The following is a 105,528-nucleotide window of genomic DNA, read 5'->3' as shown; positions in this document are numbered from 1 at the left end:
TATATATGTATATATATATATATATATATATATATATATATATATATACATATATATATATATATATATATATATATATATATATATATATATGATTACAGTTGTCCATGATGATAGTATGAAGGTGAAATCGCACTTCAGTATGAGTTTATGCAGTCTTATTTAACATGTAACTTTACCACCCATGTGGCACGACATGTTTCGTGGAGACAATCCACCTCATCAGCTTCCAGTACTTAACAAAGTTATTCAAATCCCAACATCACACTTGCTTCCCCGCCGTCCAACACCAAATCTATATAGAAAAACCATAGAAAGATCTGTGGGGGGGTTGTGGCTAAGGAGAGCGAGCGCTATTTTCGGTGTTCTATAAATGACAGCTAGAGACTAGGTGTGAGGATATAAGGCCTCTCTTCATCGGTTCATGACGCTACCTCACTCCATGGGGAAACGACCAACAAGTCTTTCAAAAGAAAAAAAAGAAGAAAAAATACTATTATTACAGAGAAATGATGGCCAGAACTTCGCAGTGTCAATCTTGGGTACGATTTTTCTGCTTTCGTGATCAAAGAAAATCTGCTTAAAAAAATAGAAAAAAAAATATATAGATAACAGATAAATAGAATTTCGTGGGTTATATCAACATGCTCCCTTGTACGTGGAGCCGAGAGAGAGAGAGAGAGAGAGAGAGAGAGAGAGAGAGAGAGAGAGAGAGAGAGAGAGAGAGAGAGAGAGAGTCAGACAGAGAGAGAGAGAGAGAGAGAGAGAGAGAGAGAGAGAGAGAGAGAGAGAGAGAGAGAGAGAGAGAGTCAGACAGACAGACAGAGAGAGAGAGAGAGAGAGACAGAGAGAGAGAGAGAGAGAGAGAGAGAGAGAGAGAGAGAGAGAGAGAGAGAGAGAGAGAGAGAGAGAGAGAGAGAGAGAGAATAGGTTACGCCACCACAACAGCAAACCCATTCCTATGCGCCGTTGATGATTTTCGACACAGGGCCATGTGGCGCTATACATATTGCACGCGGGAATTTAAATGTATGAATATTATATTCCATGAGGTATATACATCCACCCTGTCCCCCTGCTGGTAAAAAACGAGCCACAGGAATGTCTGAAAACGCAGTTATGGAGGAATATATATATATATCTTTTTTTTTTTTCAAACTATTCGCCATTTCCCGCGTTAGCGAGGTAGCGTTAAGAACAGAGAACTGGGCCTTTGAGGGAATATCCTCACCTGGCCCCCTTCTCTGTTCCTTCTTTTGGAAAATTAAAAAAAAAAAAAAAAAAAAATATATATATATATATATATATATATATATATATATATATATATATATATATATATATATATATATATATATATATATATATATATAAATATATATATATATATATATATATATATATATATATATATATATATATATATATATATATATATATATATATAAGCAGGAGCTTCTGCTGCGCCTGCCAGGGTGTGTGGCTATGGGTGGGTGTCTGGTGATCTCTTCTCTCCCACACTATGAGGGTTCCGATCCCCCGCCTCCACCCACCTACCAATAGCCAGGAGATGTGGTGTGAGCGCTTGGATTTCTCAAGTCTAACGTTACGATCCTTGAGCACGATGGTCTACACAGAAGTAATGTGATGAGAGAGATACATCCCCTCTGTTCCACACAGACGTTATGAGACAAGACATAAATCCCCTCTGTTCAGTGTTACATCCCACTGTTCTACACAGACGTTATGTGACAAGACATAAATCCCTCTGTTCTGTTTTACATCCTACTGTTCTACACAGACGTTATGTGACAAGACATGAATCCCCTCTGTTCTGTGTTACATCCCACTGTTCTACACAGACGTTATGTGACAAGACATAAATCCCCTCTGTTCTGTGTTACATCCCACTGTTCGACACAGATTTGACAGCGTCCACAAAGGGGGGAGGAGATTCGAGTGGCCCACATTGTAGCCCAGCCCGAACTCCCCGCCAGGGGGCGTCCTGCTGGTAATTACTGAGCTAATCTAACTGTGTCGCTCTTTTGCCAGCCAGTGTATTTGTATGCAGCTCCTGGGACGCCTTTTTGAAGCTGAGGCCGACAGGCGAATTCAGGTGATGATCCAGAGGAATATAAGGGAATGGTGTGTGTGGGTCCGGGGAGGGACACGCTTCACTGACAGAGAAATACTGACGGGAAATGGCAAATAGTATGAAAGATATATATATATATATATATATATATATATATATATATATATATATATATATATATATATATCCCTGGGGATAGGGAAGAAAGAATACTTCCCACGTATTCCCTGCGTGTCGTAGAAGGCGACTAAAAGGGGAGGGAGCTGGGAGGCTGGAAATCCTTCCCTCTCGTTTTTGATTTTCCAAAAGAGAGAACAGAGAAGCGGGCCAAGTGAGGATTTACCCTCTAAGGCTCAGTCCTCTGTTCTTAACGATACTCGTTAACACGGGAATTGGCGAATATGTATAATGTATTCATCTTTTTTTTCGTACATATTCACGATTTCCCGCATTTGCGAGGTAGCGTTGAGAACAGAGGATTGAGCCTTCGAGGGAATATCCTCACTTGGCCCCCTACTCTGTTCCCTCTTTTGGAAAATCAAAAACAGAAGGGGAGGATTTCCAGCCCCTAGCTCCCTCCCCTTTTAGTCGCCTTCTACGACACGCAGGGAATACGTGGCAAGTATTCTTTCTCTCCTATCCCCAGGGATATATATATATATATATATATATATATATATATATATATATATATGCATGAAAGAACAATTCTAAACCAATCTGTCGACGTAGACATTCAACAGCCCTGCAAAATATGCATAAAAGAACAATTCTAAACCAATCTATCGACGTCGACATTCAACAGTCCTGCAAAATATGCATAAAAGGACAATCAGAAAGAACCACCGAAGCAAGAAAGGTTTTCGAAGAGGACAAGAAGAATCATTCTTGTATAAGAGCTGTTGGGTGTGAGTGTGTACGGCAAACACAAGTCAAAACAGCTCGAGGGATAGGGGGCTCCTTCCCCCACAACCACCACCATGAGTGAAGAACTCCCTCCCCTGTACTGTACAAACAGGTAATCAAACCATACACAGAACATCTCTGGCGTGACGCCTCGAACCAACTCGCTGAGGGTTGCGACGCCGTCACAAACACGAGTCTGTGAATCGAGCATATCCCGAGGGAAATTATAACCACATCCCCCAGATACCGATAGATCTGATTGTTCCACTGTGGGGGTGGTGGGTGGGAAGGCGGCCCGCCCACGGAAATTATAATCATGCTCATTTGCATACGCCTCACAGATGAGGTTACGTGAACGGATAGGTGACGTGAATCTCCGCTTATCAAAAGGTGTGGTATCTTAATGATTATGTAAGTTTAGAAACAATGATACGTTATCGATAATAAGATGATTCATCTTCGTTGTATATCAGCTGACTTATATATATATTTCTCTCTTGTGTCTCCCCTGAGGATGTGATTATTACACGAAAGTGCACTTGGGAACGGATCGTGCTTCATTTTCCCCGTGGACTCACAGGAATATCTACCCGGGTAGGCCGCTACCGTCCCCCCACTACCCGGGCAGGCCGCTACCGTTCCCCACTACCCGGGCAGGCCCGCTACCGCCCCCCCACCCCCACTACCCGGGCAGGAGGTGGCGACACCCTCCTGTAGAAGGTGTCGGCGCCAAGTCTTCAGTGTCTGCCTGGTCAGTAACTTCCCATCTATGGACGGCAAGTCCAATCTTGACATTCATCAAACCTGCACATTTTTTTCCGACATTCGCCCAGCCAGGGGTGAGGTGGGTCGGGGGTTGTCTGTCCATCTACCAGGAACGTTCATGCATTTGAAAACCATCTGATGCATATCTCTATATTCGCTATAGATCTATATGATACCGGGCTATCCGAAAAGTTTCCCATCGATTCAAATTCCATCTATCTTCTGAATGTGCGCTATATAGTCATACACTTGACACTTGTATATTTGACTGGGTTTCATTTTTTTTACGATGCTCATGACTCCAGTCACGGACTAAAGTCCACGACAAGGCCAGGCCATAATGGAAATATCGAGAGAATCATTAAACGGTAAAAGAAAAGACAAAGGGAAGTATTTACGAATCTCTGACAGTAAAACTATCTATTCTTCTTCTATATATATATATATATATATATATATATATATATATATATATATATATATATATATATATATATATATATATATATATTATTCTTGGGGATAGGGGAGAAAGAATACTTCCCACGTATTCCCTGCGTGTCGTAGAAGGCGACTAAAAGGGAGGGGAGCGGGGAGGCTGGAAATCCTCCCCTCTCGTTTTATACTTTTCCAAAAAAAAAAAAAAAAAGAACAGAGAAGGAGGCCAAGTGAGGATATTCCCTCAAAGGCTCAGTCCTCTGTTCTTAACGCTACCTTGCAAATGCGGGAAATGGCAAATATGTATGAAATGAAAAAAAAATAATATATATATATATATATATATATATATATATATATATATATATATATATATATATATATATATATATATTCCTATGAGTCTACGGGGAAAATGAAACACGATAAGTTCCCAAGGGCACTTTCGTGTAATAATCACATCATCAGGGGAGACACAAGAGAGAAATATAAGTCAGTTGATATACATCGCTTTTACACTTCCAATTTTCAAGACTACTGCTTATAATTTTGACTGACCCGCTACATGAAAGCGATCAGCCTTGAATCGAGCGGGAAATGGAGCGAGTGAGATCACAAGAACCGTGGACACTTCCTTAAAGCATAATAACACCACACGAACTCATACGTCCATACAAGCCCAGCGAGACTAGTTATAAGACTGTGGAAATGGGTGATCATGTGGGAAGGAATGGGGATGTCGAGAGAGAGAGAGAGAGAGAGAGAGAGAGAGAGAGAGAGAGAGAGAGAGAGAGAGAGAGAGAGAGATGGTACAGGTGGCCAGGCAATGACTATAATACTCTTAGAGAACGAACAGATCGTGAGCCAATGACTATAATACTCTTAGAGAACGAACAGATCGTCAGCCCATGACTATAATACTCTTAGGGAACGAACAGATCGTCAGCCAGTGGCTATAATGCTCTGTGTGTGCTGGAGGGGGCAGAGGGTGAGGGAGAAAAGTTAGGAAGGAATTAAACTTGGGTTGTTTACCTTGGGCGGCCATCTTTGATCCGTGGCGGGGGGTTGAGGGAGAAAGGGTGGGGGGGTGTTGTGTTTACCCTCCACCCACACTTGTTTTTACCGCCCGCCATTAGACTCATTCCGACAGCCAGGGGAAGGGGGACAAAGAGAGGGCGACGGCGCCATAAATTAAAGTTCCCGCCGCCATGTGACACTTTTACCCCGCCTCCACAGCCTGGAAAACATCAAAGACGCGTTGGCTAGTAATGGCGGTCAGTGGCCACCTCCCGGGTGTGTGTGTGTGTGTGTGTGTGTGTGTAAGAGACAAGGGGGGGGGGGGGGGTACCAGGGTGCAGTGCTCTCTCTCTCTCTCTCTCTCTCTCTCTCTCTCTCTCTCTCTCTCTCTCTCTCTCTCTCTCTCTCTCTCAGATATCTTTGCTGAGAGAATATATATATATATATATATATATATATATATATATATATATATATATATATATATATATTTCTTTCATACTATTCGCCATTTCCCGCCTCAGCGAGGTAGCGTTAAGGACAGAGGAATGGGCCTCTGAGGGAATATCCTCACCCGGCCTTGCAGAGAGAGAATAGAGAGAGAGAGAGAGAGAGAGAGAGAGAGAGAGAGAGAGAGAGAGAGAGAGAGAGAGAGAGAGAGAGAGAGAGAGAGAGAGACAGACAGAGACAGACAGAGAGAGAGAGAGAGGCCACATCAACAGACCAACACAGAGCGCCGTGGGTGCACACCATCGCCACAACACACACATACACGCCCAAGGTCAAAAAATTGTTAGTCCAACACACCTTAGCAATGGCACACCCACACCCACACACACACACCCACACACACCCACACTATTGCTCATGTTCCCGGGACCACGCCAATGGTGGAGGAATTGTGGAGGTGGAGGAAGGAAAGGGGGGGAGGTGGATGACGTGTCTCATCCAATACCTGGGCAAAAGGGGGTGTCCATACCTTAGTTTTTGGCCACACCTGGGGTAGCAGGGGGTGTCCATACCTTAGTTTTTGGCCACACCTGGGGTAGCAGGGGGTGTCCATACCTTAGTTTTTGGCCACACCTGGGGTAGCAGGGGGTGTCCATACCTTAGTTTTTGGCCACACCTGGGGTAGCAGGGGGTGTCCATACCTTAGTTTTTGGCCACACCTGGGGTAGCAGGGGGTGTCCATACCTTAGTTTTTGGCCACACCTGGGGTAGCAGGGGGTGTCCATACCTTTGTTTTTGGCCACACCTGGGCAGCAGGGGGGTGTCCATACCTTAGTTTTTGGCCACACCTGGGGTAGCAGGGGGTGTCCATACCTTAGTTTTTGGCCACACCTGGGCAGCAGGGGGTGTCCATACCTTAGTTTTTGGCCACACCTGGGCAGCAAGGGGGTGTCCATACCTTAGTTTTTGGCCACACCTGGGGTAGCAGGGGGTGTCCATACCTTAGTTTTTGGCCACACCTGGGCAGCAGGGGGTGTCCATACCTTAGTTTTTGGCCACACCTGGGCAGCAAGGGGTGTCCATACCTTAGTTTTTGGCCACATGGAGCGTGTGAACACAGCTCTCTTGAATACGTCCTTACCCATCCACTCGAATGTTAAGTCTCGTTATTTGTAAACAGAAAGATTGTCTCCTTTACTACTCTCCCAGTGTGGGACTCTGGGGACAGGTTAGGGACGAGGTCGACTCCCAAGTCCCTCACACACACACACACACACACACACACACACACACACACACACACACACACACACACACACATACACACACACGTACTCCTGCAGCAGCTTATCTCCTCCTGGATCATCCTCACACTGACACCTTCTTCCACGGTGTCCCCCTCCTCATTACATTCACTCGGGTTGAAGTTCACCTGAAGTTTGCGTAGGTCCCATTGCAAGCTGATGCAGTCCTCCTCCGCCGCTCTCACTTCATCACCCGGTCATCATCTGCAAACAGGTTCAGTTGGGAGTCCACCTGAACACCTCCAATGACTTGGAGATGTCGTTTGTAGGGACGCTGCAAACCTGTTCAGTTGGAAGTCCATCTGAACACCTCCATGGACTTGGGAGATGTCGTTTGCAGGGACGCTGCAAACATGTTCAGTTGGGAGTCCATCTGAACACCTCCATGGACTTGGGAGATGTCGTTTGTAGGGACGCACGCTCTCGTAGCTACTGGAGAGTCACTTGGCTCTTCCTCCAATACCGCACGCCACCGGCATCTCCATATTCATGTAGGATCAGTGATCCCTCGTTACAAGGCTGGAGCTCTGAACCCCATTATGCCGTCTGCTCCCATGGGGTTGGGGGGGTTATATCGGCTGAGATGGGCAGGAGGTCACAGCTGTGTGGTTTAGGTGGTCAACACTCCCAGGTTGTGAGTGCTGTGACGAAGGGACCGTCTCTCTATAGTGTCTGCTGTGACGGAGGGATCGTCTCTATGTAGTGTCTGCTGTGACGGAGGGACCGTCTATAGAATCTGCTGTGACGAAGGGACAGTCTCTATAGTGCCTGCTGTGACGGAGGGACAGTCTCTATAGTGCCTGCTGTGACGGAGAGACCGTCTCTATAGTGCATGCTGTGACGGAGGGACCGTCTATATTGTGCCTGCTGTGACGGAGGGACCGTCTCTATAGTGTCTGCTGTGACGGAGGACCGTCTCTATAGTGCATGCTGTGACGGAGAGACCGTCTATAGGATCTGCTGTGACGGAGGAACCGTCTCTATAGAATCTGCTGTGACGGAGGGACCGTCTCTATAGTGTCTGCTGTGACGGAGGGACCGTCTCTATAGTGCCTGCTGTGACGAAGGAACCGTCTATATTGTATGATGTAACGGAGGGACCTTGTCTAGTGTCCTGTAACAGAGACCAAACCATCACAGAGCCACAGCAACATTTGGCCACACCACCATAAGGTCACACCACTATAAGGCCACACCATCATAAGGCCACACTATCATAGGGCCACAGCAACATTTGGCCACACCACCATAAGGCTACGGCATCATGAGGCCTCGCCATCATAGGGCCACACCACCATTAGGTCACACCCCAATAAACCCACACCATCATAGGGCCACACAAGCATAAGGTCACACCATCTATAAACCCACACCATCATAGGGCCACACAACCATTAGGTCACACCACCTATAAACCCACACCATCATAGGGCCACACAAGCATAAGGTCACACCATCTATAAAGCCACAGCCCCATAAGACCACAGCTTCATAATGTTACACCACCACAAGGTTACACCATCTTACGTCAGATGTGTTGGATCCACAACGGAACCTAATATGGTAGCCCAAGGTGGACCAGCTGGTACAGGTCCAGTGTACCCTAAACCTTCCCATGTTCGACGTGGCAGGGAGGACACAATATGGGAAGGACATGAAACAGAAGACCTGATGGTGTATGATACTGAAGGAAGGGAATCATATGTTCAGTTCCTAATTCTATGGACAGGGAATCAGAAGGTGAGGACAGACGAAAGAATATGGATAAGAATGAGACAGACGTAAATTATGGGGGGCGAAAGAGGAACACCAGCAGAATTGGATATGGTGGATAGAGATGAAATACGTATGTATGAGGGGAGGAATGATAATAAAGGAGGTGCAGGTGGAGGATGAGGAAAACAGAACAAGAACTGGAGAAAGAAAGGAACTGACGAACCTACAAACGTAACGTCACGACAGACAACGGTGCACAAGACTGATCTAAGGAGAAACACGGAATGAAAAAGATTGGAGTCGAGAGAACGAAGACTGGAGGAAAGAAGTGATAAGAGATAAGAACAAGGTGAAAAATACCGGCACACAAGACAGAGCTACAGACGATACCACGATCAACTGTACGGCGGTGAAAGCGTTAAGTGTCTCCCACCAACCATCACCTGCCCCTTGCTGACGAAGGAGGAGGATGGTGGCTATCTTCCTGAAGGAGACAGGAGGCGCGGCGAGGTACTACTAGCCAGCATGGGGTGGGTAAGAGAGCGAGAGGCTCTGGTAATGATACGCTCCACAGGGTTATTATGCGCTGCACGGGCGTTTCCGTCTCTTGAGGGAGACATAAAGCTTTAAGCACCAAAACCGCGGGTGTCCGCGACCGACCAGACGAACTCCATGTTGTGATGACAGGATATCTGTTCACAGGAGCAGGAGGCGGGCTTGCTAAGATGCCTTGTCGCTCCTGGATGGCGGAGATTATGGGTTCGATCCCCCCCGGATGGTCCCAGACACGGTGGCGTCTCTAATCTAGTTACACAGACACCAGGGGCCAGAGAGGGAGCCCAGGTGGGGGTGAAAATGCAAGAATATAGTGATCAAAGTTCACATCTGGAGCCGTCGTGACCCATCCTGTGTCATATATCTGTCAAAGTCATGTTTCAGAGAATCAAAGTCATGTTACAAAGAATCAAAGTCATGTTACAATCAAAGTCATGTTACAGAGGAACCAGGACATCCAACATAGCCTAGTATCATACAATCATCTTAAATACACCGCTCACGTAATCAAAGGTCTCTCAACCCAGTTTAAACTTTTTCAAATCCTCAAATCTATGTTGCCGGCAATTCCTCATCTCCGAAAGTCTACAAAAAAAAGGAAAGTGCAGAACATCTTTGATCACCTCCAAGTGCAGGAGGAGGGAGATGAAGCTATGAATATCCCCCGTGATCGTTGAACTAATGGGTTCGGGCTGTCGGGCGATAAGGAATTTTGGCAAGGGGGGTTTATGAACGGAGGTGAGCTGCTGCTGGGAGTGCAGAGATTACGGTAAGGTTAGGATGATCCAAGTACCAGTCAGGGATGAATTCACAATTCAGACATCCTCTCTCATATCCTCCGGAGGAAACCCGGAATACGAAACCTTTACTTCACCAGTCTATCCATAACAATGCCTTGACTGTACCAACGAATTCTCGTGTATTACGAAAACTAAGACGATTATAGTATGATAATTACCCGAAAGACAACGACCTCCCCTATTGTTACGATGGCATAAACCCACAGTGTTCACCTCTAACTCCTCCAATACAATATATAAAACGTCTTTATTACAGACTATCACTCCCATGAACATGGAAAGTTAACCCACTATAGTGAATATATTGACCGTTTTCTGGTGACTGATGACAACTACCGTCCTCCTCAAGCTGCCTCAGTAAGATAATGTGTGAAATATCTTTTTTTTTTTCCTAACAAAAGCTATGCAGTAACTTTCATTGCTGCATTTTGAATAATGCATACTGGAGGAGGCCAAGCAAGACGGCATTATTAGCCAACCACTGTCGTCTTGCGTGCGCATAAGATAACTGCACCATTTATATTCAGTTTTGCATTTCGGTTAGCTAGTTGTTTACGCTTTAGGCCTCTCAAACAGCCACAGTCATTAAGGCCTACCATGGCTACCATCCATACCTTCCCACACCAACACCTACGCCTTTTCTCCCTAGCCACCACACCACACCACACCCTCCCTCATCAACACGACCACTCTCTCTCTCCCTTCCCTCCCTGAACGGTGGAACGGCATTCTTCAGAGATTGGAACCACTCACCCACGCCGTTTACCTTCCTCATGCCTCCCATTATCTCCGACACAAGCTTCCTGCTTAAAAATCAAAATCCCTCCCAAAAATACACCGCCCCCAGCAGGCAGTAATTTCAATCCTGCTTTGGAAATGGATGAGCTAATGGCGCATGGAGACAGATATGACCTACTTTATATATATATTTGGTAAACATGTGATTGTCCAAATGGCGTCCTAGCTTCGTCTCTTCGATGTATATTAACTGACTGTTATATATCTCTCTTGTGTCTCCTCTGATGATGTGATTATTACACGAAAGTGCACTTGGGAACTTTTCGTGTTTCATTTTCCCCGTGGACTCATAGGAATATCTTGATCACGCGCAAAATTGTGATCCTTTCCAATATATATATATATATATATATATATATATATATATATATATATATATATATATATATATATATAGTGTGGTTACTTGACTCCTCTTGTGCGTAGGTTACGACACGAGTGAAAAAGTTATTTTCGACATGGCTGTACCGTCGTCAATGGAGAGACAGGAATACCCTCTCATTCGGGGGACATTTTCGCACCAAAGATCATCATTTCCCAGATCCTGCATGAAGCGCGACCTCCATGCTTCAGGAGACCCATAAAAAAAAAAGGATCCTGGTCAGGTATAATACGATATCAGTTCAGGTCAGAGCAACAGTTACCAGATACAAACATCACAAAATCTTTTGGGTTTCCCTAACCACCCACATTCCTTCTCTCGTCCGCTTTCCCCTCTTCCGCCCTCATGAAAACATCACTTTAAACTTGTTTATTTCACCTTATGCACATATCTATTCCCCTTCGTCTTATGTACATCCTACTGACACGGAGGGTGTAAGATGGCTCAGGCCATCACTTCAACACCCCCTAAAGTCAGGAGGACAGAAGTTCCCCCGTGGGCGACTGCTGTTCACAAATTACCCATACATACAGTTAGGGAGACAGAGAAAAATACTATTCACGTGAACAAATTTGAAAATCAAAAGAACACAGCCTCGTTAACAGTGTAAACACTGCACCACCATGTTGACAAGACGACAGCAAGTGTTTTGAGGTCAAATTTCATGTTACATTTTATTTTGAGCTAAATAATACAGTATATATATAGAGCATCAAACAACTCAAAGTTATTATAAGCAAATGTGATCAAGTACCATGAAGACCTCTTTATGACGCTCGGCTGAAAACGAAAACGGGAGAGAAAATGGCAGAGCTCCTTACTCTTAGTTCCGGTGTAGCAGCTGCCAACGGCCGCCCATGAATATGTATATACGCCCTTGATGTTCTAATGACATGCATTATGGAACTTAGAATATACCTGGAATTTTCAGTGACCGTACTGCCGGTCACAGCGTCTCCGGTACCGGTTCGAATCACTGTTCACTCAGGGCTGGTCGATATATGAGTACCTAGCTTAGGGTAGTGTGTGTACACACAAACACACACACCCAGGTTCGAATCCTGGACGAGGCAGTCGGCCCACAGCCAGGCCAGCTGTTCAGCCATCCCTTGTGGCTAACCAGTGACTGGGTACCTGACTTTGGCTGGTATGTGTGTGTGTGTGTGTGTGTGTGTGACAGTAAAGACTTGGCATACATATTATCATCATTATTTTGTATCAATACTACTATTTATCATTACTATCATTATCATTATTATTATCATCATTATTATTATTATCATTATTATCATTATTATCATTATCATTATCATTATTATCATTATTATTATCATTATCATTATTATCATTATTATCATTATTATTAAAGTAAATGATCATAGAAGAGATGCTGGTGTGATGAGACACCAGGAGAGATTGGGTACAGGATGGCCAAAGGCGAGAGTAAATGAAACCGACGGAGAAGTGAGCGAGGAATGGCAGGTATTTAGGGAAGCAGTGCTGGCATGTGCGGCCAAACAAGTAAGGCATCTCCTGCCTATTTGAATACTGGTGTTCCATTTGTGTTGCGTTCAGCCAATCTGGCAATCTGCTGTGTCGTGGGGGTGTGCTGAATACTTTGGCGATCGTAAATGCTATATATATATATATATATATATATATATATATATATATATATATATATATATATATATATATATATATATTCATACTATTCGCCATTTATATATATATATATATTCTGAGTCCACGGGGAAAATGAAACGAAAAGTTCCCAAATGCACTTTCCTGTAATAATCACATAATCAGGGGAGACACAAGAAAGAAGTATAAGTCAGAGACGAAGCTTCATCGCTTTGATGTATATCAACTGACTTATATTTCTCTCTTGTGTCTCCCCTGATGATGTGATTATAATATACACGAAAGTGCACTTGGGAACTTATCGTGTTTCATTTTCCCCGTGGACTCATAGGAATATATATATATATATATATATATATATATATATATATATATATATATATATATATATATATATATATATATATATATATATATATATCGGCTGATTTCCCTTGCTACTTTGGGAAAGGTGTCGGAACTCTGGCAGTGTTTCGAGATATCTAAACATTCTGTACATTTGAATGTTATGTATGTCTAGTTCGTCATCCTCTGTCTCTGGAAATATACTTCATGTTTGTGGAATAGTTGAGAAATTTCTGACTGTATGCAAGGGATGAAAATATTTGCGTGGTCATTTCTCTGCGTGCCGTCTCCCGCGTTTGTGAGGTAGAGCCAAGAACAGACGAAGAATAGGGCTCATTCGCTCGCATCCATTCTCTACCTGTCAGGTGTAATTTGCCCCGAAACCACAGCTCCCTATCTACATCCAGGCTCCACAGACCTTTCCGTGGTTTTCCCTAACGTTTTCTTACACCCTGGTTCTGTCCACTGACAGCACGTCGTCCCCTGTATACCACATCGCTTCGATTCACTATACCGCGCACACCTCTCACCCTCTTGCATGTTCAGGCCCCGAAAACTAGGACATTTTTCACTCCATCCTTCTGTCTGTAATTTGGTCTACCTCACCTCTTTGTCCCCTCCAATTCTGACACTTAAATCCTCTTTCTGTCAACCTCTTTTCGCTTATTCTCTCCACATGACCAAACCAAGGAACTTGATTTAGATTTCCTATATACATCTTTTTTTTTATACTTGTGTCATTCATTCATGAAGCCATCCAGCCTGGAGTGTCTTTTATACCAGTCATCTGCTTCTTTCTAGCGACTCTCTTTCCTCAAAGACGTAATCAATTCTTCATTCCTTTGAAGTATGTGTGTGTGTGTGTGTGTGTGTGTGTGTGTGTGTGTGTGTGTGTGTGTGTGTGTGTGTGTGTGTGTGTGTGTGTGTCTGTGTGTGTGTGTGTGTAAATAAAACGAGAATAAATCAACAGAGAACGGTTCACTGAACTTAGGCAGCAATTCTGCTGATAATATACGGTTGAGATATGACATAACTTGGGGGGGAGGTCATAATGATAACCAGTTAATTCATCACAAAAGAACCGAAGACTAAGATAGGGTTGAATATTTCCATGCTCCGGGTAGACTCATGAGTTTAGGTATATCCACACTGTACAGGAGGTTTTACAGAGCAAATCTATACGGTTTATACATCATGCATCTGGTGGTGTTTAGCTAGACATTCATGATGAAAAGTTACATACACATTGGCTGAGTTGAAGTAATATTGTGACTGACGTATATTATGTATTATATAGTAAATATAATGCATAATGTGTGTGTGTGTGTTTGTGTGTGTGTGTGGACCAACAGTGAAGGTGATCAGAGAGACCAACCTCCCTTTGGCTACTACTTCTCTCTTGCTATGAGAGAGAGAGAGAGAGAGAGAGAGAGAGAGAGAGAGAGAGAGAGAGAGAGAGAGAGAGAGAGAGAGAGAGAGAGAGAGAGAGAGAGAGAGAGAGAGAGAATGAATGGAAGACCAGCACGGGAGACAAACCCCTGACTTTACACCCCGGGGTTCGTAACCCGCTGAGAGACGGAACGGAATGCCTGGTAACGGGATATGTATATATCTGGGACGGACCTGGTGAGGCGGGAGCAGTATCACCAGCACGAACCCACAACCCTGGAGCCTAACGTGCCTGTGTGGCCACCACTGATCCGTATCGGGGAACCGGCCTCCCAGAAGCCGAAGGTCGCGGAGGCGGATGTCCGTGGTAGGAGAAAAAACATTTTTTCCCAGGTATTACAGAGATTAGCTAGGGAGTCACCTCGTGAGGGCTGGGATGTTCTCTGAGTCTCCTAGTGCTTCCGAGGGAGCTACCTTCCCCAGCACAACATTTCCACGGTCAACATTTTAATACCAAGTTGCTGGTATATATTTTTTTTTCAAACTATTCGCCATTTCCCGCGTTAGTGAGGTAGCGTTAAGAACAGAGAACTGGGCCTTAGAGGGAATATCCTCACCTGACCCCCTTCTCTGTTCCTTCTTTTGGAAAATTAAAAAAAAAAAAAACAAGAAAGGGGAGGATTTCCAGCCCCCCACTCCCTCCTCTTTTAGTCGCCTTCTACAACACGCAGGGAATACGTGGGAAGTATTCTTGCTATATATATATATATATATATATATATATATATATATATATATATATATATATATATATATATATATATATATATATATATATAAATATATATATATATATATATATATATATATATATATATATATATATATATATATATATATATATATATATATATATATATATGAAAGGAGGGCAAGGAATAGAGTGAATTGGAGCGATGTGGTATACCGGGGTTGACGTGCTGTCAGTGGATTGAATCAAGGCATGTGAAGCGTCTGAGGTAAACCATGGAAGGCTGTGTAGGTATGTATATTTGCGTGTGTGGACGTATGTTTATACATGTGTATGGGGGTGGGTTGGGCCATTTCTTTCGTCTGTTTCCCTGCGCTACCTCGCAAACGCGGGAGACAGCGGCAAAAAAAAATATATATATATATATATATATATATATATATATATATATATATATATATATATATATTCCTGTGAGTCCTCGGGAAAAATGAAACACGATAAGTTCCCAAGTGCACTTTCGTGTAATAATCACATCATTAGGGGAGACACAAGAGAGAACTCCACCTGTTTGTGGATAGACCGCGAGCGAAGACACCATCCACGAGACTGTATCTTCGCCAGTTAACAAGAGACTGCAATCCCGTCAAAAAATAAAAAAAAATAAAAATCAACCCAAGGTAACCCATCCTGCTCTGCAACTGAATGAAGTGCAGCATTGGACTGCAGGAACAAATTAATGAGATAAACAAACATGCAGATAAATGAAGAAGAAAAAACTAAATTGTTGCAATGAAGCGTTTTGTTGTTTACAGTTGTTTTACTGTAAACATTCCTGTGTTCTGTTAGTCATTTTGTTGTCATGCACAAGAGAGGCTAAGTACATGAAACAGAACTTGACAAACTGTAGACTCGGCTCCGTCACACTGAGATTTACATACAAGACTAAAGTGTCCGGCGAATTTGACGAAATGATTGTCAAAAGGATGTCAGCTTTTTCCCAAAATTTGACTTGTATAGTACGGTAAGTACGTCCAGAAGTGGCGCCCCAGGCCGAGGGGAGGAGCCAGGATATGACAAAGTCTCTCCATTTCACAGTAACAAATACAAATTTCTTTTTCAGGAAAATCCCGAAAAGGAAAACGCATTTCTGATTGCTTTCTTTTTAGGTTTTATCTCGGCTCCTTGTGTGGTTATTTCGCGTCTCCTTAAAACGCATCGTTCTTTGCTTTCTTTTAGATTTTAGATTTTAGATTTTATTTAGATCTTATTTCTGGCCGTGTCTCCCAAGACATATTTCATTAAAAACAAATATTTTTTTTTTCATACCTCAAGGCATTGTTTGTAGACTAGGAAAGGGAAATCAATAACTTAGGACCGAAAACAACAATAAAGGAACCTGAGAATTTGGGATGGCATGGGTTCCCTTAGGTAATTTAGCCAGGCCCCCAAGTCTGGCCTTTATACCAATACGAAGAATTTGTTGAGGTAAATTCAACTGTAATGATATGTAAATCTCCTGTTTTATCGTTTCATGAATACGGAAGAAAACGCGAGTCTGGGCTGAACCGATTCTAGGACTGTTAACAACAAGAGAGCTAGGCTATACGTACCAGTGCGGGCAGGCAGAGACCCCGGGAAGAGAGAGAGAGAGAGAGAGAGAGAGAGAGAGAGAGAGAGAGAGAGAGAGAGAGAGAGAGAGAGAGAGAGAGAGAGAGGCTATCTATCCATGAGGCTACCAGCAGTCCCAGGAGGGTAGAGTACCATTACCCCAGCATTGATCCAATCAGCGGAACACGTCAGTCGTTACGTCGTGGCCTGAGGAAGTGTTAGGAGGTCGCCCGCCCGATACAAAATAAGATTAATCTATAACTGATGGTTCACAAGTTCGTGGGAACGGTTCTTTACTATATGACTACTATATTATTCAAGATATCATAATCACAAATAGAAAGACAAATCTATAAAGGCTCTTGTTTTACATGATATATATATATGGGGAGAATGAGCAAGGAAAGATTGATAAAGAGGATATATGTCAGAGGTGGAGGGAACAAGAAGTGGGAGACCAAATTGGAGGTGGAAGGATGGAGTGAAAAAGATTTTGAGCCATCGGGGCCTGAACATGTAGGAGGGTGAGAGGTGTCCAAGGAAAAAGTGAACTGGAACAATGTGACATACCGGGGTCGATGTGCTGTCAGTGGACTGAACCAGGGCATGTGAAGCGTCTGGGGTAAACCATGGAAAGGTCTGTGGGGTCTGGATGTAGATAGGGGCCTGTGGTTTCGGTGCATTACACATGACAGCTAGAGACTGAGTGTGAACGAATGTGGCCTTTTTTGTTTGTTTTCCAGGCGCTACCTGTTTCCCGTGGGGCGGGGTAGCACCAGGAATGGATGAAGGCAAGTATATGTACATGTGTATATATGTCTGTGTATGTGTATGTATATATATGTATATGTTGATATGTATATGTATATACATGAGCGTGTATGGGCGTTCATGTATATATATGTGTATATGAGTGGACGGGCCAGTCTTTGTCAGTTTCCTGGAGCTACCTTGCTGACGCGGGAAACAGCGATTAAGTATAATAGATAAATATATATATATATATATATATATATATATATATATATATATATATATATGTATATATATATATATATATATATATATATATATATATATATATATATATATATATATATATATATATGAAGGTGAAATCGCGATTCAGTGGTTCAGATGATTTTATCAAACATGCAAGTATTTTATCCATGCAACACTGTATGTTTCACTGAGACAATCCACCTCACCAGGAGCAAACAATTCATTTTTTTCTCAAATCCCAACACCACCACAAAAACTCCATCCCTCCTCTGCCATTCTCGACTACACATTATAATATTGCCTTCCAGTACAATAACGCCATCAGTAAGACCTTAATAAAAAAAGTGGGCCAAATCATTCAACAATTGGAGGCATTGACGCACGTAAAGATACATCATACACTGGCCAGACCGGGAAAACTGTAAGGGAGAGATGCTACTAGCATCGTCAAGCAGTACGCAGTGATGACCACAAAAATGCGATCGCCAAACACTGTAGATCTTGAAAATCCAGTTATTCTATACCCCTTTTTGCTAAATATGCCACCCACCCACAAAGCCACTGGCTTTATCTTCATTGCTAATACTATGAACTTTAATTTGTCCCCCCCAAGAAACTTTAAAGCCCATCCTATCATTAACCAAATCATTAAGAGAGAATTGACAAAAAAAAAGCGAGAAAATTTATGAAAAGTGGTGCTTGACCCACCTTGCTACCCAGGTCATCCCCCGCTACGTAACCCATCTTGCTACCCAGGTCATCCCCCGCTACGTAACCCACCTTACTACCCAGGTCATCCCCCGCTACGTAACCCACCTAGCTACCCAGGTCATCCCCCACTACGTAACCCACCTAGCTACCTAGGTCATCCCCCGCTACGTAACCCACCTAGCTACCCAGGTCATCCCCCGCTACGTAACCCACCTTGCTACCCAGGTCATCCCCCGCTACGTAACCCTCCTTAACCACTCTCCCTTCTACGGTTACTGTCGATCAGGCCAACTAGTGTGTTGTCTATCTGGTAGACGCCAGACGGTACATCTGTTGTGATGTTAAGATTCAGATAACTTTATGAAGTACTGGCACCTGATGAGGTGGATTGTCTCCACGAAACATGTCGTGCCACATGTATAGAAAAATTACATGTTAAATAAAATCGTAAGAACTCCTACTGAAGTGTGATTTAACCTTCATATATATATATATATATATATATATATATATATATATATATATATATATATATATATATATATATATATATATGGGATAATGAATGTGGACAGCGCACACAAGTTCGAAAAGTTTTATAACAAGAGAAAGTTTAAGAGAAAGGGGCCCCACGAGTGTAGAACTCCCTCCACGTACTGCACACACACACACACACACACACACACACACACACGAGTGACACAACCCAGGCGCTGCTGCTGCAGTGGCGGCCGTGAGCTAACTCGCAGCAGCTGGGTGAAAACAGCCTTGCCCCCGAGTGTGGTGACGTGTGGTGGTGGGCGGTGATGGCGGGTACTGATGCTGGCGTCCCAACGGTGAGCGAACACCCCTCGGATCCCTGGCTAGTGTAAAGTTTGAGGCAGAAGCTAATATCACGGGTGACGAGGGAGAGGGAAATAATGATTTACAGACGGGAGGAGAGAGAGAGAGAGTGAGGGACATACGGGTAATATATGTCAAGAAAATAGAGTGAAATGAACAATAATCAGAGAGATGTAGAGGGATGGATAGACAAGATAGAAAGAGGAAGGACTGTCCGAGAAATAGAAAAAGAGAGGACACGTAGCCGAGAAGAAGATAATGCACAGAGATGCGACAGACGACCTACCTCACCCTCAAGGCCTCCTCTCACAACTCACCCTCAGGGCATCCACTCACAACTCGCCCTCAGACACCCAGTGTATACTTAACGAGGCACTACCACTCTCCCTTCAGCCGACTGTCTGGTAATTACATGAAATCATCATGCGACAGGATACAGACCGGTGAGTGACGCAATCCTGCCCTCGTTTGATGTAAACTATACAACGACAGGGGGCGGTAACTTCGCTATCAGACGGGTCTGACCTGATGGATGGGTATGATGTTGAAGTGTATGACTGGAGGAACATACGGGCGGAGGGGCGTCCATGAAGCTGAACACAGACAGGGGACACATCCCGCAGTGTTTGGTGGTAGGAGAGAGAGAGAGAGAGAGAGAGAGAGAGAGAGAGAGAGAGAGAGAGAGAGAGAGAGAGAGAGAGAGAGAGAGAGAGCTACCTGGCTACCGGGAGTCGAATCCGTGAACTTGAGCTGTCGCTGGCGTCAGATCTCGTATTTCATAACACACTGGACATCCAGACTGTAGAACGTCTCTACACTGAAGCTGAGATAACGTAGAACAGTAAGAAGGCTCTCTCTCTCTCTCTCTCTCTCTCTCTCTCTCTCTCTCTCTCTCTCTCTCTCTCTCTCTCCCCTAGCCTCCACTCCCTCCTCCAAGAACACCCGCTTGGAGACAAGGGAATGGAAGGAAAGCCATCCATTGCTTGAAACAAAGGAAGGACCGAGCTCCACGGGAAAGAGCGAGCTGGAGTACACCTCTGAACTTACCTCACTACGTTGTGTTCCATTGTGCTGCACAACACTACGCTCCAGCGATGGTTTCAATTGGGGTTCCTCGTGCTTTCGAAGCTGGAATTAAAGAATACGTGTTTATGTATACAAGTTTCTAAAGCTGGAATGATAGAATACGTGTTTATGTATACAAGTTTCTAAAGCTGGAATGAAAGAATACGTGTTTATGTATACAAGTTTCTATTCTTTTTCTTTTGCAAGCACCTTCATTAGTCAGATATCTGTCTAGCCGCTTCTTAAGGGTACTAGCAGATTCGGGCCCTTCGGGACCTCGTCTGTTCGCTTCCGCTAGAGGAGGGGAAAGGCCGTGGGGGAGTGGGGGGTGATAACTGCTGACCAGCTGGCCATGGACTAGGACATACTCAAACTAGACGCCCAAATGACTGCAAACCCTTGTGCTGTGTCGAGGAACGGCGGAATGGCATTTTTCAGTGGTAAAATCACTCATCCTCGCCATGTTCATTCTAAACGCATCCCATATTGCCAGTACAACCTTCCTATTGTACAATGATATATTTCTCAGAAAACATAAAGACCCCAGTGCAATTCACATTGCTGCTGATAAAACCTCCAATATCCTCTTCGTTTTTCTTTGGATTACTGATATCTGGGCATTTCAGAGACGTGTTCAATGATCTTATGACTAAAGTGCCTACCTTTACACATGCTTCTCTGTGCTGCACTACATTAACTATTATCTGACACGTCTGCTAATTCGTCAAGATCTCCCTAAATCATTTTCCACAGTCTTGTTGACATATAGCTCTGTCTCCCAAGTCTGTATCGCCTGCAGATTCTGAGACCTCAGATTTGAGGACCTTGCCAAGCCAAGAGAGAAGAATAGTAGAGCACTCTTCAGGATCAGAATAGAATGGAAAAACAAGTGAAAAACAGATCCCTTCCCTACATACAAGTCTGTCAGTCCAGCTTCAGTTTACCATCTCGTCCCAATTGTACTCAGGGGGTTGAGGGTGCTTGGATAGTGGCGGGATACGTCTACCAGTACTACGAGATGGAGCAAGAATACCCTCAGTGCAGTTGCCTCCTACCACGAACCAAGGCGTCATATCGAACCCCAAAGGCCACGTCCACACCGTGAAAGAAGGAAAGAGGAGAGAGTGAGAGCATGTCTTCCTCCCACTACGTACGAATGTGAACATCGACCAAGGGTCCAGAATTCATTAATTCATTCGTGAAAGCCATTTTTTTTTCCTTTAAAGCCATTTTTTTTCTTTTTCTTTTTTCTTTTTTTGCACCCTGAGAGTTATGGCGTATAACCTCACTTTATGACGGTCATGAAGACATAACCCAATATGTCTGTCGCTACTAATGAGCAAATTAGCTCACTCATATGGAAAGTGACACCAGGTAATGCATAGAAAATTACTGATGAACGACCGTAATTACTACTGGCAGAGACGGTATAGCTTGGGTCAGCAGCCCGTGATCACTACTAGTTGAGATAATAGCTTACGATAACAGCCGGTAACACCTGCTAGTGGTGACGGTAGCTTACGATAACAGCCGGTAACACCTGCTAGTGATGACGGTAGCTTACGATAACAGCCGGTAACACCTGCTAGTGGTGACGGTAGCTTACGATAACAGCCGGTAACACCTGCTAGTGATGACGGTAGCTTACGATAACAGCCGGTAACACCTGCTAGTGGTGACGGTAGCTTACGATAACAGCCGGTAACACCTGCTAGTCGAGACGGTATCTTACGATAGCAGGCCATCCCTGTTGGCAGGGACGGTAGCTTGCGACAATAGCACGGACGTTAGATGGCGAGAACAGCCCAAAAGCCCTGTCAGTAGAGATAGCAGCTTACGATTGCAGCGCATATCTTCCGTTACTACGCACGCTGTCTTATGAAAATGTAAGTCGTAACTCTTGGTATATTAGACTATAACTCACAAACGTACCATTTCCCACAGTGCCACATACAACCATACCATCACCCACAGTGCCACACACAACCATACCACTTCCCTCAGTGCCACACAAAACCGTGCCATCTGCCCGGCCTCGCTCAGCCCCCCCGCACTACACACACACACACTGGAAAGAATGTCATCACGTAGATTAGCCCTTCAACACCGACACATTGTCCTGGGACTCGCAAAACGCCCTCCAATACGGCCGTGATTCTGGGCCATTTCCCAGAGATTTTAGCAGCATGACCTGCGGCACTCACCCTTATTGCTCATGATTCCTGGGCATTATCCCGCATCAGAGAGGAACCAGTCGCCGACGACTGGTGATAAAAAGGCCCGGGAATAGAAAACAAATGGCTCACAGAAGACCTTCGTCGACAATGTTGCCATGCGAGGCGAACGGCTGAGGTTTTGCGGGCGATCATGTGCCTCTGTTGGGAACACTGGGTTTCATGGTCTATATTCCCGCTGTTTACCTCTCGTCGTTAAGTCTGTGGCCTCCGTCTGTGTCCCGTCTGTCGCGCACCTGCACACCACACCGTCTGTGTCGCAATTGCCTGGTCCTACAGCGTGATATTCCTTTTGGTTACAGAGTATACTACCACAAGATTTTCTTGGTTCTCCTACCACAGATTACCTTGGTTCTCCCGCCACAGATTACCTTGGTTCTCCCGCCACAGATTACCTTGGTTCTCCTGCCACAAATTACCTTGGTTCTCCTACCACAGATTACCTTGGTTCTCCTACCAGATTACCTTGGTTCTCCCACCAAATTACCCTGGTTCTACCACCACAGATTACCTTGGTACTATCACCACAGATTACCTTGGTTCTACCACCACAGATTACCCTGGCTCTCCCACCACAGATCCATTTGGTTCTCTCATCACAGATTGCCCTGGTTCTACCACCACAGATTACCCTGGTTCTCCCACCACAGATCCCGTTGGTTCTCTCATCACAGATTGCCCTGGTTCTACCACCACAGATTACCTTGGTTCTCCCACCAGATTACCCTAGTTCTACCACCACAGATTACCTTGGTTCTACCACCATAGATTACCCTGGTTCTACCACCAGATTACCTTGGTTCTTACACGACAGATTACCTTGGTTCTTCCACCAGATTACCCTGGTTCTATCACCACAGATTACCTTGGTTCTACCACCATAGACTACTCTAGTTCTCCAATAATATCTTACCCTGAGGAAAGTATGTCGAAAATAATAAGCAACTTCCCATGACCACCAGACCAATGTCAACACAAACTTGGCATCAGTATGAAAATTCATGAAAAGTTTTACGTTTTGAAGGCAAAATTTTTTTTTTCTAGTGCCAGTGGGTTTTGAACTGCAGCCGAACCCTCTCCTCTCTCTCTCTCTCTCTCTCTCTCTCTCTCTCTCTCTCTCTCTCTCTCTCTCTCTCTCTCTCTCTCTCTCGCCTTTATATCATGTCACATAAAATTAACTTTCGCGGATGCGGAAGTTTATCGCTGATTGAACTAATAAATTCCATCATTTTTCATTCCGTCCGAGAGTCTGGCTTCAAACTTTCCCCTTGACGACGTCCCTCCCTGCCACCTGTACCCCCCCCCCCCCCCTTGCTCCTTGCATTTCGCCTCCGTTCACAGGGCATTGGCCACGGACGCTCCTGGGTCCTGGGTGTCCGTGTGTGTGTGTGTGTGTGTGTGTGTCAGAGAGAGAGAGAGAGAGAGAGAGAGAGAGAGAGAGAGAGAGAGAGAGAGAGAGAGAGAGAGAGAGAGAGAGAGAGAGAAGGAGAGAGTTACACAGAGATACATAGACTACACAGATGCAAGGTCCATGCGAGGTGGTCTGGCCTTTCACACTACGGAGAAAGATGCAGTCCCCATAAAAGCAGCAGAAGAGAAGGATAACAAAGCAAAGACTCTCTCCCCCACCTTCTGCCAACACGCCGGACGGGAAACAGGAAAGAAAAAAAAATACCTTGCAGGACTAATATGTCCAAAGGAAATTCTTACAGGAAAGTCAGAAGTTAGAATAAAGGTGAAATGTGTCACGCATCCCATCACCAACGACACGCATCCCTTTACTTTTTTTGTTATGAAGACAATGATAAGGTTAAACATTGAGCCCCAACCTCGCGACTCATCATATCTATATCATTTCTGATGTGGAATGACTTTGTGATAATTCCATCTTGCACCCTTCGAGCACCCCATTATAAGAAATATAAATATATTAAAAATATTTCCCTTTGTAATACCCAACCCATCTTGCCTCCATCTGAACCATCACTTGGCAAGTCTACATCAAAATTTCGCCATCACAAAACCCATTTAAGGGGATGAAATGTATGCAATAATAGCAGTAGCGTTGGCACCAGTGTTACTGTGATATAGGCAATAAGCAGCGAGAGTGATTCCCTGAAGGACTATAATGTTTCCTGCACCCCCGACGATTTCGGTCTAAATTCTCAAAAACACGAGCAATATCCTGTGGCCCGGTTCCTGTCTCTGGACATCTTTACGGCTCCTGGGCCAGGCGGCACAGTGGAGGAAGCAGCGCCTATATTTGTGCTCTTCGACCAAGCTGAAGCATATCCGCTCACGGCAAGATTCTTTGGCAGGATCCTCACCGTCTCTGAGATACCACCAACTGGTTCTACCTGCAGTCAGGGGAGGTAATTCGTACTGAGCATCCCTCCTCCTCACACATCCCTGCCTCAGCCATATAGTCAGTCTTGCTTCTATTCCCTCTCTTTAAACACATGTCTGCTTCTTCGATTGGTCTTGGACCCAGCTTGGATCCTGGTATGGATCAAGACAATGCTACTTCATTACTGTGTGTGTGTGTGTGTGTGTGTGTGTGTGTGTGTGCAATCTTTCCTTGGAAGCCTAGCCAAGTCTCTACGGGTAATCTTTTCTTGGAAGCCTAGCCAAGTCTAGGGGTAATCTTTTCTTGGAAGCCTAGCCAAGTCTCTAAGGAAAGGCTAGTCCATACTCTACGTCCAGGCATTACCTGCTTGGGTCCTAAAGTTCTTGAAGCCCTTTGAATGAACCAGGTGGCTGCCTATGCACATACTAAATGAGATAACTCCACAGGAGAATGGGAAGTTCGTCGCTCATAACCTTGGTCGTCGATTTTCTGGAACTCACCGCCGACCAGGTCCATGCACGACACGGGTGTTAAATAGGTAAATAGATAGCCTAGGCACATCCCCGCAGTGGATCATAGTAGCCTAGACGTGTCTTGAACTATCATGGAACAGATATGTACCTTTTAAGTGAGACAGCAGAGGACAAATGGACGTTAATGAGAACATCAAGAAACGGAGGAATAAATCAAAGGTGCTTATCCCAAGGTTACTTAACGAAAATTCCTTTATAAGGTAATATTTGATTCCCTTGTCCTCCACAACAAAATCATGCAGGCCAGTCAGTGAAATCGACTGTGAAAAAAAAAGAAAAAGGTAGCAGACAGAAAAGGATCAGTAAAAAGCTCTGGAGGTGGGTCAGATACGTGGTCGACGAAGACCAACCCAAACACAGGCGAAGTGATGAAAGGAGGTCTAGTTATGAAGATGATAGATGCGATACGTACTTTGAACGGAACATGGGGATCGATAAAGTACCCAGCCTATCGCCACACCACCACATCACCCAAGCCAATTATCTTTTCATTTACTACATAAAAAAAATAACGTATTTAGATACACAGGGAAGCAACCACTCAGTAAATCATGCACAATTTAAAGTATATTTGACCCAAACTTCAGCCTGCTCCTCAAGTTTGGCCGCTACATTTGAATGAAAAAGGAGATCCAATAGGGATCTAGGAGGACAACACAGATAGTCCCCGAAAAATAAAGGGGAAACCTCCAATATGGAATCATGGATCAGAACCTATGACTCTGTCCATCATGAAAAGGTTGGCTCCCTCATTCATATCTACAGCATGTATCTCCTCTACCATTCCATCGTACTCACCCTTTTCATATCTCATACCTTCCCACATCCGCATTAACTTTATCTTTCTTCCCCCCCTCACCTTTTACTCCCTCATCAATCCTTTTTTCCCTCACCCATGTCGCATTGTCTTGGTCCTAAAACATTTTCTCCTCTTATCGGAGCCTCAGCTATCCCACCGTTACCACTGACTCACGAAGGGGTCGTAGGTTATATCCCTCCCATCATCCCTTCCATCTTCAGGCGTCATCCCTCCACAACCTCCTCTCCTCTCACCGCTCAGCCTTCCTGCCTACACTATCTCCTTACCGGGGGAGGGACGGACCCAGACCCCTCAAAGAATCTTACGTGCAAATAACCTCCCTAAGTCAGGATAAGCCTCCCCCTCGCGTTACGACCAACCTCGGAACTAAAATCTCGCCGAATTTTCCCGTAAGTTTAAGGAGTCGTAACCTGGGCAGCTTGCGTCACCAGGAAACTCCTCATAATCTGTTACCTTGAGACACTGCATCTCTGGCGAACGTACGCTGTCAAGCGAGGATCCAATTCCATCAAAGGCATGCATTAAGGAGGGTCCTGTATTAAACGACAACCCTTTACCTGAGAACGCTAAGTAATGGAGTAGTTAGCGTTGCTGACCATGATATCACGCCCGGTTTCGAGTCCTAGGCGCTGCGGTCGGTCCACAGTCAACCCAGCTGTTCATCCTTCCCTCTCCGGTTGGTCGATAAATTGACTACGATGTCATTAGGACACTGAAGTGCCTTTGGCGTTTCAGCTTCCATTAAAAACAAAAATAACACACTTGACCCAAGCAACACAAGCACCATGATAGAATATTCATCACGGTTTAACGTAATTAACTCTTCAAAAGTTTTGATTTGTCCTCAACTGTGGGAATTAAAAGAAAAATGAAATTCATGGAAAACGAAAAAAAAAGAAAAAATGCCACCAACACCACAGTCGATGTTACAGGAATGTACATACAGTGGCAGCAGTGGTCAGCAACCACTGGGCAGCACGTCAGGGGTGAGAGGTTATCCTTCGTCAGCAGCGTCAGGAATGAGAGTTGTCCTTCGTCAGCAGCGTCAGGAATGAAAGTGACGCAAAGATAAGTCGGTGGTCTTCTATGGGCTGGAAGATTAAACATGTTTCCAGTTTAAGAGGAGGAGGTTAGCAGAGGAAGAAGATAATATCTAAAAAGCTATTTGTAACCTTAGTAAATGTAGTAAGTTAGGAAAATAAGAAAACGTAAAATTCGAAGAGAATGATACATGTAGGCAAGAAATGATGGGAAGACGACATGGAAATACGTCTCACAGGATGATGTGTCTTTAAGAGGTACTTAAGCAGGATGAAAATAATTTCATTAAAAATAAATAAAGGAGATATTCATTGGTAACTAACCGAAAGATGAGAGAGGGAGAGAAATAAAGTATACAGAGTGCATCAAATGGGAGGCAAATCAGGCCAAAGGGCAGGACATCCCCACCACTAACTCAGGGAGGGCCAGACGGTAGGACATCCCCACCACTAACTCAGGGAGGGCCAGACGGTAGGACATCCCCACCACTAACTCAGGGAGGGCCAGACGGTAGGACATCCCCACCACTAACTCAGGGAGGGCCAGACGGTAGGACATCCCCACCACTAACTCAGGGAGGGCCAGAGGGTAGGACGTCCCCACCACTAACTCAGGGAGGGCCAGACGGTAGGACATCCCCACCACTAACTCAGGGAGGGCCAGACGGTAGGACGTCCCCACCACTAACTCAGGGAGGGCCAGATGGTAGGACGTCCCCACCACTAACTCAGGGAGGGCCAGACGGTAGGACATCCCCACCACTAACTCAGGGAGGGCCAGACGGTAGGACGTCCCCACCACTAACTCAGGGAGGGCCAGAGGGAGGTCAATTTAGGTAAATCATTGTATTTCCAAACTGGTACAAGAAAAAGACTCCCTCAGTTAACCAATGGTCATCCAGGCAGATGAGAGTAGACGTCACAAGCACATTTTGTAACCGTAATCATTAGCGTCCCGCAGGACTCAATCTTGGGGCTACTGCTGCTCTTAAATCTATAGATACGACTTACCCGAACTACTTTGCCAAACTCTACATGATATGGAACCTCCTCCTCCCTAGCCTATCGTGACCCCCCACACACGCTCCAATACACTCTAGTCCACCACTGACTACAATCAGATACCTAATTACTTGTGTAAAGTATCCTTAAATTTCTTGTTATTCTTATTTAAGCACATTTTGGTTGTAACAATGTGAGCATTACATCGGTAATCTAATTACTTAAGAATACGCGTAAATAACAAAAAACGTACGGTACAACGTTGAAGAAAACGCAGTATATTTGGGGATCCCTAAACAAAATATAAGATCCAGCAGAAATTAACGTTTTACCTCTTTCTCGCGTTCCCTGGGAACAGCCATTGTCATATCCATAACCATTTAAGTAAACAGTTAGGGTAAAATTATCTTTGCTGTAGAAATCAAGGTCAGAATCGTTCAAAAGATGTCACAAACCATCGGAAAACAATTCCAACCAAACCAAACTTAACCAAATTCGCTGGATGTCCAAAAAGTTAACAATACCAACTTTTTCTTACATCTTTTCATCTAACACTGATTCGTTTTCGAAATCAGAAAATGTACTTGAAAGGATTTTCAATCTATCTTTTACCAGTATCAGGGTAATGCTATGAAATGTATAGTATCTTGATGAAGAGTCGGGAGGAAACATGACGATCACCTAAGTGTTGCTCAGGTTCTCTTAGCCCTACACAAAGGACCAGACTTAGGACGAACAGTTCTCTTTGAAAACGGCAAAGCTGTCGTGTGGAAGGAGTGATGAGTGAGATGGTGAAGAACTGATGGTAAAGAAAGTAAGATTCGGATAAAATATACAGAGGAATAAGTCTCCATAGCATTGATGGCAAGCCGTATGGTATAAGGTTGTGACAGATGGTACTGAAAAAATTAGTGAACCTCATTTTGGTAAAGAACAAAGGGGTGCTTAGGACAGACCTTTGCACTTAGCCAGGATATAAGAAGCATTCACAAGGAAAAGAAGAGTGTATATGTTGTATTCATGAATGTATTATATAAAAAACGAATATGTTAAGAGAAGGGGAAAGTGTTATGGGTAATTCTTTATATATATATATATATATATATATATATATATATATATATATATATATATATATATATATATATATATATATGGTGGCTCTTCCGTCACTTTAATCTCAGCCAGAGATAGACTTTCTGCCTTATCAACCCTCCTCCTATCTTTAGAACATTCCATTTCAGTTTACTGCCCCCAAGTTGTTCTACATATATCATATCAGCCACTGTTCTCATGAACTATCTTTTCATGTCTTGATTGGACCTAGCCATTATTTGTCATATGGCTTAAGACTTCCCAACATTATACTATGATAATCAATCGACAACCTGTTCCATTCCTCCCCTTCTCTACCTCCAAACCAGAGTTTACCATTTTGTATATAACGTATTTAGCTTTAGAAACAAGCCTGTTGCATTCCAGCCTCCATGTATTTGATGTAACTAATGAGTGTCAAATGTAAGTAAACTGTCTGTAAACATATTCAACATATAAAAAAAATCTCGTTATTCTAAACAACTCAAAATACAGTTGAATACTGGACCAGTTCTGACTTGAAACTAAATCTATAGCTATTCGAGGCGACAGTAGCTGGACGTCAACAAACTAAAAAAAATTACCCAAAGAATATGCCTTCATACCGTGTTCCAATCTGCCCTAGTGGTCTCGGGGGAGAAGAGTTTTATATAATTTCCTTCACAAAATTGGACTTATATCCATAACTAGTAAACTACTGATGACTAGAAAATTGGAAAGACTTATTTTGCTTTGCTAAAGAACTCACAGAACTAGAAGTGAGGTTGGAATCCAAGCCCATTCTTCCTTCAAACGAAGCTATGGCTATTTGATGAAATTTCTAGTTTAAGTAACATCAGCCACAGATGAGGTAATTGGGGTCACCAGACACAGCTTCGAAGAGAGGCCGTTCAAGGTCCATACTTGCTAAGTTGGGTTCAAACCGGCCAAGTAGTTTCAGAGTGACTTAAATGGGGGGAAAAGTTTGCGAATGGGTTGTTTTACGTGGCAATTGCTGTCTTGGACTACGGTTGTGGTCACAGAATTAATTTGACAAAGAGCCATCCAAGAGTCACCACCTGCCAAATTTGGTTGAAACTGACTCATAGGTCGACGCAAATTTCATCGCAAAGTGTTTATTGGACAGACAACGGACCCCCAAAGCTCATATATACATATAATCCTTGGCTACACGAACTAAAATCGAAAAGGCATGCGTTTGAAATCTTCATACCAGTTCATAGAACGAAAAGGAACAGTTTCTGCGTCAAAGTGGCAAAGTCTTTGGCAATTATTGCCACTGGCAGTTGACAGTCCCTGCTAGGATTGCCAACAGCCTCGCTGACACATTCTAAATATCCCCTAATATGAGGATCTAATCTGGCCATATTGGAAAAGAATCTCTTTAAAAGTTCCCCCAGAATTATTAGCATCAGTATGTTGGGGAAAGAAAAAGGTATACTATGTGTGGTGAAATTAGCCTCCCAAATAAAGCTGACGTGACATGAATGTTATGTCAGCACGACTGTCATACCCTCCCTGTAATGTTATAAAAAACATGTTGTCTTCAAGACACCATAAGTAAAGGCACTAGAAACAAAAGACACAGCTAGGCACTAGTAATAGAAGACATAACAAGGCATAAGTAATAGAGGACATAAATAGGCACTAGTACTAGAAAACATAACTAGGCGTTAAGCGTTCCACATAGATGATGAAAACTGAGCCACAATGTCTCACATATTTTATTAAGTTCTCATGGTGGATGAAGTTGTATCACTGATCCCGCCATTAAAACGTAAGCAGCCATAACCCAAGATGGTCCTAGTATTACTTTAAGGAGTCCTTTTGATGAAAGATAGATCAGGTCGCCCTTTGTGATTTTCACTCACAGAACACCCCCTCTTCTCATTCTTAAAGCTGAGCCCACCCAGTTACAACCACTGCGCATTATTTGCCGGCTAAATATGTCATATGGCTTAGGGTCTTCTTTCTAGGCCACTCATGTGAAAGAACAAAAATATCTAAATTATCTTAGTTTTTACCACTGAACGAAACGTACCCGTCTCCCCAGGATTGACACCGAGAGTAAACATTACTTCAAAATATAAAAAAAATAGTAAGTGAAGAGTGCTATGAGAGTTTCTTACTGAGAGGGAGAATAATGAAGTGAAATTCTTTTGATTCATAAACTTGTTTACAAGTAAACAAGTAAACAGTTTACCAAACTAAAGTAAAACTCGGTAATACCTGGAAACCTGCATAATTTCGCGTTCCGCCATTCGCCGCCTCCGGTTTAGCATAGAGAGATCCCACAAGTATTACCATATCCCAGCTGGATGGTGAGGGAGAGTTGATACATGGTGAAATATCATGATGTGGATGATGACTTGTGGCGCGAGGCGAGAGTCTTGTGTCGGCCACCGTGACGTGGCCCGCCAGGGCGCATGCGCAGTCCCACCGTACGTGGCACCCGCTCTCCGTCTGTTTATTAACTCTTGTGACCCACTCGGTGCTAATATAAGATTGTAGATCGTGGTAAGTCGATTTTTCCCGCTTACTGTTGTCCTTTTGAGTGTGTCATGATGCGCGAGGAGGGCCAGATATGAGGGAGCGACGGGTACTTTCACCAGAACTCTTGAGTGTTTACCTCAGCAGCTGATGACACTTGCCCCCCTCAGTAATCCCACCCACTCCCACCACCGGAGCCGGAATTGTGTTATCTACGTGGCCCTCAAGGAAAGCGGAATAATATGCAGAGTGTGTCTCTAAAAGTGTGAACGTACCTTAACATTGGCTAGATATTATATACGTAATCGCGTGCGAGCGCATCTGATTATTATTTTCTGACAGATTGGATAAGGTAAGTGTGTCATCTGGAAGACAGATTCTCCATAGATAATGGATATTCCATGGGGACACTAGTGTACTGTGTAATTATACACTTCCAAAGCCAATTTGTTGTCAATGCCATTCATAAAAAGGGATATTGGGATGTCATATGTCTAAGGTGAAGCAGTGGTCACTTACATGCCTAGTATAAGCAGTGGTCACAAACATGCCTAGAATTTAGCATTAACTAAGTTTTATGATGTATCGAGTTATCATCCAAGTCTCTTTATAAGTTAGTGTAATATATAACTGAATGCATTGAGAGTAGCTTTTGATAATGAGTGCTTGTGCTCTGCAGTATAGTTCATAAGTTGTGGAGCATGATTATGATCACTGAATTTTATTTTACGATTTTAATGGAATGATTATGTGTAGGAGTGTCATGGAAACAGATTTATTGAAGCATAGCTGAAACGCTTATAAAATATGAACAGAATCTAAGTCTTATTTAACCACCTTATCAGTTTAGAATTGTCATTTTAAATATTTCAGCAGAAGTATATTAAGCATCATCATGATGCGGTTTTCAACAGACTCCCAGTAAACTGATGACAGACCGAGTGGCTGTTTGTGCCAACACCTTAACCCTTCCAGACATATTCACTCCATGTGGTTCCCAGCAGTAGACAGTATTACTGTTGGTGTATTTCCGATATTAGACTGGCTGTTATCTAAACTACTATTGTTTATATCTAGAGCAATGGATCAGTCATAGCACAGCTCTTTCAAGGTCACCTGAACACAGAAATTTAGCAATGTTATTATGGTAGGAAGAAAAGGATGATTTTAACATTTTATAAAGATTTGTATATTATATAGCTAAAAACTCATTTGGTATTTCACTAGAATACAGGTATTGATGACAGACTGTTGGTGTTTGCCCCAAGTTTCTGAAGGCCAGGGATGATTTTTGAGGCCAAAAGATTTTGCTGTGGTTTGAGTAAGTTAATCTACAATCAAGTGATACAACTCCACAGTTTTGAATATAAGATCTTTCAGAACTTTCTTTGCCAAGCTGCTTTTTAATTACTGCAGCAAAGTATACAAGATGGACTGTGATCATTATGTGCAGAGCTGTTCTGCATATATCCACTTATGTTTAATACAAATCTTGAATGTTAGGACTTCATTAGGTTTGCAGATTTTTCAAAAGGATTTTAACAATCTCTTACATTAGCCAATTTACTCAACATTATCCTTGATGCACATAACTTCTTTTCTGTTGCTTTATTTGATATTACAAAATATATAAAATTGAATGCTGAATATGTCAAAATATACTGAAATATATCAGGGTAACAGTGTCATCCAAATTGCCCAAGTTGTATTTATACGAGATGGCAGAAAACTTTCATATAAAAAGAAAAAATGCATAGCAAATCAAAGAAAACTTTACCAGTGCTGTCATCAGATAGGTTTCCTGAACACCATTATAGAATTGAGCACGAGCTGCAGAGATTGGTTTCCGAGTTTGGGAGTGTGTTAAATGAGGAAGTTGTGAATGAATGTGAATATAGGCGAGGTTTAGCACTTCAGGTAGACAGGTTAGTTATGGCATGGGTTTGAAAGGAGAAAATTTGGAGGAAGTGGAGTGATTTTGATACTTGGGAGTGGACTTGGCAGAGATTGAAACCGTGAAGCAGGAGTAAATTGTAAGATGAGGAAGGGAGAATGGTTCTAGGAGCATTGACGAATGTGTGGAAACAGAGGTTATTAACAGGGAAGATGAAAATAGGCATGTTTGAAGTTATAATAGTCCTGATGATGTTTCTTGGATGCAAGGTATGGGCTATAGATGAGAATGTGTGGAGGAGATGAGCAAAGATACTTGGACTTAGAGGATATATGAGTCAGAAATGGAGGGGACAAGGAGAAGGGGGAGACCAAATTGGAAATGGAAGGATGGGAATGAAAAATATATTGTGATTAGGTCCTGAACATGCAGGAGGGTAAAAGGCATGCATGGTTAGGTTGAATTGGAATGATGTGGTATACTTTGGTTGATGTGCTGTCATTGGACTGAATCAGGGCATGTGAAGCAGACCACAGAAAGTATGTGGGGCCTTGTTTTAGTATATCCTAACATCCTTAATGTCCACAATGCAGCTATCTTTAAGAAGATGCTTACCACATACTACTTGATTGCCCTACACTCGTGGCATGCCCTACACTCTTGGCAGATACACACACAAGACATCACTTATGACCTGTGGTCCCAACTCACAGAGGAGGCCAGCTTTCAGAATGCTGCAGGAGCATCATAAAGATAGAAGGAACTCCTGGATAAAAGGAAAAAGTACATATAGATATCCCTTAGGAAAGGGAAAAAGAATTCTACCTCCATATTCCCCACATGTCATAGAAGGCGATTAAAGGGGGTGGGAGCATGGAGTGCTCATCATCCTCATAGGCTCAGATTTGGTTATCTGAATCTGTTTGGATTTAACTGAGATGAGGAGAAGAGAGAGGTAGGTAGTATGATTGAGGAAAGAACCTTGGGTGTTCTGGCTCTAAGTGAAAAGAAGCTTAAGGGTTTAGGGGAAGAATGATTTGGAAACATCATGGGAGTAAAGTCAAGGGTTGGTGAAAGGACAAGAGCTAAGGAAGGAGTAACACTACTGCTGAAGCAGTTGTTGTGGTAGTGTTTGTTAGTATAAGGAAGTAAATTCTAGGTAGATGGAGGAGCAGCCGAGTGAGTGTGTCAGCAGTTTTAGTGATTAATGATTTGAATGTGAAGGTGAGTAATAGGGCAGTTAAGGGTATAGTTGGTGCACATGGGATATTCATTGTAATCAGAGGAAATGTTGAAGAGCTTATGGAGTTGTTCAGTAAAAAAGACTAGTGATTGGGAATACCTGGGGGGGGGGGGGGGGTAGAAATCCTCCCCTCCTTGTACTTCAACTTTCAAAAAGGGGAAATGGAAGGAGTCATGCAATGAGTTCTCATCTTCCTTGAAGGCTTAGATTGGGGTGTCTAAATGTGTGTGGATGTAACGAAGATGAGAAAAAAGGAGAGATTGGTAGTGTGTTTGAGGAAAGGAACCTAGAAATCCTGCCCTCCTTGTACTTCAACTTTCAAAAAGGGAAAATGGAAAGAGTCATGCGATTAGTGCTCATCTTCCTCGAAGGCTTAGATTGGGATGTCTAAATGTGTGTGGATGTAACCAAGATGAGAAAAAAGGGGAGATAGGTAGTGTGTTTGAGGAAAGGAACCTGGATGTTTTGGCTCTGAGTGAAAAGAAGCTCAAGGGTAAAGGGGAAGTGTGGTTTAGGAATGTCTTTAGAGTAAAGCAGCAAAGGAAAGAGTAGCTCTACTCCTGAAGCAGGAGTTGTGGGAGTATGTGATAGTCTTAGAAAGTAAACTAGACTTATATGGGTAAAACTGAAAGTGGATGGAGAGAGATGGGTGATTATTGTTGCCTATTTAACTGGTCATGAGAAGAAAGATCATGAGAGGCAAGTGTTTTGGGAGCAGCTGAGTGAGTGTTAAGCAGCTTTGATGCCCGAGACCAGGTTATAGTGATGGGTGATTTGAATGCAGAGGTTAGTAATGTGGCATTTGAGGGTATAATTGGTGTACATACATGGGGTGTTCAGTGCTGTAAATGGAAATGGTGAAGAGCTTGGAGATTTGTGCACTGAAAAAGGACTGGTGATTAGGAATATCTGGTTTAAAAAGAGAGATCTACATAAGTATGTGTATGTAAGTAGGAGAGATGGCCAGAGAGCGTTATTGGGTTACATGTTAATTGATAGGCACGTGAAAGAGAGACTTTTAGATGTTAATGTGCTGAGAGATGCATCTGGAGGGATGTCTGATCATTATCTTGTAGAGGCGAAGGTGAAGATTTTTAAGGGGTTTCAGAAAAGGAGAGAATGATGGGGTGAAGAGATTGGTGAAAGTAAGTGAGCTTGGAAAGGAGATGTGTGAGGAAACACAAGGAGTGATTGAGTGCAGAATGGAAAAAGGTGAGAGCAAATGAAGAAAGGGGAGTTGGGGAGGAATGGGAGGTATTTAGAGAAGCAGTGATGGCTTGCGTAAAAGATGCTTGTGGCATGAGAAAGATGAGAGGTGGGCAGACAAGAAAGGGTTGGGTGGTGGGATGAAAAAGTATGTTTGTTAGTGAAAGATAAGAGAGAAGCGTTTGGACCATTTTTGCAGGGAAGTAATGCGAATGATTGGGAGAAGTATAAAAGAAGGCAGGAGGTCAAGTTAAAGGTGCAAGAGGTGAAAAAGAGGGCAAATGAGAGTTAGGGTGAGAGAGTATCATTAAATTTTAGGGAAAATAAAAAGATGCTTTGGAAGGAGGTAAATAAAGTGTGCAAAACAAGAGGAACAAATGGGAACATTGGTGAAGGGGGCTAATGGGGAGGTAATAACAAGGAGTGGTGAAGTGAGGAGATGGATTGAGTATTTTGAAGTTTTGCTAAGTGTTGATGATAGTGACAGATATAGGGTGTTTTGGTCGAGGTGGTGTGCAAAGTGAGAGGGTAAGGGAGAATGTGGATCAGGTGTTTGCTTTGAAGATTGTATGTAAGAAATAGAAAAACAGATGGATTTGTATGTAGCATTTTTGGATCTTGAAAAGGCATGTGATAGAGGTGATAGAGATGCCCTGTGGAAGGTATTAGGAGTATATGGTGTGGGAGGTAATTTACTTGAAGCAGTGAAAAGTTTTTATCGAGGATGTAAGGCATGTGTAAAAGTAGGAAGAGAGGAAAGTGATTGGTGCCCAGTGAATGTCGGTTCACAGCAGGGGTGCGTAATGTCTCCATGGTTGTTTAATTTGTTTATGGATGGGGATTTTAAGGAGGTGAATGCAAGAGTTGTGGAAAGTGGGCAAGGTTGCAGTCTGTTGTGGATGAGAGGGCTTGGGAAGTGAGTCAGTTGTTGTTCACTGATGATACAGCACTGGTGGCTGATTTGAGTGAGAAACTGCAGAAGCTGGTGACTGAGTTTGGTAAAGTGTGTGAAAGAAGAAAGCTAAGAGTAAATGTGAATAAGAGCAAGGTTGTTACATTCAGTAGAGTTGAGGGACAAGTTAGTTGGGAGGTAAGTTTGAATGGAGAAAAACTGGAGGAAGTGAAGTGATTTAAGTATCTGGGAGTGGATTTAGCAGCAGATGGAACCATGGAAGTGGAAGTGAGTCACAGGGTGAGGGAGGGGGCGAAGATACTGGGAGCGTTGAAGATTGTGTGGAAGGTAAGAACGTTATCTCGGAGAGCAAAGATGGGTATGTTTGAAGGAATAGTGGTTCCAACAATGTTATATGGTTACAAGGCATGGGCTATAGATAGAGTTGTGCAGAGGAGGGTGGATATGTTGGAAATGAAATGTTTAAGGACAATATGTGGTGTGAGGTGGTTTGATCGAGTCAGTAATGAAAGGGTAAGAGAGATGTGTGTTACTAAAAAGAGTGTGATTGAGAGAGCAGAGGAGGTGGTATTGAAGTGGTTTGGCGCATGGAGAGAATGAGAGAGGAAAGATTGACAAAAATGATATATGTGTCAGAGGTGGAGGGAACAAGAAGTGGGAGACCAAATAAAAGGTGGAAGGATGGAGTGAAAAAGATTTTGAGAGATCAGGGCCGGAACATACAGGAGGGTGAAAGGCTTGTAAGGAATAGAGTGAATTGGAATGATGTAGTATAGCGGGGTCGATGTGCTGTCAATGGATTGAACCAGGGCATGAGAAGCATCTGGGGTAAACCATGGAAAGTTTTGTGGGGCCTGGATGTTGAAGGGGAGCTGCGGTTTCAGTGCAGAATACATGACAGTCAGACTGAGTGTGAACAAATGTGGCCTTTATTGTCTTTTCCTGGCGTTACCTTGCACATGTGTGGGGGAAGGGGATGCCGTTTCATGTGTGGCGTGGTGGCGACGGGAATGGATGGGGATAGCAAGTATGAGTGTGTACATGTGTGAATATGTACATGTATGTATACGTTGAAATGTATAGGTATGTATATGTGCGTGTGTGGGCATTTATGTATGATGTGTATGTGGTTTGGTTGGGCCAGTCTTTCGTCTGTTTCTTTGTGCTACCTCGCAAATGTAGGAGACCGCGAATGATTATGATAAATAAAAATATTAATTAATAGGTGTGTGTAAAAGACTTTTGTAAGTAAATATGCTGAGAGGGGCAGTTGCTGGGATGTCTAATAACTTGTGGAGTAAAGGTTAAAGATTTATAGAGTTGTAGAGGCTTTCAAAAAAGGGGAAACAATGTCAGGGAGAAGGGAATGGTGAGAGAAAGTGAGCTTGGAAAAGAGACTTTTGTGAAGAAATATCAGGAGAGATTGAGTGAAGAATGGCAAAAGGTGAGATCAAATGAAGCTAGGGTAGTTGATGAGGAATGGGAGGTAATAAGAGAAGCAGGAATAGCATGTGCAAGAGATGCATGTGGCATGGGAAAGTGGGAGATGGGCAGATTAGAAAGGGTAGTGAGTGGTAGGATGGAGAAGTAAATTTGCTGTTGAAAAAGAGAGGCATTTGGGCAGTTTACAGAGGAGTTCATAAGATTGGGAGATGTATAAGAGAAAGCAGCAGGATGTCAAGAGGAAGGTGCCAGGGTTGAAAAAGACTGCAAATGAGATTTGGTATGAGAGAGTATCATTAGACTTTAGGGAGAATGAAAAAAGGTTTTTGGAAGGAGGTAAATGATGTGCTAAAGACAAGAGAACAAATGAGAACATTGGTGAAGGGGCAAATGGGGAAGTGACAACAGGCAATGATGAAGTGAGGAGGACAAGAAGTGAGTATTTTGAAGGATTGTTAAATTTTTTTGATGATAGAGTGGCAGATTTTGGTGGTTTTGGTTGGGATGGTATTCAAAGTGAGAGATTTGTGGAGTGTGGTATGGTGAAGAGAGAAGAGGTGGTGAAATGCTTGCGGAATGCTTGGTGGCAGAAGTGGATGATATAGCAATTCAATTTGATAAGAAAGGGGATGACTCTGGTGTTGATTGGTTGATAAGGATATTCAATGTTTGTATGAATCATGGTGTTGCTGGAGGATTGGCAGAATGCATGTTCAGGGCCACTGTATAAAATTAGGGCATGTGAAACATACCGGATAAATCATAGAAAGGTCTGTGGGGCCTGGAAGTGAATAATGAGCTGTGATTTCGGTGCATTACATGACAGCTCATGTATGGATGTGAGTGGATGTGGCCTTTCTTCGTCTGTTTCCTAGTACTACCTCATTGATGTAGACAGCTGCAATTGGATGTTGGGGGAAAAGAGAATGTATATGTTATCTTTTTTCTTTTCCTTCATTTGTGCTGTTCCTGTTGGGGTGGGTTAGGGATAGCGAGCAAATATGAATATGTACATGTGTATGTATTTGTAAATCTATGTATGTGTATGTACTTGTATGTGCGTATATGTATATATATGCATATGTGAGTGGATGTGTCATTCTTCTTTTGTTTCCTGGCCCAACCTCGCTAACATGGGAAACAGTGATCAGTTATGAATATACATATTTCATGCTTGATTGCAGTTTCCCATAATAGCTAGGTAGCACCAGAAGGAGATGAAGAAATGGCCTCATTTGCTCACATCCAGTCTCTAGCTGTCATGTGCACATCCAGACCCCAGGTTGTGTTTGTGTATGTACAGTATGATGAAAACTTAACTTTGTCTCCATAAGTTCAGCTGGAAATTTCCTATGTATGTTGTTTCTAAAGAAAAAGATGAAAATACTGTACACATTTTATTGGTATTTCCAAGTGCTAATCATTTAAGATTTATCATGACCTTTGTGACTTTCACCTTGCCAAAAATGGGTATCTTATTTCATCAAGGTAATGTAATTCTGTTTACAGGCCTGGTAACGGAGGTTGCTTCTGGCACAGGCCCCAAACATGATGAACACAAGACCACCAGGTGCAGTGCCTCCTCATGGGCCACGGGGCCCTCCTGGTGGTAAGTATTTTACTAAGCAAGTATATTTTTAAGACTGAAGAACTTTACCGAGTAAAGAAAAAATTAGATCCCTGTTTAGAATATGATAAATCCCAGTAGATAAATTAATCCTAGTTTTCCTCTTCATTAATGCTGTATGTAATATGAAAATAGAAATCATGTACAACTTGTACAGGATTGAACTGTAATTCTCTTTTTCCTGTTTCAAAGAAAACTGCTAAATGAACATCAAAAAATTGTGGTGGCTTCAGCAAATTAAAAAATTTATTTCTAATGTAAACTGCATACCACTTCATTGTGGCACACTGAGTATGGAGCTATATTGAGTGATCTGTGAAACACACTAGCAAACAAAAACTGTCAAGCTAGAAACCTATGTCAAAAAAAAAGAAAATACAAATTACTCTGTAGTTTTAATTTTAGCTATTAACTTGTGTACCATTATTTGCTTTATATTTATGTAATGGACTTCATTTTAGTCCTGTTAAAGGGATCTCCCAACTTGGGTAAAAATTACATTGATTAATGGAAAATATTCCATTTAGTTAAGATATACCCATATCTCTGTTGGCTGTTCCCTCTACGTGGGAACTCCCATCAAAGGGGTGGCCACATTATTCCTATTCTTACATCCCCCCCCCCCCCACACACACACACACACACACACACACACACACACACACACACACACACAGACATTCCACGCATTCTTCCATCATTTCTCTCCCTCTAGTATTCTGTTATCTGTTTCATCATATCACAAGTGGTTTTCCTTTTACACCAACCTTTTCAATCAAACTGTCATACACTCCCCATTCCTTTCCTAAACCACCTTAAAATTTCACTTGATCCACCATTCCACAGTTCATTTCCTTTGGATTCCCTGCTATACCACCTACCTAATATGCCCCTTTATTTTGTTCTTAATTCCACGTAGTCATACCACATGCTTCCCTCTAATAGCTCATTTCAACAGCCTTGAATTTTGACGTCTGTGACTAGTTCCATGTCCATGTTTTGGCTTCATAGGTCAGGGTCAAGAAGTCTCTGCAGTCCCTTAATCCTTTATTCATTTCCATGCTTACACCTCTACCCTTCATTATTCTGCCAAAGGACCTAATGACTGTTCTACCTTCTACTGCCCTCTCATTTATCTCTCCTTCCATATCGCTGAACTTATCCAAGAAACTTAGAGTACACAGAATTGAAAGGATAAAGTCTCCCCTGACAGGGAAATAAAATCCTCAATTCTCCTGTTGCTGTAGCCAAAGGCCAAGCACACACATAGATATAATGAAGGTAGTTAGTGTTTTCATTATTTTTTCTTCCATGCATGTGAAAGATTGAAGTATTGATTGACTACCATAGGTCCATATACATCACCTGGGATGCCTCCACCAAGACCTCTTGGAGTTCCACAAGGTGGGCCTGCAGGACTGACTCAGCAAATGGGGGGAATGAAACTTAGTCATCCACCTGGACCTCCACAGGGAATACAGCAGCCCATGGTGAGTTAGTTATACACTTGTCTTTACCAGCAATAAATATTTTGAGATTCCATATTGTAAGTTTATCCCTGTTAACCCATAAAAGTCTTGCCTAAACTTCTGACTTCACAAGCAGTGTTCTAAGTCAGTTTTTGAGAAGATTCCTAAAACTTGTATAAATGGAAGATTTCATGTTTGTTATTATGCTATAATTAAAGGTAACTTTTTATATGATTTTCAAGCTGTGTCTGTCATGAATGTCATCTGTTATCCATCCCTCATCCATTGTCTGTGTGCAATCATGAGTTACACTGTGGCCAGCAGTTTCTTTCCTATAACTTGAAAAGTCTTAATTTGATGCCTGAGAAACTTTATACTTATGTTTCCCAGCAGTTATCTCTGGATTTTGCTTGAGTTAGCCCCATTATTAGGGAGTAGCATATAGTATTACCTTGTTCATGACTTGAAAAGTATTTTATGTGAAATTCAAAAAAAGTTCATACTTGAAGTGTTCATCAGATAGTCAGAAGTGTTTATACAGTTGTTTCTTAGCATGTCAGGAATTAGAGTATTGTATTTATATCCTTAGTTAACTTTTATCCTGCATTATACCCCATATGCAAAGGTGTACCATAGAACTTTACCTAGACCATAACTTGAGGAAAATTTAGCCTTTGGCTGTGAAACTTGGTAAAAATGTCTTACAGATGTTTTTGTGCCTTTTTGCATAACTTGGCTGGCTTTATTCCCAGTTGTTAGTGTCTCCTCATTCATCTTTCATTGGGAGTCACATTCTTATCTACAAATTAATCTTGTTTAAGACATGTTCAAAATCATATGCTCTGTGATACATTATTCATTTGTTTACCAGCATTAAGAGAACTGAATGGCAAGAGACTGTTGTTTGAAGTTTGTATATATTTGTTAATGAATGAAATCTTGATTATTTTTTGTTTTAATAAGGACAGTGCTTGAGTATGCTTGATTTTTATTTTTAGGAGACTGTAAGTTCTGATGAAATTATTTTTTCAGATGGCAATGAAATCAGCTGCAGTATCAGGAATGGGACCAAATTCAATAGCAAATGGTCTTCCTAACAGTGGCCTTCACAATGGTCCTCCGTCTGGACCCCCACATGGTCCTCCCTCTGGACCCCCACATGGTCCTCCCTCTGGACCCCCACATGGTCCTCCCTCTGGACCCTCACTTGGGCCTCCCTCTGGACCCTCACTTGGGCCTCCCTCTGGACCCTCACTTGGGCCTCCCTCTGGACCCTCACTTGGGCCTCCCTCTGGACCTTCACTTGGGCCTCCCTCTGGACCCTCACTTGGGCCTCCCTCTGGACCTCCCTCTGGACCCCCACCTGGACCTCCCTCTGGACCCCCACCAGGGCCTCCCTTTAGACCCTCACCTGGGCCTCCTCCTGGACCTCCACCTGGGCCTCCTTCTGGACCTCCATCTGGGCCTCCTTCTGGACCCCTGCCTGGACCTCCTCCTGGGCCCCTGCCTGGACCTCCTTCTGGGCCCCTGCCTGGACCTCCTTCTGGGCCCCTGCCTGGACCTCCTTCTGGGCCCCTGCCTGGACCTCCTTCTGGGCCCCCGCCTGGGCCTCCTTCTGGACCCCAGCCTGGGCCTCCTTCCGGATCCCCTCCAGGGCCTCCTTCCGGACCCCCTCCTGGGCCTCCTTCCGGACCCCCTCCTGGGCCTCCCTCTGGACCCCCTCCTGGGCCTCCCTCTGGACCCCAACCTGGGCCTCCCTCTGGACCCCAACCTGGGCCTCCCTCTGGACCCCAACCTGGGCCTCCCTCTGGACCCCAACTTGTTCCTCCCTCTGGACCTCAGCCTGGGCCTCCCTCTGTGCCCCAGCCTGGGCCTCCACCTGGGTCTCTCATTGAACCTCCAACTGGATTTCCATCAGGGCCTACCCCAGGACATCCATTGGAACCTCCCTCTACATCTCCATTGGGACCTGCCTCTGTACCTTCATCCGGGCCTTCCCCTGGACCTCCACCCAGGACTCCCTCTGTACCTCCATCAGGATCACCTGGAATTTCGGCTGGTCCTGTCGCCGGACAGCATCTTGCGCCATCTTCCACCCCTGGTCAATTTACAGCAGCATCTTCAGGAGGGCCTGTTCCAACTAATTCAGCCACTTCTCAAATGCCAGTGGGCCCACCTACTTCACAACCAATGGCACAGCCTGGAATGACGATACCCCCATACCAACCATCATCAGTGGCTGGCCCCCAGATAGGAAATCAGCCTAGCTTACCACCATCATCAGTAGCAGGTCTCCATGGGGGAGGTCAGCCAAGCTTTCCACCATCATCTGTGGCAAGTCCCCCTGGGGGAGGTTATGGAGGCTTCCCATCATCTGTAGCAGGTCCCCCTGGGGGAGGTCAGGCAGGCTTCCCACCATCATCTGTACCTGGACCTCCAGGTGCAAATCAGCAAATTTTCCATCAGTCACCAATGGCACCAGCAGGGCAGTCTCAGCCAATGCACACACAGACTTCATTAGGAGGGCAAAGGCCTGGCATGCCACCTCGGCCAGCCATGCCCCCAGGACCTGGCATGCCTCCAGGGTCAGCCATGCCTCCAGCACCTGGCATGCCTCCAGGACCTGGCATGCCTCCAGGACCTGGCATGCCCCCAGGACGTGGCATGCCCCCAGGACCTAGCATGCCCCCAGGACGTGGCATGCCCCCAGGACCTGGCATGCCCCCAGGACCTGGCATGCCCCCAGGACCTGGCATGCCCCCAGGACCTGGCATGGCCCCAGGACCTGGCATGCCTCCAGGACCTGGCATGCCTCCAGGACCTGGCATGCCTCCAGGACCAGGGATGCCTCCAGGACCAGGGATGCCTCCAGGACCAGGGATGCCTCCTGGGCAAGGGATGCCGCCTCGTACAGGTATGCCTCCAGGATCTAAACCTGGAATGCCCCCTCCACCTAGTCAGGGTGGCCCTCCAGTAAATGGCATGAGTGGCATGCAGACAAAATACCCAGGTGGTGCAGGTGGACCAAGTCCATCTGGTTACCCAGGTGCTCCACAGGGACAAGGACGTCGCCTCAATCCAGATGACATGCCAAGCCCCTTACAGGTGATGGAAGAGGATCGTCAATGCAGAAGTGGTGAATTCATCACAAATATTAGAGGTCAAGTACCACCATTGGTCACCACAGATTTCACTGTCAGAGATGGAGGTAATGCATCACCACACCATTTACGTTCCACGATGTATAGCATCCCCCACACCCCAGAAATGATGAAGCAAACACACGTTCCTTTTGGCCTTGTCATAAGCCCTCTTGCAGAGAAGAATAGTACGGATAGTCCTCTTTACCTTGGTACAAGGTTGGATAGTGGACCAGTCAGATGTAACCGATGCAAAGCCTACATGAGTCCACTGATGCAGTTCATGGATGGAGGCCGAAAGTAAGTTACTTTTTGTTATTAACAGAACTCATCATTTGCTTGTATAGGTGCTTGGACACTTATGCTTAAGAAATGTGTAAAGTGAAATAGGGCTATTTTTGTATTTTATTTTGAAGCATTCCCATTTCCCAAAGTGGCAAGGTTCAGCAGCGAAGAAAATATGTGAAGTTGAGCCTTTATCTCTTAATTTATATTTGTTTTAGTAAATGCAGTTTTCTGCATTCAGAATAGCAAGATAGGATAGTGAGTCCTTCATTTCTGCTGTTAGACCTTTATCCTCTCAAGTAATGATTTGATTGCTCTTGCTTTGATACCAGTTGCAATAGGGACCTTGAAGTGCTTACCATCATCAAATTCCTTCTTTTCTTTCATATCTGCATGATATCTTTGCAGGTTTTTTCTTCATGAAGTCAAACACACCTTTAGTAAAAGAATTTTTTTATCTGATTTCTTCTTCAGACAAATCTCTCTTGTCCTTAACTAAAAGCATATCCAGTAACTTTAGTAACTCATCCTTTCTTCCTCAGATTTTTTGGACATTGAAGCAGATTTACTCATTGACTATCTATCTATATATATATATATCTGATGCCCGTACCCCCCAGAAACTCCCATTGAGTCTCCACTTATCCCTGTTCTTTCATGCTTCCCTTGCATACACCATTCTATGTATTTTTACCCCCATTTCTCTCCCTCCAATACTCTTCCATTCTGTTATCCCATGTCACAGCTGGTCTTTCTCTTACACCACCCCTTTAATCAAACTGTCTTGCACTCTACTTTTAAACTGTCTTGCAACATTCTTTACACATGCCCAAGCTTCCGTAAAGTATACATTTCACTCTCTTTCACTCCACAAATCATTCCCTTTGCATTCCCTGCCATACCAAACCTCTCATGCATCTTCATCACTTCGTTTCATGTAATCATACCTCATGCTCCACTCAAATAGCTCATTTTGCAGCCTGGATTCTCAACCTCTGCACCTCATCCCATATCCATGTTTCAGCTGCATAGTGTGGGTTAGGAGGACTGTGCTGTCCATTAATCCTTTATTCACTTCCATACTTACACCTCTACCCTTTATTATTCTTTCAAGGGACCTAGTGACTCTTCTACCTTTTACTGCTCTCTCCAATATATCTCCATCCGTATCAACAAACTTACCTTAGATAACTCCCAGATACTTAAGTTGTCACTTCTTGCAGTCTTTCCTCCCCAATATCTATAACACAGTACACTTCTACCCCATATATGTAACAGAACACTTTCCTCTCTCTCTGTAGGGCTTTGTAAAATCTATACTTTCATTCTATTTCCTTTCACAAGCCATTACTTTACCTTTACCATCTATTGCGTATGCTTGCACACATCATAAAACACGCTTACAATGTTCTGCAACTCCTGTTTACTCCTGGCAATCAACGCAGTATCATCCATGAACAGGTTTGTCGCTAGCGACCATACCTCATCTTCACACTCTACATCTGTATCTTTTTCCCCTAGATTTACTTTCATCTCTCTTATCCCAGAGGAAAAAAAATTCCCCCAAGTATGATAGAAACTGCAGAAGTTGGTGACTGAGTTTGGTAAAGTGTGTGAAGAAAGCTGAGAGTAAATATGAATGAGAGCAAGGTTATTCGGTTCAGTAGGGTTGAGGGACAAGTTAATTGGGTGGTAAGTTTGAATGGAGAAAAACTGGAGGAAGTGAAGTGTTTTAGATATCTGGGACTGGATTTGGCAGTGGATCCATGGAAGGGGAAGTGAGTCTTAGGGTGGGGGAGGTGGCACAGGTTCTGGGAGCATTGAAGAATGTGTGGAAGGTGAGAACGTTATCTCGGAGAGCAAAAATGGGTATGTTTGAGGAAATAGTGATTCCAACTATGTTACATGGTTGCGAGGCTTGGGCTGTAGATAGGGTTGTGCGGAGGAGGGTGGATGTGTGGAAAAGAAATGTTTGAGGACAATATGTGGTGGTTTGATCGAGTAAGTAATGAAAGGGTAAGAGAGATGTGTGGTGATAAAAAGTGTGGTTGAGAGAGCTGAAGAGGGTGTATTGAAATGGTTTGGTCACATGGAGAGAATGAGGGAGGAAAGATTGACAAAGAGGATATATGTGTCAGAGGTGGAGGGAATGAGAAGTGGGAGACCAAATTGGAGGTGGAAGGATGGAGTGAAAAAGATTTTGAGTGATCGGGGCCTGAACATACAGGAGGGTGAAAGCCCTGCAAGGAATAGAGTGAATTGGAATGATGTGGTATTCAAGGGTTGACATGTTGTTAATGGATTGAATCAGGGCATGTAAAGCATCTGGGGTAAACCATGGAAAGTTTTGTAGGGCCCGGATGTGTAAAGGGAGCTGTGGTTTTGGTGCATTACACATGACAGCTAGAGACTGAGTGTAAACGAATGTGGCCTTTGTTTTTTCCTAGCACTACCTCGTGTGTGTGTGGGGGGAGGGGGGTGCCATTTTATGTGTGGCAAGGTTGCAACGGGAATGGATGAAGGCAGCAAGTATGAATATGTACATGTGTATATAAAAAGATGTTTTGGAAGGAGGTAAATAAAGTGCACAAGACAAGGGAATAAATGGGAACATCAGTGAAGGGGGCCAATGGGAGGTGATAAGTAGTGATGTGAGAAGGAGATGGAGGGAGCATTTTGAAGGTTTGTTGAATGTGTTTAATGATAGAGTGGCAGATATAGGGTGTTTTGGTCGATGTAGTGTGCAAAATGAGAGGGTTAGGGAGAATGATTTGGTAAACATAGAAGAGGTAGTAAAAGCTTTGCTGAAGATGAAAGCCGGCAAGGCATTGGGTTTCGATGGTATTGCAGTTGAATTAATTAAAAAGGGGGTGACTGTATTGTTCACTGGTTGGTAAGGTTATTTAATGTATGTATGACCCATGGTGATATGCGTGAGGATTGGTGGAATGCTTGCATAGTGCCATTGTACAAGGGCAAAGGGAATAAAAGTGAGCACTCAGATTAGAGGTATAAGTTTGTTGAGTATTCCTGGGAAATTATATGTGAGGGTATTGATTGAGAGGGTGAAGGCATGTGCAGAGCATCAGATTGAGGAAGATCAGTGTGGTTTCAGAAGTGGTAGAGGATGTGTGGATCAGGTGTTTGCTTTGAAGAATGTATGTGAGAAATACTTAGAAAAGCAAATGAATTTGTGTGTAGCATTTATGGATCTGGAAGAGGCATATGATACTTAGAAAAGCAAATGAATTTGTATGTAGCATTTATGGATCTGGAGAAGTCATATGATAGAGCTGATAGAGATGCTCTGTGGAAGGTATTAAGATTATATGGTGTGGGAGGCAAGTTGTTAAGAAGCAGTGAAAAGTTTTTATCAAGGATGTAAGGCATGTGTGTGAGTAGGAAGAGAGGAAAGTGATTGGTTCTCAGTGAATGTTGGTTTGTGGAAGGGGTGTGTGATGTTTCCATGGTTGTTTAATTTGTTTATGGATGGGGTTGTTAGGGAGGTGAATGCAAGAGTTTTGGAAAGAGGGGCAAGTATGCAGTCTGTTGTGGATGAGAGAGCTTGGGAAGTGAGTCAGTTGCTGTTCAGTGTTGATACAGAGCTGGTGGCAGATTCATGTGAGAAACTGCAGAAGCTGGTGACTGAGTTTGGTAAGTGAGTGAAAGAAGAAAGTTAAGAGTAAATGTGAATAAGAGCAAGGTTATTGGGTACAGTAGGGTTGAGGGAGGGTTGAGGGACAAGTCAGTTGGGAGGTAAGATTGAATGGAGGAAAACTGGAGGAAGTGAAGTGTTTTAGATATCTGGGAGTGGATTTGGCAGCAGATGGAACCATGGAAGTTAAAGTGAATCATAGGGTGGGGGAGGGGGCAAAAATTCTTGGAGTGTTGAAAAATGTGTGGAAGTCGAGAACGTTATCTTCGAAAGCAAAATTGGGTATGTTTGAAGGAATAGTGGTTCCAGCAATGTTATATGGTTGCGAGGCGTGGGCTATAGATAGAGTTGTGTGGAGGAGGGTGGATGTGCTGGAAATGAGATGTTTGAGGACAGTATGTGGTGTGAGGTGGTTTGATCGAGTAAGTAATGAAAGGGTGAGAGAGATGTGTGGTAATAAAAAGTGTGGTTGAGAGAGCAGAAGAGGGTGTTTTGAAATGGTTTGGTCACATGGAGAGAATGAATGAGGAAAGATTGACAGAGGATATATGTGTCAGAGGTGGAGGGAACGAGAAGAAGTGGGAGACCAAAATGGAGGTGGAAAGATGGAGTGAAAAAGATTTTGAGTGATTGGGGCCTGAACATGCAGGAGGGTGAAAGGTGCGCAAGGAATAGAGTGAATTGGAACGATGCGGTATACGGGGGTCGACGTGCTGTCAATGGATTGAACCAGGGCATGTGAAGCATCTAGGGTAAACCATGGAAAGTTTTGTGGGGCCTGGATTTAGAAAGGGAGCTGTGGTTTTGGTGCATTATACATGACAGCTAGAGATTGAGTGTGAACGATTGTGGCCTTTGTTGCCTTTTCCTAGCGTTACTTCGTGCACATGCCGGGGGGAGGGGGTTGTCATTTCATGTGTGGCGGGGTGGCAGTGGGAATGAATAAGGGCAGACAGTATGAATTATGTATGTGTGTATGTGTGTGTGTGTATATATGTATGTATACATTGAGGTGTATAGGTATGTGTGTGTGTGGACATGTATGTATATACATGTGTATGTGGGTGGGTTGGACTATTCTTTCGTCTGTTTCCTTGCGCTACCTCGCTAACGCAGGAGACAGCGACATAGTATAATAAATGAATAAATGAATGTATATATGTATACGTTAAAATGTATAGGTATGTATATGTGCGTGTGTGGGCGTTTATGTATATACATGTGTATGTTGGTGGGTTGGGCCATTCTTTTGTCTGTTTCCTCGCACTACCTCGCTAATGTGGGAGACAGTGACTATAATGATATAATAATAATGATAGAACATCATGTGTATATTTTTCTTTAGGAAACAGTGTACATTGTAGTAAATTGAACTTTGTGTTTGTGAGGATACTGAAGAGCTACGACACAAGAAATTTTGAGGAATTCATTACTTTGCATATTATTAGCAGGATTATGTAAAGAGGGAATTGGCCTCCTCAGGATCCATGTCACTAAATGAACCCACACTTATGGAAAAATTCCAAAACGAGTGAGCCTAATTTTCTCCTTCAGTGTTCCTATGGTAGTTAAGAACTCGTAGTATTTGATATGGAAAGAGATAAAAATTTTCCAAGGAAAAACACCCCCACACATGCCAACAAATCTCATACACTATGGGTTAAAGCAAGAGGTGTAATGATTTTAAATATATTCATGTTAGTCTCCACAAATGCTGTACTTGAGTATGAAAGAGAGAGTGTTTCATATGAGTAGAGAAATGAAGTTCTGAGTGTTTTTCCCATACATCCCTTCATCTCCCACACAGTTAAGGTTAGTGAGAAAGGTTTAATACTGTATTTCTAAATATAATGACAGCATGGTCCTCCCAGCCCTGAACTACGCAGCTGAAACATGGACATGGAATGAGTCACAGAGGTCTAGAATCCAGGCTGTGGAAGTGAGCTATTTGAGAAGAGCATGTGTTTTGACTAGACAGAATGAAAAAAGAAATGAAGGTGTGTATGAGAGATGTGGTATGGCAGGGAACGAATTGGGGAGTGGTTGATTGGATGAAACGTAATGCTTTGAGGATTTTTGGTCATATGTAAAAAATGCAAGATGGGAGTTTATAACGAGAGTGTATGAAAATGCAATTAAAAGAATAGGTGTGAGAGGAAGGCCACCTTTGACATGGGCAAATATAGTAGAAGAGTACTGGGGGAAGGGAAATTGTGGAAGAATGCATGGAATGGTAAATGCAAGGGAGGCATGTGAGGGTAGGGATAATTGGAGACTCTTTTGCCGTGGACACCTCTTGATGGGAGTTCCCAAAGGGAATGGGCATCAAAGATATAGTTGGATTATTTACCACAAGAGCTGCATTTGAGTATGAAGTGAGAGAATTATGGGGAAACAAGCTCAGAAAGAAACATGATCTCTATTTCTTCCTGTATCAGGAACTGGTATACATTTCTTTCATCTGCCTCTATCTCTGATGCCTGTTCCCTCCAGGAACTCCCATCAAATGGGTGGCCATGGCAAAAGAGTCTCCACATATCCCAGTCCTTACATGCCTCCCCTGCAAACATATCTACATCCCCTCCTCTGACTCACTTAGCAATGGGCCCTGCAAACATATCTACATCCCTTCCCCCGACTCACTTAGCACTGGGCCCTGCAAACATTTGTTACTTTTGATTGTTGATATTTCATAAAGGATTTTTTCAAAGTGATGGAATTCTTGGACCATGCCAGTCATGTAACCCATAACCTCATCCCAAATACGCTGAGTGTAATCAGCCTGAGCTTTTCTGTAAAAGGTTATCCCGAGATTATTCGTGTGGTTCCAGTGGGTATGTCAGCAGTTTGTTGCCAAACTGCTGTGGGAGCTGCTGGCATTGGTTGGTGAGAGTAGACAGGTTCAGCAAGATCAGGCCTCTTGGTAGGTGGTATAAGGTGGGCTCAAAATGATTCTGCACTCTTCCTAGCTGGTCCCTCTGTGTGGCTGAGAGAGAGGAGGACTATGCTGGGGAGGCTTGGGTAGAATGAAGATGGTATAGACATTCTTGAACTCAGATGATGGAATGCTTAATGAGTTCAAGTGGTAGAGAAGTTAGAGACAGTATGAGGAAGATTAATGATAGTGTTGATATGACTCTTCCAGTTTAAACCATCATTTTAATGACACCAAGAAGATTAAGGTCTAGATGTCATGGGAAGGATATTGTCTGCAGCCAGGTTGATGTGTATTTTTACAGTCTTGGTGTGATTGATGGTGACGTCACTGTCCCTAGTTCACTCCTGAAGGTGATTGTTGATGTGCTGAAGGGCACTGAAGTCTAGAATTCTTGTTGATGAAAATGATGCTAAAGGTGGAGCCATGTTCTTCTAGCAGTGGTTTGTCCTTCAGAGTGTCATTAATAAGGATGAGGAAGTAGAGCAGCCCCATCTTGCTACAAATATGAGTGCCACTGAGGTCTTGTGTTTCTCCATGTTGCAGTAAATGAAGCCTAGGAGGCTATTAGTGGTGGAGGAAGACTTCGTGTTTTCAAACTGCTGTCTACAGAGTCAACAGGGTCAGCATAGGCTCAGTCAGACCCAAAACTTTCACAAATTAGACTGGGGATTAAAGTGATGGAAACAGGGCATAAGCTATGAAGATACTCTAGGTTAGTAGGTTTGTGTAGTAGAGTGACATATGCTGTCTTCCAAGGTATGAGGCAATTAAATGGTGTCAGTGAAACTATTGTTGTGGCAGTTAGTGGTGCAACTACTTCTTTGGAGAGCTTCTTTACTTTTGTTGGAAGATCTATGGATATGATTGATTGTTTGGCTTTAAGAAGCTGAAGGCACATAGCTTCCTGATATTCCACTACTTTGTTTGGGGGAGATGGGTTTGGAGGGAAGTTGATGTTTAGTGGTAATCATTAGCAGATATTGGCAAAATGGTTGTTAATTTGATGTGCAACCAACTCTTTTCTAAGTGGATATTCTTAAGGGAAGAGGGAAAGCCTTCACTTGTTAAAAGCAATTAATTTTTTTTACTCGTCATACCATTGACTGATGTTGGCCTCCTTCATATGTTGCACCGCAGTCTGGTGATAGGCCTTCTTTGCATCTTGTTGCACTTTGTTACAAAGGTGCTTTTAGAGGTGGTTTTATGACTGTAGAATGCACACTTTTTCTGCTGCACAAGCCACTTGATGCAGTGGATAATCCAGTGAGCATCGAATGGGTGTAGAGTTACCATCCTCTAGGGAAAGAAGTGCTGGTAGGCCTTGGATGCAGGTTTCATGATACTTCTCCCAGCATGATTTCAACATCTACACTGGTCACCTGGGTCCAGCTTGGTGAGGTGTCTGTGTGTGGAGTTCCAAACAACTGCCATATTTTTGCTTGCTTCTCCACTTTTTTCACCTTCAGTATGCAGATTAGTGATAAATATGATAGTGATATCTATGCCTGCACAAAAATGAAGATAATGCCTCATTAAATGAGGAGAAAGGCTCTGACTCAGTTAGTCCAGCAGATAAAACCAAAACGAAGGATGTCTTGGAAGAGTTACAAATGCTTGATTTATTTCTGCCTTTGCATGTTTTCACTCTCTTTATGGCTTGTAATGATGAACATGACAATGATGACTATACAAACACAGTTAAGATAGTACATCAGGATTCTACAAGCTCCTACTGGGATGGCCCAGTTTTTGCTTTGGAGAAGACCAAAGGAAAGTTGCCTTTGCTCTTATTGTGGCTGCCCAAGCATTCACTTTTGCTGGTAATAACACTGTTATGCAAATGATAAACATCACAGTATGTAGCAGTGTTTCAAAAGTTTCCTTGATACAGTAATGAATTGGTTAGCATGATGGTTGAAGTGAGAAGCAAGTCCTTAAAGCAAAGGTTGAAAGAAGAGTCATGAGATAATGTAAGTGTTAAGCGATACCCCATCGAAAATAATGAAATTATTGGATTTGTGCATTTTTTCAACAAGCTGTAATTTTTCCTTATATTTAATGCCCTCAACAGTATAAATTTCATTGTCTAGATTGTCAGTTTTTTGCTCTTATTTTTGTATTAATTGAGATAACTTTGACTGGTGGCAACTGTGTATTTCTATGTGCAATATTTTCTAAAATATTTGCCTTAAAGAAAAAGGAAATGGTAAGAAAAAATCAAGCATATTTACCTTACTTGATGCTGTACAGAAAAAGAAAGTTTGCTCATGCGCTGATGATGTGCTGGCTGCATTATCGCTGCTGGCAGGACAGATTATGCCATCACCTTGGCCCCAAACCACCAGCATCTTTAGTTTACTTTATTTTCATTTTATAATAACACGCCTCACACTTTTGGAGAGACTTCTTTATATGATACCTTGTGATTGATATGTGATTATACAAGTGTTTTACTCCACACCATAGCGTTTTAACACATGGCTTTTTTCTACTTTTTTTTTATATCTTGTTCATAATGCTCTCAATGTATGGATTAATTCATTGTAATTATGTTATGACATATATTTTTTCAGGTATCAGTGTAAGTTGTGCCGGGGTGTGGTTGAAGTGCCACAGGAATATTTCTGTCATATGGATGGACAAGGATCCCGTGCTGATAAATTTCAGCGGCCAGAACTATGTTGTGGATCTTATGAATTTCATGCCACTCCCGAGTATTGCCGGGTAAGATGAATTCTTTATTTGATACCCTCCTCAATAAAATGGGATGAATTGGATGAAATACAATTTTTCATTAATATGTAAATATTTGAATTTACCTTAGAAATTTTAGGTGCAACAGTGAACTGTGTGATAGATTTACCATTTTCAGAGATAGAATTTCTTTTCTTAACAGCAGCTAGTAAGTTTAAGCAGTTTTGATAAAGGAGATTAGGTATAAGCAATGGGTGATTTAAATTGTTATTTAAATGCAAGAGTGAGTAATGTGGTAGTTGAGGGTATAACATGAGGCCAGGGATATTCATTTGAGGTGACTTTTTTGGCATACAACTCCTAAAGCTGTTCCCATTCTTGTATATCTATAGATAGATGTACAGACTAGATTGGTGAACAGCATGTGGAGTTGTGTGCAGAAAAAGTACGAATGACTAAGAATATCTAGTTTTAAAAAGAGCAACATAAGTAAACATGATTAGTTGTAAGGATGGTTAGCGGTCATCATTGATCACACACAAATTGATGGAAGGGCAAAATAGAAACTCTGGTAAGTGAATGTTTTAATAGGGGGAGCTGATGGAATGTCTGTCATTACTTGGAGGCAAGGGTGAAGATTTTATAGAGGTTTTTGGTAGAGGAAATTATATGAGTGAGAAGAGGGTTGTGAAATAAATGAGCTTATAAAAGATATGTTTGTGAATGAATACATGGAGAGATTGAGTATAGAATGGCAAAACGTGATAGCAAATGAAGTTAGGGAAGTGTTTATGAGTATTCTTAGGTATTTATGCAAGCAGTGTTGGCATTTGTGAAAGAAATGTGAGACATACAGAAGGTAGGAGGTGGATAGATATGAAAAGAATGTTGTTGGTGGGATGACTGTCAAGTGCTAGTGAGAGGTGTATGGGTGGTACTTACAGGGAAGGAGTGCATATAATTAGGAGTCTACAAGAAAAAGCAGTAGATCATCATGAAGATGCAGGAGTTTGAAAAAAAGTGCAAATGAGAGTCAGGATGTTATCAATAAACTTCAGGAGGAGTAAGATGTTTTGAAAGGAGGTTGGTAGTGTGAGAAAAACAAGAAAACTTATAACATTGGCAAAGAGGGCAAATGGGACGACATTGGTGAAGGAAAGATGAAATGAGTATTTTGGAGTTTTATGTGTTTGATAATATAGTGGCATATGTAGGGTGTTTGATTTGGGGAGGTATGCAAATGAGAGAGTCAGGGTAAGTGGTTTAATGAAGAGAGAAGAGGTTGTGAAAGTCTTGCATGAGATGACTTGTGGAATTGCACCTGGAGTGGGTGATATTGCTGATGAATATCATAAGGAAGGTGGCAACTTTGATTGTTGATGTCTGTATAGATCATGCTTAGGTGCCTGAGGATTAGGAGGATGCATGTGTAGTGCCATTACGTGAAGGCAAGGGGGACAAAGGCAAATATTCAAACTATAGAACTTGTCAAGTGTGCCTTGTTGTATGAGAGAATGGTGATTTAGAGTGACGGTATGTACAGAGCATCAAAATGGGAAGGAAAGCTGGTTTCAGGAGTAGTAAATGATATTTAGATAGGTGACTGTTTTTGAATGCTTATTTAGAATATTTAATGTATGTATGGATTATGTTGATGTGCCTGAGGATTAGCAGAATGCATGTATAGTGCCATTGCATAAAGGCACAGAGGACAAGGTAAATTGTTTGAAAGTGTTGATTTAGAGTGAAAGTATGTACAGAGCTTCAGATTGGAAAGCAATAATGTCGTTTCAGGAGTAGTAAAGGATTTTTGTATCAGGTGTTTGCTGGAAAGAATGTGTGAGAAATACTTAAAGGGAAGGATTTTTATGTGACATGGATTTGGAGAAAGCAAATGCTTGGGCTGTTAGAAATGCTTTGTAGAAGGTGTTAAGAATACAGATAGAAATGCTTTATGAAAGGTGTTATGAATATCTGGCATTGGAGGAAAGTTATTAGAAGCAGAGGAGTTTTTATTAAGAGTGTAAGGCATGTGTGTAACTAATAAGAGAGTGAGTGGCTCCAGGTGAAGTAGGACTGTGGCAGGGATGGTAATGTTACCGTGACTGTTTAATTTGTTTATGGATGGGATGGTGTGGGGTCTGGTCTTAGAGAAGAGCTAAAAGGAAACTAATGGAAATTATGCTAAAAGAATAATTCTAACAAATTCCCAGTGATCTTTGTTGTATGTGATTTAGTTGATAGGGCAGGGTTGTGGAATGTATTGATATTCTATAGTGATATTGAAAAGTGAATGGCTTTTGTGAAAGAAGTGTATAATGCCCAATTATGTAGGATTTTATAAATATCCTTAGATGGAATCAGGCTGATGTGGCAGTGGTTACACTTCTTAAGTAGGGTTGAGGGGCAAGTAAATTAGGATGTAAGTTTGAATGGAGAAAAATTGGAAGTGAAGTGTTTTAGATATGTGGGAGTAGACTTAGCAGCGAATGGAACCATGTAAGCAGAAGTGAATCACAGGGTGGGGGAGGGGGCGAAGGTTTTGGGAGCATTGAAGAATGTGTGGATGGAGAGAACATCATCTAGGAGAGCAAAAATGGGTATGTTTGAAGGAATAGTAATTCCAACAGTGTTATATGGTGGCGAGGCATGGGATATAGATAGGGTTGTATGGAGGAGGGTGGATGTGTTGGAAGTGAAATATTTGAGGACAGTGTGCTGTAAGGTGGTTTGATTGAGTAAGTAATGAAAGGGTAACAGAGATGTGTGGTAATTAAAAGAGTGTGTTTGAGAGAGCAGAAAAGGGTGTGTAGAAGTAGTTTGGACATATGGAAAGAATGAGTGTGGAAAGGTTGACAAAAAGGATATATATGTCAGAGGTGGAGGGAACAAGAAGCGAGAGAGCAAATTGGAGGTGAAAGGATGGAGGGAAAAAAATTTTGAGCAATTAGGGCCTGAATATACAGGAGGGTGAGAGGCGTGCAAGGAGTAGAGTGAATTGGAACTATGTGGTATACTGGGGTCGACATACCATCATAGACTGAACTAGGGCATGTGAAGCGTCTAGAGTAAACCATGGAAAGGTCTGTGGGGCCTGGATATGGATAGGGAGCTGTGGTTTCAGTGCATTACACATGACAGCTAGAGAATGAATGTGAACAAATGTGGCCTTTTTGTATGTATTCCTGGCACTATCTCACTGAAGCAGGGGATAGCATTGCTGTTTTCTTGTGGGGCAGGGTAGCGATAGGAATGGATGAAGGCAAGCAAGTATGAATATGTACATGTGTATGTATGTAATGTCTGCATATGTGTATATATATATATATATATATATATATGTGTGTGTGTGTATGTGGGGATTTATGTATATTTGTGTGTATATGAGTGGATGGGCCATTCTTTGTCTGTTTCCTGGCACTACCTCGCTGATGCAGGAAGCAGCGATTATGTATATGATAAAAGAAATAATGATCTATATGGAAACTTATATCTTATATTTATTGTGAGGACTATTTTATCAGCATAAAGTTAGTATGTGTAGTATATATATCATACAGATGGGAATATGAGTAGACATGGATATATAGTTTTTTCTTTGTTTTCAGGAGAAGCAGTTACCTAAGGAGCCCGCTTTTATATTTGTCTTTGAAATAAATCAACTAATGATGCAACGAGGTGTGATTCCTCTCTTGTGCCAGAACATGAAAGACATTCTCCAGCACCTTCCGCGTGATTGTGTTAATGGGGAGATGTTCCCTGAATCAAACATGAAAGTTGGCTTTATCACTTATGAATCTAATGTCCATTTTTACAAGCTTGATGGGCAAGCCCCAGAAATGTGTGTATTGTGTGATCGTGATGATATGTTTGTTCCTGTACCAGGAGGTGTTCTCTGTGATGCTAAAGATGCAGCGGATAATATTGACAGACTGATGGAAAGTATTCCTGAGAATTTTAAAGCTACTCGAGAAACTTCTGGTGCACTTGCTGGTGCAATACGTGCTGGAATGGAAGCCTTGAAAGCTTCTGGCAGAGTGGGAAAACTGTTTGTGTTTCATTCGTCATTACCAGTAGGTGGTGGGCCTGGTAGCTTGAAGATGAGAGAGGATAGAAAATTGCTTGGCACAGAAAAGGAGAAGTATGTGTTAAATCCACAAGGCAGTTACTACAACAACCTTGGGCAAGATCTTGTGGGAGCTGGTTGTTCTGTTGATATGTATATTTTTAATGATAGTTATGTTGACTTAGCCACGATTGGACAGGTGGCTAGGTTGACAGGAGGCCAGTGCTATAAATATACTTTCTTCCAGTGTAGTAAAGATGGCCCAAGGTTTTTAGAAGACCTGAAGCTCAACATTGGGCGTAACATCGCTTTTGATGCTGTGATGCGGGTTAGGACCTCACAGGGTGTAAGACCTGTGGATTTCTTTGGCCACTTCTTCATGTCTAATACAACTGATGTAGAGCTAGCCAGTATAGACTCAAGCAAGGCAATAGCTATAGAAGTAAAGCATGATGACAAGTTAACAGATGAGGATGGAGTGTACATACAAGCAGCACTTCTGTATACATCCTGTAGTGGACAGAGGAGGCTTCGGATTATCAACATAGCCCTCAGCATATGCACTCAGATGGCTGATCTATTTAAGAACTGTGACTTAGATACATTGATGAATTTCTTTGGCAAGCAGTCCATTGTGAGATTATTAGAGACAAATGCTAAACAGGTGAGCTATCTTCAGTATGATGTTTTTATTCAAATTTTGTTGAAATCCTGAATTGTATTTTGCTTTGTTATGTTATCTTCATGATCAAACTTTCAGATAGCCTCTGAATACCAGGACTTTGTAGAGAAGGTAATTTTTAAGACATGCCTGCAGATTTTACCTTCATTTTGTTTCAGTTAATGGCAGTTTTGACTTTTGCATAATGTTTTAGCGAAAAAATATATTTGTATGTTATTTATATATTATTTTGCTTTGTCGCTGTCTCCCACGTTAGCAAGGTAGCACAAGGAAACAGACGAAATAATGGCCCAACCCACCCACATACATTTGTATATACATACACATCCACACATGCAATCTATACATACCAATACATCTCAACGTATACATATATATACACACACAGACATATACATTTATACACATGCACATATTTCATACTGTCTGCCTTTATTCATTCCCATCGCCACCCCACCACACATGAAAATAACCACCCCCTCCCCCCCTAAGGTGCGCGAGGTAGCGCTAGGAAAAGACAACGAAGGCCACTTTTGTTCACATTCAGTCTCTAGCTGTCATGTAATAATGCACCAAAACCACAGCTCTCTTTCCACATCCAGGCCCCACAAAACTTTCCATGGTTTACCGCAAACGCTTCACATGCCCTAGTTCAATCCATTGACAGCACGTCGACCCCTGTATACTACATCATTCCAGTTCACTCTTATTCCTTACACGCCTTTCACCCTCCTGCATGTTCAGGCCCTGATCACTCTTCTCGTTCCCTCCACCTCTGACACATATATCCTCTGTCAATCTTTCCTCACTCATTCTCTCCATATGACCAAACCATTTCAAAACACCCTCTTCTGCTCTCTCAACCACTCTCTTTTATTACCACACATCTCTCTTACCCTTTCATTACTTACTCGATCAAACCACCTCACATCACATATTGTCCTCAGACATCTCATTTCCAGCACATCCACCCTCCTCCTCACAACTCTGTATATAGCTCATGCCTCGCAACCATATAACATTGTTGGAACAACTATTCCTTCAATCAAAGTTATGTTACTTTTTATTTGTTAGGCTTACATGTAAACACATTTTTAAGTTCATATGCCTGTTAGTATTTTCTTGTGTATATTCATGTGTGTGATTAGTTACTTGTAAAAGTAATCACATACATCAAATGCACACACATTGTTAAGGAATGAGGCATATGGGTAAACTTGTATGTGTTTATATCCATATACTCTTGCAGTGCAGATATTTGTTTATATGTAAATATTCATGCTTATGTATGTACACAATATTGTGTACACATGGGCAAGCGGTTTTATACTTTACAGAAATTTAATTTTTCATTGATTGAATATGAACTGAGTAGTTATGACCATGAATTCCTTTGTTACTTAAATTTTGCATTTCTTTCCATAGGTAAAAGATAATTTGATTGCCAGGACAGCCAATATACTAGCTTGCTACCGGAAGAATTGTGCATCCCCATCATCTGCTGGACAACTGATCCTTCCAGAACTGATGAAATTATTGCCTTTGTATGTTAACTGCCTTGGCAAATGTGATGCAGTTAGTGGAGGGCAGGATTTACCTTGTGATGAACGTTCTTGGCAAATGTATCTTTTATCAGCAATGCCTGTTGAAGCATCAGTACCCTATTTATATCCAAGGCTCATTCCTCTTTCTGATGATGATCCACAGGTAAGATATTTATAATTTATTTCCTCAGATAGGCAGAGAGCAGGGATAAATACATACATGTTCGCACACATGTATTTACTCATTTATATATAATTACCCGAAGACCTCTTTCTGAGAAAAAGTTTTAATATTACTGAGGATCTCTTTTCAGAGACTTGTGTTGCCCAACTTTGTGCTACTTCCATTTGCAGGGAAAGGTAGACTCCTTTGGAGTGAGTATTTCTTTAACATGACTGTACTCCTGGTACAGCCAAGCCAAAATTCTTTTCACTGGCTGTATAACCTCGTACAGGTTGTCTGGTGACACCTAAATATATTTGTATGTTTAGTCAGGATGAAAATGGGGTGATAGGTAATATGTTTGAGAAGAGGCACCAGGTTATTCTAGCCTCTGAGTGAAACTAAACTCAAGTGAAAAGAGGGAGAATGGTATAGGAATGCCTTTGGGGTAAATTCAGGTGTTTGTAAGAGGAGATATAGGATATTCATTAACTAATTATTTTGAGTTCCTGGGTTTACAGAATACAGGGATCCCTGCACCTCTGCGAACATCCTACGACAAGCTGCATACCGAGGGTGTATTCTTGTTGGAGAATGGTGTCCAAATGTTCATTTGGGTTGGGTCAAACACCCCTGCAATGTGGTTGACAGACGTTTTTGGGGTGAATGCTCCTCATCAACTGGACCCAGTAATGGCAGAATTACCAGAGCTTGATAATCCCACATCAAAACGAGTGCGCAGCATTATTTCATCTGTTCGTGCTCAGAGAAGGAAGCATGTTCGGGTAAGAAAATTATAATATTGTGATTGAAAGGTGATTTAGCAGTTTCTTTTCTAGTGTGTGTGTGTGTCCATCTCGATGCATATACAAAGTTCACTTTCTTTTTCTTTCAAACTATTCGCCATTTCCCGCATTAGCGAGGTAGCATTAAGAACAGAGGACTGGGCCTCTGAGGGAATACCCTCACCTGGCCCAATTCTCTGTTCCTTCTTTTGGAAAATTGAAAAAAAAACCGAGAGGGGAGGATTTCCAGCCCCCCGCTCCCTCCCCTTTTAGTCGCCTTCTACGACAAGCAGGGAATACGTGGGAAGTATTCTTAATCCCCTATCCCCAAAATGATTTTTTCATTGCTGTTTCCTTCACCAGGAAACAGGTGCAGAAAGGAACATCTGCTCACACATAAATATATGCATGTGCATATACATGTACATGTATATACACATACGTACTTGCTCACTATCATGCATCCCAATGCCACCCTACTCTTCAAGAAATAGCACAAATGCATGAAAGAAAAGGAAAAAATAACATAGAATCATGGAAGCAGAAGTGTCAGAGGGTGGGGGAGAGGGCAAAGGTTCTGGGAGTGATGAAGAATGTGTGGATGGAGAGAATGTTATCTTGGAGCAAAAATGGGCATATTTGAAAAATTAGTAGTTCCAACAATATTATGTGGTCGCAAGGCAAGGCATGGGCTATAGATAGGGTTGTATGAAGGAGGGTAGATATGTTGGCAGTGTTTCAGGACAGTATGTGGCGTGAGGTGGAATGATCAAGTAAGTAATGAAAGGGTAAGAGAGATATGTGGAAATAAAAAAGTGGTTGAGATAGTAAAACAGGGTGTGTTGAAATGGTTTGGGCATATGGAGAGAATGAGTGAGGAAAGATTGGCATAGAGGACATACGTGTCAGTGGTGGAGGGTACAAGGAGAAGCAGGAGACCAAATTGGAGGTGGAAGGATGAAGTGAAAAACAATTTCAGTGAACAAGGCCTGAACATATAGGAGGGTGAAAGGCATGCAAGGAATAGAGTGAATTGGAACAATGTGGTATACTGGGGTCAACGTACCATCATTGGACTGAACCATGGCATGTAAAGCATCTGGGTTGAACCATGGAAGGTCAGTGGGGCCAGGATGTGGATAGGGAGCTGTGGGTTCGGTACATTACACATGACAGCTAGAGATTGAGTGTGAATGAATGTGGCCTTTTTTGTCTGTTTTCCTAGCACTACCTCGCTGGAGCAGAGGGTAGCAATGCTATTTCCTGTGTGGCAGGGTAGCGACAGGAATGGATGAAGGCAAGCGAGTATGAATATGTACATGCATATATATATATTTATGTATGTGTATGTATATGTACGTGTATGGGCATTTATATATTTATATCCTTCTTACTATTCGCCATTTCCCGCATTAGCGAGGTAGCGTTGAGAACAGAGGACTGGACCTTTGAGGGAATATCCTCACCTGGCCCCATTCTCTGTTCCCTCTTTTGGAAAATTAAAAAAAAAGCGAGAGGGGCGGATTTCCAGCCCTCCGCTCCCTCCCCTTTTAGTTGCCTTTTACGACACGCAGGGAATACGTGGGAAGTATTCTTTCTCCCCTATCCCCAGGGATAATATATTTATATATTATATATATATATAAATATGTATATATATATATATATATATATTATCCCTGGGGATACGGGAGAAAGAATACTTCCCACGTATTCCCTGCGTGTCGTAGAAGGCGACTAAAAGGGAAGGGAGCGGGAGGCTGGAAATCCTCCCCTCTCTCTTTTTTTTTTTTTTTCCAAAAGAAGAAACAGAGAAGGGGCCAGGTGAGGATATTCCCTCAAAGACCCAGTCCTCATTTTCTGTTCTTAATGCTACCTCACTAATGCGGGAAATGGCGATTAGTATAAAAAAAAATGTATATATATATATATATATATATATATATATATATATATATATATATATATATATATATATATAACTGGAGGAAGTAAAGTGTTTTAGATATCTGGGAGTGGATCTGGCAGCGGATGGAACCATGGAAGCGGAAGTGGATCATAGGGTGTGGGAGGGGGCGAAAATTCTGGGAGCCTTGAAGAATGTGTGGAAGTCGAGAACATTATCTCGGAAAGCAAAAATGGGTATGTTTGAAGGAATAGTGGTTCCAACAATGTTGTATGGTTGCGAGGCATGGGCTATGGATAGAGTTGTGCACAGGAGGATGGATGTGCTGGAAATGAGATGTTTGAGGACAATGTGTGGTGTGAGGTGGTTTGATCGAGTAAGTAACATAAGGGTAAGAGAGATGTGTGGAAATAAAAAGAGCGTGGTTGAGAGAGCAGAAGAGGGTGTTTTGAAATGGTTTGGGCACATGGAGAGAATGAGTGAGGAAAGATTGACCAAGAGGATATATGTGGCGGAGGTGGAGGGAACGAGGAGAAGTGGGAGACCAAATTGGAGGTGGAAAGATGGAGTGAAAAAGATTTTGTGTTATCGGGGCCTGAACATGCAGGAGGGTGAAAGGAGGGCAAGGAATAGAGTGAATTGGATCGATGTGGTGTACTGGGGTTGACGTGCTGTCAGTGGATTGAATCAGGGCATGTGAAGCGTCTGGGGTAAACCATGGAAAGCTGTGTAGGTATGTATATTTGCGTGTGGACGTATGTATATACATCTGTATGGGGGTGGGTTCGGCCATTTCTTTCGTCTGTTTCCTTGCGCTACCTCGCAAACGCCAGAGACAGCGACAAAGCAAAAAAAAATATATATATATATATATATATATATATTTTTTTTTTTTTTTTTTTTTTTTTTTTTTTTTTTTTTTTTTTTTTACTTTGTCGCTGTCTCCCGCGTTTGCGAGGTAGCGCAAGGAAACAGACGAAAGAAATGGCCCAACCCCCCCCCCCCCCCATACACATGTACATACACACGTCCACACACGCAAATATACATACCTACACAGCTTTCCATGGTTTACCCCAGACGCTTCACATGCCTTGATTCAATCCACTGACAGCACGTCAACCCCTGTATACCACATGACTCCAATTCACTCTATTCCTTGCCCTCCTTTCACCCTCCTGCATGTTCAGGCCCCGATCACACAAAATCTTTTTCACTCCATCTTTCCACCTCCAATTTGGTCTCCCTCTTCTCCTCGTTCCCTCCACCTCCGACACATATATCCTCTTGGTCAATCTCTCCTCACTCATTCTCTCCATGTGCCCAAACCATTTCAAAACACCCTCTTCTGCTCTCTCAACCACGCTCTTTTTATTTCCACACATCTCTCTTACCCTTACGTTACTTACTCGATCAAACCACCTCACACCACACATTGTCCTCAAACATCTCATTTCCAGCACATCCATCCTCCTGCGCACATCTCTATCCATAGCCCACGCCTCGCAACCATACAACATTGTTGGAACCACTATTCCCTCAAACATACCCATTTTCGCTTTCCGAGATAATGTTCTCGACTTCCACACATTTTTCAAGGCTCCCAAAATTTTCGCCCCCTCCCCCACCCTATGATCCACTTCCACTTCCATGGTTCCATCCGCTGACAGATCCACTCCCAGATATCTAAAACACTTCACTTCCTCCAGTTTTTCTCCATTCAAACTCACCTCCCAATTGACTTGACCCTCACCCCTACTGTACCTAATAACCTTGCTCTTATTCACATTTACTCTCAACTTTCTTCTTTCACACACTTTACCAAACTCAGTCACCAGCTTCTGCAGTTTCTCACATGAATCAGCCACCAGCGCTGTATCATCAGCGAACAACAACTGACTCACTTCCCAAGCTCTCTCATCCCCAACAGACTTCATACTTGCCCCTCTTTCCAGGACTCTTGCATTTACCTCCCTTACAACCCCATCCATAAACAAATTAAACAACCATGGAGACATCACACATCCCTGCCGCAAACCTACATTCACTGAGAACCAATCACTTTCCTCTCTTCCTACACGTACACATGCCTTACATCCTCGATAAAAACTTTTCACTGCTTCTAACAACTTGCCTCCCACACCATATATTCTTAATACCTTCCACAGAGCATCTCTATCAACTCTATCATATGCCTTCTCCAGATCCATAAATGCTACATACAAATCCATTTGCTTTTCTAAGTATTTCTCACATACATTCTTCAAAGCAAACACCTGATCCACACATCCTCTACCACTTCTGAAACCGCACTGCTCTTCCCCAATCTGATGCTCTGTACATGCCTTCACCCTCTCGATCAATACCCTCCCATATAATTTACCAGGAATACTCAACAAACTTATACCTCTGTAATTTGAGCACTCACTCTTATCCCCTTTGCCTTTGTACAATGGCACTATGCACGCATTCCGCCAATCCTCAGGCACCTCACCATGAGTCATACATACATTAAATAACCTTACCAACCAGTCAACAATACAGTCACCCCCTTTTTTAATAAATTCCACTGCAATACCATCCAAACCTGCTGCCTTGCCGGCTTTCATCTTCCGCAAAGCTTTTACTACCTCTTCTCTGTTTACCAAATCATTTTCCCTAACCCTCTCACTTTGCACACCACCTCGACCAAAACACCCTATATCTGCCACTCTGTCATCAGACACATTCAACAAACCTTCAAAATACTCATTCCATCTCCTTCTCACATCACCGCTACTTGTTATCACCTCCCCATTTGCGCCCTTCACTGAAGTTCCCATTTGCTCCCTTGTCTTACGCACCCTATTTACCTCCTTCCAGAACATCTTTTTATTCTCCCTAAAATTTAATGATACTCTCTCACCCCAACTCTCATTTGCCCTTTTTTTCACCTCTTGCACCTTTCTCTTGACCTCCTGTCTCTTTCTTTTATACTTCTCCCACTCAATTGCATTTTTTCCCTGCAAAAATCGTCCAAATGCCTCTCTCTTCTCTTTCACTAATACTCTTACTTCTTCATCCCACCACTCACTACCCTTTCTAAACAGCCCACCTCCCACTCTTCTCATGCCACAAGCATCTTTTGCGCAATCCATCACTGATTCCCTAAATACATCCCATTCCTCCCCCACTCCCCTTACTTCCATTGTTCTCACCTTTTTCCATTCTGTACACAGTCTCTCCTGGTACTTCCCCACACAGGTCTCCTTCCCAAGCTCACTTACTCTCACCACCTTCTTCACCCCAACATTCACTCCTCTTTTCTGAAAACCCATACTAATCTTCACCTTAGCCTCCACAAGATAATGATCAGACATCCCTCCAGTTGCACCTCTCAGCACATATATATATATATATGGGAGCGGGTGGCTGGAAATCCTGCCCTCTCGTTTTTTTTTAATTTTCCCAAAGAAGGAACAGAGAAGGGGGCCAGGTGTTGCAGTGGAATTTATTAAAAAAAGGGGGTTGACTGTATTGTTGACTGGTTGGTAAGGTTATTTAATGTATGCATGATTCATGGTGAGGTGCCTGAGGATTGGTGGAATGCTTGCATAGTGCCATTGTACAAAGGCAAAGGGGATAAGAGTGAGTGCTCAAATTACAGAGGTATAAGTTTGTTGAGTATTCCTGGTAAATTGTATGGGAGGGTATTGATTGAGAGGGTGAAGGCATGTACAGAGCATCAGATTGGGGAAGAGCAGTGTGGTTTCAGAAGTGGTAGAGGATGTGTGAATTAGGTGATTGCTTTGAAGAATGTATGTGAGAAATACTTAGAAAAGCAAATGGATTTGTATGTAGCATTTATGGATCTGGAGAAGGCATATGATAGAGTTGATAGAGATGCTCTGTAGAAGGTATTAAGAATATATGGTGTGGGAGGCAAGTTGTCAGAAGCAGTGAAAAGTTTTTATCGAGGATGTAATACATGTGTACGTGTAGGAAGAGAGGAAAGTGATTGGTTCTCAGTGAATGTAAGTTTGCGGCAGGGGTGTGTGATGTCTCCATGGTTGTAAATTTGTTTATGGATGGTGTTGTTAGGGAGGTGAATGAAAGAGTTTTGGAAAGGGGGCAATTATGCAGTCTGTTGTGGATGAGAGAGCTTGGGAAGTGAGTCAGTTGTTGTTCGCTGATGATACAGCGCCTGTGGCTGATTCATGTGAGAAACTGCAGAAGCTAGTGACTGAGTTTGGTAAAGTGTGTGAAAGAAGAAAGTTGAGAGTAAATGTGAATAAGAGTAAGGTTATTAGGTACAGTAGGGTTGAGGGTCAAGTCAATTGGGAGGTAAGTTTGAATGGAGAAGAACTGGAGGAAGTGAAGTGTTTTAGATATCTGGGAGTGGATTTGGCAGCGGATGGAACCATGGAAGCGGAAGTGAATCATAGGTTGGGGGAGGGGGCGAAAATTCTGGGGGCCTTGAAGAATGTGTGGAAGTGGAGAACATTATCTCGGAAAGCAAAAATGGGTATGTTTGAAGGAATAGTGGTTCCAACAATGTTGTATGGTTGCGAGGCGTGGGCTATGGATAGTGTTGTGCGCAGGAGGATGGATGTGCTGGAAATGAGATGTTTGAGGACAATGTGTGGTGTGAGGTGGTTTGATCGAGTGAGTAACGTAAGGGTAAGAGAGATGTGTGGAAATAAAAAGAGCGTGGTTGAGAGAGCAGAAGAGGGTGTTTTGAAGTGGTTTGGGCACATGGAGAGGATGAGTGAGGAAAGATTGACCAAGAGGATATATGTGTCGGAGGTGGAGGGAGCAAGGAGAAGAGGGAGACCAAATTGGAGGTGGAAAGATGGAGTGAAAAAGATTTTGTGTGATCGGGGCCTGAACATGCAGGAGGATGAAAGGAGGGCAAGGAATAGAGTGAATTGGAGCGATGTGGTATACCGGGGTTGACGTGCTGTCAGTGGATTGAATCAAGGCATGTGAAGCGTCTGGGGTAAACCATGGAAAGCTGTGTAGGTATGTATATTTGCGTGTGTGGACGTATGTATATACATGTGTATGGGGGGGGGGCCATTTCTTTCGTCTGTTTCCTTGCGCTACCTCGCAAACGCGGGAGACAGCGACAAAGTATAAAAAAAAATATATATATATATATATATATTAACTATGATATTCATTCCAGAATTATAGAATATGGTATGCTGTGATCATATAGAAAGGTTAGTTTTGTTTTTTATGAAGATCCGCCAGAAATATTGGTCTCGTAAGAAAGATGTCCAACTTGGTTTCTAGTTCATAATTATTAGAATTGTTATTTTCTGGTCCCTACTTTTGGGATTAACCTCCATATAATAGAAGCAGAATTATAATTTAGAATACACAAGAAAATTTTTTATTTTTTTTGCTGGTAGCATGTAATATATTTCAGAGTTCTCTGAGTAATGGAATGTTACAAGTACTCAGAATTGCGAGACTTTAGATATTCTTATTTGCAGTAGTATTGTGTTGTGATTGTTGCACTAATTTTTCTTCCCACCCAACAGATGTTTGTGGTTCCCCAACAAGGGAAGCATGAAATGGTAATGAGGAACTACTTAGTAGAGGACAAGAGCATGTATGGTGCCCCAAGCTATGTTGATTTCCTCTGTCATGTTCATAAGGAAATCCGTGCCCTTCTGTCCTGAAACAGGTGGCAGCACTACCCATGGCCATCATCACAATTGGTAGGGTCATCTCCCTCATCCTCCCTAAGCTACCCAAATGAAGTTTCTCCTGTCCTCTTGACCAACAGTTCCACCACCACTACAGCCTCAACCAGCATTGTAAGAGATAGCATTCCTATTTCCCCTAAGCCCACCATCCCTAGTACAGTAGCCTCCGGTTGTCTTTCTGAAGGTGCCTCTCTACCCTTGATGGAAAATAACACCTCTCCTACCGCAAACATATCCAGTGTTACCATTAAAGAACCTAAACGTAACATTATGTATCCAAAAGTTGCATTTACATTACAGAATTGGCACTAAGACACCTTAGAAGTTTCCATGATCCAGCCATTGTTGTGTTGCCCATATGTTTGTGAATTCATTAGCACTTTGTAAATTTCTTACCTACCAAAATTTAAATAATTTGTATTTTTTTCTTTAACTGCTGGATCAAATCCATGGGTAGGGCTGTTTTTATGGCTAAAATGTGCTCAGAAGTAATTTCAATTTAATATAGGAATAAGCTAAAGATTTTTATACTATCTACCTTGTAGATTTGTAAGTATAGGGAACAGGGAGGAACTGGGTTGTTAAATGCCCTGTGACATTTTGCTATATAGGTCTAAGGAGAAAGAAAGATTTATTTTTATGTAAGAATAGAGAACTTCCATATTTCAGGACTTTTTAATGAAGTTATTTTATGGTTCACATTACCAATGGTTTAATGAGGTATTGCATTTGTATCGTTTCATTATATTACAATATCATTCACTTCATATATCTTCCATACTTTTAGTTTACTTAACTCTTAAATTAGGAATGGGTTACAAAGGAATGAAGATGCAAAGGAAAAAGTGAAATTTGCTGAGGCAAAGCTGTTACATTTTTTTTCTTTTTTTCAAATGCAATATGTTATATTTCAATGTTATGTTATTACAAGAAATATTGTTAGCTTCTGTACAAAATCTTTCATTAACCTTTATATGAAGAATATCTCTTGATTAATATATTAAAGATTTACTGCCACTCATTATTCCTATTTTGTCTTCATACTTTCCTCAGTGTTTGCACACCAATTAATTACTTACTTGGTCATTATACTACAGTACCATCTAGCTTCCACTGTCAAGAAAATTTTTTACATTAATATTTGTTCAGTTCTCAGCATTAGTGAATTAGTGCCAGGAACAACCAAAGAATAACCTCATTTTGTGCTTTTCCATCTAGCTGTCATGTTTAATGCTACAAGACCAGATTCCCAGCCAAACACCACAATTGATACCATGGTTCCCATGTCTTAGCTCCCAAGAAGTGGATTGACAGCATGCTTTTGGCTACTGCTTGCTACAGCTTGTTTGTGGAGTTCAGCAGCACAAAGAGTGACACCACCATTCCTATTACAGCAAAGTTGTGGAATACTCTTTTTGTCTAAAAGGAATTTCAGTTGGTCCTTTTCCTCTTTCCTGTATTCTTTCATCTGAGATGGTCATGATTGGATAATGCCTTTCTCCATGCCTTGACCGTGAACAGAAACTATATTCTTTTCCTAAAGCAATGGTAAAGATCTTCAGAAAGAGACAAAACATAAGATTCATAATAAAGACCTCTATGAAAAAGTGCACTAAGAAAGGAATAATAATTATAGGAATTTTGTAAATGCTGTAAAACGATATATTTTATCATATATAATCGCCGTTTCCTGTGCCAGGAAACAAAGAACAGCCTATCCACTCTTATAAACTCCCATACATGTATATATTCATAACATTTACACACACATATACACATGTACATATACTTGCCTGCTTTCATCCATTCCTAGTTCCTGGCACCATCCTGCCCCACAGGAAACAGCATCACTACCCCCTGCTTCAGCAAGGTACCTCCTGGAAAATATTCAAAACAGGCCACATTCATTCACACTCGACAAGTCTAGCAATGCACTGAGGTGTGTGTATGGTGAAGGTATGATGACTAACCCAGTAGCTTTGGTGAAACAAAATTTACACCAGTATTCATCTCGCCACAGATGTATGGTGGTTTCAGGTACCATTTTCGCATTCACAAGATAAGGCTGTGGTCTAACACCTACTACCTGTTAATGATTAGAGCTAAGGACATTTCACATGAAGTTGGAAGAATGAAGACAAATGTCGACGTGTCCTTAAAGCTAACAAAGTCAGACAACTTGTCAATTTCATGCAACACAGAGGTAAAAAGAACTTTGCTTACCCCCTTCATTTGCACTTTTTGGAAAGTAGTAATACAAGAGGGAATGATTTCCAGCCCCAGTTGCAAATAGTCAATCATTTGCTTCATGACTGTTTTCCAAAGTTCAACAGATCACACTGTAATTCAGAGCAACTTCCCACTCTCCTCTCAGAGAAAAGTATCATGCCTTATGCTAGTGATACTGAACATTTCAAGCAGACTGTTGAGCATATCTACACATTGTGAAACTTCAGCCCTTATTCCTTTCTGGTAAGCCACTAATGACTTTTGCTGCAGCAAATATTAATATATGATTAATCAATCAATTAATCCTGATACCTAGGGAGGTAATGGATCTTGAAGCAATTGGGAAAAAAATTCAAGCTGTGAACTAGTAACAATACTTGTTAAATTACCTATTCAAAGGAATACAATTCAAAATTTTAAGCATATGAATTTGTAGACACCTTTTGTTATTCAAATATGAGAAGGTTGTGTACCAATCTCTTGCAACAGATCTTTTCATTCATAAAATCTTAAAATACACCTTCTCTAATCCTGTGATATGGTTAAATGTAGTAATTCTAGGTTACATATATCTACACACGAAATCCACTCATTTCTGACAATAGGGAAAAAAGGCAAAATAAGAAGCCATATGAATTACCTGATATTTTATTCTGGAGTTTGTAAGTACAAGATTTGCTGGATAAAATCATGAGTTCTCCACTTCTCTGTGCCTGAAATAAAATAAAAGCCATGAGTATACAAATAATCACAAGGGGAAAAGAAAAAAAATTTTATGCTACTAGAACTTCAGTGTATACTACAGACATGGATTGGTAGCAGAGGGACTTGCTATAACTAATCTAACCCTCGCATGCTTGGATAAGCATTATTTGGTAAAAACTGGTTATACAGCTTTGTTAATGAGTTTAACCAATAATTTTTTTTTATAATTTGTCGCTGTTTCCCGCGTTAGCGAGGTAGCGCAAGGAAACAGACGAAAGAATAGCCCAACCCACCCACATACACATGTATATACATTAGCACCCACACATGGACATATACATACCTATACATTTCAAAGGACACATTCGTTCACACTCAGTCTCTAACTGTCATGTGTAATGCACCAAAACCACAGTTCCCTTTCCACATCCTGGCCCCACAAAACTTTCCATGGTTTACCCCAGAGGCTTCACATGCCCTGGTTCAATCCATTGACAGCATGTCAACCCCAGTATACCACATCGTTCCAATTCACTATTCCTTGCACGCCTTTCACCCTCCTGTATGTTAAGGCCCCAACTGCTCAAAATCTTTTCCACTCCATCCTTCCACGTCCAATTTGGTCTCCCACTTCTCATTCCCTCAACCTCTGACACATATATCCTCTTTGTCAATCTTTCCTCACTCATTTTCTCCATGTGACCAAACCATTTCAATACACCTTATTCTGCTCTCTTAACCACATTCTTTTTATTACCACACCCCTCTCTTACCCTTTCATTACTTACTCGATCAAACCACCTCACACCAAATATTGTCCTCAAACTTCTCATTTCCAACACATCCACCCTCCTCCACACAACCCTATATATAGCCCATGCCTCACAACCATGTAACATTGTTGAACCACTATTCCTTCAAACTTACCCATTTTTGCTCTCCTAGATAACACTCTCGCCTTCCACACATTTTTCAACGCTCCCAGAACCTTCGCCCCCAAACCCACCCTGTGACTCACTTCCCCTTCCATGGTTCCATATGCTGTCAAATCCACTCCTGGGTATCTAAAACACTTCACTTCCTCCAGATTATAAAATCATAATCTACTAAAACATACTTTTTTATATATACTATCTACCCTATCTGGATGTTCTGAATATTGGAAGACATAGCCTGAGAGGGTGCATCACTACAATACAGCTTCCATTTTCATTGGTTGACACATACAAGCACATACAGATATCCAATTACCCAGTGGCTCCTTTAACAGCACCTAAATTATTTCTCATCCTTGTCCTAACGTACATTTCACCGTTTGAAGATTTCTCAAATCTTTACCATAAAATTATGTAAAATTTAGTGAACTTTTCATGCAATTTGTTTCATCCATCCCTTGATTTCTGAATTGTTTAGGTCCTCTAAAAACAATTCTCATCCAAATTTCATAAATCAATACTCAATTCAACAAGGTATATACATTCCTACAAGAGAATATATTCTCTAAAATGTAGAGTTGCTGGAAACCTAGTTAAGATTAATTTTCTAAAGCATAAAACACAAAATACATTCTAAATGTTAAAAGCTAATGTTTCTTTATGTGCAAAATTACAAACTAAAGCAATTTACTGATATCAATGGGAGATTTCATCCACTATCTAACTGCATTAGTACATCTAGTTATACATCAATGCAGATAAAACTTGTTTTTAAGTCACAGCCATAGCTACTAATAGATGCTGCCTGCTTCTTTCTCATTTTCGGGGGTTTAATAAACTTTAAACATGGAAATCTTTGAAAAACTCACTGGGATATTCATAACTGCAATATTATTGTTCACAAATACAGCCAATGGATCATTTACATTTCTATTCATTTATTTATATTTATCATACTTTGTCGCTGTCTCCTGCGTTAGCGATGTAGCGCAAGGAAACAGATGAAAGAATGGCCCAACCCACATACACATGTACATACATACACATCCATACACGCAAATATATATACCTATACATCTCAACATATACATATATATACACACAGACATATACATATTTACATATGTACATAATTTATACTGTCTGCCCTAATTCATTTCTGTCGGCACCCTGCCATACATGAAATGACAACCCCCTCCCCCCGCATGTGCGCGAAGTAGCGCTAGGAAAAGACAACAAAGGCCACATTCGTTCACACTCAGGCTCTAGCTGTTATGTATAATGCACCGAAACCACAGCTCCCTTTCCACATCCAGGCCCCACAAAACTTCCCATGGTTTACCCCAGACGCTTCACATGCCCTGGTTCACTCCATTGACAGCACGTCGACCCCGGTATACCACATCATTCCAATTCACTCCATTGACAGCACGTCGACCCCGGTATACCACATCATTCCAATTCACTCTATTCCTTGCACACCTTTCCCTCCTGTACCTACTAACCTTGCTCTTATTTACATTTACTCTCAGCTTTCTTCTTTCACACACTTTACCAAACTCAGTCACCAGCTTCTGCAGTTTCTAACCCGAATCAGCCACAAGTGCTGTATCATCAGCAAACAACAACTAACACTTCCCAAGCTCTCTCATCCACAACAGACTGCATACTTGCCCCTCTTTCCAAAACTCATGCATTCACCTCCCTAACATCCCCATCCATAAACAAATTAAACAACCACGGAGACATCACGCACCCCTGCCGCAAACCAACATTCACTGAGAACCAATCACTTTCCTCTCTTCCTACTCGTACACATGCATTAGATCCTCGGTAAAATCTTTTCACTGCTTCTAACAACTTGCCTTCCACACCATATATTCTTAATATCTTCCACAAAGCATCTCTATCAAACCTATCATATGCCTTCTACAGATCCATAAATGCTACATACAAATCCATTTGCTTTTCTAAGTATTTTTCACATAAATTCTTCAAAGCAAACACCTGATCCACACATCCTCTATCACTTATGAAACCACATTGCTCTTCCCCAATCTGATGCTCTGTACATGCCTTCACCCTCTCAATCAATACCCTCCAATATAATTTCCAAGGAATACTCAACAAATTTATACCTCTGTAATTTGAGCACTCACTTTTATCCCCTTTGCCTTTGTACAATGGCACTATGCAAGCAATCCGCCAATCCTCAGGCACCTCACCATGAGTCATACATACATTAAATAACTTTACCAACCAGTCAACAATACAGTCACCCCCTTTTTTAATAAGTTCCACTGCAAACCGTCCAAACCTGCTGCCTTGCCAGCTTTCATCTTCCCCAAATCATTCTCCCTAACCCTCTCACTTTGCACACCACCTCGACCAAAACACCCGATATCTGCAATTCTATCATCAAACACATTCAACAAACCTTCAAAATACTCACTCCATCTCCTTCTCACATCACCAGTACGTGTTATCACCTTCCCACTAGCCCCCTTCACTGATTACTTGTTATCATCTTCCCACTAGCCCCCTTCACTGATTACTTGTTATCACCTCCCCACTAGCCCCCTTCACTGATGTTTCCATTTGTTCCCTTGTCTTACGCACTTTATTTACCTCCTTCCAAAACATCTTTTTCTCCATAAAATCTAATGATACTCTCTCATCCCAACTCTCATTTGCCCTCTTTTTCACCTCTTGCACCTTTCTCTTGACCTCCTGCCTCTTTCTTTTATACATCTACCACTCATTTGCATTATTTCCCTGCAAAAATTGTCCAAATGCCTCTCTTCTCTTTCACTAATAATCTTACTTCTTCATCCCACCACTCAATACCCTTTCTAATCAACCCACCTCCCACGCTCCTCATGCAACAAGCATCTTTTGCGCAGGCCATCACTGCTTCCCTAAATACATCCCATTCCTCCCCCACTCCCCTTTACATCCTTTGTTCTCACCTTTTTCCATTCTGTACTCAGTCTCTCCTGGTACTTCCTCACACAAGTCTCCTTCCCAGCCTCACTTATTCTCACCACTCTCTTCACCCCAACATTCTCTCTTCTTTTCTGAAAACCTCTACATATCTTCACTTTCGCCTCCACAAGATAATGATCAGACATCCCTCCAGTTTCACCTCTCAGCAATTAACATCCAAAAGTCTCTCTCGCACGCCTTTCAATTAACACGTAATCCAATAACACTCTCTGGCCATCTCTCCTACTTACATACGTACACTTGTGTATATACCTCTTTTTAAACCAGGTATTCCCAATCACCAGTCCTTTTTCAGCACATAAATCTACAAGCTCTTCACCATTTCCATTTACAACACTGAACACCCCATGCACACCAATTATTCCCTCAACTATCACATTACTCACCTTTGCATTCAAATCACCCATCACTATAACCTTGTCTCATGCATCAAAACTCAGCTGCTCCCAAAAGACTTGCCTCTCATGATCTTTCTTCTCATGCCCAGGTGCATATGCACCAATAATCATCCATCTCTCTCCATCCACTTTCAGTTTTACCCATATCAATCTAGAGTTTACTTTCTTACACTCTATCACATACTCCCACCACTCCTGTTTCAGGAGTAGTGCTACTCCTTCCCTTGTTCTTGTCCTCTCACTAACCCGACTTTACTCCTGAGACATTTCCAAACCACTCTTCCCCTTTGCCCCTGAGCTTCGTTTCACTCAGAGCCAAAACATCCAGGTTCCTTTCCTCAAACATACTATCTCTCCTTTTTTCTCATCTTGGTTACATCCACACACATTTAGACATCCCAATCTGAGCCTTCGAGGAGGATGAGCACTCCCCGCGTGACTCCTTCTTATGTTTCCCCTTTTAGAAAGTTAAAATACAAGGAGGGGAGGGTTTCTAGCCCCCCACTCCCATCCCCTTTAGTCGCCTTCTATGACACATGAGGAATGCGTGTGAAGTATTCTTTCTCCCCTATCCCCATTTCTTTCTTTCTTTCTTTCTTTCAAACTATTCGCCATTTCCCGCATTAGCAAGGTAGCGTTAAGAACAGAGGACTGGGCCTCTGAGGGAATATCCTCACCTGGCCCCCTTCTCTGTTCTTTTGGAAAATTAAAAAAAAAAAAAAAAAACAAGAGGGGAGGATTTCCAGCCCCCCCGCTCCCATCCCCATTTCTATCAGCAAAATTTTGTAAATAGGGCCTTCATTTATTGAAATGGAGTGCAGTGTATAAATCCAACACTTTAGTGTAATTTTCATCAAATCAAAGTATCATTCTTCTTCCTTGTCACTGCTAGGTGACCTCCTTGGTCATAACATGTCATGTCCAATACCATGCCTAAGCACATTGCAAAGGCAGACACCCCCCCTTTTTTTTTTTTTTGTCATACATATTCGCCTTTTTCTGTGTTAGCGAGGTAGCATAAAGAACAGAGCAATGAGCCTTAAAGGGAGTATCCTCACTTGGCTACTTTCTCTGTTCCTTCTTTTGGAAAATTAAAAATGGGAGGAGAGGATTTCCAGCCCCGTGCTCCCTTCCCTTTTAGTTGCCTTCTACAACACACAGGAATACATGGGAAGTATTCTCTTTCCCCTATCCCCAGGGATAAAACAATTTATGTATCACCATAAAGAAAAGCTTGGAAATTCTAGGCAACCTTTATAACAAAGTGTTAGTTAAAGACTAACGCAAATTAATTCTGGCAGAATTAACTGCACAAGACAGCCTATCAGATTCACTAGTGGCTTCTGGTACTATGTGCATAGCAGAACTAAAGCAAAGGATACCATACTTATGAAAACAGTCATCAAGAGGTTCAACTCTGAAGCCAATGATAAGGTGGTGTTTAAGTGGTATATCTAGCAAACAGCTAATGGGGTGCCATTCAAATGCAAGGACCTGATTTCAGCTGCCTTCCATTTTGCATATATGTTGAAGATGTACGAGATGATTATTTATGGAACAAAATAAAATAATACAACTACATAGTTAAAGTATTTTTTCATTGAAAAATTGAAAATTATTTAAAAACAAAATTGAAAATTATTTAAAAACAAAACAATAAATGTACATAAAACTACAATTCTATCCCTGGGGATAGGGTAGAAAGAAAGCTTCCCCCATATTCCCTATGTGTCGTAAAAGGCGACTAAAATGGGAGGGAGGTGGGGCTGAAAATCACTTGGAAAATCCATAGCTGAAATATGTCTAAAGCAAGAGAGTGTGATTCACTTAGTTTCCATCTTTCAACTGTGAAAACAGAAGCCATACGGCACGTTCATGTTGTACCTCCCCACCTGTTCTTATCAAGAATGCCCTTGGACTGGGCTAATGAAACAAAAATACAGACACACCCAGTGTATGTAACTTGCACACGTTGTCAGATTCCTGAAGTCCGTGCTGACGGTACTACAGCTGTCTCTTCCACTCACAAAGCAACTCTCTGGTTCCCATTTCTCCTCTAACTCCATCTTGAATAACTCTAAACATTCCTTCACCCCTAATGCTCTTCTTACTAATCCTATGCCTCTTCCCGTATCTCCTTATGGACTGTCCGAAGAGTGCTTCTTTCTCTCGACACAAGCAAGGATTATGGCCCTGATGGCATCCATCCCTGTGTACTGAAAGAGTGTGCCACTGAACTTACACCTGTGCTTGCTCATCCATTCCATTTCTTGTTAAAAACCAAAACGTTTCCTTCTCCTTGGACACATACCTTGATACATCCCATCCCTAAAAAGGGTGACCACTCTTGACCCCTCTATCTGTCATCCTACTGCTTTGATATCTACCATTTCCAAAGTGTTTGAATCCCCCTCAACTCCCATATCCTCAAACATCTTGAAAACCATAGTCTTCTCTCTGATCACCAGAGAGATCCACTGGTGATGTTCTTTCCTACCTTACTAATATCTGGTCATCATCCCTGAAAGATTTTGGGGGGTCATATGTAGTTGCCTTTGACATATCTAAGGCTTTTGACAGGGTATGGCATTGGCATTGGCTTCCCTCCCTCAATTTACTCTTTGATATCTAGCTTCCTCTCTAACCAATCTATCTCTGTGGTTGTTGATGGATCAGCCTTCCCCCTTTTCTCCATCAACAGTGGTGTCCCTCAAGGTTCTGTCTTGTTCCCTACAATTTTTCGTTTTTTTTTTTTCAACGATTTCCTCTCATGCACTGACAACTCAACACTGCATTCATCCACATCTTCAATTCTGTTCCTTCTTCTCTCACTTGATCTGCAACTCATCTTGACACAGCTTCCTCAAAAATCTCAGAGTTGGACAGGGAATCTAAGCGGGGTACACAAAATCTTAAGTTTAATGCCTCCAAGACCCAATTTCTACCCATCTCTCAAGCAAAAGCTCCTCACAACTCTCGTCTCTCCTTTGACGGTTCTGTAATTCCACCTCTTGACTCAATGAACATACTTGGTATCACTTCTTCTGAACAGTGGCTCCATTTATACATGGGACTGATTCATCCTTATATTGAGTACTGCTCTCACATTTGGGGTGGTTCTAGCTCTGTGTCCTTACTTGATAGAGTCGAATCGAAAGCAGTCCAACTAATGAACAGTCCCAGGCTAACTTCCAAACATGGCCCTCTTGCTCTATGCCACAATGATGGTTCACTTTCCCTCTTCTATTATTATCATTTGGTTTTTGCTACTGAGACCTGGCTGCTTGTGTGGACCCACCACTAGCTAGACCACGCAATACTCAGCAAGCCGCTGTGTCACATGATTACTGCGTGGCCATCGGCAACTCAAGGGTGGGCTGTTTTAATACCTGCTTCTTTCACTACACGTTGAAGCTCTGGAAATCTCTATCTTTTCATGTCTTTCCCAATAACTATGACCTGGCACACTGCAAAAGCCAGGTCCTTATCAAAAATTCATAAATACTTTCCTTGTCTTTTCTTTTTCTGTTTCATAATTCTCTATATTTCAATTAGGGCCTGGCCTTGGTGTGGGATTTTGTCCATGACAGGAGCCATCAACATAAAAACAAATATATATATATATGCTTTCAGCATCTCACTCCCCTCACCACCATGTGAAGGGGTTCCCTTGGTGTCACCATCCCTGTACTACTCCTCATGTACATGTCCTTCGTTCACTCCTGTGTCGACCATGCTGCCCCTGCTCTCATCAACAGAAGTCAGACTGCTGTCAACTGTCTTGAAGTTATCCACAGGAAGGCTGCTCATATCATCCTCAAAAAGCTTCAGTGGACACATTCTACTTCTCTATATACCAAACTTGGTCTTTCCCCCTTACAGAATTGTGTCCCAGAGATTTACTTGAAAACTACCATTCTCATTCTATGGGATCTGCAAGGCAACAAAGTCCAGGACAACTTAACTGCTGCTCTCTGAGGCCAACCTCCTTCTATAAAACAGTGGCAAGGGTCACTTATCCGAGCCTTTCAGAACACGACCTACCACCTGATAATGTTGTCATCCCTAATACTGGTTCGTCCCCCTCTCCATGGCTCGACTTTCAACCTGAAAAGACTGCCCTTGGTGGACCATTCCCGAAATCTCACAAGAGCCCTGTTGTTCTTCGCACATACCACCTCTCCAGGATTACCCAATGGTCTCCAGGTAAAGTCGTCCTTTACACTGAAGGCTCTGTTGACCCTGCTACAGGAAGGGCCAGGGCTGGTGTCTACATCTCCCATCCTGATGCCCCTGAGCCTATCAAACTCTTAGAATTTCTGACAGGGCATCCCTCCACTCAGTGGTTTCTGCCCCCTACTTGCCCGCTGCGATTTCAGGTCTGCTCTCATTGGGATCGCATATGGATCATGGGAGAATAAGGACTTCCTCTGAATACAAAGGATAACATCAACACTTTAATATGTATGCAGTCCTGTGAGATTCCTGTGGATACCTAGTAATGTCGGTATCTTGGGCAATGAAACAGCAGATGGCCTTGCCAAGACCAGCTGTAACAAGGCTACACCTGACTACAATATTCTTCGAACACTTCTACAACTTAAGACCCAAATTAGCCACAAGCAGAGAGAAGCTTGGGAAGCAGCCATCCCCTGGACTCCCCGCCCACCTGGTACGATATCTTCCATAAACTCCCTGACCTCTGGGAAAGAATCATGGAAAATGGACGTGGTTGCTGCCCATATCATTACTGGGTATAACTTTGCTTGGGAGACTGGCATTATGCAAAAGATCCGACAGCCACACTAGTGTCCACTACCTTCTAAGATGTCCCCACACACTGCTTCTGCGATGCTTATTGGACCACCACTCCACAACCCTTATACTGCTATGATATGCAAACAATACTGACAATGTGCAGAAGGAATGTCCTTCCTGTTGTATTCATATGTGCTCATGACACGTGCCAAAGGTTTCTGGCAGTATTGTACAGGGGTTCCTATTGACAACACCAGGATTCCAGCTCCTCTATCAAGGAATAAAAAACAATTGAAATTGAACAAATTAATTCAAGTTTGGGAGGATACATTGAAAAATGAAATAAAATAAGACTGGCTTAAATGTATCCACACTCATAAGCAAAATAATTATCAAACCTTTCAATACTGGGGGGAAAAAGTCTCAAAGCTGGAAAAAATTAGCAAAATTTGAAATATAAAAAGAGTAGTATGCTTTCCTTTACACTGGAGTGTGGGGGAAAATGAGGAAGAGGGCCCTGGCTGGCAGCATCAATGCTCCTTACTTATGTAAGTATACCATGATCAATTATATTTTCCACTTGTGATTTTGTTCAATATACACCCAGAGATATTACACAGTTTATGAACTTTATGGTCTTTCCCAGTGGATTTTTTTCACATCCCATCCATGCATATCATTTACATATACATGTTATTATATATCACATGCAATATTTACATTTCAATTACACAACCAGATCATTATTTCCATAAAAACTAATCTTATTCTCATAAAATACTGATAATAAAAGAAACTTTATACTAACATGAAACTGACTAAAATGGTCTGTGCATAAATGTTATCCACCTTAATGAAGCTATTACACTGAAACGCCAGTCCCACGGTATCCTAAAGTTTAAAACTGGAATTGCTTTAATCAAAGAAAAACACTACAGTCAAACAGAACCAAGATTAGAGGAGGAGTGATCATTTCTTCTGAATACTCCACAGATAATGCTACTTAATCTTTCTTGCTGTTAATGTTGATCTGAGCAAGTTATGTAGTACTGGGACAACAGAATTTCTTTGAACAGAAGGCACAGTCACAAACTAGGTGTTTAACCTTGTCACAAGAGAAATATTTATCTTCCTTCTCTAAATGCCAGTAAGAAAGTGATGTTGACATTAGTGCTGCCTGTGGGGGTAAACTGCTTTGCCACTTTTCTATGCAGTATGCATGAGGGTTCTGATGAGTGGTACTTCATGTACAGCCAGATACTTTTCAGTGAACATACCATTTCTTACAGTTTCAAAGGGTAAGTCCTTTCCTTCAAAATCTCTCTCAATTCATAGTGGTATTTGCTTCCAAATCATTTCCTGATAAAAATGTCATAGAAACCTATTAGACTTACGCCTGACAAATCTAAACACTGGTCATAGTACAGGTTGAGTATCCTTTAACCGAAATGTCTGGCATCAGAAGCGTTTTGGAATTTAGATTTCTTTGGATTTTGGAATATTTACGTATACATAATGAGACCCACATCTAAACACAAAATCCATATATGTTTCATATACAGCTTATACACATAGCCTAAAGGTAATTTATACAATATTTTTAATAATTTTGTGCATGAAACAAAATTCGTGTAACAGTGAACCATCAGAAAGATAAGGTGTCACAACCTCAGCCACCCATGTGGACAATCTGTGGTTGTTTGGCATCACCTTCATTCCTGACTCTGAATTGATATGCTACCAATAGATAATTATTTTCTCACACTTAACAGTAAAAAATTACGTAATACCATTAATAATTTTCACTTATAATGTCATGTTGCCGCTCAAAAAGTTTTGGATTTGGGAGCATTTCAGATTTTTGGACTGGGAATGCTCAACCTATACTGACACATTTGTGGATTCTCCAAACTTTAAACAATACCCCTCTCCTGTGTACATGTACTGCAGAACAATAGCCTTCTTCACCTCTCATGAGTGATCCACACAAGAGTGTTAGCCTTGTAAAGCATGAGCATAATTTTCATGCCTTTCAGCACACAAGGGTAAGTATTGTTCACTTACATGTGGATTACATTTATCCATGCCAGCAACATTTGTGTATGTGAAAACAAAAAGCCTCTCTAGACTCTATGATCCCATACACCACATCATTCTCCGTTACATCAGGTGTGTTGCAAGGCAATCAATCATCTCTAGAACACACCAACTTGTCTGTATCTAGTACATGTTCACAGCAGCTAAGTTCTTCATCCTTCACTGACTTACCACAATATGTTATATATATTTCAACAATTATTGATCATCATCCTTTAAATGATCAATGCCATGTCTATGCTTGCACTTTCATAACTCACATGCTGCACCACTTTCCAAACCATCATCAAATTGCTTTGCCTTTTTTTGAGTATTGGCCCAGAAACAGGAATGCTTTCTCTTCATCATTGGCAAAACCATTTGTAATGCACAGTATCATAGTCCCAAGACCTTTCACTATGCAACTATGTAGAGTATCATGCTTAAAATGCCTTCAGTTGTCCCTTGCAGCACAGAAAGTCAGCATTTTATCACAATACTTCTTAACATCACAAAAGGTAGAATACCAACATAATATACTGCACATGGATTTTCAGTGCTGCCCTTTTGTCCAATTCCTTCCATTTTCTACTCTTTACATGACTGTTAGCACATGCTTCTTATGTTTTGATGCACTTTGATTTCCCTTGAGCTATATCTAGGAGAGGAATACTGGAGGGATAGAAATGGTGGAAGAATGAGTCAAATGATGTATGTGAGGGAGGCATGTAAAGTGGAGACTCTTTTGCTGTGGCCACCCTTTGATGGAGTTCCCAGATGGAACAGGCATCAGACAGAATGGATCTCAGTTGCTATAACACTGGTAAAATAAACATGAAATAAAAATATTCCTGGCAGCATTAGAATGCTTGTACATATTAGATACTGAAATAATTGAGTACATATAATACGGCACAGCAGAAGCATGGGTAATCACAGCACCAAATGCTACACAAGTGTTGAATTCTTGAACTACTATTGTGCCCTTGAAACTTCTAGAGAAATTACCAGATATATGAAACTTTTTCTGGACAATTGGTGTACCCAGAGTACAGAAGTGCATTACAGATACTAGAGAATGCAATTATAGTAGAACTAAGCAACTGCAGGGATGCTCATTTCCCTAAAGTTCACTGGTATGATATACATATTATGGACAACCATCATAAGGAAAACATCACTGCAGTATAATGTCATATCAGTCTCATGCTCTGCTGTGGGTTAAAAACATAAGTTTCAGTTATCTCATTTTCATTAGTATCCGTCACCTTGGGGAGAGATTCAGATAGCTCTTGGGTACTGGGGCTTGATCTTTCAGGAGGGTGAAAGCCATATATTGGATATAATAAACTGGATCTTCATGGTATGTAAGGGGCATTGTGCTCTCAATGGGCTGAAACAGGGAATATGAAATGGTCAAGGTAAACCATGGGACAGTCTGTAGGGCTAAGCTGCAGATAGTACATTTTTCCATAAAAGCTGTTGAGTGAATGTTTGCAAATGAGGCTGTTGTTCATCTGCCCCTGATGCCACTTTGCTAAGGTGAAGAAGCAATTAGGAATATAAAAAAAAATGAATAACTTTTCTTGGCTGACTGTCAACATGCCTACTGTAGTGATAGCCTAACACAAACAAGCTTGGAAATTTTCATTCCAAATAACAATAACAGCATCAAACTTACTTGCACTTAGGACAAATATAGAAAATGGTCTGGCCTTCATCTGCTGATCTAAGCTGCATAGTAGTGTAAGACATCCCAATATTTCCACATTTGCTGCATTCTCGGTCATTATCCATCTGTCCAAGTTCATTTTCTTCATCAACTCTCTTCTTTGATGATGCATAAGCACCATATGGAGTTATTTCCACATTGTAACTTGCCTCATTGCCAGTCAATTCTACAGAAGAGAAATCCACTGATCTAAAGGTATTCACTTAACATTCAAAACAAATTTCAAAATCTTGAACAGAAAAAATATAAGCTTTACATACCTGTGAGGTATGGGAGACAAGGTTAAGCCCAATGAAAGCTCAATCTACAAGTGTGTAGATTAAGCTAGGGAAGGAGTAGCACTACTCCTTAAGTATGAGTTGTGGGTGTGTGTGAAAGAGTGCAAGGAAGTGAATTCTAGATCGATATGGATAAATATGAAAATGGATGGCAAGAGATGGGTGATTAATAGTGCTCATGAACCTATGCATGAGAAGAAAGAATATGAGAGGCAAGTGCTTGGGGAAATGAGTGAGTGTGACTGCAATTTTGATGCAAGAGACAGGCATTGATGATGGGTGATTTCAAGAAGAAGGTGAGTGATGTAGCAGCTGAGGGTATAATTCTGGTGCATGGGGTATTCAGTTTTACAAATGGCAAATGGTGAACAACCTGTGAAAGTGAGTGCTGCAAAAGGACTGGTGACTGGGAATACTTGGTTTAAAAAGCAGGACATACACAAGTATACATGTGCAAGTAGGGAAGATGGTCAGTGGGCGTTACTGGATTACATATTAATTGACAGGCATGTAAAAGACACTCTTGATGCACATGTGTGAGAGTGGCAGCTTGTGGGGAGGTAAGAAAACAGAGAGTCATGGAAAGTGGTTTGATGAAGAGAGAAGAGGTGGTGAAAGATTTATGAAGGATGAAATGTGGCAAGGCAGCTGGAGTGGATGGTTCTGCTGCTGAATTTATTAAGGAAGTGGGTGACTGTGTTGCTGATTGACAAGTTAGGATTTTCAACATATGTATGGATCATGGTGAGGTGCCTGAGGACTAGCAGAATGAATGTAAAGTGCCATTGTATAAAAGGGAAGGGGGATAAAGATGAGTGTTCAAACTACACATGTATAAGGTTGTTGAGTGTGCCTGGTAAGTTGTATGGGATGGGTAGTGATTGAGAGAGGGAAGACATGACTGGGGAAAAACAGTATGGTTTCAGAAATGGTAGAGGATATAAGGGTCAGGTGTTTGCAATAAAGAATGCATGTGAAAAATACTAAAAGAAACAATCAATTTGTATGTGTCATTTATGGATTTGGAGAGAGCATATGATAGAGTTGATAGGATGCCTTGTGGAAGGTCTAAGAATATATGGTGTGGGAGGAAAGCTACTGGAAGCAGTGAGAGGTTTTATCAAGGGTGTAAGGCATGTGTATGAGGAGGAAGAGAGGAGACTGAATGGTTCCAAGTGATATTAGTCTGTGGCAGGAGTGTCTGATGTCACCTTAGTTGTTTAATTTGTTTATGGATACAGTGGTGAGGGAGGTATATGCAAGAGTCTTGGTTAGAAGGGTGAATATGAAGTCTATAGAGGGTGAGAGGGACTGGGAAGTGAATCATTTGTCTGCTGATTTTACAGCACTAGTGCCAGACTAAACTGTGAAACCCCAAAAGCTAGTGACTAAGTCTGGAAGAGTGTGTGAAAGGAGGAAGTTGACTGTAAATGTGAATAAAAGCAAGTACGTATTCACGGGCTGCCCAGGGTCAAGCACATAATTTGAATCCTGGTTATGGCACTCAGTCCACAGTCAGCTCAGCTGTTCATCCACCCCTTGGGGTTAGCCGATAAAATGAATACCTGGCTCAGGCTAAGGTATATATATTTATTTTATCTATTTTGCTTTGTTGCTGTCTCCCGCGTTAGCGAGGTAGCGCAAGGAAACAGACGAAAGAATGGCCTAATCCGCCCACATACACATGTATATACATACACATCCACACACGCAAATATACATACCTATACATCTCAATGTACACATATATATACACACACAGACATATACATATATATACATGTACACAATTCATACTGTCTGCCTTTATTTGTTCCCATCGCCACCTCGCCACACATGGAATAACATCCCCCTCCCCCCTCATGTGTGCGAGGTAGCGCTAGGAAAAGCCACCAAAGGCCCCATTCATTCACACTCAGTCTCTAGCTGTTATGTAATAATGCACCGAAACCACAGCTCCCTTTCCACATCCAGGCCCCACACAACTTTCCATGGTTTACCCCAGATGCTTCACATGCCCTGGTTCAATCCATTGACAGCACGTCGACCCCAGTATACCACATCATTCCAATTCACTCTATTCCTTGCACGCCTTTCACCCTCCCGCATGTTCAGGCCCCGATCACTCAAAATCTTTTTCACTCCATCTTTCCACCTCCAATTTGGTCTTCCACTTCTCCTCGTTCCCTCTACCTCTGACACATATATCCTCTTGGTCAATCTTTCCTCACTCATTCTCTCCATATCCTCTTGGTCAATCTTTCTTCACTCATTCTCTCCATGTCACCAAACCATTTCAAAACACCCTCTTCTGCTCTCTCGACCACACTCTTTTTATTTCCACACATCTCTCTTACCCTTACATTACTTACTCGATCAAACCACCTCACACCACATATTGTCCTCAAACATCTCATTTCCAGCACATCCACCCTCCTGCGCACAACTCTATCCATAGCCCACGCCTCGCAACCATACAACATTGTTGGAACCACTATTCCTTCAAACATACCCATTTTTGCTTTCTGAGATAATGTTCTTTACTTCCAAACATTCTTCAAGGCTCACAGAATTTTCGCCCCCTATGATTCACTTCTGCTTCCATGGTTCCATCCGCTGCCAGATCCACTCCCAGATATCTAAAACACTTTACTTCCTCCAGTTTTTCACCAATTCAAACTTACCTCCCAATTGACTTGACCCTCAACCCTACTGTACCTAATAACCTTGCTTTTATTCACATTTACTCTTAACTTTCTTCTTTCACACACTTTACCAAACTCAGTCACCAGTTTCTGCAGTTTCTTACATGAATCAGCCACCAGCGCTGTATCATCAGCGAACAACAACTGACTCACTTCCCAAGCTCTCTCATCCACAACAGACTGCATACTTGCCCCTCTTTCCAAAACTCTTGCATTCACCTCCCTAACAACCCCATCCATAAACAAATCAAACCACCATGGAGACATCACACACCCCTGCCGCAAACCCACATTCACTGAGAACCAATCACTTTCGTCTCTTCCTACACGTACACATCCCTTACATCCTCAATAAAAACTTTTCACTGCTTCTAACAACTTGCCTTCCACACCATATATTCTCAAAACCTTCCACAGAGCATCTCTATCAACTCTATCATATGCCTCCTCCAGACCCATAAATGCTACATACAAATCCATTTGTTTTTCTAAGTATTTCTCACATACATTCTTCAAAGCAAACACCTGATCCACACATCCTCTACCACTTCTGAAACCACACTGCTCTTCCCCAATCTGATGCTCTGTACATGCCTTCACCCTCTCAATCAATACCCTCCCATATAATTTACCAGGAATACTCAACAAACTTATACCTCTGTAATTTGAGCACTCACTCTTATCCCCTTTGCCTTTGTACAACGGCACTATGCAAGCATTCCGCCAATCCTCAGGCACCTCACCATGAATCATACATACATTAAATAACCTTACCAACCAGTCAACAATACAGTCACTCCCTTTTTTAATAAATTCCACTGCAATACCATCCAAACCTGCTGCCTTGCCGGCTTTCATCTTCCGTAAAGCTTTTACTACCTCTTCTCTATTTACCAAATCGTTTTCCCTAACCGCCTCACTTTGCACACCACCTCGACCAAAACACCCTATATGTGCCACTCTATCATCAAACACATTCAACAAACCTTCAAAATACTCACTCCATCTCCTTCTCACATCACCACTACGTGTTATCACCTCCCCATTAGCTCCCTTCACTGAAGTTCCCATTTGCTCCCTTGTCTTATGCACTTTATTTACCTCCTTCCAGAACATCTTTTTATTCTCCCTAAAATCTAATGATACTCTCTCACCCCAACTCTCATTTGCCCTCTTTTTCACCTCTTGCACCTATCTCTTGACCTCCTGCCTCTTTCTTTTATACCTCTCCCACTCATTTGCATTTTTTCCCTGCAAAAATCGTCCAAATGCCTCTCTCTTCTCTTTCACTAATAATCTTACTTCTTCATCCCACCACTCACTACCTTTTCTAATCAACCCACCTCCCACGCTTCTCATGCCACAAGCATCTTTTGCGCAAGCCATCACTGCTTCCCTAAATACATCCCATTCCTCCCCCACTCCACTTACTTCCTTTGTTCTCACCTTTTTCCATTCTATACTCAGTCTCTCCTGGTATTTCCTCACACAAGTCTCCTTCCCAAGCTCACTTACTCTCACCACTCTCTTCACCCCAACATTCTCTCTTCTTTTCTGAAAACCCCTACAAATCTTCACCTTCGCCTCCACAAGATAATGATCAGACATCCCTCCATTTGCACCTTCAGCACATTAACATCCAAAAGTCTCTCTTTCATGCGTCTATCAATTAACACGTATATATACTTTTCCAAAAAAAGTAACAGAGAAGGGGCCAAGTGAGCACATTCCCTCTAAAGCAATGGCCCTGTGTTCTTAACGCTACCTCATTAACACAGGAAATGGCTGATTCCAGTGAGAAACTGCAGGAGTCGGTGACTGAGTTTGGAAAAGTGTGTGAAAGGAGAAAGTTGAGAGTAAATGTGAATAAGAGCAAGGTTATTAGGTTCAGTAGGGCTGAGGGACAAGTTAATTGGGATGTAAGTTTGAATGGAGAAAAATTGGAGGAAGTGAAGTGTTTTAGATATCTGGGAGTGGACTTAGCAGCAGATGGAACCATGGATGCAGAAGTGAGTCACAGGGTGGGGAAGGGGTTGAAGGTTCTCGGAGCAATGAAGAATGCGTGGAAGGAGAGAACGTTATCGCGGAGCAAAAATGAGTATGTTTGAAGGAATAGTGGTTCCAACAAAGTTATATTATTGCGAGGCATGAGTTATAGATAGGGTTGTATGGAGGAGGGTGGATGTGTTGGAAATGAAATGTTTGAGGACAATATGTGGTGTGAGGTGGTTTGATTAAGTAAGGAAAGAATAAGAGAGATGTGTGGAAATAAAAGGAGTGTGGTTGAGAGAGAAGAGGGTGTTTTGAAATGGTTTGGACATATGGAGAGAATCGGTGAGGAAAGACTAACACAGAGGATATATGTGTCAGAGGTGGAGAGAACAAGAAGAAGAAGGAGACCAAATTGGAGGTAGAAGGAGGGAGTGGAAAAGATTTTGAGCGATCGGGTCCTGGACATACAGGAGGGTGAGAGTCGTGCAAGGAATTGGAATGATATGGTATACCGGGGTCGACGTGCTGTCAGTGGACTGAACCAGGGCATGTGAAACGTCTGGGAAAACCATGGAAAGATCTGTGGGGCCTGGATGTGGATAGGGAGTTGTGGTTTTGGTGCATTACACATGACAGCTAGAGATTGAGTGTGAATGAGTGTCTGTTTTCCTGGCACTACCTCGCTGAAGCAGGGGGTAGCAATGCTGTTTCCTGTAGGGTGGGGTAGCACTGGGAAAGGATGAAGGCAAGCAAGCATGAATGTGTACATGTGTATACATGTCTGTAAGTGTATGTATTTGTGCATATGTTGATATGTATATGTATATATATATGTGTGTATATGAGTGGATGGGCCATTGTTCATCTGTTTCCTGGTGCTACCTCACTGACATGGGAAAAAGCAATTAGGTATAATAAATAAATAATAAATACATAAACGCACATACACATACATATACATATATGCATACACATACACAGACATATAAATATATACACATGTACATATTCATACTCGCTTGCCTTCATCCATTCCAAGCACCACCCCGCCCCACAGGAAATGGCACTGCCACTCCCTGCATCAGTGAGGTAGCACCAGGAAAACAGACAAAAAAAGGCCACATTCATTCACACTCGGTCTCTATTCGTCATGTGTAATGCACCAAAACCACAGATCCCTATCCACATCCAAGCCCCTTTGACCTTTCCATGGTTTAAGGGGCTTGGATGTGGATAGGGATCTGTGGTTTTGGTGCATTACACAATATTTCAGTCCATTGACAACATGAAAACAAAAAAGAAGAGAACAATAAGCTACACCAACAAACAATTAATTGCAAGTACATTTTTAGGAATACAAATGCCACTGTCATTGCATTTTCTATGGTAAAGTCTGAAGCCATAGAAAAAAATACAAATCATCTTACATGTTTATAAGATAAACTTTTCTTCTCTATATGTATTCCTGATTTTCCTAATGTTCGTAGAATTATTATGCCAAGGAGGGTTGAGAGACAGGTTAGTTTGAATGGAGAAAAACTGGAGGAAGTGAAGTGTTCTAGATACATGGGGGTGGATATGGCAGCAAATGGAACCATGGTAGGCAGAATGGAGTCATTGGATGAGTGAAAGGGCAAAGGTTCCTGGAGTGTTGAATAAATTTAGCATGGAGAGAGAGATCATCTCGATAGTCAATTCTGCCTAAGAGTTCAGACTTTTGAGATACTTTGCCTATTGAGTATGGTATGCTGTAAATAAAAGTCGACAGAAAGATGGGAAAGTTTCGGATATTCATATTATCATCTAGAGATACCTACAATTAATAGACACCATGAAGGTACATACTGGGCACAGAAATCTACCATAAATAGATACCTTGAAGGTACTTACTGCACACAGATACCTACCACTAATAGATACACTGAAGGTACATACTTTGCATGTTACAGTTTGACCAACTTTAGGGAGCAAAAGGATTGCACCACATGAACGGCAGAAATCTGGATCTGTCACAAACACTTCTTGCAAGTCTTTTACATCCATATCTGAAAATGTCATATTTGTTAAAACTACACATGGATACATTTATCCCATATTATAAAGTAATATCCTTATTATATAACATTTCAAATATTCAGTCTGTTACCTTAAAAATGGTTCTTTTATTCTATCTATTATACTTTGTTGCTGTCTCCCGCGTCAGCGAGGTAGCACAAGGAAACAGATGAAAGAATGGCCCAACCCACCCACATACACATGTCTATACATAAAGGCCCACACATGCACATATACATACCTATATTTCAATGTACATACACAGACATATATATATATGGGGCTACTGGAGGGAGAGGTGCCTATGGAATAGATATATTTACGAGAGAGATCAGATGAACCAATTGGGAGCAAGATTGTGTAGTTACATCGAGATGGATTTGAGGTGAAAAACAGACCCAGAGTATTTGGAGACCAGTCAAAGCGGTCATAAATATGGGTAGGATGGGAGGTAATTTTGCTCTAGACCATTGACATTGGAGAAAAGGAGTGCTTCAATCCCCCAACCAATATGGATGACTTAAACAACTCACTATGGTGAATGTTGATATCCCCTAAGTAGAGGATCTCAGCTTGTGGGTGAGAAGATGCTACAAGCTCATGGCAGGAGTTTAGTTAGTGTAATTAGGATAGGGGATAGGGGAGAAAGAATACTTCCCATGTATTCCCTGCGTGTCGTAGAAGGTGACTAAAAGGGGAGGGAGCAGGTGGCTGGAAATCCTCCCCTCTCGTTTTTTTTTTTTTTTTAATTTTCCAAAAGAAGGAACAGAGAAGGGGGCCAGGTGAGGATATTCCCTCAAAGGCCCAGTCCTCTGTTCTTAACGCTACCTCGCTATTGCGGGAAATGGCTAATAGTATAAAATATATATATATATATATATATATATATATATATATATATATATATATATATTTTTTTTTTTTGCTTTGTCGCTGTCTCCCGTGTTTGCGAGGTAGCGCAAGGAAACAGACGAAAGAAATGGCCCAACCCCCCCCCCCATACACATGTACATACATATGTCCACACACGCAAAATATACATACCTACACAGCTTTCCATGGTTTACCCCAGACGCTTCACATGCCCCGATTCAATCCACTAACAGCACGTCAACCCCGGTATACCACATCGCTCCAATTCACTCTATTCCTTGCCCTCCTTTCACCCTCCTGCATGTTCAGGCCCCAATCACACAAAATCTTTTTCACTCCATCTTTCCACCTCCAATTTGGTCTCCCTCTTCTCCTCGTTCCCTCCACCTCCGACACATATATCCTCTTGGTCAATCTTTCCTCACTCATTCTCTCCATGTGCCCAAACCACTTCAAAACACCCTCTTCTGCTCTCTCAACAACGCTCTTTTTATTTCCACACATCTCTCTTACCCTTACGTTACTTACTCGATCAAACCACCTCACACCACACATTGTCCTCAAACATCTCATTTCCAGCACATCCATCCTCCTGCGCACAACTCTATCCATAGCCCACGCCTCGCAACCATACAACATTGTTGGAACCACTATTCCTTCAAACATACTCATTTTTGCTTTCCGAGATAATGTTCTCGACTTCCACACATTCTTCAAGGCTCCCAGAATTTTCGCCCCCTCCCCCACCCTATGATCCACTTCCGCTTCCATGGTTCCATCCGCTGCCAGATCCACTCCCAGATATCTAAAACACTTCACTTCCTCCAGTTTTTCTCCATTCAAACTCACCTCCCAATTGACTTGACCCTCAATCCTACTGTACCTAATAACCTTGCTCTTATTCACATTTACTCTTAACTTTCTTCTTTCACACACTTTACCAAACTCAGTCACCAGCTTCTGCAGTTTCTCACATGAATCAGCCACCAGCGCTGTATCATCAGCGAACAACAACTGACTCACTTCCCAAGCTCTCTCATCCCCAATAGACTTCATACTTGCCCCTCTTTCCAAAACTCTGGCATTCACCTCCCTAACAACCCCATCCATAAACAAATTAAACAACCATGGAGACATCACACACCCCTGCCGCAAACCTACATTCACTGAGAACCAATCACTTTCCTCTCTTCCTACACGTACACATGCCTTACATCCTTGATAAAAAGTTTTCACTGCTTCTAACAACTTGCCTCCCACACCATATATTCTTAATACCTTCCACAGAGCATCTCTATCAACTCTATCATATGCCTTCTCCAGATCCATAAATGCTACGTACAAATCCATTTGCTTTTCTAAGTATTTCTCACATACATTCTTCAAAGCAAACACCTGATCCACACATCCTCTACCACTTCTGAAACCACACTGCTCTTCCCCAATCTGATGCTCTGTACATGCTTTCACCCTCTCAATCAATACCCTCCCATATAATTTACCAGGAATACTCAACAAACTTATACCTCTGTAATTTGAGCACTCACTCTTATCCCCTTTGCCTTTGTACAATGGCACTATGCACGCATTCCGCCAATCCTCAGGCACCTCACCGTGAGTCATACATACATTAAATAACCTCACCAACCAGTCAACAATACAGTCACCCCCTTTTTTAATAAATTCCACTGCAATACCATCCAAACCTGCTGCCTTGCCGGCTTTCATCTTCCGCAAAGCTTTTACTACCTCTTCTCTGTTTACCAAATCATTCTCCCTAACCCTCTCACTTTGCACACCACCTCGACCAAAACACCCTATATCTGCCACTCTATCATTAAACACATTCAACAAAATAAAATTCAAAATACTCACTCCATCTCCTTCTCACATCACCACTAGTTGTTATCACCTCCCTGTTAGCCCCCTTCACTGATGTTCCCATTTGTTCCCTTGCCTTACACACTTTATTTACCTCCTTCCAGAACATCTTTTTATTCTCCCTAAAATTCAGAAATACTCTCTCACCCCAACTCTCATTTGCCCTCTTTTTCACCTCTTGCACCTTTCTCTTGACCTTCTGCCCCTTTCTTTTATATATCTCCCACTCATTTGCATTATTTCCTTGCAAAAATCGTCCAAAAGCCTCTCTCTTCTCTTTCACTAATAATCTTACTTCTTCATCCCACCACTCACTACCCTTTCTAATCTGCCCACCTCCCACGCTTCTCATGCCACAAGCATCTTTTGCACAAGCCATCACTGCTTCCCTAAATACATCCCATTCCTCTCCCACTCCCCTTATTTCCTTTGTTCTCACCTTTTTCCATTCTGTACTCTGTCTCCCCTGGTACTTCCTCACACAAGTCTCCTTCCCAAGCTCACTTACTCTCACCACTCTCTTCACCCCAACACTCTCTATTCTTTTCTGAAAACCTCTACAAATCTTCACCTTCGCCTCCACAAGATAATGATCAGAAATCTCTCCAGTTGCATCTCTCTGCACATTAACATCTAAAGGTTTCTCTTTTACATGCCTATCAATTAACATGTGATCCAATAACGCTCTCTGGCAATCTCTCCTACTTACATACGTATACTTATGTATATCTCTTTTTAAACCAGGTATTCCCAATCACCAGTCCTTTTCAGCACACAAACATACAAGCTCTTCACCAATTCCATTTACAACACTGAACACCCCATGTATACCAATTATTCCCTCAACTGCCACATTACTAACCTTTGCATTCAAATCACCCATCACTATAACCTGGTCTCGTGCACCAAAACTGCTAACACTGTCTCAGCTGCTCCCAAAACGCTTGCCTCTCATGATCTTTCTTATGCCATGGTGCATACGCACCAATAATCACCCATCTCTCTCCATCCACTTTCAATTTTACCCACGTCAATCTAGAGTTTACTTTCTTACACTCTATCACATACTTCCGCAACTCCTGTTTCAGGAGTAGTGCTACTCCTTCCTTTACTCTTGTCCTCACCAACCCCTGACTTTACTCCCAAAACATTCCCAAACCACTCTTCCCCTTTACCCTTGAGCTTCGTTTCACTCAGAGCCAAAACATCTTGGTTCCTTTCCTCAATCATACAACCTACCTCTCCTTTTTTCTCGATTACATCCACTCACACTTAGACACCCCAATCTGAGCCTTCAAGGAGGATGAGCACTCCCCACTTGACTCCTTCTGTTTCCTCTTTTAGAAAGTTAAAATACAAGGAGGGGAGGGTTTCTAGCCCCGCACTCCAGTCCACTTTAGTCGCCTTCTACGACATGCGGGGAATGCGTGGGAAGTATTCTTTCTCCCCTATCCTCAGGGATACATATATACATATTCATACATGCTGCCTTCATCCATTCCCACTGCCACCCCGCCACACATGAATGGCACTCTCCTCCCCCACGTGCAAGAGTAGTAGTGCTAGGAAAAGAAAACAGAGGCCACATTCGTTCACACTCAGTCTCTAGCTGTCATGTGTAATGCACCAAAACCACAGCTCCCTTTCCACATCCAGGCCCCACATAACTTTCCATGGTTTACCCCAGACGCTTCACATGCCCTCGTTCAATTCATTGACAGCACGTCAACCCCGGTATACCAAATTGTTCCAATTCACTCTACTCTTTGCATGCCTTTCACCCTCCTGTATGTTCAGGCCCCGATTGCTCAAAATCTTTTTCACTCCATCTTTCCACCTGTAATTTGGTCTCTCACTTCTTGTTCCCTCCACCTCTGACACATATATCCTATTCGTCAATCTTTCATCATTCATTATCTCCATGTGACCAAACCATTTCAATACACCCTATCCTGCTCTCTCAACCATACTCTTTTTATTACCATACATCTCTCTTACTTACTTACTCGATCAAATCATCTCACACCACATATTGTCCTCAAACATCTCATTTCCGTAACACATCCACCCTCCTACGCACAACCCTATCTATAGCCCATGCCTCACAACCATATAACATTGTTGGAACCACTATTCCTTCAAACATACCCATGTATGTATTATCAGCTGTCTTCATTGCTTACCAACCAATTTTGCACCTGTATGTCAGTAACAAGATGGTAACATGAGCCTCAAGCATGTTTTGTTAAACTTCCTTACTCAAGCTGCGTTAGGCTAGACTGATTGTTTATTTTGGCAGGGTCATTAAGTCTGCCAATGTCATCTTGTAACCAACAATTGAAAAAATCTGAACACCTTCAGGTGTTCAAGATATTTCTAAGACTATGCATGTTTACAAAGTATGTCTGGTCTATGCTATGTTAGGCTAGATTTGTCATATTTGCACAGATTTAACCATGTACATTCCAGAATTTTCCCTGGTCTTCAAAACACCTATGCATTTTGACAATGTCATGCTGTCAATGAATACCTCACATCAACTAATCAAAGTGCTCAAAGCTTAGTTTCCTTTGACCAGTGTTACTTGTGTTACAGTGCACAGGAAAAGTCACCTCGATGATGAATCATCATCAGTTGAGAAAGGAAGCACATTTTCATGGAAGAGCATTTTGCTGCAAAGAAGTCTATCCTTTCCTTACTTCTACTTGTAGCACGGCCTCAAAGACATAAGAGCCCCATAAATGAGGTCATGGTCTTATATGTAGTAACATTTACATTTCATTTTGCCAAGGTACCAATTGCTTTTGACCAATAAAAGCACTTTACAGCTTAATATCCTTTGATATGCCTATGCCATTCAACTACAAAGTAATCACAACATATATTTTTGTAGGTAGTAGTTGGTAAGCAGCAGTGACTAGGGAGGTATATTACCAGTCCTACCCGCCTGGGTATCGAAAGGGTTAGTAACAGCTGTGTAGTGAGCCAGCACTTCAGTAGTTGTCAAGCTGCAGTCCTCTGACCCAAGCAGCTCTCCTGTCTTTCTGCCTTACCCAAACATGGACTACTGGCATTCTGTCCACAAACATACAATCTCTCCTTGTCACACGCTCATTCTTCATAACTCTAGATTTTCCTGTGGTGAGCGATATGTGCTAGCCCTGCCTTTCAGCAAAATGGTAGAAGTGGTAAGTATGAGCATTAGGCTGAAACATTAGGTAGATATTGTAGTTAGGAACATTAAGCAGGAGTATTGGGTAGAAGTAGTCAGTAGGAACATTAAGTATGATCCTCAGCAAACACTGCACTAGACTTGCCCTTTGCAAGTGGCTTGCTAAGGGTAAAGCATAAAGGCTAAGAAGCAGCACAGGGGTTCACTAGATATGAATACTCTATTGCTGGTGCCACCCCTATGAGGGAGTTCCAGAAGGGAACTAGTGATACATAAATATTGGAAAGACCTATACAGATACAGAAAGAGTATTATCTAACATGAAATTAGGTGAAGGCTATCTAGCACTCATCAAAGCCAATGAAAATTTCACTTAATATCTAACAGCTATGTTTGCCTTACTATCTATGTTATGTTTAAAAAGAGGCAATTCCTATGGTCTCCTTTTACATCTATTTGCTAGCTTTGGAACTTTTGTGAGTTTGAGTTCAAACAAACAAGTTCTCATGTACAATCCTACCTGGTGACAGTAGTGGGCAGAAAACAATATCACTGGTATATTTCACTTATAATAATGAAAATCAAAATAAATGTTACCTGTTTGGGAAATTCATAAATTTTTTGTAAGCTCTGTAAATTCTGTGTCCATCCACTTTTAGGTAATTTATCCATACTTTCCCTGATCTTCACAGGCCTCCTCCACTATCAACTTAATCATTATCATACAAAAATTAATCATTCACATCATACTGCCCCAGTCTTAATATGTCCTTCACAGAGCATAATAACACTGCAAAGCAAATTCAAAGATTTTACAAGGTTATTTTCTTTGTGCCCCTAAACTGTGATTTTATTCATTTTCTTTATTCATTTAGTACAACATAGCAAATCTAGCAGATGACATTTACTCTATACATATAAAACAGATGTTACCACACTCTGCAAGAGAAAATTTGCTTTGGGCGAGGCTGTATCATCAACAGTTGATTGACCGAGAGAAAATACAGTCACGTCAAGTAATCAGCATCGCACAAATATTAATCATTCACGTCATACTGGCCCAGTCTTAATATGTTTTTCATACAGTATACTAACACTGCAAAGCAAATTCAAAGATTTTACAAAGTTATTCTTTATGTGCCCCTAAAATGTAATTTTACTTTTTGTAGCATAGCTTCAAAGCTGGAAGAGCCCCATAAAAAGGGGTCCTAGTGTCATGTATAATGAAATCTGCCACGAGCAAGAGGCCTGGCGTTATTCATGCCACGTCCACTCTATCCTTCCTATTCACAACCAGGTAACACAGACGATTTCCCTGGTCTTCCTCGGCTCCTAAGGTCACATGCCCTGGTTCAGTTCATCAACAGTTAACAGTATATTACCCACAGTACACCACATCGCTCCAATCCTATCCCATGCATGTCCTTCTCCTCATGGTTATGAACAAACACATTCAGCCACCTAAGGCTGAGCCTTGGGGGGGGGGGGGGGTAGAATAAGCACTCCTCACTTGGATCCTTCAGTACAAACTTTTAATACCTGAAATACAAGACGCCACTTAAGTCACCTTCTACAATACACACGGAATATGTGGGAAGTAATCTTTCTCACCTTTTCCGAAGGAAAGTCAAATGACACCATTAAACTTGACTACTGACAGGATCGTACAGCGTTACTACCAGCAGGGAAATGACAGTCAGGCAATGGCGCTAATGGTAGCCCTGTCTGTCCTTTGTTGACAATCGTCAGCATTTAATGCGATCCTCATTATATATATATATATATATATATATATATATATATATATATATATATATATATATATATATATATATATATATACATTATTTATTTATATATTTATTCATTTATTTATATAAGGCAAAAATGGACCGTACAATTATATCATGTGCATATTGTTTCCGAGCTCGTCCGGACCAGAAGTGAGTGGTAGTGAGTCATGTGTCGCCTCTGATAAGCAACATTTGATGCCAGCGCTGCCTGCAGTCACCCAACCAATGGGTGACTAACTTGAAAGTGTTGTAACCTGACCTTCTTCTCTCGCTCATGGGGTCAGACGTGGGCCGCCATATCTTGCATATCTGACCGCCTCCTTGGTTTGTGACTGACAAGAGTCGCTTCCACAAAGCGTGGCGTTGACTGGAGACGGTCAGCAACCTGCCCCAGTGTGTTATGGATGAGAGGGCTTGGGGAAGTGAGTGAGCTGTTGTTCGCTGATGATACATCGCTGGTGGCTGATTCGTGTGAGAAACTGCAGATACTGGTGACTGAGTTTAGTAAAATGGGTGAAAGAAGAAAGCTGAGAGTAAATGTGAATAAGAGCAAGGTTATTAGGTACAGTAGGGTTGAGGGACGAGTCAGTTGGGAGGTAAGTATGAATGGAGAAAAACTGGAGGAAGTGAAGTGTTTTAGATATCTGGGAGTGGATTTAAGAGCGGATGGAAACATGGAAGCAGAAGTGAGTCACAGGGTGGGGGAGGGGACGAAGGTTCTGGGAGCGTTGAAGAATGTGTGGAAGGCGAGAACATTATATCGGAAAGCAAAAATGGGTATGCTTGAAGGAATAGTTGTTCCAACAATGTTATATGGTTGCGAGGTGTCGGCTATAGATAGGGTTGTGCGGAGGAGGGTGGATGTGTTGGAAATGAGAGGCCAGGATAATATGTAGTAAGTGGTTTGATCGAGTAAGTATGAAAGGGTAAGAGAGATGTGTGGCAATAAAAAGAGTGTGGTTGAGAGAGCAGAAGAGGGCATATTGAAATGGTTTGGTCACATGAAGAGAATGAGTGAGGAAAGATTGACAAAGATGATATTTGTGTCAGAGGTGGAGGGAACGAGGAGAAGTGGGAGACCACATTGGAGGTAGAAGGATGGAGTGAAAAAGATTTTGAGCGATGGGGGTCTGAATGTGCAGGAGAGTGAAAGGCGTGCAAGAAATAGAGTGAATTGGAACGATGTGGTATACCGGGGTCGACGTACTGTCATTGGATTGAACCAGGGCATGTGAAATGTCTGGGGTAAACCATGAAAAGTTTTGTGAGGCCTAGATGTGGAAAGGGAGCTGTGGTTTCGGTGCATTACACATGACAGCTAGAGACTGAGTGTGAACGAATGTGGCCTTTGTTGTCTTTTCCTAGCGCTACCTCGCTAACGCGGAAGACAGCTACAAAGCATAATAAATAGACCAATCAATCAATCAATATATATATATATATATATATATATATATATATATATATATATATATATATCAGTAATGAGATGGCCTTGATTAAGGCCTCAGTTGCCTGTGCCGTCTCGGCTAACTTAGAAAAAAATCGCTTTTACAGGATAACTTCCATTCTTTTACGTCAGACATTACATGTAAAGTACACGCACACACACACACACACACACACACACATATATAACCTTCCACACCCATAAATATCAACTATACACTTTACGAGAATCCCGTGGACATGTCTATTAGTCAAGTATGTCTAGTACGTGTCAGTGTCGCCATGTCTCGAAGTCGGCAAGAGTACCGTATGTGACTGTTGCCCTCACACATCCGGCTACCCCAGTCCAAGAACTGTCTATCCGTTAATTTGTGCCAGTGGCTTGTGGTGTGTGTGTCACTATGATTCCCTGGCACTTTTCCAATTGGTGTTGGTCATGTAATGATCATATTATAATGTCTATAATGGCGTCATCTTGGGGATGATTTAAGTTTTGGATCATATTGTCCCGGGAAACCGGGATAACAGAGCGGATACGTTTTGGGATTACTTGAGGGTAAGGACTACAGGATGCTGCTAGTGGTAAGTGTTGAATTAAACTTGTTCAGTAGGATTTTGATACAACTGTAAGGAAACCAGTGTGTTTACATTTCCAAGGGCATGTGTTTATATATGGATTTTTAATACATGTATTTAGAATATAAGACTAAAAATAATCACCACAGTAAAACGTATTTGATTTTTTTGTTTTTACTCGCCAAATAGTGATATTATGTAACTATATTGAAGTGTATACGTATTTTATATGACAAAAGTAAAGTAGTTTATAGTGGTTAAGAAGTCAAGACAGTAAAGTGTGTTGTATAATACGTATTTTATATTATAATTGATTTTTTTTTTTTTTTGCACATTCTTCGCAAACGTGTCCCAGCTTGCAAGTTTCAGGGTACAATGGATTCCTGTTGGGTTACATGTTGGTTACATGTCATCATCTCCTTTCCCAAATTTCCTATGAATTTGCGGCTCGTTATATCCTTCAGCTGCTCTACTGATACATATTTTTTTCTACAAATTCTCTGAGTCGTATAGTTTGTTTTCTTTAGTTCAATGATTTCCAGTAGGGCAGCTTGAAGTCAGTTAATGAATTCAAATGATTCATCCCCATAAACTTATAATTAATATGTGGTTTGAAATATGAGGTGAATAGAAAAAAAAATGATAAATTTAGTCCCGAGCAAAATTCTTCACAGTGTCCTTTCTCCTAATTAAATATACCACCTTAGTTGAGATGCAATTAAAAGGCTGATTATTTCAAAATATATTTATTATATACACGGGTATGTAACGAATATACCATCTTAGTTGAGATGCAATTAAAAGGCTGATTATTTCAAAATATATTTATTATCAGTAGTTACACGGGTATGTCACGTACCCGAGTGTGGACTTCATATTTACATTACAGGTGAAATACGCAAATTAGTACAGTTTCGGACAACCAATTGTCTAGAAAGCACCAGAAACCATTGGTAAAACCATGCCAACCATACTTCTTAAAACTAATACCCAAATAACTGCAACTATGTCTCATACGGCCGTGATATACTGCAGAGGGGGGAAAATGATTTGGGGAAACATATTCAAATAGTGCCGACTTATTTCTTAAGTTCCCATATTAGTGAACTTTAACAGAACTGCCACTCGAATACAGTGAAACTAAACCATTCATATTCATATTTTTGTAATTGTGATGCATCATGCCGGACAGTGCTCAAACTGTACTGTACTGTTGGTGTGCAATGTAATTCATGATAACCATTAGTGCAAGTATTTTGTCCTTGCCGGTACCAAAAAGATGACATTATTAAAAGCAAAAATAATGGAAGTCATTCAAAAAAAAAAAAAAAATGAGTGGTGTACGCAAGTGGTGTTTGGCAGGGCTGTTCAATTGGCGGCCCGCGGGCCAAATCCGGACCTTGAATGGTTTTTCATTGGTCCTTTGACAGACTCAAAAGAATTAAGATAAAGAAATTATTCATTTATTCAAGTGCTCACGAAATTTTACATAACTAGATTTTTATCTCGACCACCTATTTTTATATAACTAGATTTTTATCTCGACCACCTATTAATCATGTGATTTCGATCGATTGTAATAATTAGTTGAATGAAATGTTTAGAGAAAATAATGGAGGTAACATAAATGTATGACCCTTCCATCATTTTGAGTTTCATAATCCGGCCCTACACCTCAAGTAATTGAATAGCCCTGTTGTACGGCTAAGACACAAGTGCATTCATTATCCATGATGGTACAACATGATTATACTAAGACTTACCAGCTTGTAATTGTTCCATGCTGACTTCCTTCAAGACTTTTTTTTGTTCTATCCCTGTGCACTGGACTGACCTCTGACAAGCCTACCATGTTCACTGTGAAAAAAAAATCCATGTGTACCTACTCAAAACAGTTACAAAATTGCATGGCTTTTGATATTATGGTAAGAGTGTGAAAAGATTTAAAATCAGTCAATGAAACTCAATCTTTAAAGTATTAAGGAGGGCACATTTCTATTGGTTTTCTGATAAAATAAACACAGAGCAAAGAAAGAAGTCTGAAGTCTAAGCAGAGCAGTACACTCATCTCTGGCGTAGACAAATATTGCCACAATTATGATGTCACGTCTCACAAAACTTTCTTTTCATACAGAGAAACTTTAACCCTACCTATGCTGTGAATGACAAAATATACTTCTCTCTCTGGATATGAATAAGCAATCAGCTATAGGACATGAATAATCTAGGTCTGAATTTTGGCAGAAATAATCTTTCAAAACCATGAAACTGATAATTAGAGAGGAAATAAAAGAAAAAGAGTCGGTATTACCTATATTGTGGGGCGAGTCACAAACTCATCCCATGTCAGTGGCAGGTTGGCACAGATATATATATTTTGCACTATAAGTTTGTTTCTTGATTTACCTTTTATAGCTCAATAAAATCTGTACTTTGGTTTGCCTTCTCATTTTTACAATGACTTGTAAAACTCTGCACTAACATTTCAAAATTCATATACCATCTGTAAGTTCTGTCCATGAAATTTATGTTGGTTTGAAGTAGCATGGCTTGGTAGCTAATGTTACCAAAGCAACTCCACAAGCATACTTTTACTAGCTGTGAAGTTAAAAAAAAATGCCAGAAATCAAAGGTCACAAGTTAGGTTAAAATTGAGCTTGAAAATTTACTAGTTTAAATATAATCAATATAATCCAATATAATCCAATTTACTAAAAAAGGGGGTGACTGTATTGTTGACTGGTTGGTAAGGTTATTTAATGTATGTATGACTCATGGTGAGGTGCCTGAGGATTGGCGGAATGCGTGCATAGTGCCATTGTACAAAGGCAAAGGGGATAAGAGTGAGTGCTCAAATTACAGAGGTATAAGTTTGTTGAGTATTCCTGGTAAATTATATGGGAGGGTATTGATTGAGAGGGTGAAGGCATGTACAGAGCATCAGATTGGGGAAGAGCAGTGTGGTTTCAGAAGTGGTAGAGGATGTGTGGATCAGGTGTTTGCTTTGAAGAATGTATGTGAGAAATACTTAGAAAAGCAAATGGATTTGTATGTAGCATTTATGGATCTGGAGAAGGCATATGATAGAGTTGATAGAGATGCTCTGTGGAAGGTATTAAGAATATATGGTGTGGGAGGCAAGTTGTTAGAAGCAGTGAAAAGTTTTTATCAAGGATGTAAGGCATGTGTATGTGTAGGAAGAGAGGAAAGTGATTGGTTCTCAGTGAATGTAGGTTTGCGGCAGGGGTGTGTGATGTCTCCATGGTTGTTTAATTTGTTTATGGATGGGGTTGTTAGGGAGGTGAATGCAAGAGTTTTGGAAAGAGGGGCAAGTATGAAGTCTGTTGGGGATGAGAGAGCTTGGGAAGTGAGTCAGTTGTTGTTCGCTGATGATACAGCGCTGGTTGCTGATTCATGT

The 105,528-nt window shown here is 41.9% G+C and overlaps 2 protein-coding genes and 1 long non-coding RNA gene across 12 annotated transcripts; 1 reads left to right on the top strand and 2 right to left on the bottom strand.

Moving 5' to 3' along the window:
• Positions 1-32,023: 32,023 nt before the first annotated feature.
• On the top strand, positions 32,024-70,521 carry Sec24CD (Secretory 24CD). Of its 2 annotated transcripts, none has more exons than XM_071683038.1 (9): positions 32,024-32,175; positions 40,357-40,456; positions 41,825-41,964; positions 42,976-45,383; positions 54,535-54,685; positions 58,264-59,385; positions 60,829-61,110; positions 61,632-61,895; positions 69,330-70,521. In XM_071683038.1, exons 2-9 carry the CDS (start codon positions 40,396-40,398, stop codon positions 69,468-69,470), a joined length of 4,569 nt encoding a protein of 1,522 aa, XP_071539139.1. In that variant the 5' UTR covers positions 32,024-32,175; positions 40,357-40,395; the 3' UTR covers positions 69,471-70,521. The 2 variants fall into 2 exon arrangements, with proteins under 2 accessions (XP_071539139.1, XP_071539140.1); XM_071683039.1 differs by lacking the exon at positions 32,024-32,175 and adding an exon at positions 32,190-32,500.
• Positions 70,522-72,358: 1,837 nt separating this feature from the next.
• On the bottom strand, positions 72,359-100,468 carry Polr1H (RNA polymerase I subunit RpI12). Of its 9 annotated transcripts, XM_071683056.1 has the most exons (5): positions 99,904-99,979; positions 92,900-92,956; positions 92,219-92,356; positions 85,286-85,502; positions 72,359-72,439 (listed from the first exon to the last, which is right to left on the bottom strand). In XM_071683056.1, exons 3-5 carry the CDS (start codon positions 92,352-92,354, stop codon positions 72,415-72,417), a joined length of 378 nt encoding a protein of 125 aa, XP_071539157.1. In that variant the 5' UTR covers positions 92,355-92,356; positions 92,900-92,956; positions 99,904-99,979; the 3' UTR covers positions 72,359-72,414. The 9 variants fall into 9 exon arrangements, with proteins under 9 accessions (XP_071539157.1, XP_071539161.1, XP_071539155.1 ...); XM_071683060.1 differs by lacking the exons at positions 92,900-92,956; positions 99,904-99,979 and adding an exon at positions 100,345-100,468; XM_071683054.1 differs by lacking the exon at positions 92,900-92,956 and having other exon boundaries at positions 99,904-100,051.
• A 2,451-nt stretch (positions 100,469-102,919) lies between these two features.
• Positions 102,920-104,938, bottom strand: LOC139760155 (uncharacterized). The gene is made up of 2 exons (XR_011715262.1): positions 103,660-104,938; positions 102,920-103,624 (listed from the first exon to the last, which is right to left on the bottom strand). It is a non-coding gene; the product is annotated as an uncharacterized lncRNA (long non-coding RNA).
• Positions 104,939-105,528: the final 590 nt, after the last annotated feature.

Source organism: Panulirus ornatus, chromosome 35 (assembly GCF_036320965.1).
Source record: "Panulirus ornatus isolate Po-2019 chromosome 35, ASM3632096v1, whole genome shotgun sequence".
Classification (NCBI taxonomy): domain Eukaryota; kingdom Metazoa; phylum Arthropoda; class Malacostraca; order Decapoda; family Palinuridae; genus Panulirus; species Panulirus ornatus.
Note: the sequence above shows the minus strand (reverse complement) of the source record. Positions and strands in the feature narration are given on the sequence as shown.

What these genes read in the sequence shown, in the direction of transcription:
- Polr1H (XM_071683053.1), bottom strand. An exon ending in CTTCAGTGTATCTATTAGTG is followed by an intron (nt 85,503 to 92,218) that starts GTAGGTATCTGT and finishes TCTCTTCTGTAG; the next exon opens with AATTGACTGGCAATGAGGCA. An exon ending in TATATTTGTCCTAAGTGCAA is followed by an intron (nt 72,440 to 85,285) that starts GTAAGTTTGATG and finishes ATTTTATTTCAG; the next exon opens with GCACAGAGAAGTGGAGAACT.
- Sec24CD (XM_071683038.1), top strand. Translation starts at nt 40,396, where the DNA reads ATGATGAACACAAGACCACCAGGTGCAGTGCCTCCTCATGGGCCACGG. An exon ending in AGGGAATACAGCAGCCCATG is followed by an intron (nt 41,965 to 42,975) that starts GTGAGTTAGTTA and finishes TTATTTTTTCAG; the next exon opens with ATGGCAATGAAATCAGCTGC. An exon ending in CCACTCCCGAGTATTGCCGG is followed by an intron (nt 54,686 to 58,263) that starts GTAAGATGAATT and finishes CTTTGTTTTCAG; the next exon opens with GAGAAGCAGTTACCTAAGGA.